We start from the raw sequence: 119,491 nt of genomic DNA, 5'->3' as shown, positions 1-119,491 counted from the left end.
GCTAAACATATACCTATGACTCAGCAGCTCCACTTCCTTGGCATATACCCAAGAGAAATGAGTGCCCGTGTTCACCAAAATACTTGCATGTATAAAAACATCAAAATAAGGGCACTAAGCTGCAAACTATTCAAATGCCCAGTGCCATTAGGATGGATACATATACTGGGCTATACTCATGCAATAGAAGAGAACAAATTACTGCTACATGTAACAACATGGATGGCTCTCACAGACAGAATGCTGAGCAAATGAAGTCAGCACAAAAATGCACATTTGTGTTTGGGTCCTCTGAGAAGTAGGTGCCAAAATGGAAGCAGATATGCAAGAGACTTATTAGGGGAAAAGCTCATGAAGAATAAAGGGGGAGGGAACAGGAATAGATACGGCAAAACTTCAGATCACATGATCTAAAACCTGTGAAAGGAGAGGAGGAGGGAGAGACTGAGTAGGAAGAGTCTCAGATGACAGCACAGTCTGAGGGTCTCTGCCAAGCCAACCAGAGCAAAAGCAGTCTGCCAGAGGGCTCCCCATCAGGCAGGAGGGCCAGGCGCTGGGACCCCATGCTCAGCTTTCGGCAGAAAGCTGCTCAGGAGAGGCTCAGGAGGCAGATCTATTGTAGGGTGGGTTAGAGGTCCTTCATCAAGCTGCTTCCTACAACAGGTTCTCCTAAAGAAAATCCGGGTGGTGCCCTCTGTGAGACTGTATGATTCCATTTATATGATGCTCAAGAACAGACAAAACAATGGTGGTAGAAGTCAAAATAGTGATTATCTTAGTGGGGACGTTATTGCCTGGGAAGGGGCATGAGGGAATCTTCTGGAGTGCTGGAAATATATCCAGATTCACTGAGCCAACATTTAAGATCAGGATATGTTAATGGAAGTGTATTACACATCAATAAGAAAGGCTTGAAAAAGTACATATTATATAGCTCCATGTAAATGCGGTGAAAACAACCCAAACTACACGGTGGTGGAAGAAGTCACCACAGTGGTGGCCTTGGGGGGTGCAGTATGTCTGGGAAGGGGCAGTACTGACAAGCTCTTCTGGAGCACTGGACATATTTTATATCTTGATCTGGATAGTGGCTACATGGATGTGTAACCACGTTTACATGTGTAAACATTTATTAAGCTAAACACAAGATCTGCACACTTTACTGTGAATTATTATCTCAATAAAAACTTAAAAAATATAATGAAAACACACGAGAACAGATTTGAGCAGTTCAGAGGAATATAAACAAATGAAGTAAAAGTTTGCTCTCAAACCCCTTAACCCTATCACCTGGTCTCACTTCCTTGTGATAGCCATGTTAATAATTTTAGTGTTTATTACAACTAAAAATGACATTCTTGTATTTATTCTTGATTTATTAATTTTGAAAGAAAGTGAAAGTGTTAGTTGCTCAGTTGTGTCTGACTCTTTGAGACCCCATGGACTATATGTAGTCTGCCAGGCTCCTCTGTCCATGGAATTCTCCAGGCAAGAAAACTGGAGTGAGTTGCCATTCCCTTCTCCAAGAGATCTTCCTGACCCAGGGATCCAACTCACGTCTCCTGCATTACAGGCAGATTGTTTATCATCTGAGCCATGGGTAGTATCTATTGATTACCCAGGATTAAGGATGAATGTTGTGAAAAAACAGACACTGAACAAGAAGTTCAAAGTAGGAAAGTGTTATAAAAAATACAGGGTACTATGAGAGTGTTTAATAAAAGGTAACAGGGTGGTCCCATCTTACCTCTGACAGTCTTTTTCCCTTTTCCTTAAATGCTGATTCTAGCCATGCCAAACTATTGGTCTTCAATTTGAATATGACATGCACTTTTACAATGCTGTGATTTTTTTAATACAGGTTGCATTCTTCCTCTGCCTGGATTACCTTCCCCTACCATATCCACTTCTTAAGCTAAGGCTTAAATATCTCTTTTTCAGTATTTATCCCAGTTTCCCAAAGATTTTGGTTACTTCTTCCTCTGATTGACCCAGAGCATGTTGAATACATTTCTACTAAGGCCTCATTATACCATACTGAAATTATTAACACATATGTCTGTTCCACTGATGTGAAAGCTTCTGGAGAACAGGCTTTACTTTAAATTTTACTTTTCTTTACTGAAAAAGTGAAAAGTGAAAGTCACTCAGTCGTGTCCGACTCTTTGCGACCTCATGGACTATACAGTCCATGGAGTTCTCCAGGCCAGAATACTGGAGTTGGTAGCTCTTTCCTTCTCCAGGGGATCTTCCCAACCCAGGGATTGAACCCAGGTCTTTAACAGCTAAGCCACCAAGGAAACCCAAGAATATTGGAGTGGGTAGCCTATCCCTTCTCCAGGGGATCTTCCCAACCCAGGAATCAACCCGGGTTTCCTGCATCGCAGGTGGGTTCTTTACCAGCTGAGCCACTTTACTAGGGCCCTTTTCAAAAGTGCCTTTGAGTTGGGGGAAGTTTGGGAGACACATTCAGAATTTCATGAGGCTCTCTCAACCAGTTGTCATTAAGATTTTTTTTTCCATCCTCTTAGAGTGCAAGCAAGGGACTACTTGCCTAAGGGAGATTAAACTAACCCAGAAATCTGAGGTCCATATTTGATCTGCTGATTTCTCTCCTTTTCATCTCACATTTCTGATTCCAGAATGAAACTCAATACATTAATTGCTAAGTCTGTAAGGAATTTCCTGCTCCAGAAGCTGAAACTGGGGAAGGGGATGGTTTTGAAATGCGGACAGTTAGAACAGTCATTATTTGAGCTTGGAGGGATGTGAGAGATTCCACTAAATCTTACTCATTCTTCTGAACTCTTAGCTCAAGCAGTATCCACTTCTGACAGTTTCAACATCTCTCCAATCTGAGCTAGAGACCCTGTTGGGAAGGAAACCATTTTGGAAAAATGCAAGTTTAGCCACCTTAGGATAGATAGAGTTGGATGTCAACATGTCTTGGAGAAGAGGGAAAACTACCTTGCAGGTAACAAATTGAGGAATTTATTGATTTTGCTCCTAAGATGGAGGAGAGGAACATTGAAAGGAGAGAATGGAGCTAAGGAGAAGCACAAGAAAGGCAGAAAGAGACTGAGACTAGATGAAATAATAAAAACTTCTCGATGTGGAATAGGTGAAAAACACTCAAGAATGGTGATGTAGGGGAGCACGTGTATACCTGAAATTTTTTTAATAATAAAAAAAAATTAAAAAAAAAAAAAAGAATGGTGATGCCAATCTTGTTTCTGGTAGTGTCAAGCTAGGTTATTTATTATCCTGGTAAATATATGGTTACATCTAAATGAGCAGTAATTATATACAGAAATAATAAAACCATTAATAGCATCTTTTAATGTGTTAAATACAGGATAATAGTAATAAAATAATATAATATAGTAAATTTAAAGTGTTCTAAAGGGTTTTATCTTATTTGGGAAAAGAGAAAAGATATTGTTTACTTTTAGACTTTGATGATATTGTATGTATTCTATAATTTTTAAGGTAACCATCAAAAGACTAGGGAACAGATGAGTGGAGGGAAAAAAGCAGAGTGATAAAAAGATTATCAACAAAAAGAATACATGAAACAAGAGAAAATGAAACCTTAAACAGGTGAAACAAAAAACCCAAAAGAAAATGGTGGAATGAAATCCAAATGTATTAGAAATTACATGTATACAGGGCTAAATGATGCAGCGACAATGTAATATTGTCAGAATGGATAAATTTATCTACTTACAGTTTGTAAGACATCTAAATAACAATCAGATATATAATATTGAAAATAAAGTGGTGGGAAAACATTAGCTTTGTAAATACTAGCCAAGAAGAAACTGGTATAGTTACATTAATATTAGGCAAAATAAACTTGAGGCATTAAGCATTATTAGTGTCAAAGAAGGCCACTTCACAATGATAAAAATTTCAATTTACCAAGAAGATACAACAATTTTGAATTGCTATGTACATAGTATAATCTCAAAATATAGAAAACAAACATTGACAGACAACAAAATAGTCAAGTACAAAACTACTGTGAAGATTTTAACACTCCTCTTAGTAATTTATAGAATAAGCAGCTAAAATGTCAGTAATACAGATGATTTGAACAACATAATTAACAAACTTGATCTGATGGACATATTTAGGAAGCTATACCCAACAATAACTGAAGAATAAAACTTTTAGCAATAAAAGTATACATATCAAACTTGTAAGGTGACTTCCCTGGTGGCCCAGGGGTTGAGAGTCCCCCTGCAAGTACAAGGGACATCAACTGGATCCCCAGTCCAGGAACTAAGATCCTACATGCTCTGGGGCAACTAAGCCTGTGCGCGACAACTATTAAGCTGGTGCTCTAGAGCCCTCAAACAGCAACCACTGAGCTTGCAGGCCACAACTGTTGCAGTCCATGTGCCCGACAGCCTGTGCCCTGCAACAAGAGAAGTCACGACAATGAGAAGCCCAAGCACCACAACTAGAGAAAGCCCGAGTGCAGCAGTAAAGACCCAGGGCAGCTAAAAAAACCCCCAAACTTGTAAGATTAGCTAAAGGTGATATTTTAGAGAACAGAATATGTATGTATAACCTTAATTGTTTGTGTGAAAGAAGAAAAGCTTAAAAGAAAAAAAGAGTTAAGTATCTATGTCAAGGAGCTAAAAAAATATATTAGCAAAATAAATCCAAATAAATGGAAGGAAAGAAAATAAAGGGCACACCAAATATAAAGTAGTAAATAAATAATAAAGAGGTTCAATAAAGACAGATATTGGATCTTTGAAATCAGTAATAAAATAGACAAACCTCTGAGAAGAGTGATAAAAAGAAAAAGGGAGAAAGAGCACCTATAATCAATTTCAAAAATGAAAAGGAGACAGTACTATAGATGCTATGTGTGTGTCAGTCGCTCAATCATGTCTGACTCTTTGCGACCCCATCCCTGTCCAACAGGCTCCTCTGCCCATGGAATTCTCCAGGCAAGAATACTGAAGTGAGTTGCCGTTCCCTTCTCCAGGGGATCTTCCCAACCCAGGGGTTGAACCTGGGTCTCCTGCATTGCAGCAGATTCTTTACCATCTGAGCCACCAGGGAAGCCCACTATAGATGCTACAGGCATTAAACAGATAAAAGGATATTAGAACAACATTGTGCCAATAAATTTAAGATTTTAGATTAAATAAGAACTATCCTAGAAAGGTATAACTGCTAAAACTAACCCAAGAAGAAATAGAAAATATGAAAAATCCTATAACTACAAAGGACATTATGTCAACAGTAAAATATCTTCTCACAAAAAATTCTAAGTCCAGATGGTTTCTCCAGTAAATTCAATGAAGTATTCAAGAATAAAGAATTCCAACATTATACACACTCTTCCAGATAATTAAAAGAGAGGCAACACTTTCCAAATTGTTTACAATGCTAGCAAAATCTAACAAGAACAAGAGAAAGAAAAATGCAGGCCAGTCTCACACATAAACTTAGATGCAAAAATAGAAAATGAATAGCAAACCAAATCAAGAAATAAAAAAAATAAGACTACATTAAGACTAAGGTTTGTCTAGGACTTCAAGGTTAGCTTAACAGTAAGAAATCAATTTATGTAATTCATCACATTAGAAGTTTAGGAAGAAAGATGACATGACCACCTCAATAGATACAGAAAAAGCACTTGATAAAATTCAATTTTCATTCTTGATAAAAATGCCTAAAATGCACCTGGAGATTATCATACAAAGTGAAGTCAGACAAAGACAAATATCATATACTACCACTTACATGTGGATTCTAAAAAAATGATACAAATGAAATAATTTACAATACACTCACACACATAGGAAATAAATTTATGGTTACCAAAGGAGGAAAGAGTGGGGGAGGATAAATCAGGAGTTTGGGATTAAGAGTAGCTACATACTACTGTATATAAAACAAATAAACAACAAGGACCTACTGTATAGCACAGGGAACTATAGTCAGTGTTTTGTAATAGCCTATAGTGGGAAAGAACCTGTAAAGAGTAGATACGTATTTCTGGAATGTATATAACTGAACCACTTTCCTGTATATCTGAAACTAATACAATACTGCATATCAGCTAGACTTCAATACAGGGCTGTTTGCTTTACCACCATTTACTATCCCTCATAGTGGACTCTGAAATATGACACAAGTGAACTATCTACGAAACATTCATGGACACAGAGGACGGGCTGGTGGCTGCCAAGGCGGAGGAAGGGATAGGAGAGGGATGGGTTGGGAGTTTGGGATTAGCAGATGCAAACTGTTATATAGAGAACGGATGAGTGGTCCTACTATATAGCATAGGGAACTATATTCAATATCAATATATTCAATATATTGATTTCAATATATTCAATTCAATATATTCAATATCCTGTGATAAACCATAATAGGAAAGCGTATGAAAAATGATGTACATATGTGTGTATAATATATATATATATATCACTGAATCACTTTGCTGTATACCAGAAACTAATACAACACTAAGTCAACTATACTTGAATAAAATTTTTTAAAAGTTGTTTTGGAGGAAAAAAGTGCATTAAAAATTCCTACTAGAAAAACAAGAATAAAAGAGATGTCTTTAATCTGATACACATATTATAAAATACCTACAGTAAATATCTTATTTAATGGAGTGAAATGTTGTAAGTTTTCTCTCTCAATCAGAAGCAAGACAAGGATGCCTACTGCCACTGCCTTTATCGATTTGACACTACATAGATGGTCTAGCAAGTATAGGAAGCCAAAAGAGAAACAAAATATGTAAGGTTACTGTTTTAAAAAGAAAATTGTATTACTTGCAGATGATCTAATTTGTATATAGTAAGTCCAAAAGAGTCTGTGGCTGCTGCTGCTGCTAAGTCGCTTCAGTCGTGTCCAACTCTGTGCAACCCCATAGACTGCAGCCTACCAGGCTCCTCCATCCATGGGATTTTCCGGGCAACAGTACTGGAGTGGGGTGCCTTTGCCTTCTCCCCAAAAAGAATCTAGAGATTATTAAAAGGAGTAAGATAATTTAGTAATTTGCTAAAACATATATAAACCAATTGTATTTTTATATATATCAGCAACAGAAGACATGAAATTTAAAAATACCAATTATAATAGCACCAAAAATGTGAAATACCTAGGAATATATCTAACAAAAAGCCTGAAAGACACATTAAGTTATAAACTCTTATTGAGAGACCTAGGAGACTTAAAGATGGAATACTATGTTGAAGAGTTAGAAGCCACTATATTGCAAAAATGTGAAATCTTCCCAAATAATTTATGGATTCAATGCGATCTCAACAAAAATCCCAACATTTCTGTGCATATAACTTAATAAGTTATCCACTTCCACTTATATGGAAGTGCAAAGAGGCACAAATAGCCATGATACTCTTGAAGAACAAGATGGAAAAACTTGCTCTACCAGATAAAAACTGTAATATTTTGGTGTAGCATTAGAGCTGCTGCTGCTGCTGCTAAGTTGCTTCAGTCGTGTCCAACTCTGTGCAACCCCATAGACAGCAGCCCAACAGGCTCCCCCGTCCCTGGGATTCTCCAGGCAAGAACACTGGAGTGGGTTGCCATTTCCTTCTCCAATGCATGAAAGTGAAAAGTGAAAGTGAAGTTGCTCAGTCATGTCCAACTCTTCGAGACCCCATGGACTGCAGCCTACCAGGCTCCTCCGTCCATGGGATTTTCCAGGCAAGAGTACTGGAGTGGGGTGCCATCGCCTTCTCCAAGCATTAGAGCAGGGAGAGACAAATAGAAAAATAGAAGAGACATCTCAGACATTCTCATGCATAAACGGACACGTGCTATATGAGAGAGGTATCATTGCAGAGCACTGGGGAACGGCTAGATTTTTCAGTAAGTGGTGTCAGTACAATTGAGTAACCACATAGATAAAAAATTATAAATGATGCCTAGCACACATCATATATAAAATTAATTCCAGTTAGAATTTAGATCTAAATGTGAATTTAGATAAATAGATCTAAATAGAGTTTAGATCTAAGGCAAGTCTATATTAACATTAAAAACACTTGTTCAAGGGCATTCCCTGGCAGTCCAATGGTTAGGACTCTGCACTTTGACTGCCAGTGGCGCAGATTCAATCCCTGGTCAAGGAATTAAGATCCCACAAGTTGAGCTGTGCAGCACAGCCAAAAATACATAAATAAATAAATAAAAACCCCAAACAAAACAAAAACATTTGTTTATCAAAAGATATCATAAAGAGGTGAAAAGACAAACTATAGCATGGAGAAGATATTTAAAACATGTAACTTACAAAATAATAAGATCCAGTATAAGGAGCTTGTACCAATCAATAAAAAAGACGACTCAATACAAAGAGAGTCAAAAGTGTTCTAAAGAATATTTGGAAAAAGAATCCTAATGGCTAACAAACATGAAATGATGATTAACCTGATTAGTAATCAGAAAACTTAAATTAAAACCTCCAGGAGATACTATTACTCAATTACCAGTCTGGAAAAGGATTAAAGGTCTCACAATACCAAATGTTGGTAAGTATCTGAAACAATGAGAACTTTCATATACTACCATTGGGAAGATAAATTAGTACAAACTCTTTGAATAGCAGTTCATCATTACAAATGGAACACTGACGTACCCTATAACCCCAAAATTTGACTGCTAGGTATAAACTCTAGAAAAACTTGTGAACATATGCATCACATGGTATATGAAGAATTTTACTTAGTAGGATGTTGTAACAGTCAAAACAGAAACAACTTTAGTGTTCCCCAATAATATATGGATAATATATTATATCCATATATTATATATGGATATAATCCCCAATATATATATATCCCCAATAATAATGGATAAAAACACTGTGGTATATTTATATAATGGCAGAGTACATCATGAGAAACGCTGGGTTGGAAGAAGCACAAGCTGGAATCAAGATTGTCGGGAGAAATATCAATAACCTTAGATATGCAGATGACACCACCCTTATGGCAGAAAGTGAAGAGGAGCTAAAAAGTCTCTTGATGAAAGTGAAAGTGAAGAGTGAAAAAGTTGGCTTAAAGCTCAACATTCAGAAAATGAAGATCATGGCATCCGGTCCCATCACTTCATGGGAAATAGATGGGGAAACAGTGGAAACAGTGTCAGACTTTATTTTTCTGGGCTCCAAAATCACTGCAGATGGTGATTGCAGCCATGAAATTAAAAGACACTTACTCCTTGGAAGGAAAGTTATGACCAACCTAGATAGTATATTGAAAAGCAGAGACATTACTTTGTCAACAAAGGTCCATCTAGTCAAGGCTATGGTTTTTCCAGTGGTCATGTATGGATGTGAGAGTTGGACTGTGAAGAAAGCTGAGCGCCAAAGAATTGATGCTTTTGAACTGTGGTATTGGAGAAGACTCTTGAGAGTCCCATGGACTGCAAGGAGATCCAACCAGTCCATTCTAAAGGAGATCGGTCCTGGGTATTCATTGGAAGGACTGATGCTGAAGCTGAAACTCCAATACTTTGGCCACCTCATGTGAAGAGTTGACTCATTGGAAAAGACTCTGATGCTGGGAGGGATTGGGGGCAGGAGGAGAAGGGGACAACAGAGGATGAGATGGCTGGATGGCATCACGGGACTCAATGGACATGAGTTTGAGTGAACTCCGGGAGTTGGTGATGGACAGGGAGGCCTGGTGTGCTGTGATTCATGGGGTCGCAAAGAGTTGGACACGACTGAGTGACTGAACTGAACTGATGCTATACAGCAATGAGTATAAATGAACTAACTCTATGTGTGAGTAGTCTTTAGAAAGAATCAAGGCATAAAAGTATATCCATTATGATTCCATTATATTCAAAAACAGAGAAACTTTATGGTTTAGGGATCCAACTTTGGTGGTAAAACTCTAAGAAAAGGCAGGAAATAATTACTATCATTCCTCCACTATGGAGGAGGAATGATAAGATCAGGGACAGGCACATGGGAAAGGGGTGGGTTTTGAGGATGGTAGAAATATTTTATTTATTCGCTGGGTGGTGGGTATTTCAAATGTTTATTTGATAAGTATGTTAAACAGTAAATTAGTGTTTAATGCACTTTTCTGTATGCATGTTATATTTCACAATAACAGTGGTGAAAAAAAAAGAGAATGGTGATGCTTATCATTTCATTTTAAGCTTTTTGTATGTTGAGGCAGTATAATCCTTCCTCTGCCTGTCTTCTGAAATCTTCCCTCAAATCTACCACCTAAACATCCAAAGGACAGAGCTACTAAGTCACAACGGCCTTAATTGCAGTGCTTTATTTGTCTCAGACACTAGTCTGGGCCCTTCCTGGTGACAGAGACCGAAACTACTGAACACTGGACCTATAGTAAATAAAAGCTTATTGATAGAATGTATGCAAATTACCAGTCAACACTAAAGGAAATCAACCCTGAATATTCATTGGAAGGACTGATGCTGAAGCTGAAGCTTCAATACTTTGGCCACCTGATGCAAAAAGCTGACTCACTGGAAAAGACCCTGATGCTGGGAAAGATTGAAGGCAGGAGAAGGGGACGACAGAGGATGAGCTGGTTGGATGGCATCACTGACTCTATGGACATGAGTTTGAGCGAACTCTGGGAGGGAGATGGTGAAGGATAGGGAAGCCTGGCATGCTGCAGTCCATAGTGTCACAAAGAATCGGACACAACTGAGTGACTGAACAACAATAATGCAAATTATGGTGAAAGCTCTAGATTCCTAGCTGTGTAGAATTACTTCATTGTTTATCACCGGCCCACAAAGGAGGAGTGACTGAGCAACAACCACCACCACAAAGCTAATACAAAGCCTTAAAACTGTTGGTGTTTTATGGTCTACATAGCTCTTTCATATAAATGATAAGATTACATAAAGTTATATTTTAAGAGGGGTTGAGCCTGGTATTAATTAGTTTCCCTACATTAGGGATGAGAAAATGGTCTTTGCCAAGATAGAAAATGATCGAGTCAGGACTAGAATCAGAAAGCCAGGGTCTTTCAAATTGTAGACTGCAGACATCTTTTTCACTTGCTTTCTGTCACTCAAGGGAGACATAGTTTGCAAGATGCTTTGGACATTGGACATTAGACTTCATCAGCTGGGCCATAAGAAAGAAGAGGGAGGCAGACACACACACCTCCATCCTCAGTTTAGTCTTTCCTCTGCATTTAAAAATTTGTTGACTTTCTTCTGCTTGAGTCACATTCCAGATAACTTCCACAGAAATGAGGTAGGGTCCAGGAGCCTAAATTAGAGCTCTCCAGCCCAAGTTTTGTGCTTAAAGCCACTTTCTTTTCTTTTTGCTTCCCAACTTCCTTACCATCTTTGTTTTCCAAATACCTTCACTGTGCTCTATTTGTTTACAGATTCTGATACTAGGTATCAATGTGTTACCCTGGGATGACCCAAAGTGATAGTACTGTATCTGTTTATCCAAACTTCAACTCACATATCTAGCAGTCTTCAAAATAAGCACTGCCACTCAGCAACCATACTTTGGCACCAATCATGTTTCTGCAACCTTAGGGTCCTTCAGACCTACATAATTCATTACTGTGCAAGAGCTGTGGCAGTTATATTACTTTGTGATAGTTACAATCTCTGGCCCAGTGAGAAATACAAAAATTCTTTCCTTGGCTACTTAATTTTCAATTCTGAGGAATGGGTTATTGGTGAAATAATAAGCCTGCTGTGATAGAAAATAACTTCTACTCTAGGCCACTGACATCTGCACAAACCTGGTAGTGATATGTTTTCCCCCATTATTGTAACTTAAAAATTAATGTTTCTTGAGATCAGGTTTTGCTTTTGACTATTAAACTATTTCTACTCATAGAGGTAATCATACTAATCTGTCAGTTTATCTATGTTCTTCCTTTCAAGGGAATGAAGAAGCTTCTGAAACTGAAGGAGGAAATCAAGAAGTGCCTGAGAAACATTTATCAGACGCATGAACTATGGGGTAAGGGAAGCCTGCTAACGATGAACAAAGTTAAGAAGCAAATACAGCAGCAACCTAAACAGTACAGGGGCCCTGGAGGATGTACAGCAAAATATACAAGAGAAAATTGCTTTCTGGCTTAGAAAAAAAAAAGAAATTCTCAAACTCAAGAGCAGTGCCTACACGCTGCAGGATTTTCTAAGGAGAGGAAGGAAAAGCCAAACTGAGCTGACATCGAAAAGCAGCAGGTTGTTCCCTTGACAGGCCCCTGCGGCACGTGCAGTGTCTCCACTGGCCACATCCTGTGGTGCACGGTGGCCAGCAGCTTCACCAACCCTTCTTCCTTGTGTGGTTTTGTAGCAGAGTCTTTAGGGTTCTCCACATCTTACTATCCAAGTCCTTGTTATTCTAATCCCGTTATGGTTAACAGTTCTTTATATTAAAATTTCCCTGTTCAAATTGCTTCATGTTTTCTGTCTCCTGATTGGACCTGACTGACACACATACCTACAATGTTAACACTAACAAAAAATAACCCTAATACTAAAACACAGATAATGGTATCATAAGGAAAACTGCAGACTAATATGTCTCATTAAATAAATGCAAAAATCCTCAACAGAATATTAGCAAATCAAATCCAACAATGTATAAAATAACTGTACATTATGACTGAAAATTGATGCTTTTGAACTGTGGTGTTGGAGAAGACTCTTGAGAGTCCTTGGACTGCAGGAGATCAAACCAGTCCATCCTAAAGGAAATCAGTCCTGAATATTCATTGAAAGGACTGATGCTGAAGCTGAAAGTCCAATACTTTGGCCACCTGATGCGAAGAACTGACTCACTGGAAAACATCCTGATGCTGGGAAAGATTGAAGGCAGGAGGAGAAGGGGACGACAGAGGATGAGATGGTTGGATGGCATCACTGACTCAACGGACATGAGTTTGAGTGAACTCCGGGAGTTGGGTGACGGGCAGGGAGGCCTGGTGTGCTGCAGTCCATGGGTTTGAAAAGAGTCAGACACGACTGAACGTTGAACTGAAGCGATGACTAAAAACGATTTATTCTGAATACAGAAGAATAGTTCCAACATTTGAAAATCAATTTATCTATCAACATCAACAGACTAAAGATGGAAATATCATATATCAATCAAACAGAGGACTAGAGAACTTCCTCAACTTAACAAAGAACATCTATTAAAAAAAAACAACTATACCTAACATCACATGTAATAGTGAGAAACTGGATGCTTTCTCTCAAAGATTAGAAACAAGACAAGGATGTGCCCACTCACTGTTACTATTCAATGTCATACTGGAAGTGCTAGCTAATGCAGTAAGATTAGATAAGGAAGTAATAGATATACAGATTGGAAGGAAGAAATAAAACTGTTTTGTTTGCAGATGACACGGTTGTCTAAGTAGAATATCTCAAAGAAACTACAAAAAACCTCCTGGAATTAATAGCAATTAGAGAAAGATCATAGGATGTAAGGTTAATATACAAAAGTTAATTGTCTTCCTAAATACCAGCAATAAACACTTGGAATTTGAAATTAAAAATACAAGACCATAGACTTCCCTGGTGGTCCAGTGGTTATGAATCCACCTGCCCAGGCAGGGGACATGGGTTCAATCCCTGGTCCAAGAAGATCCCACAAGCCACAGAGCAACTATGCCAGTGTGCCACAACTACTGAAGCCTGAGTGCCTGGAGCCTATGCTTTGCAACAAGAGAAGCCACTGCAGTGAGAAGCCCAAGCATCACAACTGGTGAGTAGCCCCCACTTGCTGCAACTAGAGAAAACCTGTGTGAAGCAATGAAGATCCAGCAGAGCCAAATAATGAATAAAAATTTTTAAAAAGTTTATATAAAAAGGCAAAAGATGATAACTAACCACCATACTGAGGAAGAACTAAGTCAGGGGACTGATACCAACCAAATGTAAGCCTTACTATACAGTAATCAAGGTAGATCAGTCCTGGGTGTTCTTTGGAAGAAATGATGCTGAAGCTGAAACTCCAGTACTTTGGCCACCTCATGTGAAGAGTTGACTCATCGGAAAAGACTCTGTTGCTGGGAGGGATTGGGGGCAGGAGGAGAAGGGGACAACAGAGGATGAGATGGCTGGATGGCATCACCGACTTGGTGGACATGAGTTTGAGTGAACTCCGGGAGTTGGTGATGGACAGTGAGGCCTGGTGTGCTGCAATTCATGGGGTCGCAAAGAGTCGGACACAACTGAGCGACTGAACTGAACTGAACCATACTGAGGAAAGATTACATGAATAAATAGGGAACCCAGACATAGACCCACACAAATGTAGTCAACTGACCTTTGGCAAAGGAGCAAGGGCAATTCAATGGAGGAAGGACAGTCTTTTCAACAAATGGTGCTGGAACCATCCATAGGCAAAAAAAAAAAAAATCTAAACATACAACTTACATTTTTCACAAAAACTAATTCATCTTAGACTAAATGTAAATCATGAAACTAAATAACTTCTTAAATACAACAGGAGCAAACTACATGACTTTGGGCTTGGTGATGAGTTTGTAGATATAACATAAAAAGCATGATCTATGGAAAAATATTGGTAAACTATACTTTTATTTATTTTTGGCTACACTGGGTCTTCCTGTTGCCCAGGCTTTTCTCTAGCTGGGGCGAGCGGGGGCTGCTCTCCAGTTGCAGTGTGTAGGCTTCTCGTTGCAGTGGCCTCTCCTGTTGCTGAACGTGGGCTCCAGGGCACACAGGCTTCCATAGGTGCAGCGTGAGGGCTCGGCAGTTGCGGGTCCCTGGGCTCTAGAGCACAGGCTCAATAGTTGGGGTGCGTGGGCTTAGTTGCTCCACAGCATGTAGGATCTTCCCAGACCAGGGACTGAACCAGTGTCTCCTGCTTTGGCAGGGGGATTCTTTACCAGTGAGCTACCAGGGAAGCCCAAAATTGGTAAACTGGATTTTATTAAAATTAAAAACTTCTGCTCAGTAAAAGTCATTGTGAGAAGAAGAGACAAACCACAAAATTGGAGAAACACATATCTGATAAGAATCTGTATCTAAAATATACAAAGAACTCTTGGAACTCAACAATGTGAATGAAAAATTCAATAAAAACAAGGAGAAAGATTTAAATGATAGATACACAGATGACAAATAAACACATGAAATAATGCAGAGACCAGATGTCATTAGGGGATTTAAAATTAAAACAATAATGAACTATCACTAATACCTAATAGAATAGCCAAAATAAAAAAAACTTAAAATACCAAAAGCTGGTGAAGACAAGGAACAACAAGAAACACATCCATTGCGGTGGAAATGTAAAATGGTAAACCCATTTGGGACACAGTTTGGAAATTTCTTACAAAACTAGACATTATCTTCCCATACAACCCAGAAATCACGCTCCTAGGCATTTACGAATTGATTTGAAAACTCATGTCCATACAAACACCTGTACACAAAGATTTATAGCAATTTTATTCATAATCATCAAAAACGTGAAGCAATCAAGATGTCCTTTATACACCCATGATATGGAATATTAGTCAGCAATAAAAAATGATCTATCAAAGCCATACAGTGACATGGAGGAATCTTAAATGAATATTGCTAAGTGAGAGAAGCCAGTCTGGAAAGTCTACACACTGCATGGCCCTAAGTTTAATCTACTTTGGGAAAGGCAGAACTGTAGAGACAGGAACAAGACTGGTGGTTGGCAAGGGCTGTGGGGTAAGAGAGAGAGAAGAGTAGATAAAACAGAGGGCATTTTAAGGGTGGTGGAACTGTTCTGTGTGAAACTGTAGGGGTGGACACATGTCAGTATATACTTGTCAAAACCCACAGGACTGTACAACACGTAGAATGAACCTTAATATAAACTACTAACTATAGTTGATAATAATGTATTGACATTGGTTCATTAATCGTAACAAATGTATCACGCTAATGCGAGATGCTACTAATAGGGGAAACTGGGAGGGGTGAGGATGTGGGCTGAAGCGGGCATATGGAACTCTGTGTAATATCTGCTCAATTTTTCTGTAACCCTAACTCTATACTAAAAAATAAAATCTATTATTCTAAAATAAATAGACTAAAAGCAAAGAGAGTAGAAGAAATAACTTTTTTGGTTCTAATTATAAAGGTAATACATATGCCTTTATATCATATGAGTGATATCAAACAAAATAATATATGGAAAGTACAAAATTTTATTATATTATACTCGCCTACTCTTCTTGACCTTAACATAGTTTTAGGTACAAAGAAACAAGATTGTTTGTAAGCAACAAAACATATTTCATTAAAAATCATCCACTGAGATTAAATGCCTTCTTAGAAATACCATGTTGACTATCTTTTTACGGTTTTTACAATGTACGTTTTCCAATGTTTTGGTCTTACTGCTCTTCCTTAATGAAAATATCTATGACACTTTGGGATGTGAACAAATCATCTTATGTCTTCCACCTCCACAAGCAAGTAATGATGCTTTCACCCCTAGTCTTCATGTTGAAATTTACTGGCATGATTTAGCTCCGTAGATTTGGACGGAAATGCAGGTCTGACATGTAACATCAACATCAGGACTAAAAGTCCCAGGACTACAAACCACTGCAGAGGAAAATACAATGGAGCAGATATTATAATTTCAGTTAAAGGTATTTTATACCAATAATACAAATTGCCATCAATGTCACACCACTGACATTCTATATCTATGTTCTACTACCAGTAATGTTCAACCAATTAAACTGTGGAAGATTATTTATGAGTTGTTTTTTTTTCTTGGCTCTGCTGAGCAGGTTGTAGGATCTTAGTTCCCCAACCACGGATTAAACTCGGAGCCATGGCAGTGAAAGTGGAGTCCTAACCACTGGACTGTCAGGGAACTCCCTGTTTATGAGTTTTAAATATTGTTATCTGGTGATCTTAGGTAACACTGTAAAAGAAAGTTAGAATCTTAGCTACTTTTTCCTTTAGTAGCATCTTCCAATAACTTGTGCATTGCTCCATTTATGAGTTCCTATTTCTTGTTTTCTAGTTCCTATTTCTAATTTCCCAGCAGGGCCATTTTGTTTCCTTTCATAGTACAGTATCTCAAGTCAGAATGCTATAGAGATATGTTGTAATACAAAAGATTATACTAGGCAGAATTAATATCCGTGAAGATAACTATGTTTAGAAATTTGGGCTTCGAATTTTTACTTCCCTTTAACTAAATACCTTTCTTTGGTAAGTTCAATTCAATTATGCTAAGAGAATTCTGACTATATAACTTAAATAACTAGATATGTATATTTTATAATTACCACAACAGGTAGCGCAATTGCTGTGTAGACCTTCATTTTTTCCAAAGCCTGGACGACAGCTATCCATACGTACTATTTGAAAACTGTGATCCACAAAATGCATGGCTGGTAGAGTTTTATTTAGATCATGGTTGAAAATATATGCTTGGCTCCGGAAAAATTCTTCTATTCGATTTCTTGCCTAAGATTAACACCAGAGAGAAGTACAATTACTAAACTGTGAACCAAATTTCTTCTCCTATATCAGAGGCAATGAAACGTAATACAAGCATGGCACTGCTTTACACAACAGATGAATTCCTGAAAAGTTGCATGTTAATACCAAAATTAGTTTAGCCTGAACTTATCAATTATTGTCAGTTTTTATGTACAACAGTTAAGAAGAATTAAAATGAGGTTAAAAAGCACTTGTTTTGAATTATTTGCAGCATGTCTATCCCATATGTAGGTAACTGGGAGTTGATTGTTTCTGACTCCAAAGAGCCAAACAAGATGGAAACCAAAACTTTAATTAGCATTACAGACTAATGGTGTAAATTTTATTTTTTGAGCACAGGGCTTAAATAGTAACTAATAATAACCCATAAACCATGCACAATGTTAAGGGTATGGGCTTAAGGACTAGAGGAGGAGAATGAAGGTATTTTTTTAGACTATGTCCTGAGCCTCAAATAAGGCAGAGGAGAGAGCAACTATCATGATCAATAAAGACACAGTTTTGGAAAAACCAATTGTTTTAACCTAGAATGACATGATTATAAGGCTGTTCATTATTTATTTATTTTTATAAGGCTGTTCATTTTTTTGAAATGATTTATTTTTGGCTGTGCTGGGTCCTCATTGCTGGGCAGTCTTTTCTCCAGCTGCAGAGAGTGGGGGCCACTCTCTAGTTGCAGTGCATGGGTTTCTCATTGTGGTGGCTTGTCTTGTTGCGGTGCTTGGGCTCAAGGGCGCAGGGCCTTCAGTAGTTGCAGCACGTGAGCTAAATAGTTGCGGCTCCTAAGCTCTAGAGCACAGGCTCAGTAATTGTGGTGCAGAGGCCTCAGTTCAGTTCAGTTCAGTTTGTCACTCAGTCATGTCCGACTCTTTGCGACCCCATGAATCGCAGCACACCAGGCCTCCCTGTCCATCACCAACTCCCGGAGTTCACTCAAACTCACGTCCATCGAGTTGCTGATGCCATCCAGCCATCTCATCCTCTGTCGTCCCCTTCTCCTCCTGCCCTCAATCCCTCCTAGCATCAGAGTCTTTTCCAATGAGTTAACTCTTCGCATGAGGTGGCCAAAGTACTGGAGTTTCAGCTTTAGCATCATTCCTTCCAAAGAACACCCAGGACTGATCTCCTTTAGAATGGACTGGTTGGATCTCCTTGAAGTCCATGGGACTCTCAAGAGTCTTCTCCAACACCACAGTTCAAAAGCATCAATTCTCCAGCGCTCAGCTTTCTTCACAGTCCAACTCTCACATCCATACATGACCACAGGAAAAACCATAGCCTTGACTAGATGAACCTTTGTTGGCAAAGTAATGTCTCTGCTTTTCAATATGCTATTTAGGTTGGTCACAACTTTCCTTCCAAGGAGTAAGCGTCTTTTAATTTCATGGCTGCAGTCACTATCTGCAGTGATTTTGGAGCCCAGAAAAATAAAGTCTCTGTTTCAATTGTTTGCCATTTACTTGCTATGAAGTGATGGGACCAGATGCCATGATCTTAGTTTTCTGAATGTTGAGTTTTAAGCCAACTTTTTCACTCTTCTCTTTCACTTTCATTAAGAGGCTCTTTAGTTCTTCTTTGCTTTCTGCCGTAAGGCTGGTGTCATCTGCATATCTGAGGTTATTGATATTTTTCCTGCAATCTTGATTCCAGCTTGTGCTTCTTCCAGCCCAGCGTTTCTCATGATGTACTCTGCATATAAGTTAAATAAGCAGGGTGACAATACACAGCCTTGACGTACTCCTTTTCCTATTTGGAACCAGTCTGTTGTTCCATGTCCAGTTCTAACTGTTGCTTCCTGACCTGCATACAGGTTTCTCAAGAGACAGGTCAGGTGGTCTGGTATGCCCATCTCTTTCAGAATCCATAGCATGTGGAGTCTTCCTGGATCAGGGATCAAACCTGTGTCTCCTGTATTGGCAGGTGAATTCTTTACCATTGAGCCACCAAGGAAGCCCTGTAAAGCTGTTTTTCAAGCTGCTGCTTGGTTACATTTGGAGAACAAAGACCAGTGATCCATCCTTCTTCTATCATAAGAAAAATACATAATATTAACCTGGGGAGTTATATAATATTCCAAACATACTATTCCAAGACAAAACATTTTAAAATAGCTAAGACTCTCACAATCTCAGTTTATAAAACTGAAACTAATATCAGTAATATTTCATGCTTAAGTTTTTAAACAGCTTTGTTTACTATTCAGCTACTTTCCCCCTACACTGAAATTCTCACCTGGAGGATATTATGATTAGTGGTATCTTCACAGTCAGTAGACTCATTGCATGTACCTTTCCACCCTGGTGCAAAAGGATTAACTGGAGGGGGGAAAAATGACATCTTCACAAAACAATTCCAAAAAGTTCCAAACATTCCAAGAACGTTCCAAATGCTGAATTCAGTATACATGTGTGCATGTGTTTAATCTATGTAATCCTAGAAAGGTGCACAATTTGAATACTTTATACATTATGATTTCACTCCATCTGGGGGCTAATGGAGGTAACTACAAGGCTTTAAAATGAATAGAAATAAATTTGGTTTGGTTTCCCCCTTTTGTCAAGTTCTCAATTTAAAATTCTATAAGAAGTTATAACTTAAATATTAGCTGCATAGTTAAAGGCCATATTTATAAAATGCTATTGACTTCTCAAAAATAGGCAACAATATATATCATGCTGCTAAGTCACTGCAGTTGTGTCCAACTCTGCGAGACCCCATAGACGGCAGCCCACCAGGCTCCTCGTCCCTGGGGTTCTCCAGGCAAGAACACTGGAGTGGTCGCTATTTCCTTCTCCAATGCAGGAAAGTGAAAAGTGAAAGTGAAGTCACTCAGTTGTGTCCGACTCTTAGCGACTCAATGGACTACAGCCTACCAGGCTCCTCTGTCCATGGGATTTTTCCAGGCAAGAGTACTGGAGTGGGGTGCCATTGGCTTTTCCTAATATATCATAGTTGAAGGCAAATAATTAATGTGTTAATTTTTAAAACCACAATCAGGCTAAGGACAACAGTAGATTTTAGTGCTTAACAAGCATTTAAAGCCTACTACTTATTTCTCATATTAATATGGTAATTAATTCTGTAATAAGATAAAACTCATGAATTTAAAGAAATATTAAAATTTTTTACCTTGAAAGGCTATAAATAGCTCATGAATGAGGCCATGTTTTGGAACTTTAACAAAATGGCATTTATATGATGGTTCTATGATATGGCATGACAAATCAAAGATTAAATTATCCAAGATTTTCTTCAGGACTCGAAAAAGCAGATCATTATATTTTCCTACACAAGATTTTGTGGTAAAACGTACAGCCATCTGATATGAATAGTCAGGTTCCCGATAGGCTTTAAAAAAAAAAAAGATGAGAATAAAACAATTGTGCCTAGCATCAATTTCCAAATAACATGTAATATTAAATACCATCAATCTTACAAACCACCAAAGAAGCTTAATTTATCTAATCAAATGTTTTAAGGGCTTCTCAGGTGGCACAGCGCAGGAGTGGCCAATGTGGGAGACGCAAGTAGATGCAGGTTCGATCCCTGGGTAAGGAAGATTCCCCTGAAGAAGGAAATGGCAACCCACTCCAGTATTCTTGCCTGGAGAATCCCATGGACAGAGGAGCCTGGCAGGCTACAGTCGATGGGATCTCCAAGAGTCAGACATGACTGAGCAACTGAGCACAAAATGTTTTAACAATTTGTCCTCATGAAGAGATGTAAAACTAATGACTTTAATGAAAAAAGTTATTTTGTCTGATACATTATATACTCAGTACAAGAGAAGATATAGCTTCTGTGGGTGCCCTATATATGTAAGTTAAAAGTATCAAGAAAAAAATAAGATTTTGGTGGGGAGAGTCTTAGTTTACAGAAGTATCATTGGTGTCAGCACTATCCAGGGAAAAGGATCATTAATTTGCTTTTATGGAGTTAAACATCAATTTTTAAATTACCTAGCAAAACTGTGATAATGCTGATTGTGCCTGCATACCTAGACAGTGGGAAGTGGGAGGCTGAAAGAGGATTATTTAGGACACACTATTTTGATGTCAATTTGAGGTTCCTTGGTCAGACACATTTCAGTTCAGTTCAGTCACTCAGTTGTGTCCGACTCTTTGTGACCCTATGAATCGCAGCACACCAGGCCTCTTTGTCCATCACCATCTCCTGGAGTCTACCCAAACCCATGTCCATTGAGTCGGTGATACCATCCAAACATCTCATCCTCTGTTGTCCCCTTCTCCTTCTGCCCTCAATCTTTCCCAGCATCAGGGTCTTTTCAAATGAGTCAGCTCTTCACATCAGGTGGCCAAAGTATTGGAGTTTCAGCTTCAACATCAGTCCTTCCAATGAACACCCAGGACTGATCTGCTTTAGGATGGACTGGTTGGATCTCCTTGCAGTCCAAGGGACTCTCAAGAGTCTTCTCCAACACCACAGTTCAAAAGCATCAATTCTTCAGTGCTTAGCCTTCTTTATAGTGCAACTTTCATATCCATACATGACCAATGGGAAAACCATAGCCTTGACTAGACGGACCTTTGTTGACAAAGTAATGTCTCTGCTTTATAACATGTTGTCTAAGTTGGTCATAACTTTCCTTCCAAGGAGTAAGTGTCTTTTAATTTCATGGCTGCAATCACCAACTGCAGTGACTTTGGAGCCCTCAAAAATAAAGTCAGCCACTGTTTCCCCATCTATTTGCCATGAAGTGATGGGACTGGATGCCATGATCTTAGTTTTCTGAATGTTGGGCTTTAGCCAACTTTTTCACTCTCCTCTTTCATCAAGAGGCTCTTCAGTTCTTCTTCACTTTCTGCCATAAGGGTGGTGTCATCTGCATATGTGAGGTTATTGATATTTCTCCCGGCAACCTTGATTCCATCTTGTGCTTCCTCCAGCCCAGCGTTTCTCATGATGTACTCTGCATATAAGTTAAATAAGCAGGGTGACAATATACAGCCTTAACATACTCCTTTTCCTATTTGGAACCAGCCACATTTAAAATACTCTATAAGCCATACCGATTATATATAACAGACTCATTTACACTAAATGAAGAAACCATATACTTAATTCTGATCCAAACTAAATGTATAAGTTAAAATGTGCTTATATTCTTACCAAAGATCATAAAGTCATATCTCTGCTTTACTATCTTTTCTTCTTGGGTTTCTGCTTTGATAGTCTTATAAGAAAAACTGCATGTATAAAGTCCAGACAAAGGCTCCAGAAAGTCTTTCACCGTCAGCTTTCCTGTATTAGTTATATTTATTCTATTACTTCCTAAACAGAAAGAGTAAATGAGTTTGTTATCTAACATGTAACAATTCAAACACTATTTAGTAAACTTGGGGTTACTAATACATATGAAGACTTATAAATTAACGGACAATTTTAACTTCAAGAATTCAACAAAGTCTTAATTCTGCTGTATTACTCCATGGAAAACCACATGATAAGTACACTTTTGAAATATATTTTGGTTTTCTTTAATTCTTGGCATCTAATTTCAATTGATTTATACCAGTAATTCAGTAAATGAGATTATAGTACCTTATAGTATGATGCAATTTCACATAAGATAGAAATTAATAATCCTTACATTCTAAGACACCCTTCTAACATCATGAAAAATTACAAATTAGTTACCTCATTTCCTATCACAGATGCTGCAAAGATAAATTTTAGGTTCTATAAAAACTTCTGAACTAATAAGGCTTTGGGAGGAAAGGTACAAAAATTATTGCTTCAGTTTTATGAATAAGGAGAAAATAAGGCACAGACCAGGTTATGACTGTCTAAATACTGAGTAAGTGAAACGTCAGTATTTTAAGTTACAACTTTTTCATTCTCATAAATAATAGTGCTTTTCTAAAAAAAAGGTTTGCATCATTAAAAAAAGAAGATATTAAAATCAAATAACTTACCTGATAATTGCTTTTCATTAGGCCCAACCCATAAATATGTGGGGTCCACTGTTTCTTTTTCGGCACGTTTAAAGTCCATACAGACAAGGACTGGGCTGTTGTGATGTAATTTTACATATACTTTCACTATGACAAATAAAACAGTATATAACTACATTATATAGCAAAATTTAAATTAATAAACACACTTCCTACCATTTTGTCCCAAAGTTACTTTGATTAGTTCTCTTTGGATTTCACGGTTTTAAAAATCAGCATATCATTATAACATGTGGAAAACTAAAGTCCTTTTTACTTCTCATAGACTTTTAACTCTAGACTGCCAGAGAGTCATTATTTTTTTTTCTGTGATAATATAGTGTTTATAAAAGTGTACATAATACATTTTAATGTACAGATTCAGAAGAACGAGAATCAAAAAATTTTGAAGAGTTGGTAGAATCAACTTAAAGATGAGAAAAGAATCTTTTTGCTTGTAAAACTATTTTAAAGATGATCATTATCATCCCCAAGGCAAATGTGATATTTAGCTCCTAACAAGGAACAATAATTCAGTCTATGTGGGACACATAAGGAAGATTTTCTGCAATTCCTACTCTATCTCGGATTTGATGGAAGCAGCAACAATGTGCTTTGAACAATACTGCCCCACAAGATACTAATTATAAAGCCTGCTGAACACCGGGCTCTGAACCTATAAAGAAGATACTGTACCACAATTCGGCGGTGGCACGGAGCGGGAGGGGCTCCAAAAACGGAGCGATTCCAAATCTAACCAATGCTACGAACCGGCCCAAAGTCATCTAAAGTTAGCTGTGTGACTAATTTTCCTTGGGGAGAGTGTGAAAGTTTTATCACAGTGACAAATGACATTTAAGCTGAGCCGGAAATGATGTGTAGGAGTTCTAGTTAATGAAGGGATAAGGACATTCCAAACAGAGGGACTTCCAGCCCTGGAAATCACTCCTCTGAGCTGGTCTCGCAGGTTGCAAAGCAGCAGGGACATTCTGAAGAGAGGTGGTATCAGAGAAAGAGCTATAAATTGAATCTTAGCTCCTCACGAGCCGTGCTTCTTTAGGCGAGATTCTTCTTTACGCAACTGAGGCGCAGTGGCGTTGCTATAAGGATGAAACAACCTCCAGGAAGTGCAGAGCACACAGTAGACGTTCTATACATTTTTGCTCCATTTCCTTGCTCGGGAAAAACCTCAGCAGAGCCACGGGGCCCCCGGCTCTTCGGATGGACTCTGCGAGTGAAGAGGTCCTCATTACCTGGGTGTCCCGGCTTGCCATAAATGAAGCCTTTCTCAGTGCGTTCGGAATTACGCTGCCATCCAACTGCGGAGGGAAAAAAAAAAAAAAAACAACCCACTGACCAAGTGGAAGCGGAGCCGGAGCTCAGACTGGAGCGGGGCGGGGCGAAGCTGGGAGGCTGGACCGGGAAGCTGCGGGAAGCCTGGGGGCCGGGCGGGAGGAGCCCCACCTCCTGTGAGGTACCAGAGCACCGCGGAGAGTAGGACCCAGGCTCGCATCACGACTCAGGGGCTAGCGTCGCGGGAGGGTTAGGCGTCGAGGGGCGGGCTCCTTCCTACCTCAGCCCCAGCGCCACGCCTCCCCATCTCTCCTCCACCGAGCGGAGCAAACCGCCAGGGTCCGCTCCCTCTACCGTGCGTAGCTACAAAGGGAGCGGACGCGGAGGAGAGCGCGAGAGTGCTCCGCGGCCTGTCGCGCGCGGATGGGGCTGGGGGCGGGGCGTGTGTAGAGGGCAGGGCCTTGGCAGGTGCACAGGAGACGAGCGCCCCGCCCCTCGCGCGCACGCGGTCGCTGTCATGCGGATGCTTCCGGTGCTTCGCGCCTCCAACCTGGCGCCATTTTCCCGCGCTCTTGTTCGCTTCGTTCTCTGGGCAATCGGTGAGAGAAGAAAAGCCTTGGCGTTTTAGTCATTTCCTTAGTCTAGAAGCTGAAGAAATCGATGAGAGGAACACGGTGGGCGCCATGGGATAGGGCGGATAGGGGATGAGATTACATTAGGATCTGAGGAAGGAGAAGCTTCCACTTCACAGGAAGCAGAGAGCCCCGCGTGCGAATTCCCTATGCCTTTCTTATGAATTGTCTGGAACTGTGTGCACAATCCTTTTCAAATTCCTAACTCCCAGTTTTCACCCACCTGTGTTCTAACCCACAGAATGAAGAACCTGAAGAAGTAGTGCACCAACAAGGCGTCTCCAGGGCTTTGCACTCTAGAGGAACGTTTAACCTTGTCAACTTACAGCATCATACGATGTTGAGAGACTCCACTTGCAAATGTATCCGGGGTTGTGAAGTAAGCCTGCTTTAACAAAAACAAAAACACAAGCCCAGTTGAAAGGCAAGATCTCCAGATGCCTTTTTTGCAGGGTGGATGCTCAGTCAAGATCAGCGAGCTCCAAAAGAGACCAGGCCAGTGTCTTTCATGGTTCCTTCTTGGCTACTCATTTAGTGGCCTGGAAAGCCCTGTGTATTGTCTGTTTCTTAGCAGCGGGACACCCTCAGTCGTGGTTTTGAGTAGGCTGGTGGGTAGAGAGCCCAAGGTTCAGACAGGGTGCAGAATGATTATTTGGGGTGAGATCAAGAGTTTTCAGTTTTATTTCCTTTGAGCCGAGTCAGTACTTGGACTATCTCAGATGGTCCAGGAGCAGCCTTTGTCAGTGATTTCAGTTTTAGTCACTGTTAATTTTACTACATAGCATAAGCCATGAAATGTGATTCGGTGAGTCAGATCCACCCTTGTCAGTTACCGTGTCTAGATTCATGGTTTAGTTTCAACTGTTCCCTTATTAAAGTAATGATAATGAAGACAAATTTAGGCATTATCTCTGATTCCCTGGAAGTTTATCATTAAACCCACAGCATTTTATTAGCTTCCCAATTATAAGTAATTGATCCTTGTAAACCCTTGGGTGATCAACTTTGAATACTGTAAGAAGAGACTTAACCAAATGAGTAGTGATTTGTTCAAAGAATCCGTCTACTGTTTTAAAACAAACTTTTAATTTTAGAATAGTTTTACATTTACAGAAAAATCACGAAGATAGTACCGAGTTCTCATGTATGCCCACCTATTTCCTTATAATTAACATCTTACATTTGTTATGATACTTTTCTCACAAGTAATGACCAATATTGATACCTTATTAAATAGAGTCCATACTTGATTCAGATTTCCTTGGTTTTTACCTAATGGCCTTTTTCTGCTCCAGGATCCCAGTCAGGATCCCTTGTTACATTTAGTCATCAAGTCTCCTTAGCGGTGACAGTTTCTCAGACATTTCTTGGTTTTGATGACCTTGACAGTTAATGGGTTTTGAGATGACATTGACTTGATCTGAACTGGTCAGGCTCTTTGCAGAATGCCTCTAGGTTAGACTGGAGCTTAACCAGTCTAGGTTAACCCTCTAGGTTAGGGTTAATGGATGGAAGGCTATGGAGGTGAAGTACCATATTCAAATATATATCGAGGGCACATACTGTCACATGCCTTATATCACTGTTGTTGTTAACTTGATCACCTGCCTGAGGTAGTGTTTGTCTGGTTTCTGTCATATAAAGTTACTCTCTTTCCTGTACCTTTTCATACTGTAATCTTTGGAAGGATGTCACTATGTGAATACCATTCTTTAAAAAAAAAAAACACCTTTTTTGGGGGGTGGGGTGCTTTGTGTGGCTTGTGGGATCTCAGTTCCCTGACCAGGGATCGAACCCAGGCCATGGCAGTGAAAGCTTGGAATCCTAATCACTAGGCCACTAGAAACACCCATAAGTGAATCGCACACTTAAGGAGTGGGGATTTATGCTCTACCTTCTTGAGGGTGAAATAGCTGCATGAATTATTTTACCCACTTGCTTTTTATCTATCCCCTTAAGTATCACGTTTTTGAGTCTGAAATACTCAATACTGAGCTAATTATTCACAGAGTAGTAACACATTCCATTGATAAGTATAAAGAACATTGTAATGGAAGCTAAACACCTTCTAAAACTTTTAATAACCAAATAACTATTCATCCTTACACCATCCCTGTGAAATTTTACAGTTCCTCTTCTGCTACTTTTGATGTGCTATTTTTGCCTTTAGAAACTAACAAACAACAAATTTCCCCTTTCGATACTAAAATTAGACCTAGTGTTTAGAGTATTTCTCTGAAATTGTTATTATCCTGTAGAACTCCATCCCATACAAGTTATAGAGATGCTGTCATGGTGCCATAATCGTAAAACAAAGCCATTACAAGTTATTAACTCATTTAAAAATTATATACTATATCTATATATATGTCTCCTATACCAAGGCGTATTTAAAATAAACTAAAATTCAAAAAATTACAATATGTATTCTTTAACTGGATAAGAATGGGTTTACTCTGGTATGGCCTTCTGATGCATGAACGCCCAACCTTAAGTCTCAAATATACTTGTATATACCAACCACATACGTTTCTAACAAAGGCAAAATGGTCTTTTTGAGAATCATTTACATGTTTAACATACTGGGTAACTTTAAGAGGACTCACCTGAACAATGTCCCTTCAACCTTAGTGTGAAGAAAAATTCTGTTTTTTAAAAATTATGTGTTCACCTCCCCTTCCCTCTCCCTATAGTCAAATGTGTGCTTGATCTCTATAATGTGGGAAGGATGTTGGGAAAAGATGTTCACTCTGTGTACAACTAACATCTTTGAGTCAATTTTACTGTCTTTAGTGTATCTTCCCCTTACCACCCTAATCTCTTAGCACTGATACATTATATATGTATTTTTGTAAGCTGTCTCAGATCCTATTTGGAAGAAGGTAAGGTAGTAGAAAATAAACACACATAAATACAATGTGTAGTGTTTTGTGAGTGGTGGGAAATAAACCAAGCAGTTTCCAAAAGGGAAAATAAAGTGAGAATATTGCTTCCAAAATTGAAAAAGTTGAGTTGATGAAAGTGCCAACACTCTTTGGAACTGTCTTAGCACTTCCTGAAAACTTGAACCAAGAACTTTTATTATGTGAGATGAAAAGTTGAGGAAGAAAAACATATTACATTTAATAGAGTGCTCATTGATGGCATTCATGGCTATCATCCCTGAATCTAGACCAAAAGTTCCAGATTTTGCTCAAGACAAACCTCTTTGAACTTAGATTTGCAAGAAAGCAATCCAGATCCTCCCTCCCTCCATGTGATATTACTCTCTTATCCATTATCCTTCTAAAATAGACATTTGGAGACAATTTACTGCCTTGCCATTTCCTTCCTATTGGGGTTCTCGGCTTTGACATTCAAAAGGCGGCTGGAGGCGCGGTAGATACCTCGGCGGGGAACGTCCTTTAAAGCCGCCGCCAGCCAGCGCCGCTGTAACCCCGCGCACAGTCCGATCGCCGGCTCCTGCCCCTTTCAATCTGCGCCGACTCAGCGGCCGGATCCCGGGGACTCCCCGCGCTGGGAATCTCCCGCCAGCTGCGCGCTGAGTCCCGGCGACGGCAGGAGCACGTGGAGCGGCTGGGTAGCCAGAGCGGCAGCTCCAGCCCAGCCCGGCGGCGAGATGGAAGGTGAGCCTCCAGCCTGCTTCTTTTCTAAGGGGTCTTTGAAATGCTCAACCGGTGCACGCAGCAGAGAGAGTTCCTTCTGAATCTCGGTTTTGCTTCTATTTATTTCTTTTGTCAAAAGTAAATTTGAAAAAAGTAAATTTCAGAGGGCAAAGCGTGTCGGTTTTCATACATCTCTCATTTGCTACCTGCCCCCCCACCCCCAACCTAACTTTGGACAGTGATAATTTCTCCGCAGTTTTACCTCTTAGGGTTTGTCAGGGGTCAACTCTGATTCTGCAGAGGAGGAGTACTTATGGGGTGTCCCTGAAATGGCAGCAAACCTAAGGTGGAATAACTAATCCTTTTGCATGATTTTTTCGTCCATGGCTTCAATGTCCATTGGAATTGGGCTAACCTGAGTGACTTCTTTAGGATGAAAAGTGACTTTTTTTTACCCTCTAAGGGTAAATGCTGTCATATGGGAAGGTAAATTTTTAAGTAATGGCATTTGTGCTTCCCTTGGTACTCAATCTTCTAATGATAACTTATTTACTCAAAGCAAAAAATCAAGCTCACATGAAAAGTTTCATTTGAATTAGTTTTTAAAGTCATTAACTTATCCTCACTTCCCCTCAAATTTTCAGTATTATTGGGATATATATACTTCCTTGGGATAACTAAAGTTTCACAGTATTATTTTAAACTTTTCAACAGTCTTCTCAACAAGTGTTTCTAAAACCTTGAAAATGGCAGGTGTATCTCAAGTTGGAGAAAATCAGAAAATAGAAAATCAGAATTTGTGAGAAATGTATTCATTCTATTAGTAAATGAGATACTGACACCTAATTAAAATGTTAACTTGATAAATAATTATCAATAGCCTGGATATTTTCTTCATAATGATTGAAGGCTCTCTTATTACCAGTATACCTTGATCTTTGGCCGCTTTAGGTCTAGGGTCTATGAAGTTATTAAAACTTGATTGAATATGTCAGGACACAAAATAAATTTTGTTTCATGTATAATTGAGCACAGTACTGTGATTGTAAATCTTTAATTTACACATGGGTATGTTTATAATTTTAAACTGACTTGGCACTTACACGTGTTTTTTTCCCTCTAAGTAGAGCGCCAAATGATGCACAGTACATATTTAGTATTCTGTAAAAAAAAATTTAATGATCATTATTGAAAAATATTTTAAGGGTTTTCTCTTATGAAAAACTTTTTGCTTTAAATCAAGGTTTAAAAGTAAATCTAAAAATTTACACTGTGAATATTTTTAAAATGGTTTATGATGTGTAATTTTTATCATGTAAAGATTTCATTGGCCAACAACAGAAAAAAATTAGGTTGTTGTACACTAGAAAAAATAATTTAAAAAACACTCAGGCTTTAATTATTTCATATGAATTCCTGAGTTTATTTTTGTGAAGTGATAGATCAATACTCCAACACTGTTTTTTCCTAGTCTTAATCATTATCATTTCATTCTCAAGAATAACATATGAATGAGTGTAAGACAGTGGAAACTGGGATGTTTCTCTATAAATGTTAATACTCCTGAATTCATTTATTTAATGTGAAATAAAGAAATTATTAACTAAATAGCATAATTCAGGATATTAAAGCCCTAACCGTGACTTTTTGATAAGCTGAATAAAAAGGGAATGAAAACTTGTGTAGAATTTTATTTGGAATGTACAGGCTATAAATGGAAAGAGAATACAGAATTGAATCACTAGGTGAGTTTAGATGAGTAGATTATATTCATAATCCGTGGAGATGGATGTTATATGGTATGCTTGATGCAAATATTTCACACTTAAATAAAAAACTAAGATTAACAGAAAGGTTAGTGATGTGAATTTGGCTATTCTAACATCACATCCTTGAGGATCAGAGTATTTGGTGTAATAAAATATCTGGTTTATTATAGCCACTCAAGATTGGCTAATCTGGCCCATGTGTTTGATATTTAAATAAAGTACTTTTATACTATTTTGATATTTTGGTCCCAGTTTAGAATTTGACCTATAGTGTATACCTGTCATGTCTTGGCACTGTAAGCATACTTGATGAAGTACTTTTATTCTCTGCCTAATTTGGGGGCCAGATTAATATGCTATGGTTTATTGTGAAATGTGAAACTATATAGTCGATATTTCTTCAAAATATAAAATCTTTTAAAAAAGTTATTCATTTTTCATTCATCACCAGACATTTATTGAGAATTTCTGTGTGTGAAGATGTCAGATGAAATAAGCTTTTGAAATAGAAAGTTTGTCATATAAAGGTGAAGAGTTAATGCATGTAATAAATTGAGAACTAGAATTGTTTTCTTTTCTCCCAATTTGTGATCCTGAATATTTTCTACACAGAGATTCTTTATGTTACTGAATTTTGTTATTTGTGCTGTAATAATATCCCTTCTGTCTGATGGTTGAGAAATGGGTAGTTCACAAATTTTACAGGTATTGGCATATTTCTTATTTAATATAAAACCTTTGGGATTTCCCTGGTGGTCTGATGGTTAAGAATCCCACTTCCAATGCAGGTGATGCAGGTTCGATCCCAGGTCTGGGAATGAAGATCCCACATGCCATGAGAAAAGCTCATGTGCCACAACTGAGACCCAGTACAGCTAAATAAATAAATATTTTAAAAAACCTTTTTTATTTCAACATTATTGGGAAGAAATCTTTCTAAGAGTATTTGTTACACAGACCCCTTATAAGTGAGGTCCACAAGAGAAAACTTTATCTTAGGGACCCAGATTCAGTATTCAGACTATCAGGTAATATATTGTTCTGTAGTATATTCTCATGGGGTTTTTGAACTGTGCAAAGCTGAATGCCCCTACGCTAAATATTCCTAGGTTATTGTGTAGTTTTTGTCTCCTTCTTGATGTCAGCTTCCCACCACATGGCTTTTGTGGTAGCCATTTTTTTTCATTTCTAGCTTCCTTTCTCTGTTCTGGATGGATGGTATTTACATAGATACAGCCTCCAGATGGTGGTTTACTAGCCCTCCGTTATGAACATGTGAAGGTTGAACTGATAAAATTCAAAGGAACAAAAGCCACAGAAAGGTCACGGGGTCCTGGTAGAACATAATTTTAGAAAATTTCTGGTTGTGTTTCCTGCAATCTAATATGCTGTTTCATACTTCCATGTCTTTGCTAAAATTTTCATCCCATTCTTTACCTTGTTATGCCTACTCATCTTTTCATGCATTATCACCATGAAGGACCTCCTTCTCATGACTTTTCCTGGTGCTTTCTGGTGGTCATTCTATTCAGTCCCTCACCTCCATCCACCTGGGCTAAGGGCCTTTCCTTACTATGCATACTTCTCCCAATTATATTGAAATTATTTACCGATTTAAGTGTTTATTCCCCCACTGGTCTTTAAGCTTCTGAAGGCAGAAACTATGTCTTATTTTTGTATACTCAGTGCAAAGAGCAGTTCCTGGTTTATAAAAGATCCTCAGAGTTTGTTGCATTAAAGTTTCAAAATGGTGCCCAAAAAGGACTTCCCTGGTGATGGTCCAGTGGTTAAGACTTTGCCTTTCAGTACAGGGGTGCAGGTTCGATCCCTGGTCAGGGAGCTAACATCCCATATGCCTCACAGTCAAAAAACCAAAACATGAATCAGAAGCATTATTGTAACAAATCTAATAAAGAATTTAAGAAAATGGTCCACATAAAAAAACTTTGAAAAAATGGTGCTAAAAGTCATTTTCAATATCTTTATTATGATGCCTTTTATTATTCTTTGTGAATAAGGGATTGGTGCTAGCAATTCCTTGTTAGAACTCAGAAAAATTTTTAAATATTTAAAATGGTATAACAGAAAGGAAAACTTAGAAAACAAAAATGTTATTGATTTTTTGACTAGCATATTACTTAATGCTAAACCTTACCTTTTTAACTTTACATGAGCAGATTTCAGGATGACATATTAGTCCATTAAAACATGGATCAAATATGAGGGGAAATTTACTTTCTCAGTCAGTAAGATGCATGAATGGTATTATAAAATTATCATACATTTTCCTGGTGATACCTTTTTAATACGTTGTTAAAAGTTTGTCATCAGTGTATGTATTTACACTTATGACTAAAAGATTATCGGTAGGTCTTTTATCAGATAACCAGTATGAATTGGCTCCTAACTCAAGCTGTGGTTCTAGACCATGTGTGAAAAAGGAGTGATTAACACAGAAGCTGCCTGTAGTAAATACCCAATAAATGCTTTTTGAATGTGTTAAACATACATTAGTTATTGCAGAAAAAGATTCTAAACATCACAAGAACATGGAGTAGGCTGCTATTAAGCCTTTTGAAAGTACAACTCTCCCATTAACTGGCACATTCATAATAATTAGAAATCATAAGGATGACTCTAAGGCCTTTGAATTACTTTTTTAAAAAAGACGAAATGAAACAATGATTATATTTCTATTATAGGGGTATTATTTGAAAAGTGGTATACATATATATATATATATATATAAAACTATTAATTATTATTGCTGTAAAATCTGTCAAAATAATCCCTAATGATCCTGAATGAGGTAATTTTTTCAGCCTTAATTGAAATCTACTTTTGCATCCAGAATTAAAGTTCTTAGAGTACAAAGTGATGTAGAGTAAATCAATATAATTTGGAGTCAATACCATATTATATTGGACATGTAGCCCATCTAGAAGACAGAAAAAACTAAATGTTTAATAATAGATATGAAACAGAATAAAAGCATTTATTAAGCAGTGCTTTTTATGCATCAAAAATTCAAAAGCGGCTTACCTCCTGACTTATTATATCAATGGAATTGGCAACATATCACAAATTGTATTTATTAGCAACTGTTCTTAGAGATAACATTTTTGGCACATCAGGTTATTTGTGGGTTTATAAAGAAAACTTTTTAAAATAAGAGAAATGGAAAACATTTCAATAGCATCACTGATTAAGCAGTGCAAAACTGTATTTTTTACTCTTAACTCTTAATTATTTAAAGATTATTTAACTAGATTTCTTGCATATTTTGGTCACTAGTACACCTGTTGCCCCGTCTAAACTGTCAGATTCCAAAGTGTAGGGATCTTTTTATCACCAGTGATAATGAGTACCCAGCCTAGTCCCTAGCACATAGTAGGACTGCAGTCATTTATTGAATAAATCAACTAATAAATTGCCTGTGTTTGGTCATTTGACTATTTGTTCAACTTTTATGGTAAAGATAGTAAAGAAAATAGTGACATGAAAGCTAGTTAATTTTGCTGGTTAATTTGTCAGAGGTGCTATTAAAAGTTTGATAGAAGAGCTTTGAATGTTGGCTGAATTCAACAGGATGAATACTGTTATTTTTTTCTGATCCAATACTGGCTTAACTTTGGGCAAAATAACATAGGGAAATCTAATCCTTGGCTTTGCTACATTTTTTTGCACTGTTTCAGAAAGCCACAATAAACTATTTCTTCACAACAAATGTTTTGCTTTTTAAAGTTGAGAATACCATATTTTACTTCATTTGATTTCTCTATCACACCACAATCAATTTTTTGCAAAGTATTATCTGTTTTAGAGACTGTTAACATAGCAGAATACTTAGAACATCAGAGCAATTTTATATGAGCAAATATGCACAGGAAAAAAATTCCAGTGTACAACCACGATCTTATGTCACATTTATAAATTTTTAATATTTTCAAAGAGCTGGTTAAAAAGTTTTATTTTGAGGTCCAAATATAAATTTTATAGGGATAATCTTCAATGCATTAATATTTGGTAAATGATACACATGAAAGTCAAATCGAGCCTCTGATATACATTTGTGCTACTGTCTACACTATGCACAAGTGTATAACATGATCTTCAATTGCAGAGATAAAGGCAGATGATGGCAAAAATGATTAGTTGTTAAATATTACAAAAACCGTTTTTTCAGAGTGGAGCTATTATATTTTACATCAGCTATGATATAACTCCACATTCATAAAAAGTTGATTATTGAGCATGCTCATTTTTTATCCACAGAATATTTTTTCCTATGCATATGTGCTCATGTAAAGTTATTTAGGTAAGGATATCACTATAGGGACCACTGCTGGATCTACTTAGCTATTGACCCTTTGCCTCTACCACAGATCAGCAACTGGCAGTCTTTTAGGAAGCTGTTTCCTATTCTAGGTTGGAATCTCTTGCTTTTCTGAAACTTAGTAATATTTTATGTCCTCTAATGACTGCTAGAACCTAACTGTATTTTATGCATAAAGTATTCTTGCATGGTTTTAATGCAATCTAAATTGTTTAAGAATAAAACTGCTGTCTACTGGATTGGCCAAAAAGTTTGTTTGGGTTCCTTTTGACCAACCCAATAAATCAAAGGAAGATGATTTTTTCTTTAGTTTGGAGCCAAGACTTTTGCCATTATTGATGCAAGTTATATCTTGCGTATTTTGTCTCTTGCATTCATGATGATTCTATAAACACATCTGACTACCTTCTTACTATAATTTACTAGTATATTTACATATTAAAACATTTTTTTAATTTATTTCACATTTATGTTACAGTTAGGTTTTTATTTTTAGAAAACTTCAATGTGTGGATAGGTTATATTTAATTTATGATGGTGTGTGTGTATGTTAGTCATTCAGTTGCGTCCGACTCTTTGTTACCCCATGGACTGTAGCCTGCCAGGCTGCTGTGTCCATGGAATTCTCTAGGCAAGAATACTGGAGTGGGTTGTCGTTCCCTTCTCCAGGGGATCTTCTCAACCCAGGGGTCAACCTGGGGTAAAGAGGTATTATAAAATACTTTTTCTAAAAGAGGGGGGCACTTAGTCTTGATAAGGTTGAGAACTCCTCTAAGTTTATAATACTGCAAGAGACCAGCAAATCTGAATAAGATGGTGTGTACAAAAATCACCTTGCATTCTACTAGAAGTAAAGTTAGGATCCAGCACATGTTCAGTTTAATTCATAATTCATTTACAAAGATCCTTTAGACACCTGTTAATCTAAGTATGGTGTGTGGACCAGTACCACTAGCAACATCTGGGACATGTTACAGATGCAGAATCTCAGGCCAGACATGCTGAATCAAAATCTGCATTTTAATGAGATTTCTAGGGCATTCTTGTGCACACTAAAATGTGATAAACATGGCCCACAGTTTGAAAAGTATTAGTGAAACATCACTTTCATAGCATATACTGGGTTAGTGGTAGATCATCTTTATATCTTTCAGTTCAGTTCAGTTCAGTCGCTCAGTCGTGTCCGACTCTGCAACCCCATGAACCGCAGCACCCCAGGCCTCCCTGTCCATCGCCAACTCCCGGAGTTTACCCGAACTCATGTCCATTGAGTCGGTGATACCATCTCATCCTGAGCGACTGAACCATCTCATCCTCTGTCATCCACTTTTCCTCCTGCCCTCAATCTTTCCCAACATCAGGGCCTTTTCAAATGAGTCAGCTCTTCATATCAGGTGGCCAAAGTATTGGAGTTTCAGCTTCAACATCAGTCCTTCGAATGAATACCCAGGACTGATCTGCTTTAGGATGGACTGGTTGGATCTCCTTGCAGTCCAAGGGACTCTCAGGAATCTTCTCCAACAGCACAATTCAAAAGCATCAATTCCTTCAGCTTTCTTTATAGTCCAACTCTCATATCCATACATGACCACTGGAAAAACCATAGCCTTTACTAGACAGACCTTTGTTGACAAAGTAATGTCTCTGCTTTTTAATATGCTGTCTAGGTTGGTCATAATTTTTGTTCCAAGGAGTAAGTGTCTTAATTTCATGACTGCAGACACCATCTTCAGTGACTTTGGAGCCCCCCTAAATAAAGTCAGCCACTGTTTCCCCATCTATTTCCCATGAAGTGATGGGACCAGATGCCATGTTCTTAGTTTTCTGAATGTTGAGCTTTAAGCCAACTTTTTCACTCTCCTCTTTCACTTTCATCAAGAGACTCTTTAGTTTTTCTTCACTTTCTGCCATAAGGGTGGTGTCATCTGCGTATCTGAGGTCATTGATATTTCTCCTGGCAATCTTGATTCCAGCTTGTGCTTCCTCCAGCCCAGTGTTTCTCATGATGTACTCTGCATATAAGTTAAATAAGCAGGGTAACAATATATAGCCCTGATGTACTCCTTTTCCTATTTGGAACCAGTCTGTTGTTCCATGTCCAGTTCTAACTGTTGCTTCCTGACCTGCATATAGGTTTCTCAAGAGGCAGGTCAGGTGGTCTGGTATTCCCATTGTTTTAGAATATATTTTTATTGTTTATATGCTGGTTTTAAAAGAGAGCTGAGCAATGAAAGTTTTTATAACATTTGATTTTGACTTACCTTGTAATATAACATTTATATTAATAGCAAGGTAATTCAAAAGTCAGAAATCTTGATTCATTCATTCTTCATTCAAAAACTGTTCACTGACTGTTATGTGTCTTGTATGCAAAATATTGGCAATACAATGGTGAAGAAGACAACAGTGCTTTTGCCCGCTTGGAATTTACAGTCCTGGGTGTTCTTTGGAAGGACTGATGCTAAAGCTGAAACGCAAATACTTTGGCCACCTCACGCGTTGACTCATTGGAAAAGACTCTGATGCTGGGAGGGATTGGGGGCAGGAGGAGAAAGGGACGACAGAGGATGAGATGGCTGGATGGCATCACCGACTCGATGGACGTGAGTTTGAGTGAACTCCAGGAGTTGGTGATGGACAGGGAGGCCTGGCGTGCTGCGATTTATGGGGCCGCAAAGAGTCAGACACGACTGAGCGAATGAACTGATCTGAGGAAGGTAGGCTCCCAAACAATAAATCCCCATTGAAAAGATTTGAGTTATTTGAAGGGTTATAAAAGAACAGTGCTAAAAGGAAGAATAATGGTCAGGGCAGGGTTGGTGCACCTCTCCTCTGAATAAAAAGTCTGGCTAGAGATAGAAATTTGGTCATCCTCAGCACATAGATGATCTTTAGCGCCATGAGAATGATTGGGGCCACCTATTGTGAGAAGAGGGCTCGGGATCAAGCCCTGAGAAGCATCCTACTTAGGTGGTCATGTAGAGGGGGAGGGGCTCACATAAGAGAAACAGCATGGCGAGACAAGTAAAAAAACCAACAGAGTGTGGTGTAACGGAATTCAGGGGAGAGAGTGAACAGCTATGTTCACTGTTGCTGGAAAGTCAAGTAAAGTGAGGACAAATAGTGTGGGCTGGTTTTGGGCAACGTAAAACTTGCTAGTGACCTTAACAAAAGTGGTTTTTGTAGAGTGGGGATGGAAACCAGACCGAAATGATTAAAGCAGGAACGGGAATAGAAGTAGAATCACTGGGTACAGGTCATATTCTCCAGAAGTTTAGCTAGCAGAGAAATAAGTAGAGCTATTGCTGGAGAGAAGCATAGATGTGGATCAAGAGATTTTGTTTGTTTGTTTTTGTTTTCCAAAGATGAATGACACAAATTATCTGTAGCCTAAGCTTAGTGAAAAAAGAAAAAAAATCAAAGATCAAAATTGAAACAAATCTTGAAATCTCAATCCTCAGGAAAATTTGATTGGAGAATTAGCTATCACTGAAAATATCTCCATATTTAGGTGGTACATAACATGTAAATAAATTTCCTCACCATAAGAATTTTTACATGGTGCCCATTCACAGGATGCTTGGCATGGATATAGTCCATAAAGACTATAGAAAACTTATGAAAATCCCCCAAAATTCAAATTTTTTTTAAAAGAGAGAAGATACTGCTATAATTGCGTTTTTAAGGTTTGGGCTTTTATTTTTTTGGCTGAACTGTGTGGCTTGCAAGATCTTAGTTCTCTGACCAGGGATTGAACCCAGAACCTCAACAGTGACAGTGCCAAGCCCTAACCACTGGACCTCCAGGAACTCCTTTGGTGTTTTAGATATTAATGGCACCCCACTCCAGTATTCTTGCCTGGAAAATCCCATGGACGAAGGAGCCTGGTAGGCTGCAGTCCATGGGGCCGCTAAGAATCGGGCACGACTGAGCGACTTCACTTTCACTTTTCACTTTCATGCATTGGAGAAGGAAATGGCAACCCACTCCAGTATTCTTGCCTGGAAAATCCCTTGGACGGAGGCGCCTGGTGGGCTGCCATCTATGGGGTCGCGCAGAGTCAGACACGACTGAAGCGACTTAGCAGCAGCAGCAGCAGCAGTGTTCAATAGATTTATTTTTAATTAAGGAATAGTTTATACAATGAGGTATATGTTTCTTACATATACAGGTTGATTAATTTTTATCTATATGCATTCCTTCAGAGTCAAGATAGGAAACATTTTATACCAGAAACGTAGCATTTAAATCAATTATACTTCAGTAAAATAAAATTTAGAAAAAGATACAGGACATTTGCATCACTCCAGAAGATTCCCTTTGTGCCCATTTACAAAACCTCCCTTTACACCAGGTAAAAAGGTGGCACTAGTGGTAAAGAACCCTCCTGCCAATGCAGGAGACATAAGTGAGATGGGTTTAATCTCTGGGTCAGAAAGATCCCCGGAAGGAGGGCATGGCAACCCAGTTCAGTATTCTTGCCTGGAGAATCCCCATGGATAGAGGAGCCTCATGGGCTACAGTCCGTAGGATTGCAAAAAATCAGACATGACTGAAGTGATGGAGCATGCACACCAAGTAAAGCACTATTCAGACTTCTGTAACCATAGGTCAGTTTTCTTGTTCTTGAATTCTGCATAAATCATACAGTAGGTACTTTTTAGGCATCTGGTTTCTTTTACTCAACATACCTTTGAGATTCATCCACATTGTTATATTTATTAATAGTTCATTCTTTTTTATTACTGAGTAGTATGAATATACAACTTGTTTATTCATTGTACTGTTGATGGACATTTGATTTGTTTCCATTGTTTATCTATATGATGAATATTCTTGTACATGTCTTTTGATGGACATATACATTAATTTCTCTTGGATATATATCCAGGATTAGTGTCTCTAGGTCATAGTGTGGGTGTGTTCTTAGGTCTGATGCATACTGCCAAACAGTTTCTGAAGTGGTTGGACTTTCACCCTCTCACTGGTGATCCCCAGTTGTTCCACATCTTGTCAACACTTACTGTTGTCAGTCTTTTAAATTTTAGCTATTCTGATGGGTGTGTAGTGGTATTTCATTGTGGTTTTAATTTGTATTTTCCTGATGAATAATGATGTTGAGTACCTTTTTGTATGTTTATTGGCTATTTACATATTCTTCTTCTTGAAGTGCCATAAGTCTTCTGTACATTTTTAAAAAATTGGATTGTTTATATGTTTCTTATTGATTTTATAGGCATTTAAAATTTAGAAGCATGAACTTCATCAGATGTGTATTGCAAATATTTTCTCTGGATCTGTAACTTGCTTATTTATTTTCTTAATCTATTTGATAAACAGAATTCTTAATTTTAATGAAGACAAAGTTATCTTTTTTTTTTTCCTTTTGGGATTAAGTCTTTGCCTATCCAAGGCCATGAAAATACTCTCCTATAATTTCTTCTAGAAATTTGGTTGTTTTAGCTTCACATTTAAGTCTGTCACCCATCTTCAATTGATATTTTGTGTTTAACTTCAGTTATTTTATAACCAACTAGGCATTTTACAGGTACAAAATGAAAATCTTACTTGTAATATGTTGGATTCAGTCATTTTAGCACAGACAATTTTTAAAAGTATCAGTGGCATGAAATGCTCATTCTTCCTTTTCTCTCTGCATGTTTGTTGGCACGTGATACCCATGGTAAAATATAAGTATATTTTTCTACAACTTTATAGTAACTGACCTTTCAGGGAAAAAAACACTAGATATTGAATTTGCTGTTTAAGATCTGTGCCCTGCAGTCTATAATTTCTTCACATTTAATCCAGGGAAAATGGAATATTTTGTTTAAAAAAAAAGAGGGTAACGTGGGCTGTATTGATCTTATGTTCTTAGAGAAGTATTCTTGATGTCTCTTAACCTTTACTTTGGTCCAAAGAGGAAGGAAAGGAAGGATTTCATGGTTGGAGAGACTATTCTCATTTTAAGGCATGCCCCCTCCTTTTTAATATCTTCCTTTCCTCTCACTTGAGGTATTTGAAATTAATTGGGTCTAAAATGTCTTCTAGTTCTGACCTTCTTCCAAGATTTATAATCTATGTAGGAAAACACCTTAAAACATTATTTAAATTCTTTGAGACAAAGGTTGAAACTCAAGAGAGGAATCCTGCTTCTCTTCATAATGTGCCACTGACATTGTACCTTTGAACAATTACATGACTTTATATTTTTTGTCATTCTTTTGTCTTAAATTTTTTTGTAAAATGAGAAGAATAATAAATGCCATTGTACCTGTTTATTTTCCAGAGATGCTATGAGATAATATGAAGTCTCATTTGCACTCATGGGCTAAGTGCTTGATGCCACATTTTTGGAGGACCATAGGCAAACAAAACCAGGTTCAGAAGAAAGCTCTCACCATGGTTAGGGAACTGAGTGGTAGCATTTGTGTAATAATTTATTCTGGATGTTCCCAGAAGGCTGAACTAGGACCTGAAATGGACAGTTCAGGAAATTTTGAGTTCCACTGTATTTAAGGAGGAACTTTTTAAACCATTAGAATTTTTCTGAAAAGGAAAAGTATAACTTCTGTATTCTTGGAAGTGTCTAAGCAGAGACTTCATAATCCAAATAGTTGGATATTGGAGAAAATTCAAATATCAAGTGGCAGGGAAAGAAGAGATAAGGTAGGTAAGATATCTACTTCAATTCCAACGTTTCTAATTTCATTGATTATAAGGATCGTTTTGTAGTCAGTGACTCAGTTTCCAAAGCTTTTTGTTAAAAAGTAAAAATGGACATTTTAAATTTAAGAAAGAGGTATGGGGATAGAGAAATCAGTTTATTGTTATGAAGGTAAAGGGAAATGCTGACGTTCAAAGACAACTTTCTGGCTGCTGTCAGGCACCAGTGCTGAGGACAGCTGCAAAGTCAGTGCAGGGCTCTTCTGAGATTGACATTTTGCTCTCCTTTAGCTTCTACGCTATGCTGGAAAGACAGACCAGCAAGTGGAAATCTCATCTCTGAAATGAAGAACAGAATTATATTAGCTGGTATTCTTTTTTTTTAACTTCTGTTTTGTATTGGAGCATAGCCAATTAACAGTGTTGTGATAGTTTCAAGTGAACATTGGAGGGACTCAGCCGTACATATACTTGTATCCATTCTCCCGCAAAGTCCCACCCCACCAGGTTGCCATGTAACATTGAGCAGAGTTCCATGTTTATTAGCGGATATCCTTTACTGAATGATAATTACTTAAAGTAACAAAATGAAAACGAGTTTGTAATCATTCGAATTAAAAATATGGTTGCATGTTTTGTTGCTAATGTAAATATTTGATTTTGTTCATAGATAGTATATTATTCACGTGTGATTTTTTATGAAATCTCAATTAACCAGATCCTTAACATTTTCAGCTTTAAATTTTATTTGTAATCTACCCCTTTTCATTTTGTAGCACATAAAATGCTAGAATCTCAGAGAAAAATCTTGGTATATTTAACAAAAATTCTAACTCATGAAATTTTTTAAACAGCATCTTTGTCAAAGAGAGAATCTGAAGGAGTAAAAACAAATTTGAAATTGTCATCTCTCAGCAAGCATATGATGAGACTTGTTTTCACTTCTGGTAGCAACCCACGCCAGTGTTCTTGCCTGGAGGATCCCAGGGATGGCGGAGCCTGGTGGGCTGCTATCTATGGGGTCGCACAGAGTCGGACACGACTGAAGCGACTTAGCAGCAGCAGCAGCAGCAGAAAACAATTTGAGATTGCTAATAAAGCTTTGAATATGTAGAGTGCTTGGAAAACTACAAAAGAAATAACCTTTAACTTTAACAGTCCAATATATTTGTGAACTGTATCAGTTACAGAAGCTATGTATTTTTTATAAGATTTATTGTTTATGTTGTCTTTGTCTGGTTTTGGTATCAGGGTGATGGTGGCCTTGTACAATGAGTTTGGAAGTGTTCCTTTCTCTGCAATTTTTTAAAAGAGTTTTAGAAGGATAGGCATTAGCTCTTCTCTAAATGTTTGATAGAATTCTGCTATGAAGCCATCTGGTCCTGGGCTTTTGCTTTTGGGGAGATTTTTTATCACAGCTTCAATTTCAGTGCTTGCAATTGGGTTGTTCATAATTTCTATTTATTCTTCACCCAGTCTTGGAAGATTGAACTTTTCTAAGACTCTGTCCATAAGATTTATTGTTTAAGAGGTAAAATGTCATTGGAAAACATAGTACAACACCAGTGTCAATGGAAAACAGTAATTATTTAATTTAAAAATATATCAGGAGATTATTTAGTTATGGCAAGAGCAGGAGGGAAATTGATATACATAAGAGTGTTAAGTAAGGATTGTAATTTTGGCTTTTAAACGAGGTAAGAAAAATGATTTTATCTAATGATACAAAAATTCTAATGTACATGCTGAGTTTATTTTGTATACACATATATAAGTATTTTAATTTTGGTTGCACTGGGTCTCCATTGCTTTTGCTCAGCTATCTCTGCTATGGTGAGTGGGGGACTACTCTTGGTTGTGGTGTGTGGGCTTCTCATTGTGGTGGCTTCTCTTGTTGCGGAGCACAAGCTCAGTAGTTGTGGCTCATGGGCCCTAGAGTGTGGGTTCAGTAGTTGTGCCACATGGACTTAGTTGCTCCACACGACGTGGAATCTTCCCAGACCAGGGATTTAACCCATGTCCTCTGAATTGACAGGCAGATTGTTTTTCCAGTGTGCCACCCGGGAAGCCCCATATAGGTACATTTAGAAATATTTTATCTGGATGTTTGGCATCATGTGGGTTTTCTTTTTTAACCCTTCAAAGAGTCACGTTTATTTTTTAATCAGTGAAATTTATAAAGTTCTTTATATGAAGATGCTGTCTATATCCTTTACCTTTTTGATGACTGCATTAATAGAAAGTGCTTTCCCCTGAAATTCCAGTTGCAGGAGTTTAGAAAACACTGATAGAAGATGATCATTGTTAAGCTGTTTCCTAGTATAATTTCCTTAGAATTTTCATTGATTTAACTTTTATACGTGGTTTCTTTCCTGACCCAAAGTTTTAATGTTTGCTTTAAATAACTTTGCAGTTAGCAGTATCCCAAGCGGCAACAAGACATTCTAAAATCTAGAGCTGTGCTCTTCAGTAGAACTTTCTATGGGAATGGAAATATTCTTTATCTATGTTCTCCAATATGAAAGACCCTTAGCTACATGTTCTGTTGAATACTGGAAATGTGGTTGGGTAACTGAGAAACTAAATGTTTAACTTTAATTAAATTTAAACTCAAATTGGCACATGTGGCTAGTGGCTATTGTATTGGACAGTGCAGTATTAGTGTTAGTATTAATAATAGATTTGACCAGGTCTTGACAAACTTTTTCTAAAAGGTCACCAGATAGTGAATGTTTTTTGGCTTTGCAAGTCATAGTCTCTTGCAAGTACTCAACTCTGCTCTTGGAATACAGAAGCAGCTGTAGACAACATGGATTTAGCTGTGCTCCATTAAAACTTTATTTATGAACACTGATGTTAGAATTCCACACAATTTTCAAGTTGCATGAAATGAATCTTTCTGATTTTTTTCAACCATTAAAAAATGTAAACTCATTCTTAGTTCACAAGTCATACAAGAACAGGTGAAAGCTGTAGTTTGTAGAACCTTGACTTAGAGTATTTATAAGTAGCAAAGATAGAGATGTAAAAGTTCATGTATTAATTCAACAAATACTTATTGAGTGGCTGTCACAATGGGTACTATTTTGAGAGCTGAAAATATAGCAAAAAGCAATAAAAATTACAGCCAACATCCATGTTTTCATTAAGTTTACATTCTGGTGGGGTGGGGAGGAGACATTTTAAAAGTGAACAAATAGGGACTTCCCTGGTGGTCCAGTGGCTAAGACTCTGTGCTCCCAATGCAAGGGGCCTGGGTTCCATCCCTGGTCAGGGAACGAGATCCCACCTGCCACAACTGTGAGTTCACATGTCATAACTAAAGAGCCTGCATGCTGCAATGAAGATCAAAGGTTCTGCATGTCACAGCTAAGAGCTGGCGCAGCCAAATCAATAAATACTTTTTAAAAAATGAATAAATATACGTCAGGTGGTGAAAATGAAGAAATTGTATGAAGAAAATTTTATAAAGTAAGAGAAAAAAGTGACAATGAAGGATGATATCTTATTATAGAGTAGTTAGGTAAAGCTGGTTTTATAAGGTTACTTTTGAGCACACACCTGAATGAAGAAAGGAGGTAGGGCAGGTGGCTATCTGAAGGAAGAGCATTTTGGTCAGAGGGACGAGTAAAAGCAAAAGTCCTGAGGCAGGAACATGCTTTACCCAGTTCAAGTAATAGGAGAGGTAGAAAACTGACAGGAATGCTATCTCAACAGAATTAATCCACTTTGGAATTTTCCATCATTTGCACCATATGTATTAATATCAGTAAAGGGAATTAATATTTTTGTCAAAAGAAGCATAGGGACCTTTCCTTCTTAGCTTTCTTTTTTTTTTTTTTGGAAAATAGTTTAAAACTATGTTGACTGCCAACACATTAAAAATACCCAAATGGACCCCACCATGGAAATTTTTGAGTCTTTTTTGAACTGAAGTATGAAGGAATGACAAAATTATCCATTAAAAACTGTAAAACTTTTGCTGCACTTATAAATATTTAATAGGTTTCTGGTCTTCAGGTGGGAATTCCTTTATCATCTATTCACTACTAGACTTCACATTTTTATAAAGATGTTTACATTCAAGAGGGGAAAATACACTTCAGTCTCCTTTGTTCCTGTATTTTAAGTATTTTTTAGCACCTAAGAAGAGCATCCATATAGCCTGATTATAGATGGTTTTCTTTTCTTTTTGGCTGTGCCACAGCAGATGGGATCTTAGTTCCCTGACCAGGGATTGAACCTGTGTCCCCTGCAGTGGAAACGTGAGTCTTAACCACTGGACTTCCAGGGAAGTCATAGATGGTTTAAATGTCTCCTTCAAACTTTGAATACTCGGATAGTCAGATCTCCTTTTTTTCTTGGAAACTATACTCAGTTCCTTCTGGTGTTATACGCCGCACAAAGGCTGCTTGAAAAAATATTGAGAGCTATTTAAATGTCATTGTCAGAGAGTTTAAGAGGCTCAGGGGACTAGGACCTTTTTTCTTTAGGTCACCAAATCAAAAGCCATCTTGCTCTGTAATAACTAAAATGTGTTTTCACATGAAGATTGTTCGTGTGAAACTTTTGAGCTACTTTTCTTTCTTTTTGTTTTTTGTTCAGAATCCCTTTAGTGTGCAGTTAAAAGTTTCACAGTTAGCTGAAAAAAAAAAAAAAAAGCTTTTAAAAAACTCCCACTATCAAACTTACAGAAAAGTTGCAATACAGTACAAAAAAACTTTTTTTTTTCCGGAAATTTTGAGAGTAAGTTGCTGACATAAAGCCCTATCCACCCTTGACTACTTTAGTGTGTGTTCTACCTTCTCCTACATAACCAGGAAACAACTATCAAAACCAGGAAATTAACACTGGGACATTACTACAATTTAATCCTCAGACCCCACTCAGATTTCTCCAGTAGCTTCTTTAATGCCCTTTACCTCAGGAGAATTCAGCTCAGAATCACGTATGCATTTAGTTGTCACGTCTCTTCCCTGTCCTTCAGTCTGGAATAGTTCTTCAGTTGGTCATGACTGTGACACTTTTGAGAATTACAAGCCAGTTATTTTGTAAATTATCCCTCAATTAGAGTTAGTTTTCTCATGGTTAGATTTAGATTGTGCATGTCTGGCAGGTATATTACAGAAGTGAAGCTGTGTTCTTTTCATTATCAGTGGACACATAATTTTCATTTGTCCCATTACTGATAATGATCACTTTACTCAGTACAGTGGTGTCTACAAGGTTCTTCACTATGTAGTTTCTCTTTTTATCTTTGTAATAATATTTTGAGAAGAAGCATTTTGCAACTATGTAAATTTTCCATTTGTTACTGGACTTTACATTTATCAACTACTTATTAATGTCAATATGGACTCATGAATTTATGCTTTTTAATAGGTTGTAATCCAATACTATCATTATAACTTTTATGCTCCCTTGTCTCAGATTTGGCCAGTGGGAACCCCTTCAAAATAATTTCCATATCCTTTTAATATATGCTCTTGTTTCTGTGAGCACTTCCTTGCTTTCTGGCACAACAAAATGTTCCAGACTCATCTGTACTTTCCCTCCCCCAGTGCTGGAGTCAGCCATTTCTCCAAGGAATATGGTTTCTATAAGTTGAGAATGATACTTAGAAGTTAATATCCGTATCCTGAAAGCTGTTGTGATGTCACTGCTCCCAGGGGCTCTCAGTGGACAGAGCTAGAGACCAGGTGTGTTATACCATACATATACACACATTTCCATCTATATTTTGTATCAGTTTATGTATAGTCAAAGCCATGTGTTCCTGCCAGTACTTCCATTTCCAATATAGGACCACAGGTTTCCATATTTATAACTCCCTTCTCTGACAGAGAAAAACCTGGGTCTCATTATCCTTATGTTTTTCTTACTTAATCAATCCTTCTTTGTATAAACAGTCATCCACTGCCACTGCCATTTCCTCTTCAGTGAAGATTCTTACCTTGCCTCATTTGGTTTCTGACATCCTGTACTGCAGGCACTCACCTATGTGGATACCCTTTTCTATTGGGGTCTGATGGGCTTCCCAGATAGCTCAACTGGTAAAAATATCTACCTGCAATGCAGGAAACCTGGTTCAAATCCTGGGTCGGGAAGATCCCCTGACGAAGGGATAGGCTAACCGTTCCAGTATTCTTGGGCTTCTCTGGTGGCTCAGACGGTAAAGAATCCACCTACAATGCAGGAGACCTGGGTTGGAAAGATCCACTAGAGGAGGGCATGGCAATCCACTCCAGTATTCTTGCCTGGAGAATCCCCATGGACAGAAGAGCCTGGTGGGCTACAGTCCATGGGGTTGCAAAGAGTCAATTGAGCAACTAAGCACAGCACAGATCCCAGTGCAAAGCTGCCCTTAATATGTGGATGCCCTCTTCAACCCAATCAAGTTCTGACACTTTGCCTTGGATACTCCCAAACATAGAAACTCTCCTCACTCCATTTGGGCTCTTTGGTGCCCCCACTGTCCCTATGTGGGTGCCTTGCTAACCCTGTCTACTCCCTGAAATGAGAGCACCCCCAGGCATAAATGGCCTCTTCTCTATGCTCAGGCTCTGACTCCTCATGCTAGGCCATCTCTTACTTGGATACGTTCTTCATCACTCCAGCCCAGGTGATTCTCCTGCCCTTCTCATCCTGCTTAGGCTCTGACTTGCCAATCTGTCTGCCCTTCATGTAGAATCCCTCCTCATCTCATGCTAAATGTGCATCCCACACAGGCACACTTTTCATATTGGTTGGTCTCCAACAGCCTACCCTGGCCTGTCCCTATTCCTTGTATGGACGTTTCTTTCACCCATCTTGGGTTTTAACACTGCATATTAGGCTGCCCCTTTGCTTATTTTACAAAAGGCTTCCCTGGTGGCTCAGATGGTAAAGAATCTGTCTTCAGTGCAAGAAACCTGGGTTCAATCCCTGGCTAGAAAGATCCCCTGGAGTAGGAAATGGCAACCCAGTCCAGTATTCTTGCTTGAAGAATCCCATAGACACAGGAGCCTAGTGAGCTATAGTCCATGGGGTCGTAAAGAGTCGGCCATGACTGACTGACTGACTAAGGCTTGTTTATTTTAAAAATATTTGTATTTTTCCTGCACTTAAGCTTTGTTGCTAACATCTAATGGGTGGTGTGTTAAACTTTTAATATTAGGATAGAATGTAAATGCAGTGACTGTATTTTTCAAAACAAAAATTAAAACATGTCTGAAATACAGATTATTTGAAATTAGTGGTATCTAGAGCAGTTATGGGTATATGATCACCATTGAAATAAAGAACAAATGGAGAGTTTCAATTTCTAGTAGTAGAGGAGGTTGGTCCCATTGAACCAACCTTCCAGCAGATAATAATTATAATTCTGGACAAAATATGAAAAATCTTTTACCTGCAGGCATTGGAAAATAACCAAAACCAACCTGTTTTTAAGGCTGTTTTGCTCAAAGGCAGGTCCCAGTTTTAGCATCTGGGTGACCAAAACTTGAATAGATAATCCACAGTTTTACTGGCTTAAAAAACCATAGCAATCACAAGCAATCATAGGAAGCAAAGGGGGAAATCCTAGAGTGGAGAGGGTAGAGAGGGCCTTTTGTGTATAAATGCTCTAGCTGGACCAAATCTTTAGCTACTCCTTGAACTATACTTGTATGAGTCACACCCTGAGCAGTCCATCTGAGGTGAAAGTAACTGAACAGAGATTTACGCTTCTGCAAGAGTACCAGTTTGTGCCAGTTTTCCTAAGGCTGTGAAAGTGCTGTAGTCTTGGAAAACCTTCAGTCCCAGGTGTACTGGGACAATTGATTACCCTAGATGCTTCCCACCACAAGTGAAACAGAATATGAGTTTAACTACATGCTTTAAAAAGTAAAATAAACAAAGAAATCTCCTATATCCTTCAAAGGAACATAACAAACTCCAGAAATTCTGTAACGTATCTTAATAATTTTCAGGGTACAATCCAGAATTATTAGGTTATTTGAATAAGCAGGAAAATGTGACCCATACTCAAGAGAAAAGGAAATCATAGGTGACTAACCCCAAAATGATATAGATATTAGAATTGGAGGACAAGCCTCTTAAACAAGTATAATAATTATACTCAGATGCAAAGGAAAATGTGCTTGTAATGAATTAACAAATAGGAAATCTAGCAGAGAGACTGTGTAGTGCGCTCAGTCACGTAATCATGTCCGACTTTTTGTGACCCCATGGACTGTAGCCCACCAGGCTTCTCTGTCCATGGGATTCTCCAGGCAAGAATACTGGAGTGGGTTGCCATTTCCTACCCCAGAGAGAGACTATAAAAAAGATGAAAATAGAATTCTAGAACTAAAAATTACAGTATCTGAAATAGAAAACTCACTGAATAGGCTTGATAGTACATTAAGATGACAGAAGAAAGGATAATGAACTTGAAGATTGATTAATGAAAGTATTCAATCTGAGCAACAGAGAAAAGAACTTTAAGGGGAAAAGAACAGGACCTCAGGAAAATGTAGGAATATGAAAAAATCTAATGTAGATGACGTCCTTGAAGAAAAAGGGCAAAAGAATGGAGGAGAAAAAGAATTTGAAGAAATAATAGCTGAAAAATTACCAGGTTTAGTGAAAAACACAATTTTACAGGTAAGGAGTTTGGTGGACCCATGTGAGATAAATGCAGATAAAATCACACCTAGGCATATAGTAGTTAAACTGCTAAAAACTAAGGAGAAAATCTTGAAAGCATTCAGAGAAAAAGAATATATAAAGGAAAACAGTGATAGAAAATATTCTTCTCATCAGAAACAATAGAGGATAAGGAGATAGTGGAATGCCATCTTTAAAGTGACAGAAGAAAACTGTCAGCCCATAATTCTATGTCAAGTAAAAATATCCTTTAAATTTTAAGGCAAAATAAAGATATTTCCAAATGAATGGAAAGTTGAGAAAAGCTGTCATTCATACAGTTGCACTAGTAGATATGCTGAAGAAAGATCTGTAGACTGAAACAAGACAATACCAGATAGGAACTCGGGTCTTTATGAAAAAATAAAAATACCAGAATAAATGCAGAATAGTAATTTTTTCCTCTTAATCACTTTAAAATATAATTTTTGCATGGATTCTTTTTATTCTCCTTGAGACACTTTTTAGGAAGGATGTAGAGAATAGTCCTGCTCTGGAGAGGAAATCGGCAACTAAATCTTCCAAAGTGGTATCCTTATTAAATTTAGAATGCTCAAATCTGAAAAAAATTTACTCTAAAAAGCTAATATTTATAATCCTTTTCGTTTCAGATATAAAACCAAATGTGGAACTGAAAAGCACTCAAGAGCAGTCTGTGCCCACAGGTAACAACATCATATCTTTCCTCTCTAAAAATATACCTTTACTGAATAGTTCAAATGAAGGGGAATATTCTGATTGCAATATACATGCTATGGAAATGGGTTGTGGAAAAAATGAAGTCGTGTCTTCCTGATACAAAAATAATGCATCCGTTTAGATCATATAAGTTATCTGACATCACAGAGCCAAACCACCCCACCCAATGTTTTTTTATTTTTTCACTGTTGTTTTTTTTTTTTTTTTTCTTAAAAAAAATTTTCAGCTGACTCATTTGAATTAAGACAGCTTTTGTTGAACAATATCATAGCTTATAAAACTTGTGCTTTTCACTCAGGAACAGTGGTCAGTAAACTTTATTTGTAAAGGGCCAGAGAGTAAATATTTTAGACTTTGTGGGCCGTATATGGTCTCTGTTGTATATTCTTCTTTATATTTTTTACAATCTTTAAAACTGTAAAACCATTCCTACTTCCTGGGTCTATATATTAATAAAAATAGGCCATGGCTAAATTTGGCCCTAGGCCATGGTTTGCTGACCGTTGCTCCAGAATAAACTATATACACTTAAAATAATCTATTTCCTAAAAATAAATTCTGTGTTTCTCTATTGATATACTCACTTTGTTTGAATCAAAGCTTTTGCTATATTACAAAATTTACCACACAGGTGTCTTTATTTTACTCTGAGTTGTAACCTTATGTTTTAATTGAACATGTACCTCATATCAGTTGTTCATATACAGGGCTCTGTGAATCTATCATTTCAGGCTTGAGAAAAGAAAACTGTTGTTTAGAGCAGTGTCTTAGTGTCTAAGAGTATATGATATGCAGAAATGAGAAACTTCACCTGAATCCATGACGACTGCATTTTCAGGACCTCTTCGTCATGTATCTTGTGTGATACGTTTCCATTTTACTCCTATATTCCAGTAAAATGTCCTGTTCCCCGTGTTCAGTCATGCTTGCGGCAGAAAGGAAGCCACTGCAATTTCCATCACCTCTCCTGTTTCAGCTCCTTAGTGCTGCAGGGTTCAGTGTTGTTGACTATTTGTTGCATGTAATAGGTTCTCAGCAAATATTTTATTGACTCTTGGGAAGGAGTTTGATGGCAAGTGGGTCTTTTCTGTTCATTTCTTTTGTTATCATTTTTTTATTAAGCTACCATGCTTATATGTGAAAAAATTCTAGCTATGTCATGCCTTCTTCCTTACTTCTAGTATTTTCGATATTTATTGTAAAAAATTGTGTCTTTGTTAAACTTAATTATTAGCAAGTTTGTTGTTTATTTAACCATGCTTTTTATCATATCTACTGCCTTTTACTTAGAAACTCCCATAGCACTTTGTATTTCCCTTAATCTCTTGTCCAAGTCTACATTTTAGACTTATCTCTTGTCTGAATCTTGCATTGTATTTGTGGGTTTGTTTTATCTACATCTGTAAATTATCAGCTCTTTGAATACAGAAATTATGACCTATTCATATCTGTAGCCTTGTCAACATTTAGTAAATGTTTGAAGAAATAAAAGAATTTGGGGGCTAGTATGCTTTCCACAAAATCATATTTATAATGTGAACAGAAAGGGAAAATAGAATTTGGTGTTCAGAAGCTTATAGGCTTCCTCTCGGGAAAGCATCTTTCCCAAATTGAATTTTGCCAGTAGTCTCAGGCTCAATATTTCTCATCACTATATGTTAATATTCTTGGTCTTAACATCTTACTGAATATCCTGAAATACACCAAAGGAGAGAGAATTTCTATCCAGAAGGAACTTGAGTGGAATTTAAGGTGAAAGAACTATTCAAGAAAATGATGTCTAATTGAAAGGCAAATAAACCTTGGACATATTTCTAAAATGTCACATATATCTTGCTTGGGTGTATGTGAAAGGATATTGTCTATTACTTAGGGATTGGATAAAGCTGAAACAGGTTTATAAAAATCCTTTCAAATTACTTCATAGTTAAAATTCTTTTTATCTTCTAGAAGGTTCAGAGCTTTTGAATGACTACGATTTAACCAAAGCTCATGAAACAGAAAATGTGGATGGTACAGAAGGCCCAGCCAATGAGGATGAAGACATAGGAGGTGAGCCATAGTATACAGACCAGAACTAAAGAGACGGTTGAGGCTCAGTATGGAGAAGAAATCAGGAAAACTTATATATGTGGATTGAGTTGGGAGGAATTCAGTTTTATTCACTTTACAAATATTTGCATTTAATAATTTGCTGTAGGATATCAGCAGATTTTGAGAATTTAAGTGTTCAAGCTATAATAACTTCATAAAAAATTTTTTAAATTACTTTTATTGGGGTATAACAGCAAAAGAGACACAGATGTGAAAAACAGGCTTTTAGACTCTGTGGGAGAGGCGAAGGTGGGATGATTTGAGAGAATAGCATTGAAACATGTACATTATCATATGTGAAATAGATTGCCAGTCTAGGTTTGATGAATGAGACAGGGTGCTCAGGGCTGGTGCACTGGGATGACCCTGAGGGATGGGATGGGGAGGGAGGTGGGAGGGAGGGTCAGGATGGGGAACACATATACACCCATGGCTGACTCATGTGAATGTATGGCAAAAACCACCACAATATTGTAAAGTATTAGCCTCCAATTAAAATAAATTAAAAAAAAAAAAAAACTTTTATTGGGGTATAGTTAATTTACAATGCTGTGTTAGTTTCTGCTGCTACTGCTGCTAAGTCACTGCAGTCGTGTCCGACTCTGTGCTACCCCACAGACAGCAGCCCACCAGGCTCTCCCGTCCCTGGGATTCTCCAGGCAAGAACACTGGAGTGGGTTGCCATTTCCTTCTCCAGTGCATGAAAGTGAAAAGTGAAAGTGAAGTCGCTCAGTCATGTCCGACTCTTAGTGACCCCATAGACTGCAGCCTACCAGGCTCCTCCGTCCAGGGGATTTTCCAGGCAAGAGTACAGGAGTGGGGTGCCAAGTGTTAGTTTCTACTGTACAGAAAAGTGAATCAGTTAAATATAAATATATATCTACTCTTTTAGATTCTTTTCCCATATAAGTCATTACAGAGTATTTAGTAGAGTTCCCTGTGCTAACAGTAGGTTCTTATTAGTCATCTATTTTATATATATAGTAGTATGCATATGTAAATCTCAATCTCCCGGTTTATCCCTCCCCTCCTTCCCGCTCAGTAACCATAAGTTTGTTTTCTATGTTTGTGACTCTATTTCTGATTTGTAAATAAATTCACTTGTAACATTTTTAAAGATTCTACAATAAGTGATATCATATGATATTTGTCTTTGTATCTGACTTATTTCACTCAGTATGACAATCTCTAGGTCCATCCATGTTGTTGCAAATGGCATTATTTCATTCCTTTTTATGGCTGAGTAATATTCCATTGTATATATGCACCATATCTTCTTTATTCATTCATCTGTGATGGTCATTTAGCTTGCTTCCATGTCCTGACTATTGTAAATAGTGCTGCAATGAACATTGGGTTTTGTGTATCTTTACAATTTATGGTTTTCTCTGAGTATATGCCCAGGAATGAGATTGCTATATCATATGGTAACTATATTTTTTGTTTTTTTGAGGAACTTTCATACTCTTTTCCGTAGTGACTGTACCAATTTATATTCCCACCAATAGCATAAGAGGTATTCCTTTTTTCCACACTCTCTATAGCATTTATTGTTTGTAAGTTTTTTGATGATGGCCATTCTGACCAGTGTGAGGTGGTACCTTATTGTAGTTTTGATTTGTGTTTCTCTAATAATCAGTGATGTTGAGCATCTCTTCATGTGCTTTTTTGGTCATCTGTATGTCTTCTTTGGAGAAATGTCTATTTAGATCTTTAGCTCTTATTTTGATTCAATTGATTGCTTTTTTGATATTGAGCTGCATGAGCTATTTGTATATTTTGGAGATTAATCTCTTGTTGGTCACTTTGCAAATATTTTTTCCCATTCTGTTGGTTGTCTTTTCATATTTCATTTTTTAAAATAACATGTTTATTTTACTCTTTTCTGTTATTAAAGTAATACATATTCATGATAGAAAGTTTGTTTAGGATGTTTTCCACCAGTTCTCTAGATACCAACTGGGCATCCAACAATTCAATTCAATTCTTATGCTAATTTCTAGAATTATTACAGAACTCATAGAACTCAGCCACAAGACTGCCCTCACTCAGACTTCAGTTGAAAGTTCCAGGTCCCCAGGTTACCTGCCCTTCTGTCTAACTTGACTACAAATTTAGGATTTCCCACACCACCCTCCCTTCAGGTTTGATCGTTTGCTAGAATGACTCACAGAACTTAGGAAAACCCTTTACATACTATTACTGGTTTATCATAAAGATTGCAACTCAGGAATAGCCAAATGGAAGAGGTACATAGGGCAAGCTGTGGGGTGGGGAGTGCAAAACTTCCATGCCCTCTCTGGGCCAACCACACTCTCAGCAGCTTGATGTCATCACCAGACACTCTTTGAATCTTACGGTTCAAAAGTATTATAGAGCTCAATCTCCAGTTCCCCTCCTGGAGGTTGGTGCGTGACGCTGAAAGTTCCAGTCCTCTAATCACTTGGTGTTTCAGGTGACCTAGGCTATTTAGGGGCTGCAACCTAAGTTACTTCAGTAGCATAAACTCAGGTATTATTGAAAGGGGCTTGTTATGAATAACAAAAGACATTCTTATCACTCAGGGAATTCCAAGGGTTTTAGGAACTTCAAATAGATGGGGAAACAATGGAAACAGTGAGAGAGAATTTATTTTCGGGGGCTCCAAAATCACTACAGATGGTGATTGCAGCCATGAAATTAAAAGACGCTTGCTCCTTGAAAGAAAAGTTATGACCAACCTAGACTGCCTATTAAAAAGCAGAGACATTACTTTGCCAACAAAGGTCCATCTAGTCAAAGCTATGGTTTTCCAGTAGTCATGTACAGATGTGAGAGTTGGACTATAAAGAAAGTTGAGCACCGAAGAATTGATGCTTTTGAACTGTGGTGCTGGAGAAGACTCTTGAGAGTCCCTTGGACAGGTAGGAGATCCAACCAACCCATCCTAAAGGAAATCAGTCCTGAATATTTATTAGAAGGACTGATGCTGAAGCTGAAATTCCAATACTTAGGCCACCTGATGGGAAGAACTGACTCATTTGAAAAGACCCTGATGCTGGGAAAGATTGAAGCCGGGAGGAGAAGGGGATGACAGAGGACGAGATGGTTGGATGGCATCACCGACTCAATGGACATGAGTTTGAGTAAACTCTGGGAGTTGGTGATGGACAGGGAGGCCCGGTGTGCTGCAGTCCAGGGGTCGCAAAGAGACAGACACGACTGAGTGACTTACTGAACTAGGAACTTCATACCAGGAACCTGGGACAGAGACCAAATGTATATTTTGTCTCTGACCACTAATCTCTTATAGCAAAAGCATCATATAAGTCAAAAGATACTGGTACATCACTAGAGTCACATTCAGTCATTAATTACTCTAGTCCATCATCATATCATATGAAAATGTCTTCAAGGGTGAGACCACTCAGATTTGTGTGCTTCCGTTTGATCTTGTCAAGTTCCAAAGCCACAAGTAGTCTCAGCAATACATGGTTTCATCTTTTCAAGCATCTGGTGTAATTGAGCTAAAGTGAAAGTTGCTTAGTTGCGTCCGACTGTTTATGACCCCATGGTCTGTAGCCTGCCAGGCTCCTCTGTCCATGGAATTCTCCAGGCTAGAATACTGGAGTTACCTTCTCCAGGGGATCTTCCCAAACCAGGAGCTGAACCCTGCTGTCCCGCATTGCAGGTGGATTCTTTACTTTCTGAGCCACCAGGGAAGCCCATAATTGAGCTAAAAGATGGTATTATTCCCTTGCTCTGAGCCTCTGTTGAGATTGTAATATGATATTAGATTTCCTTCATTTGCATAGCCCATTGATTCATTCCTTTACCCTGAACTACTGTTCCTCCTTCTCTCCATTTATTTATACCTAAACTTTTCCACATTTGGAAGGAACTTTAGATTTAGCAACTGTGCTGTTCTAGATTTCAGGCAACATACTAGTGTAGTAAGTGCTTCCCCTTCAGTTCCTTTCTAGTCATATAGGGTAGAATTACTTAGCTACATAACCACTGGGCTATTTATTTTTACCACGGGGCAATAGCTACTTTCAAGTGTTAACCTTGATTTTGCCAAATAGAATGAAGGCACTACCTGCCCTGCCAGGCCTTTAGGAATCCTGACATAAAGGTGTAAAACTATAGTTACAATTTCTTGCCTGTTTCTGGCACTTGTAGTTGCATCCCTGGTCCTGTGACCACCTGATGTATATTGGAATGCATTTTAAGGTCAACTTAAAATTTAATATATATCCTACAAACAGATTGTATCTTTTTTTTTTTTTTACTGTTGAAAACACGTTAACCAAACCCTCATGCCTCCATCTCCCCCTGTTTTAAACAAGGAGTATTTCAAATGCTTGTTCCAATTTTCTATGAAACTTATTCCGAGAAGAATCTCTCTGACTATTCATTATTTGGCATTATGAGCTGTAAAGTGTGTTCCTTTCTCTGATAAAATGTGATTTGATGATCCAAATGTGTTCAATATCTTCTATTGCGATTCTTTTATAGTACTTGGACTCTGCTTCTATCACCAGGTAAGCAAAACTCAGTAGAGAGTCAATGTCTAGTCTGTCAAAACCCATTTGTAGCCCTGCTGGGGCTACTGACATTGGTTCAGTGTAATCCACCTACCAGCTATGTGTGGGGTCTTCCCCCTGAGGAATCCCCCCATAGCCATCTGCAGCCTCTGTTTCTCTTGTTGGCATACTGAACAGTTCTTGTTGGCATTTTGAGCCTCAAAGAGTGCAAAAGGAATATGTCCAAATTCAGCCCTCTGCACTACTTTGGTCCCCAAATGTCTACTCATTTCATGGACCCAGGTTGCCTTCTCAAGCTAGTATACCAGTATATAAACTGGATGACTGATCATCATCTAGTCTGGAAGGAGATTCTTCTGTTGAACGTCAACCTGTCCTGCTTTAATGTACTCTCCAGTTTCCATAGTGATTTCTGCAGGGTTCTACTCCATGTGGGCATCCCTTTAATAGGCCAGATTTCTATCGCCTTCTGCCTATCAATATGGCCAGGTCATTGACCATCACACATTAGTCAGGTAAAAACCAAAACATAGAGGCTTTCATTATTGTTCAATTCTTCCATCACTGCTAGGAAAGCAGCATGTAATTCATCCCACCAAACTGATTTGTTTTTACCTTCTTCAATCAGAAGATTGAAGAAGGTCTTTCAAATAGGATATTGGCCATTTACCTTAGACTGCCATCCATACATCAAGCAGACCTTTGTTGGTCAGTTAAGAGCTGTTTGGGCTTCCCAAGTGGTACCAGTGGTAAAGAATCTTATGATACAGGAGACATAAGAGACTTGGGTTCAGTCCCTGGGTCTGGAACATCTCCTGGAGTAGATATTGGCAACCCACTCCAGTATTCTTGCCTGGAAAATTCCTTGAACAGAAGAGCCTGGCGGGGGCTGCAAAGAGTCAGACACAACTGAGTGACTGAACACAAGAACTGTTTATAGGGGAAAGAGACTCACAGACATAGAGAATAAATTAATGGTTGCTGGGGTTGGGGCAGGGAGAGGATGCTGGGAAGGGATAGTTTGGGATGGACATGTATACTCTGCTATATTTAAAATGGATAACCAACAGGGACCTACTGTATAGCACATGGAACTCTGCTCAATGTTATGGGGCAGGTTGGATGGAAGGGGAGTTTGGGGGAGAATGGATACATGTATATGTATGACTGAGTCCCTTCACTGTCCACCTATCACAACATTGTTAATTGGCTATACTCCAATAAAAAATAAAAAGCTTTAAAAAAAAAGAGAGCAGTTTATAGGGCACTGTCCAAGTGATGATAGAATCTGGCAGCTCCTTACACAGTTCCAAAGTCAGTCCTAATAGAAAAGAGGCTCCCTGCTTATATCTGCAGCTTGCATTCTCTTGTAGCATAATCCTGTGTAAGCCATTTCCATTTTCTTGTGGCACTCTTCTGGGCATTGCCCTCCTCATTAGAACATTTTTCTGATACCATCTAAGATACCATGGGTATTTCAGATACTGAGATTATTGTTTGTCCTGCAATCATTGGGGAAGTTTCAATTAATGTCTGATATAAGCCCACTACTTTCCCCTCAAGTAGAAATTCTCTATTCTGTCATCGCCATAGCTGTCACTAGGAAGCACTCCCAGGTTTTTGCCATAAGCCCCAGTCTGTGCTCCACATAGAACTATTGCATAGAGTTTGTCCACGCCAGTGCTCCAGCTTCTCTTCTACCCTGTGTGGACTTGGGCAATCTTATTCATCCTCATTTAGCATGTCCAATTAATATTACTTGAAGGATAGATTTTCATGCCTCCTGTTCTACAAAAGAGTTCCCTGGTCAGACACAGCAACCATTCCCATAATACATCCAGGTAAAAGAGTTGCAATCACTTAGGACATACCAGTTTTCCTCCAAACTTTCACCTTAATCCATTAACCCTTATATTCATTTTTTTTTTTAATTGAAGTATAGTTGATTTACAATGTTCTGTTAGTTGCTGGTATACAGCAGAGTGATTCAGGTGTACATGTTGTTCAGTTGCCCAGTCATGTCCGACTCTTTGCAACTCCATGGACTGCAGCACGTTAGGCCTCTCTGTCCCTCACCACCTCCTGCCTAAGTTCATGTGCATTGCATTGGTGATGCCATACAGCCATCTCATCCTCTGACGCCCTCTTCTCCTTCTGCCCTGAATCTTTCCCAGCATCAGGGACTTTCCCAATGAGTCCACTGTAAATCGCATCAGATGACCAAAATACTGCAGTTTCAGCTTCAGCATCAGTCCTTCCAATAAGTATTCAGGGTTGATTTCCCTTAAGCTTAACTGGTTTGATCTTGCTGTCCATGGGACTCTCAGGAGTCTTCTCTAGCACCACGGTTTGAAGGCATCAATTCTCTGGTACTCCACCTTCCTTATGGTCCAGCTCTCACAACCGTACATGACCACTGGGAAGACCATAGCCTTGACAATATGGACCTTTGTCAACAGAGTAATGACTGTCTAGGTTTGTCATAGCTTTTTGTCAAGAAGCTAATGTCTTCTGATTTCATGGCTGCAGTCACCATCCTCAGTGATTTTAGAGCCTAAGAAGAGGACATTTGTCACTACTTCCATCTTTTCCCCCTCTATTTGCATGAAGTAATGGGGCTGGATACCATGATTTTAGTTTTCTTAATATTTAGTTTTAAGCTGGCTCTTTCACACTCCTCTTTCACCCTCATCAAGAGGCTCTTTAGTTCCTCTTCACTTTCTGCCATTAGAGTGGTATCATCTGCATATCTGAGGTTGTTGATGTTGCTCCCACCCATCTTGATTCCAGCTTTTAACTCATCTAGCTTGGCATTTCTCATGATGTGCTCAGCGTATAGATTAAACAAATGGGTGACAGCAGACAGCCCTGTTGAACTCCTTTCTCAATCTTGAACCAATCAGTTATTCCATACAGGGTTCTAACTGTTGCTTCTTGACCCACATACAGGTTTCTCAGGAGACAGATAAGATGGACTGGTATTCAGTTTTGCATGTTTATCTATTTTATATATAGTAGTTTGTATCTGCTAATCCCAAATTCCTAATTTATTTCTCCCTCAGCTCCTTTCCCCTTTGGTAACCTATAAGTTTGTTTTCTAAGTCTATGAGTCTGTTTCCATTTCATAAATAAGTTCATTGTGTCATATGTTAGATTCCACATATAAGTGATATCATATGATATTTGTCTTTTCCTGTCTGACTTACTTCACTTAGTATGACAGTCTCTAGGTCTATCCATGTTACCTCAAATGGCATTATTTCATTCTGTTTTTTGTCTGAGGCTGGTGATTCAGTGGTAAAGAATCTGCCTCCCCTTCGATTCCTGGGTGGGGAGGATTCCCTGGAGAAGGATATTTAGGTTGCTTCAATATCTTGGGTGTTGTAGATAGTGCTGCAGTGAACACTGGGCCACACGTATCTTTTTGAACTATAGTTTTGTCTGGATATATGCCCAGGAGTGGGATTGCTGGATTATATGACAACTCTATTTTTAGTTTTTTGAGGAACCTCCTTACTGTTTTCCATAGTAACTGCACCAATTTACGTTCCCACCAACAGTGTTGGAGGGTTCTCTTTTCTCCACACCCTCCCCAGCATTTATTATTTATAGACTTTTTCATTAAGGCCATTCTGATCAGTGTGAAGTGGAACCTCATTGTAATTTTGATATGCATTTCTCTAATAATTAGTGGATCTTTGTCAGCAAAGAGATGTCTCTACTTTCTAGTATGCTGTCTAGGTTTGTCATAGCTTTCCTTTCAAGGAGCAAGTGTCTTTTAATTTCATGGCTGCAATCACCATCTACAATGATTTTGGAGCCCAAGAAAATAAAATCTGCCACTGCTTCCACTTTTTCCCCTTCTATTTGCCATGAAGTGATGGGACAAGATGCCTTCATCCTAGTTTTTTGAATGTTGAGTTTTAAGCCAACTTTTTCTGCTCTCCTCTTTCACCCTCATTGAGAGGCTCTCTAGTTCCTCTTCACTTTTGGCCATTGGAGTGCTATCATCTACATATCTGAGGTTGTTGATAGTTCTCTCAGCAGTCTTGATTCCAACCTGTGCTTCATCCAGCCTGGCATTTCACATTATGTACTCTGTATATAAGTTAAATAAGCAAGGTGACAATATACAGCCTTGTCATACTCCTTTCCCAGTTTTGAACCAGTCAGTTCTCCCATATCTGATTCTGACTATTGCTTCATGACTCGCATACAGGTTTCTCAGGAGCCAGGTGAGGTGGTCTGGTATTCCCATCTCTTTAAGAATTTTCCACAGTTTTTTGTGATCCACACTGTCAGGGGCTTTAGTGTAGTCAATGAAGCAGAAGTAGATGTTTTTCTGTAATTCTTTTGCTTTTTCTATGATCCAACAGACGTTGGCAATTTAATCTCTGGTTCCTCTGCCTTTTCTAAATCCAGCTTGTACATTTGGAATTTCTTGGTTCATGAAGCCTAGCTTGAAGGATTTTGAGAATAACCTTGCTAGCATATGAAATGAGTGCAACTGTATGGTAGTTTGAACACTTTTTAGCATTGTTCTTCTTTGGGACTGGAATGAAAATTGACCTTTCCCAGTCCTGTGGCCACTGCTGAGTTTTCCAAATTTGCTGACATATTGAGTGTAGCACTTTAAGAGCATCATCTTTTAGGATTTGAAATAGCTCAGCTGGAGTTCCTAAGGCCCACTTGACTTCACACTCCAAAATGTCTGGGTCTAGATGAGTGATCACACCATTGTAGTTATCCAAGTTATTAAGACACTTTCTGTATAACTTTTCTGTGTATTCTTGCCACCTCTTCTTAATCTCTTCTGTTTCTGTTAGAGATAGCAAAGGACTTGGCCAGGAGCATGTTTTTCATATACAAACCAACCAAATCCTGAGTCTGTACCCCCCAACTACTATCTCCTTATCTAAATCTCATGAACTCAACTAATATTTCCCTTGCCTGAAATCAATCCAAGGCCAAGTACCAGACAACTAGAGACCACTTGTCACAAAGCCTGCTGTAATTATTCAAACCAACCAGTCCTTAACTGTTTATCCTGCCTGCCTTGCCTTTTCTCTGAAAGTCCAATGAAGGCTCTTAGCCTAGGATTTTCCTTGCTCTTTTCTGCATTCTGACTGGCACCGGCGCTTTCCCCTGTGGCCCTGTTTGTTATGTGGTGACCCCTTCTATGGATCATATGAATGTAATAAACTTCTTCCTTTCAGGCCTCATTCTCATCTCCTTCTGTGGCTGCAGTAACTTTACCATGCTATATACAACATGTGCATGCTTATGAGTTAGGAGATACATGGGCTCCAGGTTAGACATTTACAACTGGCGTCCTGTTTGCATTTCACGGGGCAGGAAGAAGTGGGCTTCAGGCTGGATACTTACAGTTAGCCTCCTGTTTGCATTTCCTGAGACAAGAGATAGGTGGGCATTTAAATTGTTAAGGCATTTACAATCAGCCTCCTGTTTGCCCTCCAAAATGCAAGTAACAGAAGAAACAGGGTAAATAGCCAGTCTTCGTCTCTTGTAAAAACCTTAAAATAATAGGCATGGCAAGGACAAAGAGGGGCAAAACCCTGTTTGGGTGAAAGAGTAAAGGATCTCAGACCCCCCTGCCGCCCCCACACTTTGGGACAACGAAGACACTATACATGCGCAGAAAGGCTCCTTGGGGTCAAAAATCAGGGGTTAATGCCAAGCCATAATGAGTCTTGCTTTTCCAAGAAGCCTTCACTTCAAGATTCTTCTTGGCTAAGGGTGTTTGCACACCTCAGGGGAGAGTCCTGAGACAAATTAACTGGTGGGCTGGTGGGAGGGGACAAAAAAAGATGATTGGCCTAAGGGAAGACAAAGACCTGAAAAACTGCCCCCTTATAAAGAATTTAAACTTCCCAAAGGTGTGATTCTCTCTCTGAGTTCACCTGTGTGCCTTTCTGCATGTACTTTCCTTTTTAATAAACTTATTACTTTACTCTTCACCTTCTACCTCCTCACCTGAATTTGTTCTTGACTAGGCAGACAAAGACTAGGGACTCAGACCCTAACTGCTGACCCCTGTGGTCCAGTGGTTAGGACTCCCAGTCTGGGAAACTAAGACCTTGCTTCTAGCTGCTGCTTACTGCTACTTGCTGCAAGCTGCCACTTACTGCTGTATATGTTTGAAATCAATCAGAACACCCCCTTAACCAATAGCATTTACTATGACCTCGGTAATAGGCATATTCAGTGAGTGACTATCTTGGTTGTCATAAAGTCAGTGTCATCTGGCTTACATATGAAACATATCAGCTGCTTCATCTGGGTTGTTCTACTTGGCACTTACAGAGGGAGTTGGGTGGTCCTCTTTCTCAGCGTAAGCAGACCTTATGGTGGCTTTTATCCAGTCCATCAAGCTGACCATTTCCTCATGGAAAACATGCTGTGTGTCTGGCTGGGTCTTAACCACCTGCAGTTGTTTCATAGTGAGCAGTGGGTCCTTTATCAACCCAGACATGCTCTTCCACTCTATAGCATTCAGAACTAAAGACAGTGCCCCTAAATTAGTCACTCTCACAATCTGTTTTACTAAAAGTTCTCCAGGAAACTGATGGTACTGATTCACAAAATAAGACAACTCTTTCACATTCTACCCCCTGGTTTCAGTAGTTTCTTGGTTTTGCCTTCCTACCACATGAAGTACCTTCTTAGAGGTACTCTCTGCCATTTCTGCATAGTTTTTCTTTTTAGGGGAAACTTTGAGCCTTGTATCTGAAGCAGAATCCAACTGAAATCTGAGCTTGATCAGTCCTCAAGGTCTGACCCAGAACTCTCTTCATTTCAGCTCTTGCCAATAACAGTGACCAAGGAATTATGCATTTCACTTTTTTCTTATCAGTTTGCATTTCTGCACATATCCAGTGAATCAGCTTCCTAAGAGTTGGACCCATCTCTGAATACTCTGGGTAATTTTACTTCTCCATTGCCATTGGAGAAGGCAATGGCACCCCACTCCAGTACTTTTGCCTAGAAAATCCCATGGACAGAGGGGCCTGGTAGGCTGCAGTCCATGGGGTTGCTAGAGTCGGACACGACTGAGCGACTTCACTTTCACTTTTCACTTTCATGCATTGGAGAAGGAAATGGCAACCCACTCCAGTGTTCTTGCCTGGAGAATCCCAGGGATAGGGGAGCCTGGTGGGCTGCCATCTATGGGGTCGCACAGCGTCAGACATGACTGAAGCAACTTAGCAGTAGCAGCAATTTTACTTTATAGTAACTGATCCTAGCATAACTGCTGCTCTGTAACATGGGTGACCATGTGGCCAAGAATCAGAGGTTCTTCATTCCCCTTTTTTCTTCCCAAACTATATGTTCTATGAACAAGGACTGTTCTAGCAAATCCCACTCCTGACACCTATTCTAGGATGTTTTCCAACACCAACAACTGATTCTCCAGACATCAATTCAATTCTGATACTAACTTCTGGAGTTAGCACAGAACCCACAGGTTAAGGGCTCAGTCCTACAAGACTACCCTCACTTCAAACACCAGTTGAAAGTACCAGGTCCCCAGGTTACCTGCACTTTTGTCCAGTTTGACTACAGATTTAGGATTTCCCACAACTCTGCCCGCCCCCCCCCACTCCCAGGTTTGATAATTTGCTAGAATGACTCAGAATTTAGGAAAGCACTTTACATATTATTACTGGTTTATCATCAAGGACACAACTCAGGAACAGCAAATGGAAGAGGTGCATAGGACAAGCTATGGGATGGGGGATGGGGTGGGGTGCAAAGCTTCCATGCCCTCCCTGGGCATACCACCTTCTCAGCAGTTTGGTGTCCTCACCAGATGCTCTCTGAATCTTACCGTTCAAAAGTATTTATAGAGCTCAATCTCCAGTTCCCTTTCTGGAGGTTGGTTGGTGGCACTGAAAATTCCAGTCCTCTAATCACTTGGTGTTTCTGGTGACGAACCCATCCTGAGGCTATCTGGGGGCTGCACCCCAAGTTACCTCAGTAGCACAAGTTCAGGTATGATTGAAAGGAGCTTGTTATGAATAGCAAAAGATGCTCCTATCACTCAGGAAATTTCAAGGGTTTTAGGAACTCTGAGTAAGGAATTGGGGACAAAGACTAAATGTATTTTTGTGTTTTACCACAGTTCAGAAAGTTCATAGAAATAGAAAAAAGAAAAATCGACTTCTGATCTACCACTCAAATATAGTCTGTATTAGCATATGAAATACTTCCAGACTGTTTTTGTGACTTTTGAGCACTATATTTATGTTAGCATTGTAAGCATTTTGTATTAATATTTATGTTGATAAATATTATCAGTACTGCTTTGTGAATATCACTCAGATCTCATCTTAATGACATTTCTTCAGAGAGACTTTCCTTGACAACCCAGTTATTTTAACACAGTAGCCTATTTTAATTCTCTGCGTGGCACTTTGCAATGGATAGTTTTGGAGTTTTATTTGTTTATTGTGTCTCTTTTTCCACCCTTCATGAGCTAGGATCTTGAGTTTTCTTTTTTGCTCTAGGTATTTGCAGTACCTAGAATAGTACTTGGGAGTAGATGTGCAGTAAACATTTGTTCGGTTAAAAATACACACACGCATACACACACACTTTTTCCTTAAAGGAAGAAAAGAAAAAGACAAAAATTGTTTCTCTGAATCATCTTCTTTTGTCTTAGCTTCTTAAGGCCCCAGAAATGAAGGTCTATATCTAAAACTTCTGAGACTCAAATCACAGCTTCAACTAACATTCCAGCTCTGCCTAACTATACATTAATTTGTACCAGTTCTTAACCACAGAGACTGAAAATTGCTGCCTGGCACAGGATGTGGTCATTTGTGCTGAGGAAAGGCATATGGTGTTCTACCAACTTTGTGCAACTTTCTGAAGGTGACAACCATGGAGTCACATTCAGAATAAGGCAAATGATAACCATGTCATTGGCTTGCATTTTTCCAAGTTAGGGTTTCTGAGGTCTGGTGGATAACACCATGAAGTCTAGGGTTGAAATGGCTATCCCTATACTACTTTCAGTCTGGGAATTTACAATTTATGTTAGAATATGCTCTGGGTTCAGAAGTAGCCTTTGAGTTTTATGTTTTCAGATAGTTGAGGGGAAAAGATTAAATATTGAAATGTAAAGAAGAAACCAAATAACTCTGTTCAACTACAGGAATTTAAAACAAATATTATTAAAAGCCATGTGGTGTAGCACTTCTCGAGGAGTCCATGCAACACCTTTATGACCCTGATCAAGAAGTGCTTCTAAGGGTCATCTCCAACTGCTGTCATCTCCAGCTACGTGTCAGTGGATTACTGGAATATCTGTCTATTTTTCTCACTTGTTAGGGGCCTGGGAGTGTCATGTGGTTCTTGGTAAAGACTAGAAGATATTATCAATCATTCTGAATAATTTGAGAAAGAGAAGAAACAGTTAAGTCCAATTTAGAAGTGAATAGGCTACCTTTAGCATTGAAAGATTAATTCATCATTTCATGATTAAGCAGACTACTGTACTGTAATGTAACATAATGCCGGCACTTGATCGGGGTCATATACCTTGGGAAAGATTGTTACCAGGTGTCTGCTTTTTGAAAAGATACCATATGATCAGTATATACAAATTATACATGCTAAAATATGAAATAACAGAATTGAAAAGTAACATTGCCTGAGAAAAGATATATAGTAATGAATCTTAATATATCGGTATATTAAGGCACTTCTGCCATATTCACCATGGGTTGAATACGCCCTCCTCCAGGGGATCTTCCTGACCCAGGGATTGAACCCAGGTGTCCCATATCACAGGCAGATTCTTTACTGTCTGAGCAACCAGGGAAGCCCCATATTTAGCGTCGAGAAACATTAAGACTAGAGTTAGGATTATATTTTTAAAGGGAATTAGGAGTACCTCCCTGATGGCCCAGTAGTTAAGACTCCAGACTTCCATTGCAGGAAGCATGGGTTCAATCAAGGAACTAAGATCCCGCATGGTAATAATGATTATTTTAAAAGTATGCTTTAGAGGATCTTAATTTATTTAAGTTTGTGGAAGTGTATTTTAATGTCCTCCGAAAAGTTTTAGACACTGAGACCAGACCAATCTTGGAATGTTTTAAATTCAGAATAATTGTAATCATGTTTAATGTACATATTTAAATGTGTCATGTGCCTCTTTCTAATTTTCCAACTCTTAGAAAATTATTTTATAGAAAAATTAGAAACACTTACTTTATTTTTCTCTTGTGGAAAGACCGACTAAATTTTTAGAGGGAAAAGGCTTTACCCAACTAGTATTGTTGTTTGAGAAACAAAATAAAATATTTGGGAAAAAAAACTTTTAAAAGGTGTAAACATTTAACTTATGTTTACTTGTTTCCCATACTTGTTTCCCTAGGCAATTTTTTTTTCTGTAAAGGGCCAGGTAGTAAATATCTCAGACTTTGTGGGCAACACAGTTTTGCAGCTTCTCAACTCTGCTGTTGTAATGTAAAGCAACTGTAGCAGGTGCAGAATTGAATGTGCATGGCCTTCAAGAACTTTACTTATAAAGTCAGGCACTGAGTGGGTCAGATTTGGCCTGCAGGCCATAGTTTCTTGACTCTTGGCCTAGAGTATGCATGTATTGTGTGATAGCTTAAGAAAGCTATTGTTCTTGAAAGGAACAGGGTTCATGTAACCATACCAAAAAGGCATCAGTTGGGGTCTAACGGGATTATTTTTTGAATTTGAAAAATATACATCACTAACAGCTCTGTTTATCACGCACATGTACTGTGGGTATAGCTTTATGCCACTACAGTTTATATAAGCCAGTTGGTCACAAATAAAACCATTTGTGGATTCAGTGTTGTGTCTAGCACTCAGTTGGTTCCTCCTTTCTTCCTGAAAATGTAAATCTAGTAGACTGAAGCACTAGAGATATTTAAATCAATTCAAGTTTATTTCCTCCATGAGGCCTTCTTGTACTGTGCCAAGCCCTGCCTCCTCAAGTATGGTCTTAGAGTTGACGTTTGGGTGTGTGTTTAATTACTATTTATTTAAGCCTTATTGTACTCTATCTGGATTTGTTTGTGCATGACAAATTTTCACCCCATTACATTATAAACTTTTTGAGGAAAAAAACAACCCTCGTGGCCCACATTTACATCTTTTCAAAAATACTCATCTAGGAAGTGATATCGGAGAAGGCAATGGCACCCCACTCCAGTACTCTTGCCTGGAAAATCCCATGGACGGAGGAGCCTGGAAGGCTGCAGTCCATGGGGTCACTGAGAGTTGGATGCGATTGAGCAACTTCACTTTCACATTTCACTTTGATGCATTGGAGAAGGAAATGGCAACCTACTCCAGTGTTCTTGCCTGGAGAATCCCAGGGATGAGGGAGCCTGGTGGGCTGCTGTCTATGCAGTCGCACAGAGTCGGACACGACTGAAGCGACTTAGCAGCAGCAGCAGCAGCAGGAAGTAATATAATCCACCTGGATTTTTGAAAAGATTGAGAGTTTTCCAGCCTAGTCATTGACTCCTGTGAACAATTTTTTCTCTTCTTAGTGGTGACCAACTCCAACTGTTGTCAGACTGATTTTTTTTTTTTTTACTTTGGGGTATAGCTGATTAACAAATAATGGTTGTGATAGTTTCAGGTGAACAGTGAGGGGACTCAGCTATACATATACATGTATCCATTCTCCCCTTGAACTCCCCTAAGTCAAACTGATCTTGAGCAGTAAGAAATAACCAAGGGTTCCCCAGGTCTTTATTTTTGTTTAGCACCGGATGATTGCTGGGAGTATCATAGGAACTTCACTGAATACAGAGGATATTGGGACTTTCCTATTGGATTGACAATGTCATTGAGATATTATAATGTCAAAAGTAGAAATTAAAGCAATCATAATATATCACAAGAGAAAATATTCTTATTGTTTGTATCTGGCCTGTGATCACAGAAGAATAAAATAAAGCCTCTGGAGATCAGGGTTAGAGGTAAAATGTGTTTTAATGGTGGTGTACCTAGGATATAACTAGGTAGAGACGACACATCAAATGGTGGGATGTCATCCCAGCAGGGCCCTGTGAAAAAGAAATACAGTTAAAGGAAGAATGTCTGACATAGAACCTCATAGCTTTTTGTTTCAGTCCTTCTTCCTCTGAAATTGAATCCCTATCCCTTGCCATTTCCCACTTAGAATAGTGAAGGGAAAATTCCATCATCTGTATGTTTTGAGTTTTTGAATATGTGGATGGCATTGCTTTTCTTCTTTGAATAATTAGGGAATATAAATTTGGCTACCAGTACCCTGCATTTAATATACTACTGGCCTCCATTTTTCAGCATTCCCCTAACAACCACCATCTCTTTCTACTTAGGCTAGCAGTTTGTTCTTGAGCTGCTACTGGGCAAAAAGTACACAGTGTATCTCAATATCCATCAGCTTCGGCTGTTTACTCTGCTTAAGTGGCACATTTACCCTTCGTATTAGTTTCCTAGGGCTTCTATAACAAATTACCACAAACCGGGTGGCTTAAACAGCAGAAATTTACTCTCTAATAGTTCTGGAAGCTAGACGTTCCAAATGAAAGTGTTAGCACCACCATGGTCCCTCTAAAAGGCTCTAGAAAAGAATCCTTCCTTGCCTCTTTCTAGCTTCTGGTGACTCCCAGCAATCCTGGGTGTTGCTTGGCTTGTACCAGCACAACTCCAATTTAATCATCGCAGGGCCGTCTCTGAGTGTATTGGTGTGTGTCTTCCCTTCTACTTACAAGAACACTAGTCATTGGGTTAAAGGCCCATCCAGTGTGACCTCCTCTTAACTAATTACACCTATAATGACCCAGTTTCTAATAAAGTCACGTTCTGAAATTTCTGACAGACATGAACTTTGGGGGTACACTCTTCATCTTCAGAGTCTTTAGGACCAAATATTGGGTATACCTGGTTCTCGTTGTGAAATAGATTTCTTTTTAAATAATTATACAGTAATGATATGGCAGTCCACTCCAGTGTTCTTGCCTGGAGAATCCCAGAGACTGGGGAGCCTGTGGGCTGCCGTCTCTGGGCTCGCACAGAGTCGGACACGACTGATGCGACTTAGCAGCAGCAGCAATGATCAAGTAGTGTATTTATTTAATTATTCCTTTATGTAAGAGTTAGGATCGTGACTGATTCCATGAGAAAACTTGAATCTGATCATTTTTTGAAAGGCCTTAAATTTTCTCTGTGGTGATGCTATGCTTAGGTCAAAGATAAGAACTTAAGTTAGAAAGTTTGCTGAAAACAAATCATTCTCCTCCCCTTAGGAGCTAGAGCTCCCGTCCTCAGTAGTTTTCCATGTCAGAGTCTCAATATCTTTTGAGATGTACAACTTTTTCGCACTCATGAGAAATACAAACTATTTTGATGCTTCTGAAAGAGGGAAAAAAAAAGACAAGCCACATTTGTGGCCTATGGATGCTAATTACTGCTACATTTAGATGTGTGAAGGAGGGGTCTATGGCTGGAGGGAGCTGGGAGAGACCGAGTCAGTCTCGCCTAGGCGCTCACTGAGGTTCCAGCGGTACTGCTCAGCACACGCAAGTACATGCTTCAAAAGGAAGTGCCGTTTTTTATCAAAATATTACATCTCTCAAGCCCAGATCAAGACCTGCTGCTCATGGGATGCAGGGGTTATCTTACAAAATCAGCAGTGCTTTGCTGCAGAAGTTCACTCACAGGGGATTTCTGTAAGTGCTCACAATGGGCAGAGAGGCTTCACGGCTCGTACTGTGTCAAACGGGTAAGTTCTGTTGGTGATAAAACCCAGACACCCCTCCCTGACTTTTTTTAAAACAAAAAACACCCCAGGATTCTTTTTTTTTTTTTTTCCTCACCAACCTCTGTGGCACAGTGAACCAAAAGGAAATTATAGGAAGATATTTGTCATTCACAGAAATGTACAGTTGTAATAATGGACAGAAAAATAGTCTGCCCACTGTCTTTAGTGGATTCTCCAAGACTCTTCCCCCTCCTTTGACTTCCCTTTAACTGTGGAACAATAATACTGGCGCCTCCTTGGAGTGGAGGCAAGAGGAGTGAAATGAAATGTAGATTCCAGTTCAGTTGGTTAGCAGTATGCATGAAACACCCATTTGTGCCCAGTAACTCGCCCAGCATCTGCTCTTGCCAAGGGAGTTCAGCTGCTCAAACTGAGTTTGGCACCAGGCGTGGTGACCGGGCCATTCTGTGCCCTGGTACATTGTGGTAACCACATGAATGCACCCTGCTGAGGGGTAAGAGGAGTCCCAGTGATGTGCCAGAGGCAGCTCATAACCGCTTGTTAAGTTTTTCAGTGAGCCGCTGACTTCATGTTGATGGCTTGAAATAGGCTATGATATTTATACCACTGACATCAGCAAATGCTATGAAGAAGCTCTGGCCCGCCCTGAGTGGGTTTTTAAGCATTTCCCAGCACACCACTGGACTAAGGACCGCATGAAACCCTGTGCTGGCTCACTAGGTCATCACTTTTCATAACTTGTCAAAGGGGCTTTTTTTTTTTTGTAATTTGCACAAAGGCGAATAGTGTTGGAGAAGAGTATGTGAAATATCTCCACAGCATAGTAGGCAGGATCCAGAAATTTTGTCTTTAAGATATGGGGGTCACATTTTTACCGAGTTAATGAAATAATAGATTTTTTGGTAGATAGTATTAATATTACAAAAAGCACAAAGCAACAACAGTGAAGTTTAGACTAGACACTACTGGCCATATATTAAACTTTAAAAGTCTCAAGTAATCATGAAGCAGTTGCTTCCCTACCTAATCTCATAACATAAGAATTTTAGCTTGCTCCTGTCAGAAAAAGGAAGAGTGGACAGCTGCAGGCAATCACTAGTCCTGTAATATTCAAATTGATGCATTGTGGCGGGATCTTACTGTACTTCATTGACCTCAAAGGGTTGATGACATGTCAAGGACAGTCTTTTTAGTCTCTTTCTCCTTTTATGCCAAGTGATCAATATTTATTGACAGTAAATGGTCAATATTTATCCATTTTTCTTTTTGCCTTTCCATCCAACTATTCATTTATCCATTCATCATCTGCACTGTCCCCTGCTGCTGCTGCTAAGTCGCTTTAGTCGTGTCCGATTCTGTGCGACCCCAGAGACGGCAGCCCACCAGGCTCCCCTGTCCCTGGGATTCTCCAGGCAAGAACACTGGAGTGGGTTGCCATTTCCTTCTCCAATGCGTGAAAGTGAAGTAGCTCAGTCGTGTCCGACTCCCAGCGACCCCATGGACTGCAGCCCACCAGGCTCCTCCATCCATGGGATTTTCCAGGCAAGAGTACTGGAGTGGGGTGCCATTGCCTTGCCAGTGCTCACTAAATAATTGTCAGTTGATTAAGTGAAGAAGAGCATGTGAGTACATTTTGGCCTTGAGGTCTTTTTCAGCAGTGTTCCCCAAACCAGGATATAGGGAGACATTCCAAGGGTTACATGGATGTGGATAATTTTAAGAGAATCGGTTTCTATGTCTTCATCTTCATCATGTTCTCTTTCCTGGAACTGATCTCCCCTACTAGGCTGCTGTCATTGAGGTTCTTCTTTCCCACCTCCCCTTTCACAGTGATCCTTCCTCACTTTATAGAAGAAAGGCACATCTCTCACCCATCCCAAATCTTAATTCTTTGCCCTAAAGTGTAAATACTTCCAAGAAGTGGGGAGGATGTGGTGGGATGGATTGGGAGATTGGGATTGACATATTTACATTACTATGTATAAAATAGATAACTAATGAAAACAGACTGTATAGCTGAGGGAACTATACTCAGTGACCTAAACGGGAAGAAAATCCAAGGAAGAGGGGATATATGTATACATGTGATCGATTCACTTTGCTGTACAGCAGAAACTAACACAACATTGTAAAGCAACTATACTCCAATAAAAAAAATATATATATATATGTATGTGTATATATATATTTCCAAGATATCAAACAAAGGGTCAAGAGATAATTCCTCTACTCAAACTTTCATAAATGCATGCCCCCTTCATTTCATTTAGAGATGCATCCCCAACATTTTACTTTTTATGTTTAATAATTATTGATCAAGATTTTTAACATACCTATATTATTTTCATCAATTTTATGCTGATAACTTTAATGATAACTCAGTCTCAAAGAAATTTTATTAACACATAACACTTCATGGTAATAAAAATATTTTATTTTTGTATATAGTTGTTTTTTCTTTTCTTTTTATAGTTGTTTTTGTTATAGAGACATATGATAGAATGAGCAATAGAAGACTCAAGCATAAACGAATAGCATAAAGATAAAACTCTATGGAAAAGGAAAATGGAAATAGAAGTTCAAGGAGAAATTTTCTGATTTTTTAAAGATTATTTATGTATTTTTAAGTTTATAAGGGAGTAAATCAAATCACTAATATTTATATTCCATTACGCCCATTTGAAAGGGTGCAGTGAGTTTTAACCATCATTATTTACAATAAACAAACTGTGTTTTTGTTCTAAAAACTTTTAAATTATGATAAGTTATAGATGTCAACTTAATATCCACTTAATGTCCACTATATATCAAGGGTAAATATAATTTTTCAAAATTCTTTGAGACTATGCAAGCAAAAAATTGAAGACCAACTGCTATCATGTAAAACATATACAATGTAATATAAGGAGCCATCAATTTAAGACTGGACCTGATTAAAAGCCTAATATAGACTTGATACCTCAAGGTTTGAAAACCTCTTCAAAACTATATGAAATTTTGTTTATTGGTATGTGTATATTTTTCTATGTACAATATAGTTCTCACAGGTAGATCCACAACCTAGAAAAGATGAAAAATCCCTGACCAAAATGTGTAAGGTCTTAAGGCTTCTTAACTTTGCTATTTTTTAATAGTTTATATAATGGTCTCTATGCTTTCAACATAAACAATTTTGGTTCATTCCTGTGTGTATAAAATAATACTGATATATACTAATTATGAAAATCATGAAATAGGCACAATCCTCTTTCTTTCTTCATCACCAGTTTGAACCCTACCCTAGGGCAACCTTTTGATTATATTCCTTGCTGTTTCAAAAGCCTTTCCTTTTTTTTTTTTAAGTTTTGATAGAGAATGTTGGAAATGCTTCATCCACAAAAAATGCCGAGTGGCAACTTGGAAAACAGGTTTTTAGAAGAATAGACATCATCTGCCCCTGACAATTCTGTTATGTGGTTTCTCCTAGCACTTAATATTCAGCAGTCTAGCAGTAGGTTGACATAGTATTCAGGCTTAGAGTTAGGAAAATTACTTTTGGAAGTGACTGACAACACAGTAGTTTTAAAGCTTTGAATTTTCAAGTGTCACACACAGAGCAGATGAATGAAGATGTCAGAGCCAGGCCTAAAGGAGGACCTTGGTAATCCAGCCCTTGGTGTATAACCTTCAAACACCAATAAACAAGATTATCTGGATTTAACATGTGACCTTTCTCATTCTGACTGGTAGGTCCAGATGTTTTCTCATTCAGCTGCCTGGTTGAAATCTGCTTTTTAACCGACTGCAGTTGGATCTAGATCTGAGGCTGCAGAAATGACAGTCTTGAAAACTGTATTCTGCAGTGAATGATGCTGTCGAAACATTACATGTGGAACTCCACGGTTTAATAATTAAAAATAATTTGTGGCCTTACCCTTAATAGATTTGTTAATTATGTCAACTGAATAAGTAAAAACAGGATGGAGGTAGATGTTTCACTATATTAGTCAGTCTGGTGGCATTAAAAACGTTGAGAAGATTTGTTAGGACCAGGCTTTTCTGCACCTGCGTCTGCAGAAGCAGAAATCCCAGTCGTGCCTTTGTTACTCCTCAAGGAAGTTCATAGCAGCCCTGGAAAATATAGAAAGGGCTCTTTATTAACGTCTCTTAAGTCAGCCTAGGCTTCTGGCCATAACGCTCATCCACTTTAATGTACCTTTATTATCTTTCTTCGTTACTTGCAGTCCAGAACTGTTTCTGGCATTTTTATATGAACTCTTAACTCACCATGAACTTGATTTTCCGGTTCTTGTCCTTCAGGTTGTACTAGTTCTCTCTCTTAAGACTATATAGAAAAGATAGTTCTTTATTTTCTTATTCTCTAATGGGAGAACTCAACTCTCACATTCCTGAGTGAATCCTCAAAGAGCTTCCCCATTTGCTTTATACCACTGCTAACTTGTAGGTCAGAGATAGCACTCATTAATCAAGTAATAGTCATAGCCTAGTAAAGCATACTCAACCATTAACAGAATAGAAAGTGAGACATAAAACCACATAAAAAGACATAAAAACACAAAATGTGACAAAGAACTAATATAGTTAGAAAGTCTGGATTTTTATGGATATTAGTACAATTTAGAAAGCAAAAATCAATAGTTACTTAGGTATTATCTGAAGTAGTAGATAATAAAATAATTAAGTACTGTAGAAATGTCCTATGAGGCCAACTCTTACAGTTGCTTGTTTTAGCTTCTTTCCTACTACCAATTAGCAGATACGTCTTGTGTTTTTATACACAAGAATAAATACAGAATTTATTAAATTCTTTGAAAAGGGCATGAAATTAGTTGCACAAGAATAAAAGGAGTTAATGATAGTCTTATGAGGACTTCTCATGTTAGCTTAATCATTGCTCAAAAGCTACACTTGTCACGATGTTTCTTATAATAATTGGTGAATGAGCTGCTAAACTCTTCCCTCTTGAGAGAGTATTTATCAGTGTTGTTAGCTATTAGTTGTTGATTTTGTAAAAAATTCTTATAATTTTCTTTAAAAAAAAAAAAAAAAAACAGCTATAGTGTGGTTATAATTTCCATACCTTTAACTGTCCAATTCAGTGATTTTTAGTAAATTTACAGAGTTGGGCAACCATGTTTTAGAACATTTCTGTCACCCTAAGAAAATTCCTTGTACCTGTTGGCAGTCAATTCCCATTCTTACTCCCAGCCCTAGGTAACAGCTAATTTGATTTTTGTCTCTATAGACTTAGCATTTCTAGACCTCTCATATAAAAGGAATAATACAATATGTACTCTTCTGCTCTGCTGCTTTTACTTAACATAATGTTTTTAAGTGTATGTATGTTGTTGCATGTACCGTTACTTTGTTTCTGTTTATTTCTGAATAGTATTCTATTGTATTGATAAAGTACATTTTGTTTATTAGTTCACCATTTGATGGATACTCTGTTTCCATTTTTGTTTTGGCTTTTATGAGTAATCTTGCTATGAACATTTGTGTGCAAGTCTTTGTGTAGACATAGGTTTTCATTTCTTTTGGGTAGATACCTAAGAGTGGGGTCGCTGGATTATATGGTAAATCTATGTTTAATTTTGTAAGAAACAGTCTATATTAGTTATTGGTTGCAATATAACAAATTATCCCAAACCTTGGAAGCTTAACAGTACAGATTTATTATCTCAGGAACAGAGGCACAGCTTATCTTGTTCCTCTGCTTCATAATCTCAGATGCAGCAATTAAAGTGTTGACCTGGACTGCAGTCTCATCTGAAGGCTTAAGTAAGGAAGGATCAACTTCCAGATTCACTCGTGTGCTTGTCAGAATTCAGTTCCTTGAAGGTTTTTGGACTGAGGGCCTCCTTTTCCTCACTGTCGTTTGGCCAGAAACTACCCTCAGTTCCTTGCCATGTGAGCTGTCTGGCTTACTTCATTAGAGAAGCTCGTGAGAAGCACCAGAGAGAGAAAGAGAGAGTAAGAGAATGAGAACAAGATGGAAGTCATATTCTTTTACAGTATAATAAAGGGAGTGGGGGCTTCCTTGGTGGCCCACTAGTTGGACTGCCTTCCAGTGCAGAGGGTGCAGGTTCGATCCCTGGTCAGGAAGCTAAGATCTCACCTGCCTTGCAGCCAAAAAACTAAAACATAAAACAGAAGGCATGTTGTAAATTCAATAAAGACTTTTAAAAATGGTCCACATCAAAAAAATCTAAAATAAACAGAAGTGATTTCCCATCACTTTTGCTGTGTTTTATTAATTAGAAGCACGTCACCTACATCCAACCCACGTGCAAGGCGAGATTACACAAGATATGCCTACTAGCAGTCAGGGATTATTGGGAACAGTTCCAGAAGGTTGCCTATTATACTGACAAACTTTTTTTTTCCCCAAATGACTGTACCATTTTTCATTTCCACCAACAGTGTACTAGGTAGGGTTCCATTTTCTCCATGCATTTGCCAGCACTCACTATTATCTGTCTTTTTGATGCTAGCCATTCTTGTGAGTGTGAAGAGGTATCTTATTGTGGTTTTCATTTACATTTCCCTAATAACTAATGATGTTGAACATCTTTTCGTTTGCCTATTGTTCATTTGTGTAATTTCTTTGGTGAAATGTCCATTCAGATCTTTTCTACATTTTCAAATTGCGTTATTTGTCTCATTATTGAGTTGTAAGATATTTCCATTTATGAATCATGCTTTTGGTATCGAATGTAAGAAATCGATTCCAAGGTCACAAAGATATTATATGTCATCTAATATGCTTGGCCTTTATATACATTATTTTGCCTAATTTAATTACCGTAACTATCTTGTTAGGTGTAGATGTTATCTTCATTGCACAAATAAGAAAATTCACAGAAGTCAAGTGACTTGCTGAGATCACATGGCTACTTAGTACAACTTGAACCTAGATTCTGTGTTACTCTGAAGTTCATGCTCTTTCATCAGAACTTTGAAAAAAAAAAGACATTCAAATCTATTTTCAGTGGGCAGAATGAGAGTGAAATATGATATTGTCCTTTCTTTATGATTATTAGTACCCATTCTGGTGCTATTTGAATACTTTTATTAGAAACCTCTATTTGTGATCGTTGGAAGTTGCCTTTTGAAATAGAAAGGGGCTTGTACTCCAGTTTGTTGGCTGGATTCCGTCCTGGTTTTATTCTGCCAGGCAATATTCCGTCCACAGTTTCTGGTGGAGCTAGGATGCATTTCTTGCTTGCAGTCTTGAAGTGTGTCACTGGGCAGCTGTTAAGCAGTTATACTTTACCCTCAGGGACTAACATGTTCCAGTGACAAAATAGCTCATTCCCTTATGTGCTTGTAATGTACATTTACCTAGGACAAATCAGTACTGAGTTCCTTCCAATGTTTCTTAGTGCTCTAATTTCATCATTTGGAAAACAGAGAGAGGGGAATGGATGAAGCAGAGAGGAAGAAAAGTCCAAATAATGTGTAGCGGGTGGTAAATTTTATATTAATTTGTATATATTTTGTTTTAATTTAATGTTTAAAAAAGCAAGAATCTTCTCATTCTTAATCCTTATATTCATTTTTCTCTCTTTCAAGAATCCTCTATAACCTTTGTGTCTGGTTGGTATACCTTAAGTTAGAAATACAATTTATTGTTTTCCTCTGCCATGGCCTAAGATACTAGCCTTAAGCAAAATTACAATCTGTGCAGTATTTTGGAAACATCTCCAGCCTTAATTTTGTACTCTAAGCAAATGACAAATAATTTTTGCTCCTTCCTTCCTTCTTGCCTTCTTTCTTTCCTTCCTTCTGTTCGTTTGGTAAATGGTTGCTAAACTTTGTACCCAGCAGAGTGCTAAATGTTGAGGGTGTAGACATTGACATCAAGGAGCTGCTACACAGAGAAGAAAATGGGAACTAACATAGGGGAGCAGATGTGGAAAGAAAGTACAGAAGAAAGGAACAGTGCATTAGACTGAATATGAAACAAACATAAAAAATCCAAGAGGTGGTTGGCAGTGTCTGTTGGTTTCAGCAGGCAGGATTGGCTGAAAATACAGATTTGGGAGTCATTAGCAAAAAAAGTTGGGTCAGGAGAATATGTAAAGTGAAAAAACCAAAAAGTTCAAGAAACAGACCCCTGGAGATCGTTCACACCTAGGAGACAGAAAAAGACAAGTAAACATGGAAAATAAACGAGGTAGAAAGAGAAGAAGGAATGAATAGAGTTCAGGGAAGAGGTTCAAGGAGCTGGGGCTGGTCAGTGGCAGCCTGCTCCAAAGAAGCGAAATAGGAGTGCCTGAAGCCAGACCACACTTGGCAAAGAAATCAGCTAGAAAACCTATTATCACTGTGGGGCTTGGGGTTTTTCCTAATGTATCATGAGGAGAAACTTCATAGCACAGCTCATTTGCAGACTGTTGTAGACAAGCTAGGGGTGGTACAGCAAATGGACTGACTCCTTCCTTTCCATGTTGTGTGTAGTCGTTCAGTCGTGTCCAGCTCTTAGCGACACTGTGGACCATAGCCCGCCAGGCTCCTCTGTCTGTGGGATTCTCCAGGCAAGAATACCGGAGCGAGTTGCCATTTCCTTCTCCAGGGGATCTTCCTGACCCAGGGATGGAACCCTCTTCTCTTATGACTTCTTCCTTGGCTGGCCTTTTTATTATCATTAAATTGGTTCAGGCTGCCCAAGGAGTTTGTTCATTCATTCATTTTTTCATTCAATAAGTGAGTCCTCTGAAAGGTTCTAGGGACACGAATATTACTGAAACCTGGCTTCTGCCTTGATGATACTTCTAATCTGTATGGGAAATAAATAATAAATAAACATGTTAATGTTGTACAGTTAACATAACACACATATGTACTATGTATAACAAGAACTGCTGATGCTCTGAATATATTTAGAAGACATTTTCATTCCTTCTGTCACCCATGATCCTGAGTTTGGTGTTATGACAGGATATTTTTAACCAATTTAATTGTATTTGGACAACAATTTTTTAATTTTTCTAAGAATTATGTTTCTTTTTAATATTTATTTATTTATTTGGCTCAGTAGTTGCAGCACACAGGCTTAGTAGCCCTGAGGCATATCCTTAGTTCCCCAACCAGGGATCAAACCTGTGTCCCTTACATTGGAAGGCAGATTCTTAACCACTGGACCACCAGGGAAGTCCCTAAGAATTATGTTTTAATATACTTTAAATTTTTAGGATTAAGCTCTGTTCAGTTTTTAAAAAGGTAGAAAGATAAAAAGTGAATATTCTATACACAAGAAAATTGTGAATGAAAAGAAAGCTTTTTCTTCTGGATTTATAAATGAAATATCTACCAGATCCATACTTTAGTCTATCTCTAGTATGTTTAGGCAACATCTAAAACCTTAACCTCTTTAAATATATTTTTTTTTCAATCATTATTTTTCAGTGGATGGCAGTTCTTTCTCAGAAATATAAATATAAAATAATAAACGCACAGTAGAGAAAGTTCATAGCTATAATGGACAGACATGAAAAAATGTACTTGTATACTTTTTTTATAGTTTAGAAGGAACTCCCACACATCATGTTTTTCAGCCCTCACAACAATTCAAGATAAAAAATTCACCTGGCTTGATGGTAGCTGAAGAACTTAGCCCAGCTGATCGGCTGTAAAACACCTATTTTAAAATTAGGAAAAAATTGGAGAATGTGAATCAGGCTAATAAGATAAAATACTGATATCAATAGTGTTGAGATAAGAGGTAGCAGTTTGGATGATATCTACTGCTGATATGTAGTGTGTTCTTGTTAAAAGTAATAAATCTCCTCTTGTTCTAATGGAGAAGCAAGAGTCGCACTGAAATTATTAAGCAAAATTATTTTTACTATTATGGCAATGAATGAGCTATTTGATAGTCAGATAATTAGACAAAGATTAATGTCTCTAGTAAAATCAAGGGTGGTTCCTTGCAACTGAAACTTTCTTCATGTTTTCATGCTAATGCTCTTGAATTTGAAGTGACATGATTTACTAATTACCAGTTTAGATTCTTTAAGGGCAAATTTAAAGTCTGATAAGAATATGTTTTAATGAGAACTTAAATCAAATATTATCGAAACTGCTACCTCTTATCTCATCACTATTGATATCAATATTTTATCTCTTCTTAGTCTGATTCATATTTACCAATTTTTTCCTAATTTTAAAATAGGTGTTTTAAAGTCATAAGATGCCTATCATTTTAAATTTTAAAGGAAGAGAAGGATAAAAACATAATGGATACTATATATCAATGACCAAAAGTTTTATTTTCATTGAAATTTTATTTTACTGGTTAGAAAATTCTCATATTCTCTACTTCTCAAAATATCATTGGTTTTTCTCCCTCCTCACTTTTCACATAAAAATGTAAATTAGAAAATGAAAATGACCCATAATTTCAGTGTTCTTGTTTGTACTACAAAGAAGCCATTGTGGGAAAGGAGTACAGACATTAATTTTATAAGGAAAACTGTTCTAGTTAATCTATTTTTGCTATATTGGGTGATAGCAACAAACTCTATAGACTAAATACCTACAGTACATGTATTTCCCATTTTGCTCTTTAGTGCTTCAAGCTTCTAAATCCTATTAACAGCTGTCAAAACCTGGTAAACTATTTAGATGCTTTCACAATTTGTTTAATTGGATAGTTAGAAAATGGCATGCTAGAAAAGCCCACCCCCCTTTTCTTTTAGCCTGGCTGAACATCTGTAGCATTAGGGCCTCATTATCTCTGAATTGGCATAGCAAATCAGTGGCATCATTAAAATGCCACATTAAGATGATTAAGCTTCTTTGTTATCCAGTTGACTTTTGCATGTGCCGAGGATTTCATGGTTATGACCCCCAATCCTTGTAAAACACTTAAACAACATCCCCTTTTGTGTCTTCCCTGTCTAAAGCTGCTATCTGGTTTTGTCCCTTCTCACAACATCTCTGGCAAACTAGAGGCTATTACTCCAAACTTTGTTCTTTGAGTTGGATTCTGAGATCTCGTAGTTCAGAGTGGAAATTCAGAACCCGCTTTTTACACTGGGAAGTTCATACTAAAAACATACTATCCAAGACATCCAAGTTGCCTCTTCTGTTTGCCATCTTTGATAGGTTCTTCTCTCCAACTGAGCATTTTATGTGCCTGTAAAAACAAACTGAGGCACAGTTGGCTGAGACTGCTATTGCCCCTGAAGGATTGAGATGTTGGATCCTTTCCAAGACCCATTGTTTTTGCAGTGTCTCAGGTGAAACCAAAAATGTCTGCTCTGGAGTGCAAGCCTTTCATGTGATAACCATCACCCCAGGAAATGAAACCATGTGCATCAGCCCCAGTGAGCCAAGCCTTTGTTCTCCTCAGCCTACAAAATTCTCTCTGGGGTGTGTGTGTGTGTGTGTGTGAGTGTGTGTCATCTTCCTAAGTGGCCTCCAGAACATAGACAAAGATGGGAGCAATTGCACCCCAGAGTAGCTCCTTTAGAAAGAAGTGCAACCTAATCTAATTTTCTATGGGTTAGATTCAATTTAGACATCTTTTTTCCCCCCTCTGGGAATGTTTAGCAATTACCTTTATCAGCAATTTGTGGTTTGGTGTGTTCTTTTCTGCACAAGCTCGATTATAAAAAATTTACTGAGGAGCCTTTAACATTTTTTATTGTGAAGTATATGATACATACAAAAAGGCAAATATATTTACATGTATAAAGAATAACAACAAGCATCCATGGACCCACCACCTGGCTTAAGAAATAAAATATTGCTAGTGCCTAAGAAGATTCTTGATAGTCTTTTAAGTGGCAATCGAAGTCATGTGTCTAAGAAACCTGATACATATAATAAGAGACTAGAATTTACAAAATTGAAATGGCAGATTATTCTTATTACAAAAGGTCTGTTCACTGTACAAAAGACTTTGGGTTACTGTGGGGCTATTCCTCAAGTATATTCAAGTATTTCTTGCCAGATCTTTAAGATTTTCGGCCTTTATTAACAGTTCAGGTGTTGCTAGTCACTGACAATTGAAAAATCAAGGAAAAATGAAGATAAACATCTCTGAATGTATAATATAAATCTGTGGAACAGTATTATTGATTTTATGTGTAGTGCTGTATGAAAACAGAAACAGGAGGATTTTTTGCTAGTTTAAAGTATCAAGGAAAACTTCACAGAAGAAATGGCATTTAAACAGCATCTGCAAGTTTGAATAGAATATTGATGTGGGGAAGGGCATTTTAGGTAAAGAAAAGACTGGAGAAGAGGCTTGGAAAGCTGCATTTAGTAAGATGACTACTGTGCTTCTCAAACTTTGATGTGTATAAGAATCCTTGAGGATTTGTTGAAATGCACAATTGGATCCAGTAGGTCTGGGGTGAAGCCTAAGAGTCTGCATTCCTAATAAGCTCCTGGGAGGCATGCTGGAACTGTGGATCCAAGGACCTCACTTTGAATAGGCAAGATTCTAGTCTAGAGAGAAGGGTGATTCAGGGAATCTAGTGAGATATGAGATGGTCAGATCAGCTCAGGGCAGGTTCTAGACAGGCCCCTGAATGTCTCACTAAGGAGTTTGGATCCTGTAAACAAAATGAAATCCTTGAAAGTTTCTGAACAAGGGTTTTAGTATACTACAGGCTGATTAATTCGATAATAGGATATAGTCTAAAAGAGAGGTCGTATCCGCTGTAGACCAGTTAGGAGGCTAACATAGTAGTAGATCCATGTTCTAAGTATTTACTTTGTATGTACTTTACACAGAGCGCTCTGTCATATTCTAGAGCAGCGGTTCTCAAACTCCATTGTGCATAAGATTTGCCTGGAAAGCATATTTTTAATGCATGTTTCCAGTCCTCACACCCTGAAGTTTTGGGACCCCTAAAATTTGTATTTTAAAACCCCACAACCTTCAAGCAGTGTCATAGGGAATACTGAGTTTAAAAAAAAAAAAAACCTGTGTAACTTCTGACCTCAGATAGCTTATATGTCCATATGGGAGGTGAAGTGACTTTATAAGTAACTCAGAAAAAGAAGAAACGGATTATTTTGCAGCTGGGGGAACAGGGAAGGCATAATAGAGGAAAATGGCAAATTAATTTAGCCTTAAAAGATGTGTTGGATTTGGACCTTTGGCAGTTGTGGAGAAAGATCTTTTTGGCAGTGCAAATAATAAAAGGAAGAATATTCGTAAGTTGTTTAGTTTCATTAAAGATACCTGAGTATTCCAAATCAACATTACAAAGATAGCTGGGGCCACATATTGAAAGGTCTTTTAAATTCTTTGTTTCTGAGTTTGCATTTCATGTTGTTGGCAGCAGAGACTATTGGAGAATTTGGACAGGCTCATGATGTGACCAGAGCTATCGTTTACATAAACCATCTGGTGGCAGAGCATAGGATGTGCTGGAAAGGAGAGAGAAAGAAGGCAGAGAGCACCATGTGGAGGCTACCACAATAGATCGTAAGGAGAGCAATCAGCGTTTGAGATTTGGGATAATGAGCATGCAAAATAGTGGGGAGGAGAAGCAGATTGGAGAGAGGGTGCAGAAATAGAACCAATGAGTGATTAAACGTGGGGACGCAAAAGAACGGGAGGAAAGATGGCTGTAAAGATTCTGACCTGAGTAACTGTGGAGATATGGAGGAGGCCTTTGGGAAAGGGACAGAAGGAGGGGAGAGAAACTGTACCTCAAGATATATATTCGGGGTGCTAGTTGAAGTCTTAAATGTGGAGAAAATTGCCATAGGGAAGGAGGTCTAGCCGGGAAGAAGAAAGAAGGATAGAGACAGCATTTAGGAGGCAAAACGGGGAAAGGAGCTAAAAGGAAGTAATCAGAAGGTAGGCTTCCCTGATAGCTCAGTTGGTAAAGAATCCACCTGCAATGCAGGAGACCCCAGTTCAGTTCCTGGATTGGGAAGATCAGCTGGAGAAGGGATAGGCTACCCACTCCAGTGTCCTTGTCTTCCTTTGTGGCTCAGCTGGTAAAGAATCTGCCCGCAATACGGGAGACCTGGGTTCGATCCCTGGGTTGGGAAGATCCCCTGGAGAAGGGAAAGGCCACCCACTCCAGTATTCTGGCCTGGAGTATTCTGGCCATACAGAATCTGGACTGTATGGTCCATGGGATTGCAAAGAGTCAGATCCGACTGAGCGACTTTCACACTCACTCACAGAAGGGGAGGAAAGAAGTTTCACTGAAGAAGTAGGAATACAGAAGAAGAAGGAGTGGTGGTCAACAGTATCAAGGGCTGCAGAGAAGTTGGGGAGAATGGCACACAAAAAAACCACTGGATTTAAGAATCATGAGTTTATTGAAGATCTTTAGGGGAGCAGATTCAGTGAATTAAGAAGACAGAATCCAGATTACAGGCAATTTTATATCAGTTTTGAGATTGTAGAGACAGTAAGCACAGGTTACTTTTGTATTAAATCTATCTAGAAAGGGAATGTTGAGAGAGTTTGGGTGTGATGGGATGAGAGGCTAAACTAAATTTCAAAGAGAATAGAAAAGAGGTGTTGGCATCTAGAGATCTTGAGAACATAGAATCTATAGGTCTTGGAGCCTGACTTGATGTGGAGATTGGATGGAAAAGTCGTCCAGTTTCAAGATTTGGAGAATGGAAAAAGGAAGATGCCATGTGTGACTCTAAAGACGTCATAGGGACTACACTGGTGGTCCAGTGGTTAGGACTCCGAGCTCCCAATAAATGCAGGATGCCCAGGTTCGATCCCTGGTCGGGGAACTAAGATCCTGAATGCTGCAGGTACAGATGGGAAAAAAAAGACATCAAGCATTAGAAGCAGTTTGGGGTTCAAAATGGTAAGTTTGATTTTAGTGTGTGCATGTGTTAAGTCGCTTCAGTTGTGTTTGACTCCTTGCAACCCTATGGACTGGGGCCTACCAGGCTCCTCTGTCCATGGGATTCTCCAGGCAAGAATACTGGAATGGGTTGCCATGCCATCCTCCAGGGCATCTTCCCAATCCAGGGATTGAACCTGCATCTCTTATGTCTCCTGCATTGGCAGGTGGGTTATTTACCACTAGATATATTTATTAATGTTTTCAAGAGACACTAAGTAGAATGTCCCTCCCACTCCCTTTCCTCTGCTCCTACAAATTTTCCTCCCAAGGGTTGGAATGAATCTCTTAGTCCTTAGAGCAGACTAGTTTCTTTTCTGGTAGTTTTGGTGGACTATATTTGGAGACTAGGTGCTAAGCCTAATAATCTCTCAGTAATCCATTTTGTGTCTTATATACGAATGTGAATTAGTATTCAGCTTTGTTTATCTTCACATGGTAAACAATAATGAATTGTTGATCCTCAGTAACCATGCAGAGAGGCCATCCAGATCTTTTATCTAAAACTGGTAAGACCCCAAGAGCAAATCAGGAACTCTCTTGGTCCAGTAAGTCCAAGGGACTGCCTCAATTTCCTGTTCATGTGCTTGGATTTGTTCCCTTAGAGTCCTGAGTCTCAAATACTGTCTTCCTTTTTCTACAGCTGAGTCCTCAAGAACAAAAGCCAAGGACTTGTTGTGAGCTAGGTCGGTGTAGTACTGAGTTCTAGGTCAAGCCCATTAAAACCAAAATCCTGAGAGAAGGAGCAACCTTCTTATGTCTTGTGTTTTCAGAAAGACTCAAAACATTGATCTTACCAGATTTTAATTATCATGGACCACAGAACAGCCTGAGTCTGTTCATATTAACATTTTATAACCCAAATGAAAAGGATCCATTTCTGCTGGCCTTTTCTATATGCTGTTTTTGGTTTTCAGTAGCTGAAGTTTTCCGTTGAGGTTGTTTTAAACGCCTACATGCAAACTGAAGAGCACTCAAGCTTTGGTGGGATATCACCCGCAGCTGGAGTGATGGAGGAGGAGGAGGGTACAAGCTTCAGGTGCATCCTTCTCTTTAAAAAAAATTTAAAAAGCAAAAACCACTTAAGGAAACTCATTCCATCTAAAAGCAGGCAAGATGTGTCCAAGGAAGAGGATGACTCTCTCTCCATGTAGGAAATAGACATCAATTCATATACAACCCAGATGCATAGGATGGGCCACTTTGAAACACGCTGGATGTTGCCTGCAGCCCTCCATCTCTTCTAATCAAAGAGTAAAAGGTTATGAACCATGAACCGTGGTGAGAAGCAGTGGAACAGTGCCGCAGCAATGGCTCCTCTGTTGGTGGTTAGGCCCTGTCTTGCTCTATTAAGCAAACACAGTTAATATAGATGAAAGGTAACCTTGATAGAAGTGAAAATTGAAACTTGAGTAGAAGGTAGCAAGCCAGGCACAGCTGCAGTTATACTTCCTCCTGTGTGGCAACAGGAGCAGCACTTACTGGTGTTGTTTGGAAGGGATGTCATTTTTTTAAATATCTTTTCTTCAGAGTGTTTTGGTCTTTAACATCTACACCACTAAAGAGGGAGTGTGCAATATGATATAAAGAGCAAATTAGACTCTATGTGTCAGAGTGCAAGGGCAAATCCAAGTTCAGTGTTCTAATTCCAGTTCATCAGCTATTAACTGGCTGTGTAACTGTGGGCTAGTCCCGAAAACATCTCTGTTCCCGGATTTCCTCATCTGAAAAACAAGGGTTGGATCAGATGATCTGTAAATTCTCTTCCAGCCCTGAAATCCCATTGACCTATGATTCCCATGGAGCATTACAATTTCCAGTTTTTAAGAATGAATTTTTGTAAAAGTGAGCATTTATGCAGCATGTTTTATATATGAAAAATCCCTTATAAGTACTTATTATATTAGGCAAATATTTTAGGTTTTCTTAGTATCAGTACATAAATTTGCCTTCTTCATTTCTTATGTTCTTCAGCTTAAGAGTGTCGCAGCTCTTATTGAAATAGTTAGTACCTGATCAGCCAACTCACTTGGGCCAGCCACACCTCTCCTATCCAGCACTTTATTCTAGGGCTTTGAGTTTAGCTCTCCCTAACTTGGGTATTGGTTATTGGTGCTGTTCCCCTTGCTTAGGTTGAGCTTCATTTACCTGCGTCAATGAAAGTGACTCCTTAGAAGGTTATGTTAAAGGATTACTTCTCCTTTTATCTTTCTCAACAGTATTTCACTAGTACTGCCAGCTTCCTCTATGTTCAGCGTTGTCTCTTTATCAGTTCCAAGAGAGAGAGAGATAAGACTCATTTTAGCAGTTTGTATACATGGAAGGGGAAGAGGCAAGGCATGGCTTAAAATCAGGGAAAAAAAAACAACTTGTTAACTCTCAGTCTTAGTGGCTTAAATTGAGTGCAATTGAAGAATTAAAATAGTATTTTCTTCTTGAAACCAAAGAGCACATCACCTTGCCTTGCAACTGCAGCCACCAAAAAAGGTACTAAATCTGAGAACCTTTCTTCTCCCCCAGTACTGGAGAAAAAGTGCTCAAAATGTTTTTTTCATAGTTGCTCTGAGCAGTCATAGCTAAAATCTGTTATCTCTAATTTTCTGAATGGCCTAAAATGCTGTCATCTATTTTGTGTGTGTTTGTGTGTGTGTGCACGTGTGTCTGTGTTTTCCCCTGACTATGGCTCTGAATTCAAATAATCAGTGATCATCCTAATGGTGTTTTCTTGTTTTGTAGATGTACAATATTTTTAGCTTCATTTGGTATTTAATTATCAGTTGTGGGTCTCTGTTCTTTGAGCTGCTTTGATAGCTGCAAAAACAATCATTGTTCATTTCTTGCATTTTCCTCCCTGCAGATGATTCAATGAAAGTGAAAGATGAATACAGTGAAAGGGATGAGAATGTTTTAAAGCCAGAGCCCATGGGAAATGCAGAAGAGCCTGAAATTCCTTACAGCTATTCAAGAGAATATAATGAATATGAAAACATTAAGTTGGAGAGACACGTTGTCTCATATGATAGTAGCAGGCCAACCAGTGGCAAGATGAACTGTGATGTGTGTGGATTATCCTGCATTAGCTTCAATGTCTTAATGGTTCATAAGCGGAGCCATACTGGTAAATAGTCTATCCATTGTTCTGAAAACTGTCCTAATTCAACCACATAAGAAAAGGAGTGGTGTAATTTAGAACTTACTTTTGATTACTTTTCATTGATTTTTTATATGATTCTGATATCTCTCTCCCTCTCCGCATTTCCATTTACCTAGTGATTTTTATTCCTGCTTCACCATGCATTTGTCAAGCATATCACAAATGCTATAAATAAGACTGTAGAGATCACAGTGTTCTAGGTCAGCCAAATATTTTTCTTCAGTAACAAGTGGGAGTTAAATTGTGTGATATGCTTTTTGAGCATCTTGCATATATTTTGTGTAACTTTTAAAACAGCTGCTGCTAAGCTGCTAAGTCACTTCAGTTGTGTCCGACTCTGTGCGACCCCATAGACGGCAGCCCCCCAGGCTCCTCCGTCCCTCAGATTCTCCAGGCAAGAATTCTGGAGAAGGAAATGGCAACCCATTTAAAACAGCAGATCTCCTTATTGTATTGGGTTCAAATTTGGTAGATCAAAGGATTCAATTTTTATTAACAGTTTAAAAAATTTATTTTCAGACAACAAAAGGCACTCTATAGAGATGCATGCAAACTTAACACTCCCACCAAGCCCTATAGATTTCATCTAACATAGGATATGGAAACTTTAAAAAGCATTTCTTCAATTAAAAAAAAAGCATTTCTGGCTCTCTATACCTTATTAGGACTTCAGTCTGTGACTCTTTTTATAGATTGAGATTATTTAAAAGGAATGCTAAGTAATGCAAAAACTTAAGTCTAGAAAGCACTTCTAAAGCTACTCATTTTTTTTGCTCTGATCCAAGGCAAGGTGATACCTAGCCTTGCCAGATGAATGTTTTTTCTCTTCTAGAAGGAAGATTCCTTAAGTCAGTCCTAGGCTTCCCTTGAAATACAGCTCCCATCTGATCCCAGTATGAACAGAAACTATCTAAAAAATGAGCTTTTGCCATAGGCATCGAATCTGTGCATATGCTTCGCCAATTGCCGGGTGATCAGAAATCTCCTTTTTGTCCTTTTTAAAGGTGAACGCCCATTCCAGTGTAATCAGTGTGGGGCATCTTTTACTCAGAAAGGTAACCTCCTCCGCCACATTAAACTGCACACAGGGGAAAAACCTTTTAAGTGTCACCTCTGCAACTACGCATGCCAGAGAAGAGATGCACTCACAGGTCATCTTAGGACACATTCTGGTAAGTGAGAGCAATGAGCATTCCATATCTAGTAAATATGTCTTTCTCCGTGCCCATTGAGGAAACTAGAAAGAGTTAAGTATGGAGGTTTTAATCTGTCACTCCGGTTCTGAAGGGTTACAACAGCAGAGACCTCTAGGGCTAATTACACTTCCATTAAGACATTAATTGCTCTCCGTCTGGCTCAATGGGGATGAACATCTCCTTACCATCTTTGCACCCCTAGAGAACAACACAGTCAGACAGGAGAAGCCTACACTGTAAAAATGCTTTTTTAATTTTTGCAAAAACATTATAGCCATCAGTATTTTTATGGCAAACTTTATTAAAAGATTATTTTCCTAAAAATATACACACATACTATTCATTCAAAAGTCTGGATAAAGTAAATGATGTACAGTTTGTAAGTTGTATAAAACTGTAAACTGGGTATGAATATCTGTTGAGGGTAAATTTTGGCTAATTTGGGCTAATTTGGGGAGTTTGGGCCATTCTGGTCTAGATTTTCTTTTTTTTAATAGATATAATTAAAAATACAACATTATATTCGTTTTAGGTGTATATGAGCTAAATTTCTTAAACCTAACTTTCTTCTTGATCACCCAATTTATTTTTAATCTCTAAAAGATGAGCAGCAATAAGAATTCATAAAAAGCTATGTTCTCTCTTGATGTTTTCACTCCTTATTTTAACCACATTAAACTAACATTTAGAATTTCCCTCCTAGAAAAATAAAACTGGGTTTATTTTCAAATTTGGGACCTCATGTTCTTGATGTTATCTGACAAAATTTTAATTGAAGGGGGAAAAAAAGGGCTTGTTTTTATGTTAATCCACATTCTGCTTTGACTAAAACCCAGCCCTAAACCCGCAACTGGTCACAATTCAGAGACTAAGGATTAAACAAATCAGCCCCAAGAAAACCCACTGTGAGAGATGGTAAAGGGTAAAAGAAGGGTTTCTTTTACAGCTCATTGTTCAAAGTAATGAGTTAAGGCTGAGTTTGGTCCAAAAAATTAGAGTAGTTGTTTTCTATTGCTTTTTCCAGGTAAGATCCAACAACAGCAGTCATTTTTAAGATTCTAGAGGACCTCAATTTATGTAGAAACTTAACATTCCTAGCCCCAGAAAACCTGCATTTATTTTAATTTGTGATTCCATAAGGATCTTTCAGTGCTTTAAGCCCCAAAGGCTCTATTTTAAACAGAGCAAGAGGACTTGAAAAAAAAAAAAAAAATCTCAGTCCCTAAAATTCTGAAAAATTTCTGGTGTACATTTTATTGACAAGTCAGAAAGGTGAGCCCTGCACACAGAGTTGAAGTTATTGTTTATAACAGTAAGGCATTTGGAGGAGTTAGGAGATTAAAGGTGGCCTGTACTGTATGGTTGAACTTTTGAGGAAATTTTTGCTTTATCTTAGAAATTAAGATGAAGTCATTTTTTGAAATTTCTTCTTATTTCTATTATTCAAAATGATCCTCAGTTGGTTAGGTCAGTTTTTATTACTTGAGCCCAGACTTTGCTATAGCCACTGGGCAAAGATAAGCTACATTTATTGAAATAGGTCAATGTTCTAAAAAGACTTTTAGTGGCTAATACCCACAAATTGCAGCATTCTTTACTTACAGGCAGCTGGATGTCACAGAATACAGGATCTCTTCCTGCTTCATTCTTAAACCACACGAATCTCCTTGAAAAATAAAATGTTCCTTTTTGTATTTTTTTCCTGAAAAAGCAAGATTGGATTTGGAGCCAAAACACTGTGCTCCAGGATAGTGATTAAGTCTAAATCCTTTCATTTGTGGAAGGAACCTATCCTTTCAAAGGGTACATGAGAATTAATCATAGGCCATAACCTTGTTTCAGTTTACTGAATTTAAAAGTAAAGTAGATGCACGAGTATCCAAGTACTCTGGCTTCGCTCAGCAGTCTCCTTCCTAGGGGACAGTTTTCACAGGGCCCCAATACACCGTTTGTTCTATAACCCCTGAGGGTCACTGAGTGCCCCTTGTGCTCTCCTTATAGTTGAGAAACCTTATAAATGTGAGTTTTGCGGAAGGAGTTACAAGCAGAGAAGTTCCCTTGAGGAGCACAAGGAGCGCTGCCGTACATTTCTTCAGAGCACTGACCTGGGTGAGACTGGTGAGTTCATGCAACACCTGTTCTGGACATACTTAGTGAGCACCTGCTGTTCTAGGTGGTAGGTTGCAATAGTAAACAAAATACAAAAAACCCTGCCCGCATGGAGTTTATATTCTCATTGGGAAAAACAGACTAGAAACAAAATGAAAAAGTAACATGCAGTTTTGTCTGATGTTTTGTAAGGGAGTAATTGCAATTGAGAAAAATAAAGCAGGTACTGGGGGCTGAAGGTGAGTTAGGAGAAACATCAGCTAACTGACCTTTTAACAGACTTAAAAGCATGAGGGGAGAGCCCTACAGATCACTAGGAAAAAGCAAGTGCAAAGGCCCTGGGGCTTGAATTCAAAGAAGTGTAAGTAGTCCTGTATGGCTGGAAGAAAGTGAGTAGTGGGACATGAGGCCAGAGAGGAAATAGGAAGCCAGATCTTATTAGGCCTTGTAGGCCATTGTAAAGATGTTGGCTTTTACTCTGCATAAAATTAAAAATCTTCAGAAGGTTTTGAACAGAGAGGTGACATGATTGGACTTCTCATTTGAAAAAAAAATCACTCTACTTGCTACCGAGAATAGGTTGTATTGGAGGCAAGGTTAGAAACTGGGCAGTCCAGTTAGGAGGCCATTGCAATAATTCAAGCAAAAGAAAATTGTCTTGGTAATTGTAGAGGTGGTGCAAAGTGTTCTAACTCTATATAGTATAAAGATAGAACCAGCAGGATTTCTTAACAGATTGATGTGCAGTGTGATGAAGAACGCAGTTGCCATTGACTGAAATGGCAAAGATTGAGGGTAGAGGCAGCTTGAGGGGTGGCTAGGGCAGAGTTCATTAAAACCACAAGGATTTTCTTTACACAGGGCCCCCAAATCATGTACTTGTCCACTCATATGATTTATTGTGATGTTTATATTTGGCTCTGGGAATTTCATATTTTATTCCATGTTTTGAATTACATGCCGGGTGGCAATTGGTTGAAACACCAGATGTCTTTCCATGTATCAGTTGTGGTTTTATTTCCTTTCATTCTTGAGTTGAAACGACCTGAAACCTTTTTGTGTAACATCCCTGCAGTTGTCCTTTGACCCATATAATTGACCATCAACCTGGTTGGGCTTCCTCACTGATAGCTCAGTTGGTAAAGAATCTGCCTGCAATGCAGAAGACCCCGGTTCAATTCCTGAGTCAGGAAGATCCCTTGGAGAAGGGATAGGCTACCCACTCCAGTATTCTTAGGCTTTCCTAGTGGTTCATACAGTAAAGAATCTGTCTGCAATGTGGGAGACCTGGGTTCGATCCCTGGGTTGGGAAGATCCCTTGGAGGAGGGCATGGCAACCCACTCCAGTGGAGAATTCCATGGACTGTATAGTCCATAGGGTTGCTGGATATGACTGAGCGACTTTCACTTCACTGGTTCTGCAGCTTGGATTGCCTGCTATTTTTATTTGGTTACTTGAACCAGTTGCTTAGAGTAGGTATAAATCTTCATGGGATTTGGTGTTTGATGGTAGTGGTTGCAATTGAATAGTTTGAAAATTTTAAAACAGAAACATTACAAAAATATGACAGAAATAATGTGAAACTCAGGAAAAATGGAGTGGAAATCTTGAGTAGTTTAACTGTATCCGTTTTGAGTGAAAGGAAACTTTTGTTTTAGATAAAGCCTATGTTATGGTGTTAGGAGCTGGCCAACTGAATTCCGTTGGTGTGCACTGCTTCTGCTTTTTATCCTGATGGCATGTTCAGTTTTATCAAGGAGTTGGATTTCCTCCTTATTTCTAAAGAGAAATGTTTACTCTTAAAAACCTAAAACTTGGATTTTGACATCTTTAAGCAACATGCTTAAGCTTAGTCAGGTAATACCTGGGCATCGTTACTTGAAGTTCCATATTTCAGACAATAGACAAAGCTCTTACTATGAGAAATTCTCAAGTTATGAAATTCTTATATTCCAAGTAGAATCATTAATATTTAAAGCAAGACAAATTAAAGAGAGCATCTGATCCCACCTCTTCATTTTAGAGTTGAGAATACTGAAACTCATCAGAAATTCAATGACTTGCTTAAAAATCAATAGAACTTTTGTTGTTTTCATGATTAGCTATTTTTTTATTTTCAAAGACATATTGGGACATAATTCACATATCATTAAATTCACCCTTTTAAAGTGTACAATTCAGTGGTTTTTAATGTATTCACAAAGTTATACAACCATCACCACTCTAATTTCATAATATTTCTGTCACTTCGAAAGAAACCCTGTACCCCTTATCAGTCACTCGTGTTCCCCTCTTCAGCCCCCATCAACCATTAATTTACTTTCTGTCTCTAAGAATTTGCCTATTCTGAACATGTCACATGAAGAGAATCATAAAATGTGTGGCCTTTTATATCTGCCTTCTTTCACTCAGCATAATGTTTTCAGGGTTCATCCATGTGGTAGCACTTCATTCCTTTTTATAGCTGAATAATATTCTATTACATGGATTCACTGCATTTTATCCATTCATTTATTAGTTAATGGGATTTAGTTTTTTTCTACTTTTGGAAAAATGGCTTAATTAGTTATGTATTTTTGAAGGTTATATATTATTTAGTTAGCAAAAGTAGAATAGCACACATACTAATTAATAGACACTTTCGTATGTATGTATGTCTCGATTGTCCTGGAAGTAGGGGAAAACATGAGTAAAATATCCTCTATGAACAATAAGTTCAAAATTAGTGATTTTGAAGCAAGGTTACCACCTTACTTCCTATCCCCATGACCTTTTTAGGAATTTCAAATTAGAAAAGTGGCAGTAGAGGGGCTTCCGTGGTGGCTCAGTGGTAAAGAATCTGCCTGCCAATGCAGGAGACACGGGTTCAAACCCTGATCTGGGAAGCTCCCACATGCCTCAAGAGTAGTTAACCCTGTGTGCCACAACTATTGAGCCTGTGCTCTAGAGCCTGGGAGCCACAACTACTGAGCCCATGTGCCACGACCACTAAAGCCCGCACATCCTAGAGCCTGTGCTCAAGAGAAGTCACTGCAACGAGGAGCCCACACACCACAACTAAGGACGAGTCCCTGCTCGCCGTAACTAGAGAAAAGCCCAGGCGGCAGTGAAGACCCAACACAGCCAAACAGAAATAAATTAAATTAATTTTAAAAAGAAAAGTGTTCAAAGAATCTTTTTTTGTTATCTTCAGTGGTATAAAGTGATTCAGGAAATACTGAAATACAGAGGTTGAGTTAATTTGCATTTCATAGGTTGGTTTGATGAATGCATGCAAAACACTTAAAGTCTCAGCAAAAAAATAAAAGGCTAACTAAGTCAGCAAGTTTTGATTTAAAAAAAAAAAACAAATATATTGTTATGGTGGTTTCAGGTTAGAAAATGTATAAAGTCACAGCTTAATCAAGAATGGTAAACACTGCATGCCATGTCTATCTTTGATATTTCAAATAGTTCTTATGATTTTTCCTAAAATCCAAAATATAAAGAATCTTTAATCGAACACAAGCCAATCCTTTGATTATTGTCACAGCTCCCTACATGGTTTCTATTGTTTCCTTCTTAGAATTGGGAGTCCAGGTCTGGACATAGTGTTCCATTTTGAACCTGACCAATATAGTATCACCAGTGGTACCTCTTATCCCTTCATCTCCAGGTTTTTTTCCTTTTTCTTTTCTTTTTGGTTGCATTGAGTTTTCATTGCCACACTTGGGCTGTCTCTAGTTGCAGTGAGCCGGGGCTACTCTTCGTTGCAATGCACAGGCTTCTCATGGTGGTGGCTTCTCTTGCTGTGGAGCACAGGCTCTAGGGTGTGCGGGCTTCATAGCTGCAGCTCATGGGCTCAGTAGTTATGGCTTGTGGGTCTAGAGTGCTGGCTCAGTAGTTGTGGTGCACAGGCTTTAGTTGCTCCGCAGCATGTGAAATCTTCCCTGACCAGAGATCGAACCTGTGTCCCCTGCCTTGCCAGGTGGGTTCTCATCCACTGTACCATTGAGGAAATCCTACTACTAGCTTTTAAAGGGATGATGCTCTACTGTGGATGTGGCACTTATTCATCAAGTGTTGTTCAGTTGCTCTGCTGCTGCTAAGTTGCTTCAGTCGTATCCGACTCTGTGCGACCCCATAGACAGCAGCCCACCAGGCTTCCCTGTCCCTGGGATTCTCCAGGTAAGAACACTGGAGTGGGTTGCCATTTCCTTCTCCAATGCATGAAAGCGAAGAGTGAAAGTTAAGTCGCTCAGTCATGTCTGACTCTTAGCGACCCCATGGACTGTAGCCCACCAGGCTCCTCCATCCATGGGATTTTCCAGGCAAGAGGTTCAGTTGCTCAGTCATGTTCAACTCTTTGCGACCCCATGGACTGCAGCACATCAGGCCTCCTTGTCCCTCACCATCTCCTGGAGTTCTCCCAAGTTCTTATCCATTGAATCAGTGATGCTGTCCAACCATTCATCAAGTAAGTTGAAGTGTAGCCTACTGTAAGAGCTGAGCCTTGGGACAAACCTGCCCCAGTCAGGAATCAGGCCTTTATGGAAGCAGGACAAATGAAAAGACCTTGGATTGGAGACCAGTCTGCAAAAGAAGATCGTGTTGGACAACAAGACTCCTGCCTTTGCTGATCATTTTCATTTGTTCTGATAGTATTCATTGCATTCTCCTGGACTAGGCTCTGTGTCAGAGCTATTTGTAAAGATGAGTGGAGGTTAAGCCCCTACCCTCAAAGAACTCAGTCCAACAAGGGACTGAGCACTGGATCTATTAATATAATATAAAGGTCTAACAGACACATGTAATGGTATTACTTCAGCTCAAGTTTCTATACCAGACATCATCAAGATACTCCCAATTCTGCTGTCTTAATGGAGTATATATGAAAAGAAGAACGAATATAGACGACCACAGTTTTCATTTTCTCATTAGCTTGATCCTTATTCCAGAAAGGGACTAACAGCTGGTAGATTCATTTAGCCTCATTTCACACAAATTATGAATACTTGGAGCGGGACATATTTTTGTATGACAATGAGTTCTAGCAATAACAAGATTTTTAAAGTAATTGAGTAATTATATTTATTTATGAATCTAGAAGTCAAAACCTTTTATCTTCATCCTCATTGTTGTGGTTGAGATAATACAAGCATGAGAATTTCAGGAAAAAAATCCATACTTTTACCAAATAGCAGTCCAAAGAAAGAGCTTAAAATGTTTTAAATGTCTATTTTCCCAACAGATTATTCTTTTTAGAAAGTCAGTACTAACTCACAAGTAGTATTCATTGTACATGCTCAACAAGGCAACGGTTTTATGCAACTTTTTTGTTAGAACCTGGCTTGCTCTTTGATAGCAATCTCTTGTTAGACAATTCTTATTGCATAATATCACCCCTTTGTACTCTCCATCAGCTACTGGCTGACCACAGTATAGAAGAGACAGGAAGCAATGTCTCTTATTTGAGCTCCATTTAACACTTCAAGATCTAATGAAGGATTTTGAACAAAAACACAACAAATTATATAGTTAAATCTACAATCACTTTGAAATAGAAATGACATCATGCAACCAGTTAACTAAAAAACAGACGAACTATTAACACTTGTACAGAGATTAAAGACAGTAACGTATTCTATAATTTTGATTTAGGATGAGTTTGATTATTTTTCCAATATGTCATTAAAACCATTTTGCTAATGAAAATAGTTATCTCCCCTGTATACTAGTAGGCAAGTAACATGAAGGGGAACTGACCCAGAATTAGTCCTACTCCTACTATGCTCACTCATGAACCAAGTGTGCAAATTGTTCCTTGCCACCATCCCATATTCCCCACACCCACCCCTTGCAACATTAAACTGCCAAACACCACCCAGGAACGGATTTCCTATTTCGTCATTTAAACCCATTATCTTGTTCCCTCACTATCTTGCCAAACTGGTTTCCCTCTACTTAAATTCTGAGACATGATGTGGCAAGATAACACGTCTAGACTGTTTGTATAAATAGACAGTTGGGTCTTAAAGTTGAAGCAGAGGACCAAACTTCAAGTCCTTTTTTTTCCCTTTTCAGTCTACTGCTTGGACTCCTTGTAATCCCAAAGAGATGGTCTCGACTCAAAAGCAGTTCTTTGTGTTTTACAGGGTGCATCATTTAGTACAGCAGTTGTCCAATAACTGCAAGGCAGTAGACTGAAAGTTTGGGGGAAGAAAATGAGAGTATCAGTTCAGTTGCTCAGTCGTGTCCGACTCTTTGCGACCCCATGAATCGCAGCACACCAGGCCTCCCTGTCTATCACCAACTCCCGGAGTTCACTCAAACTCACGTCCATCGAGTCAGTGATGCCATCCAGCCATCTCATCCTCTGTCGTCCCCTTCTCCTCCTGCCCCCAATCCCTCCCAGCATCAGAGTCTTTTCCAGTGAGTCAACTCTTCGCATGAGGTGGAAAAGTACTGGAGTTTCAGCTTCAGCATCATTCCTTCCAAAGTATACCCAGGACTGATCTCCTTTAGAATGGACAGGTTGGATCTCCTTGCAGTCCAAGGGACTCTCAAGAGTCTTCTCCAACACCACAGTTCAAAAGCGTCAATTCTTCGGTGCTCAGCTTTCTTCACAGTCCAACTCTCACATCCATACATGACCACTGGAAAAACCATAGCCTTGACTAGACGGACCTTTGTTGGCAAAGTAATGTCTCTGCTTTTGAATATGCTATCTAGGTTGGTCATAACTTTCCTTCCAAGCCATAATCAATTGAAACTGTAGCCTTTGCCTAACTTGCCAATTGGAAAACACAGTTAACTTAGTGAAGATTAACTTAATCTCTAGAGTATATGCACATATACACTGAGGATTGGCATCATGAAGCTGATATTTTGAGTGAATGGCCCTGCAGGAGGGTGTTGGTAGATGGCAGCCCTGTGGATTAGGAGTTTCAGGGACTACCCTGGTGGTCCAGTGGTTAAGAATCTGCCTTCTAATGCAGGGGGTGGGTGTTCAGTCCCTGGTTGAGGAGCTAAGATCCCACAGGCCTCTTGGTATGGCAAAAGAAAAGAAGATTAGTAGTTTCAGAGGACTCCTTTCAATCGAATCAGAGTTGTAGAGTATGGGGAAGTCTCCCCGTTTGCCTCAAATTATCTGTGTATCCATCAACACTCCAGAATTTTATCTTTTTAAATGTCAGGCATTTGGTCACTGATTTCCAGAGTATGATTTACCTGGAAATGACTGTCAAGACAAGCTTGGTGAGTAACCAGGGATAAAAGAAGATGTTATCTCTAAAGGTTGCCATTTAGTGACAGGCCCCAGTTATGTTATTCAGGTCATTGTATACCCGCTTTTGCATCCTCCCAGATATAAAATGTATAGAATATGTGTCTTCAGAAAGATGCTTGTGGTGATTGATGGTGACTTTGGTAAAATGTAGACAGGGACTCCTGAGAGCCAAACGGGAAAACCAAACTGACAGCACAATGCTTGCAGGAAGTCCTGGGACTGACAGATCTCTGGGTGATAATGGGGCCGTTAGAGGAGTGACTGAAAGACTAAAAGAGAGTAGTGGTAAGATGGGGAGAGAGTTTAAAATTCCCAAAGTACTGGTTTTCATTCTTATTTTACTATGAATCTTTTTGATAATTAATACATGGGGCAGGGGTGGGGTGGGGGAGGATCTTACCTAGATTTAATCCCCTCAAGGTTGCTGGAACCAAGTCAAAGCACAAACTGAGCTGCCTCTTCGACACTCCTAAGAAAAGCCTCCTTATAACAGCCTCAGGAGCTTACTTCAAATCCCAGGCCTTTGTCTTTCATCTCTCTGCTCTTGGGGCTCTGGGTAGTGCCACATCTGGTGGTGGTTTGTGTGAAAGGAAATAATATGTATAATAGTTTCCTGTTTGGTCATTTAAACCTATCCTTGTGCTGGACAGAATTTGACCCACTTCGCTCAGTAGCAGCGTCCTGTCACTAAAGAACCCGTTATTTACAGCGATCTGTCAGCTGAAGTCACAGTGCTTTACCACTAGCCCCAGAGCTGCCCAGCCCCCTTATTTTTATCCTTATCTTCATTTATACAAACAGTGTTATTATAGCTTAAACTGGAGGCTTGGATTTATTTCTTTAGAGGACAGAATTATTTTTGATAAGAAACAAAGTCTAGTAAATATGGTCATTGTTATCAATCTCTTCTCTTATTCATTTTTGGAGCCAGATTTCATTTTATTCTTGAACTTTATTCTTGAATTGAGTTTTATAATTTATCGTGTAATGACTGGCAAGGAGTTTTTAAAAAGCAAAGCCAAAAAGGTGCTAATAATAAAATGAAAACTATTTAATACTTTGAATTCTTTTTTTCTGATTTGGCTCTAAACTCTCACCCTGGCCATTCTTGACAGTCTTACCCTTGAGGTCTTTCTTTGTCTTTCATTTACTGCAGAGATGACCAGTTTTCTTCTCTCTGAGTGTGTCCATTTGTGGTTCTGAATGTCCCAGAGATCATGAAACAATTTCTGTATATTGTCGTTGTTCAGTCGCTCAGTCATGTCCGACTCTGTGACCCCAGCACACCAGACTTCCCTGTCCTTCACCATCTCCCTAGAATCTCTTCATACAATAAACTCTTTTAACTGCAGAATGAATACTGACAATTCCTAAATCTGTGTATATATTTGTGGGGGTGGGAAATTCCATTGTGCACTCATCACTTGCTTTTTACTCTGGTCCCTTAAACTGATTTCAGTTTCTTTTTCCTTAGAGACATTGGGAATGTATGGATACTTCATTTAGTATGGACCTCCAGAAATGCTTATGATAAAACAGAGAGAAATGTTTGTAGCATCACACCGTGTTTGCTTAGGGCAGGGGTGTGCGTAACTATGACCCTCAGGCCAAATGCAGTCAGCAACCTCCTTGTGCACTTTAGGGCTGAACATTTGTAAAGTGTAAGGAGAACCAAAGAGTATGGAACAGAGACTGCATGTGTCCCACAAAGTTTAAAATACTCTCTGACCCTTTATAGAAAAAGTTTACTGACCCCTACCTTGGACTAGCATCAAGTGTTAAAATGTAAAGCCTTGTGTTTAGAGCAGCTGGTGTCTCTTTGAACTTCAGATGTAAACTCTTATTGGGTACTGTGTGCTGTACCAGACTAAATTATACTACATTTATTCCAGTTTGATTCTATGTTGGCACTATTTATATATTATTTCAGTGCTTCTCAATTCTTGCTGCATCTTAAAAATCATCTGGAAAGCTTTAAAAATACTGTTGCCTAGGCCCCTACACCAGAGGTCCTGATTTAACTGATCTGAAAGGGGACTGGGCATAAGTGTGTCTTATATGCTCTTCAGGTGATTCTAATATTCAGGCAGGTCTGAGAACTACAGACCTATACCACTTGAAGGTCTGTTTGTGGATTGACAATCAGACCATATTGTTAGTCCGTTTTTATTCATATTTTTCATTAGAAATATAATAAAGATCCATTATACAAATTGCTCTATAATTTCAAGACAGAAGTGTTGCTCAGGGAAATTTTAACTGAGACGGTTTTGAAATGTGAAGAGCATAAGAAACAGACAATGCCGCGACCAGAAAAATAGAATTTAAAAGATAGGAACTGAAAGGAGCATGCTGGAAAAAAAAGAAAAAGAAAAAGAAAAAACCACTCAGAATTTCAATACACAAATCACTGAGTAGATTTCTTGCTGTCTGGGTAAGTGTATCTATTTTCAAAAGTGCTATTAACATAAACAGAGCAGTAAATCTGGGGCACCATCCTTTTTTTTTTTTTTTTTCAAAGTTGTTAAGAAGAATTATATCAGTCTGCAGGTGTCACACGCAGTTACTCAGAATCAGAAAGAAGGCTGATCGGGGGTTAGAAGATCTCCATCTATCTATCTTTTTGCAACCAACCACGTCCAGGCTGTTTATTTAATACTTCCTCTTGCTAATGAAGGTACTGGTTGGGGATGGGTCGGGCTTTCCCATGTCAGCATAAGACTGCAAGATTTGAATGTGCCCTGGTGTTGGCTTCACTGACCACAGCAGGTACCCCAAGCAAGAATCTGAGCAGTAATAACAGGTAACAACAGCATCAGACCTCTGACAGTTTTCCTTCCAGTGTATTTCTTTTTCTCTCCATTTATCATCGTGTTCTTTTCCCTCTTCTTTTTTCATTTTTCCAAACCAGCAAGTGTGGAGGCAAGACACATCAAAGCAGAGATGGGAAGTGAAAGAGCTCTCGTTCTGGACAGATTAGCAAGCAATGTGGCAAAGCGAAAAAGCTCAATGCCTCAGAAATTCATTGGTAAGAATACAACCCTTTTTCCTGCTGTTGTTAGCAGATAGTTTGAATGAGATAACATAGGATGCTTGCTACCCAGGCCTTTCCTAGTTTAATCTCTGTTAAGATAATTGATTTTTCCATTTACAAGTTTTATTCTTCGGTATTCACTTTGATAACTAGAGCAAATAAAATAAAATATTTTTAACTAAAAAATCTTAACTACTAAAGAGAGGAGTATTTGGTATCCAGTATCTTAAATGAAGTTGGTGTTAGAAATGCTGTTCCTTCCTCTTTATTTTGAATGACATATGTTGCATGAGAGAGTTTGTGCAATTTACACCAGTAAGATGTTCAAGATAGCATTTTTGTAATCTTTTGTAATTATATTTTACAAGTTGGTTCCCTTATCATGCTCAAACTTTTTTCAGGCTCTAAAATATATTGCTATATTTTCTTGAATTTGATTGAGAATTGGTTTTAAAAGAATGTGGTTGAGAATGCATAGATTTAAATAACAAGGTTTGATTTAGTCACTTGTCTTACTGGAGTTAATTTTTATACCATTGGTTTTCACATTGTCAAAAAACACAGCAAGAATGAGATGGCTAAGAAATAATTATGTCCGTTAAAGTGTTAGGACTGCCAAATGGCAGAAATATTTTGTTGAACTCTCCCAGATGTTTACATAAATGTGACTATGATATTTAAAATAGATTTGTATTTGTGGAGTAGGCAGCTGAATTGAATGTATCGGTTTTGCTATAAATTGAAAGTCAGTGATATTGAACAAAAATAGTTATCACACAAAAATAGACCTTTTTCAACACCAGTAATATTTTAGAAACCTGTCAGTTTGTTTTTCTAAAGCTGTTGCTACTATTGATTTTTTACTTCAGTTCTTTTGTGTTTATTCTTTTCAATAGCTTTTACAGATATCAAGCGCCTGCCTGGTTTTTTAATCTGATTAAATTTTATTCTGGTCTAGATAATTTTAAATTCTGGTCTAATTAGTTTTTTTAATTTTATGTGAATTATAGAGATATATTGAAGGAACCCATATATTCCAAAGCTATCCAGTTTGGTATTTATGCTTTTTTATTTTATGTTGATTGGCTGAGAAGTTTTTGTATCCTTTTAGTTACTGTAAGAATAAATCGTGTCAGACTAAAGTTGGTGCATTTCAGTTTAGAGAGACTCTTTCCTCATTACCAACTTCCCTCTCCTGGAGGGAAGTGTCAGGGGACATGCAGTGACTTCCATATGGAGTTTAGGCACAGTGGACCAATCATGACACCAAGATATTATATTAAAATATTGCTCATACATCTTTTGAGCTGTACTTATGTAAAGAGGTTCTGGCTGGAGTACAAAAGGAAGCTTGAATTATTATTCTGTGCCATGAGTATAATGTAATTTGGGGGATGTTTTGACTGTAGAAATGGCTGCAGCTGATGTAGGTGGAGGAATATGGGGACAAATGGGCAATAAAAAAATGTAAAATGACAATTTCAATCCACTTATGGTCAAGGCATGTTGGTCTAAGAGAATTAAAACATGAGAGAAGGTACTTAGTTCATATAATTTCCTTAAACCTGTCCTTGAACTAAACCCCTACTTAATAAGTTGCTTTGGTATTTTCATGGGTTTAAAAACACATGTTTCGTATGTCCAAGTCCATGCCATTCTGCTTATTGCATCAGGGATCCATTCCATTTGTTTAAGACCATTATGACCAGAGGGTTTTCACTCTTCCATTTCCAGACTCAGGAGGGATGCTGATCTGGTAGGTACTGATTTCTCTCATCTTCTGAACCATCATGTTCTCTCTGCTGGCATCAGGAAACCCAGTCTAGTTAGCTCTTGATTTGAGCTGAGGTAGCAACTTCAGGACTTTGGGGCCCTGAATAGCTGGGGGAATTTTTTTGTTTCTTTTTGTAAATTGTGGTAATGTACAATAGGAAGAACACTGGATTAGGAGCCAGAAGACCAGGTTCTGATTCCAGTTCAGTCATTTCTTAAATGTGTGTGTTTAGACAAATCACATAACCTTTCTGGGCCTCTGTTTACTCATCTGTGAAATGAATAGACTGAGCAGGTGATGAAGTGATCCAGAAGGTCCCTCTCAGCTCCATCATTCTGTAAGTCTGTAAGATGAAGTATAAAAGCCAGCAATTATGAGCACCACTTTAAGTCAATATGTATAACTTAAGATAACTTTTTTTCTCAAGATTGTATAGATATGATATGTTATTATATGTTTGTTGTATGTTATAAACCATATCATATAATTTAGGGTGTTTTTTTCAGAAAGGTGTCATTTAACCTGAGTATCTATAAGCCATCTACACTAGTTCAACATTTACATACTTTACTTAGTATATTACTACCGATTCATCCACTCTTTTTGTCCATTCATTTATCATGCAAATGTCTATAGAGCTCCTGCCATGTGTGTGATAGTCTGGTTCCTAGCACTGTTCTCATCTTCTAGCATTAGCTTATACCCTGAACCTTAAGAGATTTTTTTTTTAAATAAAACTCTCTGAATCACTTAACTTAATCAACTTTTTTGATAGAAAAGAATAATTTCAAAGGGGAACTAAAGGAACATTATGACACCATGCAGTATTCAGGATGTAGTGATGTAAGACTAGTGGAGCTAATATCTTCCCTCCCTCTTTTCTCTCCTCCATTTCCTCTCCAAGGCACCATTTTCTGAAAGGATTCAGCTGCCAGGGAAATGGCAATGGGTTAAATGTGAAGGAAGAATGAGTCACTCCCTTTAATCCTGGCTGATGGTTGCACAGCTCCCAGACCAGCCTTGACTTCTCTGACCTCTTGAACTGTGAGGGTAAAGGTGAAGATTATACCATCAGGTCAGCCTGTTACTTTCCTAACAGGCTTGAGATAATTACCCATAGAAAACATTTTCACCCATTAGAGGTGAACGGAGGAAGCAGGATGGATTGTATTGTCTAAATGCATTTAGAAACACAAAAACATGCCTCTGTTGAAGAGTAAGGACGAGAAAATCACCCAAAGAGGAGAAAAATGAATCACCTTTTTTTAAATTCCCCAAGAAATGTTGTATCACTTTCTATAAAATGGGAAATAAATTGACGCACATTCATTAGAAATCAGCATCTTTACATCATCAAAATAATTCTTCTTAGTTGTTCTTCCCAAAGGACAAGAGACCTTGCTTTTAGCACCTAACCCCCTTAGGGAGTGTCTTTTCTCTGAATCTTATTCAAGACTTGCTTGACTATACTTCTAACTAGGCCATCTTCAAATACTTGGCTCAAAATAGAGGCCAGATTTCTCTCCTGGAGGGAGGAGGAAAATGACTACATTTCTGCATATTTCTTTTTCTGATATTCATTCTTTCTCCAAAAACAGATGTGTTATTCAGACCAAAGTGGTTACCATAGCATCTCCCTATTTTTTTTAATTTCATGTATTACTTTATTAAAGGAAGTTTTCACGTTGAAAAGAACATGAAAAAAGATCTCACTCACCCCCGGTAAACATGTCGTGAGGTTTTGACACTTCAGCAAACACTGTCGGTTCTCCCTGTGAACTAACTAATGAGAAATTGTCTGCTTTGGTTAACAGAGTGACAGGAAGCAGTTTTAATGCCTATTTCTAAAAGCAAAAAGTATCTTCTCCTGTCCCTTCCCAAAGGGCCAAAATCCCTAATCCTATAAGCCTCCAAAAGTCATGGCCTTTTTGAACTTGAAGGAATATTAGGATCCAGTAGGTGAAGTTTGTTCATTAAGGGAGGAAGGGGGATGGGAAAGATGGAGAGACGCAGCTCGTGGGTGACAGAGCAGGGCCAGAGCCTGGGTCTAGAATGTGCTGCAGTCCAAGGCCTTCCTTCCGCAGAAAGTCACCCAGAGCCGTACATGTCGTGTGTGCTACATGGGGGCTTTGAAAAGGGGAGGATCTCGTCACTGAAAGCTGGTGGAAGAAAAATTCTTGAAGGCCAGTCATTCTCTCTTAAGGGTGTGTTTTCTTGAGAAAAGAGCTGTGGTGACTCCATCAGGGCAGATGACAACCAAATAGCACTTCATGGTGACTCACAGAGGACAAAGGCTTCTGCAGCAACCGAACGTGGTCTCCAGCTCAGTTTTCCTCACTGCCACCCCCACAACTCTCTCTTTTCTCTCTCCTCCTTCCTGCTTCTTGTTCTGTGGCTTCCTACCCTCTGTTCTCCTCCTCCTGGAAGAGGTGTTAGCCACTTCAGTCTCACTTAGAGTGAGATCAGAGCCATCACCATCATCAGATATTCCATTTACCCTACTTACCTGCCCTTTTTTAGGGGGAGGATATGTGCTTGGAGTAAGAGTAAGTGATGATACACGTGGGAAATGGTATGAAGTATCAGCAGATACAGTTAAGTGATTTGAAGAAGCTTAAAGACTTAATGAAAACCCTGGTGTTTCACATTACCCTGTTGTGATGACTATCACATCGGAATTGTTATTTTTCTAATGTCAAAATCATTTCTCCTCCTCGTCAAAAAAAAAAAATCTTTCAATGGCTTCTCATCAGAATAAAATCTAAACCACCCAGGCGTTCTGAGGCTTTCACAATCTGTCTCTAAGTTGTCTTTTCTAAATGTATCATTTCAGCCAACTAATCTTTTAATTCAGCCATAATGAACTACTCCCACTTCTGTGTTATCATTCTTTCCATGCTCACTGTCTGGAATGCCCTCCCTCCCATCTGCCCTAAACCTCCACGTGGTCTACATTCCCATACTGTCCTAAGTCCTCTCTCTGTCCTCCCCCTGCAATCCAGGCGGGTTTAACAGTCTGCTTTTCATGATATAACTGTCTCCACCACCATCACTTCCACCACCTCAGATTTCAAGCAGACTTTAGAGGAAGAATAAATTAATATTTGTCCCATGTTATTTGGTATATTTGAGGTGTGGTATGTATTTTCCTCTCTCTGCTATCTTGGCTACTCTAAACTTTGTTCCACCACATAGTATTAAGGATACTAGTGTGTAATGAAATTGTGTACATGCTACATCTCCTGTTGGATTGCAACTAAGTTTGTATTCTTCAAAGCACCTAACATGGTATGAAGCTAACAACAATAATAATAATAGATCTACCACTTATTGAGTGCTCACATGTGCCAGTACTCTGTTAAGCACTTATGGACATCATGACAACTCTACGCATCTAGATCTTTATTGAGTGCATGGTACTGGTCCATATAGAACAAAGCTTAGTTGCTTTTCTATGCTTATGGGAACCATCCCAGCAGAGAATCCAGAGTCATTGCTGGTGGTGAGATTGAGACACGGGTAAGGTAGCAGCCAGGAAACAGTTAATGCTCAAACACTTACTGAAATACATGGGCCCTTGGATCACATCTCCATTTACCAGCTGAGCAACCTGTGCGAATTAGTCAAATTGTTTGTGCCTTAGGTCCTTCATCTGACTAAGAGATGATAATTCATCTTAGGTTAAATGAGACAATATGCTAAGTACCTGGGACGGCACTGGGTATATAGTAGGACTCAATAAATAGTAGCTATTCTTCTTAGTATTTACACATAAGGCCCAGTGCTTGGTACTGTGAAGTAGAGAAGTAAACAGGTTGGAGGGGTGGATCTTGTCCCTGGATGCCCAGGGCAGAAGTCTGAACCCACGTGCCCAGCTAAGGTCCCTTTTAGCTCTAGGCTGTGATTCTGTACTTTCAGGTTGGCACTTAGCAGCCAAAAACCATATGCCCTCACCACATTGCCACAACTCAGGATGGGCAGATGCTCAGTTCAGGGTTACCAAAAGCCTAGGCAGTAGGGATTGACACCTTTAAAAGGAATCACAGGTAGGGAACAGCCCCATGAGGCAGCCTGGGTTTCTAAACTTAGCACTTGTTGTTGCCATTTGTATTCTCATTGGAAGAAAACCTCCACTTCAGCCCGAAGCTGCTCTCATTAATCACGCAGAGGTGTGGTTTGATTTTGACTAGAAGCTGGACTGGAGGCTCTGAGCAGGTTTGGGAGCAGTTACACTCTTGTGGTTTGACTAACCTTTTTTATGAGTGTGTTACTAAAGAAACGTGAGCTGCTGGCTTTTCAATTACTGTAGCTTACCCCTCCTGAGTTTCATACACATTGAGTCATCGTGTCTACAGGTGACTGATAATCATCTGCACTATTCAAGTTACCGTAACTCGGAGATGAGGGGATCTGATGAGGGCAGGTTGCGTGCACGTGAAGATCTGAGGCTCTCCCATCTTCTTAAAAATGAACAATGGTCTGCGTTAACCACAGAACTCAGTCACATATTTCCACATCCAGAGCTGATTTTCCTCTTGCTGTTTTGCCTTTTACAACCTTAGCACTCAGCTGTTTTCTGACATGTGCTGCAGGTGGTAGAGACTGTGAAATCGTTGGCCTAAGTAGGCAAAACAAACTCTTGGGAGAAAGAATAAAAGTAGAGTTTGGGATGTGCCTGCCCCATCTCGGAAACTTTTTGGAGCCTCTCTGATAGGCAAAAAGAAGACTTCCAGAGAGTCCTGGTATTTGGAGGAACTGAGTAGAGTTAGCTCCACTGAAAAATCATCAGTAACGTTGAAAAGGCCAGGAAACCAAAGTTCATCATTTCTGTGTCACTTTCAGGGGAATGAATATTTGTGACTTAAGCCAGCTTTTGTATTCCAGTCTCATTCTTCCAAACAGCTCTGATCAGAGACACAGCCAGTCTGGCACTTGAAAGAAGAACTATTGATTACTTTGGCAAAGGTCTTCCTACTACTTATTGAGTAGTTAAGGCATGGTGATTTTCTTAACATATTTTTTCTCTGAGGTATTTGTCTGGAAGCTGTCAAGTTGGCCTTAAGGTAGTGGGGATGCAGGACAAATCGGTCTGATTAGGTCTTTTAGCAAGTCTTTCTGTCTCCAACTTCTCACTGTTCTGGTCTACCCTACACATTGCTGTTACATTAATATCCTTAAAATAACATTCTGACCGCAAGCCTCTCTTGTTCCAAAGCATTAGAGGTTTGCCGTTGTCCAGATCTAAGCCCGACTGTTGATTGTTCAGAGTGGGTATCGTTTGGTCCCACCATGTGTTACCTTTTTTCAACGTTCCCCAAAATGGAGGCAAAAGGCTGGGAGGCTCACAGGGCATTTGAAAACCTTGATCTACATGGCTAGAAAATGATTTTCTTTTTAGTTCTCTTTGAATCTTCCCGATTATACCAAGAAGAAAGATTTTGACTTTATGTTAGTTGTCTTCAGCACTAATCGCACACTCGTAAACTCTATTTTTAGCAAAGAAAGAGGGGATCTTTGTCTACAGGTACTTACAGTATCTGATCAAACTTTAATAAATTGCTGTGTTTCATTGTCTTTATTTTTCATAGTTACCTTCTATTTGTGGCAAGTGACTCTGGTTTTCCATTTATGTTGGTGATATAAAGTTTCCTTAAAAAAACAAATTTCTTTTAGCAAAAAAGGAAAGAAAGAAAACACAAGCCGATTCAAACCAAAAAAAAAAACCCTAATGTCTACCAAGTGCTTTCAGTGTGCCAGGTACTGTTCTAAGCTCTTATTAATTAAAGTAGATACAATTATTATCCCCATTTTACATGAGGACACGGAGCCATAGACAGGTTAAGGAACTTACCCAAGCTCACACCACTAGTAATGAGGAGGCAACATCAAATCCATCCATCTGACTCTAGAGCTCTTGCTCGCAGCCTCTGCACTGCCCAGGGCTGTTGCTGCTGCACAGTGTGGAGGGATAAGTGGAGTCTGAGAAATCCTTTATTCCATACTTCCTGATACTGCTGTATCCACACTCTCTCATTCCTTCCTGCTCATAGCTTGGATGGTCCCTCGTGTCTGTCTTGATTCATGCTCCTGTCTTAATTAGGATTTCTCTTCTGTGTCTCTGAACATCTAAATCCAACCAGTTCATCAAGACCCTTCTCAAAATTTAGATTTTCCAAGAATACTTTCCCTTCCGAAAGTACTCCTGAAGTTTTTGTATTCCCTTAACATTTAAATAGATAGTTTGTACCAGACTCCCCTGCCTTTGCCTTATAATCCTTTATACAGAAGACATGTTCCCCGACCCCCGCTTAAATGCCTCAAACATGGCATTTAGAATATAAGCTTCTGTAGAGCAAGGCAGCCCTTTCTAAACTTTTAGCATTTATTTTTCCCCAGTTCCAACTATTCTCTCTCCCTAGGTTGGAGAGTCCTCAAGAACAGAAACTGGTTCTTTCAATCCTTTTTGTGTTTTTTCCTCCCTGAAGCCCTTACTGTGTGGCAGTGACAAGTTTTGGAACAAGCATAACATGCTTCGGAAATGTTAGGGAAGAGAGGTTTTCGTTTGCCAGATCTCTCAGAATCCAGTGTCTACAGAATGAAAAAGCATCAGGAGTGACCTCACTCCCAGCCCTTGACACGTCTTCCCCACTTTCTCGTGCCTCCACCGGCCACTCACCATCGAGCACGCCTGCCATCACTGCAGACCCAGCTTGTGCCTTCCCTGTGGCCAAAGAGCCTGTTTTCTAACAGAACACCCACACGCCCTGAAGGTGGCTAAACTCTGTTTTCAAAATTTCTCAGCAGTTTGACATGAGAAGTAGGAGAGGGTGACCACAAATAAATTTTTCAGTTAAGTGTGAGATAAGTCCTAATGATCACATATGTATCAATGACACATCTTTTCAAACAAAAGAAGAATAACACACTTTATGAGGACAAACATCACGATCTTTCATCAAGAGAGCCTTTCTAAAACTCCCTGCCTTTGAAGCGCTTTTATTTAAATCTCAGTCCATCTAATAACCGATGTGTTTCAGGAGTGGTAAGTTGGAGTTTTGGGGGCTGTTTTTTCTGCCTCTGCAGCTATTTAAAAAACTGCCGAAGTCAGAGCATCCCCACTTTTTGCAGCACATCCGGCCCCCTGGCTCCCTACTATTACAAGCAGAAAAGAACAAGCAAACTAAGAGTTCAGGAATGGACTGCATCTTCAGAGTTCACGAACAGTAGAGAGACAGAAGCCCCCACGCTCCTGACACTGGCAACTCCCCACCCCCTCCTAAGCCCCCTCCTGATGTTCTCCTGCTTCTTTTCTCCAGGGTTCCCCTCTGACATGAGCAGTGGAAACAACTCACATTGTAGCCTCAACTTAGTGACATCTCTGACTCCCTCTTGCCTGCTGGTTTCAGTTATTTTGACTGTCCAAACATGTGCTGTCAACCACTGTCCCTTGAGACTTCAGCACCGTGCAGGACCATTTTGCCTGGGCTGAGTGTTCTTAAGCAGGCAACTTGTCCTTCCTCATTTCTCAAGGACTCCAGAAAATCATTTTAAAAACTCTGTGCCTCTGTGCTGTTCCTTTTGTCACCGCTTCTTTCCCTTGTTGTAGGTGAGAAGCGCCACTGCTTTGATGTCAGCTATAATCCTAGCTACATGTACGAGAAGGAGAGTGAGATGATCCAGACCCGGATGATGGACCAGGCCATCAATAACGCCATCAGCTATCTCGGGGCCGAAGCCCTGCGCCCCTTGGTCCAGACGCCACCTGCTCCCACCTCAGAAATGGTCCCGGTTATCAGCAGCATGTACCCCATAGCCCTCACCCGCGCTGAGATGCCAAATGGTGCCCCCCAGGAGCTGGAAAAGAAGAACATCCACCTGCCAGAGAAGAGCCTGCCTTCTGAAAGAGGTCTATCCCCCACCAACAGTGGCCACGACTCCACGGACACTGACAGCAACCACGAGGAACGCCAGAATCACATCTATCAGCAAAACCCCATGGTCCCTCCTCGGGCCCGCAATGGGATGCCACTTCTGAAGGAGGGCCCCCGCTCTTATGACCTCCTCAAGCCCCCACCCATCTGCCCAAGAGACTCCATCAAAGTGATCAACAAAGAAGGGGAGGTGACGGATGTGTACCGGTGTGACCACTGCCGAGTCCTCTTCCTGGATTATGTGATGTTCACTATTCACATGGGTTGCCATGGCTTTCGTGACCCTTTTGAGTGTAACATGTGTGGATATCGAAGCCATGATCGTTATGAGTTCTCGTCTCATATAGCCAGAGGAGAACACAGAGCCATGCTGAAGTGAACACCCAGGCCCAGAGATGAGTGTCACCTGATCATTCCATATCATTTTTAAAAACTGATAATGCCTAACAAATCACTCTCAAACTCAGTTCCAAACCCCTTTCCACAACATTTTAGTGTCCAAAGGATCACGTTCACGTGGGCAGCAGAGAAATGCTGTCCCCATTCAGAAATCGTTTGCAGATATATCATGTTACTACTTTTGTGAAACCTGTGTTTTCCCATCAGGGAAATTTAAAAGCCAATGAATTTTATATTTAAAAGCCAATGAAATATTTGGTCATAATCTTTTGTAGCAATAGACAGGCGTTCTTTGGAGTCTATTGCCAATCAGAAGAGTCCCCTGGTTGTGCTGTGTGAGACATTGTTTTCTAAATACATTGGCCATTTGTGGAAAAGCCTCATAGTCCTATGCTCGGGTCCACAGAGAAGAACTGTTGACCAGCTAACCTTGCCGGGAAACCAGCCCATGTGCACTTCACACAAGTTTGAAGGGTTAGAATGTGAACTCTCCATCCCAAATTACAGTCTAACAGTAAGGAAAAGAACAGCCATAAAATAAGTTACCAAAAGCCCCTACTCTCCAAGCATCAGATCCACCTCTTATCACACAAGCAAAAAAACCCAAGTTTTCCGATGATACTTCCACTTCTACTTTTTATCCTCCCCTGTCCCATTAAAGCTGCTTTGGGTTAAACCATGCACAGAAGAAACTCTGTATCAGAAGAACCAGTGGTTTAAACATAGACTGTCTGTCATTGGAACTCCAGGAGGTTGTCTGCTTGGATGATGGCATCCTTTTCCTACGATGGAGATTGGCAGGCGTGGTTCTGAAGGGGGAGTGATTCAGCAGCATCACCAGGGATGGAGGGAGGGAGGAACAACCCACCCGGAAGTTTTTTATCTCCTTCGTGGAGTATTGGTGTACAAACCCAAAGCAAACTTGCCAATGACTTTTGAAAAAAAAAAAAAACACAAAAAAACAAAAACCAAAGAATCATACCAAAAGTATGACTTAGTCTCCCCCACCCCACAGGAAGGAATCAAGGCTAGACACCATGATCAGAGCTGAGCTTCAGAATGGGTGAGGAGAGAGCAGCTCTGCCGGCGGCTGTCCTCCATCAGGCAGGTTGGGGGCTCCAGCCCCCCCCACACTTTAAATGGAGCTGTTGTATTCCACAGTTTCCTAAAAATTTGCTCTTGGTTCTGCAGATGTGTTGGCCGTCTTTCTCATTAATTATGGGAGACATGCTGTCAAGGAAAAGTGTTGTGATAATTGTAAAATTAGCAGTGGAATAGGGGTCACACAATCTGTTAGCTGAATTCCATGTTTGCCACTAATTAGCGGAATGACTTTGGGCAAATCACTTAACTCTTAAAACTAAGTTTCCTCAACCATAGAGTTAGGGGTTGGATTGGATTTTGATGTTCTCTGAAGGTCTTTTCCAGCTTTACATTTATGTGATTGTGTAGTAACCACAATTATTTCTTTTTGAGCCTCTTGGTGTATGGGTATTGAGCAGAAGAGTAAGTGTATGTGAATATATGTTCCACATTTCTTTGGTGTGAAAATGGTAGTGTTGTTAAGTTTTTCCTGTAACCACTGAGTTGTGAGTGTGAAGGGGAGGAACAAAAAACAGGAAGGCATCTTGATCTTGCCCCCGAGTGTGCGCACAGACTGGCGCCTGCGGCTGCTTACAGAGCCTTATTTTTCTCTCCTTTGAAAGTAACCGTGTTAGGAAAAATCAATGCTGCTTCCGGGGACCACTTCATGGAGCCTCTTTACAAATTAAGAGTCAGTTGTGTGAACATTTCTAGCAGAGGCAAGAATCCCCAGTTCCTGGTAGAACAGTGTTTTATGTATCTGCCTTGATATTTCGAAAGGGCTTTATGCATTAGGCTCAAACTCAATGCGTCTGTGTGCTGCCAGTAATTTAAATGTTCCACCTCAGACTGCACAAATGGCTTATCCTTCTTTGTAGCATGGCGTCTGTCTCAGGAAAAAAAGATTTTGTGAAATTCCATGGCAACAGTCCCAACATGTTTGGGATTTCAGCCAGAAGACTAGCTGGATTTCAGTGTGCGGGATCCTGAACATCCCTGTGTCTCTGTGATCCTAGACCCCAAGCCACACCAGGTTGCTTACACCCATTGTGAAAGAGGACCTGCTTGTTATATTTTTGAAATACCACACATCCTGTTGACTCTTCAGGGGACAAAAGGAAGAGAATTCGGAAGCAAGGATTAGCAGAAGAGAAAGCTAGGGAAGGCGAGTATTTCCACCAGATTAGTGGGAGAGTCTTTAGAGAAGACATCGTCTTCTGCACCTTAGGATAGTGAAACTAAAGCCCTTCCCACCAAGATGGGGACTCTGCAGCTATGACCCTGGTTGTCTCTGTGACTAATGGATTTTCTGAATGATTTCCATCGTTCTGAGGTCAGTTTTATGAGTGAGATGACCCCTCACACAGGCTGCACATTCATTGTTGCATTTTGAGCCTTGGATTGGGACATGTCAAGTCCAGAGAAAATGTGTATGTGGAAACTCCACATTCTTAAATCTTGAAATGGAACAGGGTGGAATGTAGCAGTTGCCACAACACAGGTAAACACTTCTGCAGACACTCTTTATCCTACTTACCCCTCTCCCTCGCTTGGGGTTGGGAAGGAGGTGAAGAACCTTAGCAAGATGCCTAGAGAGGAGGGCAGGTTAAGATTTACATCTGACCCTGCCTTACAGTGAGGTCTTCGTCAGCTTCTGACAACACAGTTCTTTTCTCAGCCAGAGTCCCTGTGACTGTGAGCTGTGTAGGTTTTCTCTCTCCTTCACTTTCCCCAATCCTCTTGTTAGCCAGGCCCCCACGGCACACCCAGGAGGCCGAAATCTGAGGAGCAACCAAACCTGTGAAAAATTCCCTTACAGCCAAGGTGGTAAGAGTGGAAAAGGAAGAGAGCTGTTCCCCAAACGTTCTTGATTGTTATTGGAAGTGTTCCCTGTGTTCCCTCCTTCAGTTCCCTGGTAGAAGTGTCTCCCCCATTACACTCCACACCACCACCAGGAAAAAATGTTAATAAATCCACCAGTCTTTAGATTCCTTAAGTCAGTCTTCCAAGAAGATATTAACCTTGACACAGATAAGCTAGCTAATGTTATGCTTTGTTATCCATTCTAAGCTGTTCCTGACTCAGCTTCCAACTTTATCAGTGACAAAATGTCTCACCTTTTAAAGGCAAGGTTTATTTAACATTTTGCCAGACCCAGAAGTAAAATGACCTCAGATTTCTTTTGCAAAGAGAGATGTTTAAAAACACAACATTTTATTCAGTTGAAACACTGTGTTAGTAACAAATCTAGCATCAGCATAATGCTTTTTCCAAGGAGCTTCTGTATCACTTTTTATTCCCCTCCTCTGCTTTTTTTTCCCTCAGCTAAATGTGAGGTTTAGAATGTTTTTAGGGGGAAAAAGCAATACTTCTGATATATATCCTAGGACCGGCAGTAAGACTGCAGTGTAAATGTTAAATGTTTAGTGTTTGAAGTCCTGACTTTAAAGTGTACCCCACTATGAGTAGGTACGTTGGCCTCTAGTGGAGATTTGGAAACACTCAAGATTTGAGTCCTCGGAGTGTCCAGGCTCTTTGACAAAGAGAATTAGAAGTTTGAGCTCAAGAAGAGAAAAGAAAGGGGAGTGATGAAAAGTTTGCCCTAGAAAATGGACTCAGGCTGTGCAGGAGATAAGAGATACGCAGTGATCTTCCTCATCTTTTAAAAGAATTTTAAAGCTATTTTTGTGCTCAGACAGTACAGTTCAGAGACTCTCTATAGGCAGAGTTCAGGAAGCAGAATGATTGGGGATTTAAGTGCCTGTGAAAAGGACAATTTTGACCTAAAACCAAAAGCCAAACCTGGGCCATCCCAGGGAAAGGACTCGTCTCTAAGCCTAACCGACTGAAAAGGTCTGAGAATGATCAGTGACTCAGTGACTGTGGACTTGGAAGAGCCTAGAAGAGAGGTCTAGACTTTCGACTTGTGTAGCTCCTAGCACAAGACTGTGCCTTTGTTGACCCAAGCTGTATATAGCCTGTCCCACACCATGTCGTCAACATGAGAAACAGGTCTTTGCACTTTGAAGAAGCTGGATGCAAGTTTCCTCTGAATATTACAATAGTGAACTGTCATATGCTGATATTGAATTGTTATTTGAAACTGGAATGTTAATGTTTTGATTTTTAAAAATGTCAGGACATAACAATATCTACCTCCCAAGGATGTTGTGAGGTTTTATGTAATTTTGTCTATTAGGTAACATTACTTTGTTTTTTGGGGGGAAGGGGGTGGATTATGTTGGGTGGCTGTAGATTTTCCACGTATTTCTGTATCTGGATTTAAAGACATGGAAAATATTCAAAAATCATACTAAGACCATGATAGAAATTCACTTGCTGTTAGAGGCAATTGATCCCGAACACACAGTTTGCATCATATTGTTTTAATGCCTAAGAGTAAAGAATATGCTGAACCTTAGAACCAATGGGTATGAACCACACGGTACAGAAACTTCATGATTTTGCTGTCAGATAAGTAGACTGGCTTTGCTCCCTCACCATCTTATGAGCCCTCCACCATTAATTCTCCCAGCGATTTAGTTCCCTCAAGTGGCCCTCACCATCCATCTCTCCATCAATCCCACTCTAGAAAGCCCAAGAGCAGTCCCATGATGTCACCCACCTTCTCCCAAGCCCAAGTCACACATCTGTGGGGCCTACTTCATTTTCTGTATGTGGGGGCAGCTTTGCTTCTTCCTCTCCTAAGAAGACTGAGAAGAGACCTTTTGACATGTTAGGAAAATGGGGCAGCCTTAAAAATGACTGATCCCATTGCCAGTGACTCATTTACACAAGGACTTTTCCAGGTTAGCAGACAAGGCCCTTTTCAGTGAGCCTGCTTCTGTGGGTTCACAGAAACCAAATTACTGTGGGTTGCAAAGAATTAGCAGGTCATTTGAAAAGCAGACATCCCTTTACCCAGACTGTGGTTTTGCATGCTCAAGTTCTCAGTCTGTAAGCTTTGGTGAGGGATCATTTTGGCTACTGGAAAAACCGTAGCTTATTTTTAATTTCTGGCTGCCAAAGCCACCACACGTGTGGTCTGTGGATGACCCTTGTCTGCAGAATGATGGGGTGGGGGAGGGGGCGGAGAAGGGACCGTGGTTTGGGGCTCAGGGCTGCCTTCCCACCAGGAGTGAGGGAGGGAGACCTTGCCGAGTGGTTTTGACACAGCCTGTGCTCACAGCACTCTCGTCTGGGTTTCTCAGAAATGCCCTCCCTGCCCAGCAGTGACCTTCCCTCTTGACCCTGGAGTCTGACCCGTTGGAGCACTGTAGCGCCCTACTCCTCTGTAAAGACTGTACAGGTTCAGCTTCTGAAATGTAGCAATGCTCACCTTGCCAGAACCCTAATGAGTGCATTCCCGCGTTGAAAACAACCCTGCTGATAGTTTTCAAAGTTTCTTTCTTATGTTTGATTTTTACATTGAAAAATGAAATAAAAAATACTGGTGTGTTTAATCCTCGCGCATGCCTGTCACTTGTTGTTGCTGTTGTCGGAAAATGGAATTCCTTCTGCCCCTAGGTATATTTTCTTAATCTAGTCCCTCTGGCTCTTTCTTAAAGTTCAGATACTTAGATAAGCAGAATTATCATTGAACTAAAACATCTTGCCTGATGTCTTGCTCAACCTGCCGCTGGTGTCCTGCTGCTGGCCCCGTGTGCCCATGGTGGGACTCTGGGTCCACTGGCCCTTAGTTCACTAAAGGGACCTGAGGAGGTTGGGGGCCTGGGCATGGCAAACAGACACACTGGGCATGGTGTCTCCCAGTTCCAAGACACGACCCCGCCCTCCCTTCCCAGCAGGGATCCTTCCTAAAGGATAGGCAACTCCTGATTTTTCCATCTCTGGGGTCTCAGAAACATCCACTCTGGGAAACTCAACTTGCAGTTGAACTCAGCCACCACATTGAGATGTAGTCTGTAGGTACTTGGAGGCCCAAGCTGGGTGCCGGTGGGGCTAACTCCTCGGAGAATGGTGCTGGGATCATGTGGCTCTCTTCCTGTCTTGATATCCTCTATTCTGTCTCAGAAAAGAGTCTGAGAGCTGGTCTGGCCTTCTGCTCAGCCTCACCCAGAGCACTGTTCCCTTCCTCTGGGGAAGAGGTGGGAGGAAGACGCTGCTGAAGGTCAGGACTAGCT

At 39.1% G+C, this 119,491-nt stretch overlaps 2 protein-coding genes across 8 annotated transcripts; one reads left to right on the top strand and one right to left on the bottom strand.

Moving 5' to 3' along the window:
* Window positions 1-15,443: 15,443 nt before the first annotated feature.
* Window positions 15,444-25,174, bottom strand: ZPBP2 (zona pellucida binding protein 2). 3 transcript variants are annotated; one of them, NM_001434754.1, is made up of 8 exons: window positions 24,939-25,174; window positions 24,728-24,793; window positions 23,457-23,582; window positions 22,651-22,812; window positions 20,650-20,868; window positions 19,753-19,835; window positions 17,304-17,484; window positions 15,444-16,605 (listed from the first exon to the last, which is right to left on the bottom strand). In NM_001434754.1, exons 1-8 carry the CDS (start codon window positions 24,985-24,987, stop codon window positions 16,511-16,513), a joined length of 981 nt encoding a protein of 326 aa, NP_001421683.1. In that variant the 5' UTR covers window positions 24,988-25,174; the 3' UTR covers window positions 15,444-16,510. The 3 variants fall into 3 exon arrangements, 2 of the variants coding, with proteins under 2 accessions (NP_001421683.1, NP_001421684.1); NM_001434755.1 differs by having other exon boundaries at window positions 25,048-25,174; NR_197966.1 differs by lacking the exons at window positions 19,753-19,835; window positions 20,650-20,868.
* A 3,311-nt stretch (window positions 25,175-28,485) lies between these two features.
* On the top strand, window positions 28,486-118,810 carry IKZF3 (IKAROS family zinc finger 3). 5 transcript variants are annotated; one of them, NM_001081613.2, is made up of 8 exons: window positions 28,802-29,025; window positions 51,057-51,110; window positions 53,095-53,196; window positions 89,257-89,517; window positions 90,558-90,725; window positions 92,751-92,867; window positions 103,038-103,154; window positions 112,541-113,636. In NM_001081613.2, the coding sequence occupies exons 1-8, from the start codon at window positions 29,019-29,021 to the stop codon at window positions 113,242-113,244; spliced, it is 1,530 nt and encodes a 509-aa protein (NP_001075082.1). In that variant the 5' UTR covers window positions 28,802-29,018; the 3' UTR covers window positions 113,245-113,636. The 5 variants fall into 5 exon arrangements, with proteins under 5 accessions (XP_059734186.1, XP_024836131.1, XP_024836132.1 ...); XM_059878203.1 differs by lacking the exon at window positions 92,751-92,867 and having other exon boundaries at window positions 28,486-29,025; window positions 112,541-118,810; XM_024980363.2 differs by lacking the exon at window positions 89,257-89,517 and having other exon boundaries at window positions 28,492-29,025; window positions 112,541-118,810.
* Window positions 118,811-119,491: the final 681 nt, after the last annotated feature.

This window comes from Bos taurus, chromosome 19 (genome assembly GCF_002263795.3).
Source record: "Bos taurus isolate L1 Dominette 01449 registration number 42190680 breed Hereford chromosome 19, ARS-UCD2.0, whole genome shotgun sequence".
In the NCBI taxonomy this organism is placed as follows: Eukaryota; Metazoa; Chordata; class Mammalia; order Artiodactyla; family Bovidae; genus Bos; species Bos taurus.
This window is presented reverse-complemented; position numbering and strand designations above follow the sequence as displayed.

Coding starts and splice junctions, on each gene's coding strand:
- ZPBP2 (NM_001434754.1), bottom strand. CDS start 24,987: ATGCGAGCCTGGGTCCTACTCTCCGCGGTGCTCTGGTACCTCACAGGA. Junction 23,583..24,727: donor TGGCAAGCCGGGACACCCAG/GTAATGAGGACC, acceptor TATTTGTCATAG/TGAAAGTATATGTAAAATTA. Junction 22,813..23,456: donor TAATGAAAAGCAATTATCAG/GTAAGTTATTTG, acceptor CTTTCTGTTTAG/GAAGTAATAGAATAAATATA.
- IKZF3 (NM_001081613.2), top strand. Junction 51,111..53,094: donor AGAGCAGTCTGTGCCCACAG/GTAACAACATCA, acceptor TTTATCTTCTAG/AAGGTTCAGAGCTTTTGAAT. Junction 89,518..90,557: donor TCATAAGCGGAGCCATACTG/GTAAATAGTCTA, acceptor TCCTTTTTAAAG/GTGAACGCCCATTCCAGTGT.